Source organism: Stenella coeruleoalba (assembly GCF_951394435.1).
Source record: "Stenella coeruleoalba genome assembly, chromosome: X".
Taxonomy (NCBI): domain Eukaryota; kingdom Metazoa; phylum Chordata; class Mammalia; order Artiodactyla; family Delphinidae; genus Stenella; species Stenella coeruleoalba.
The window spans coordinates 12069014-12213192 of NC_137152.1; the positions used below are offsets into that span (position 1 = coordinate 12069014).

Genomic DNA, 144179 nt, shown 5'->3' on the forward strand with positions numbered 1-144179 from the left:
TAAAAAAGAAAAGATGCTCTCATACTTCCTTATAAGATTTTTATTTTCTTGGTAACCTCCTCTCCATTGATGTACTGGAGATCTCGAGTTTCCGAGTATGTGGCATTTGGCAACTTGAGATTTGGAAATAAGGACTTAAGGATTCACAAAATACTGAGTTTAACAGAAATAGGAAAAGAAATTTCTTCAGGATTGGGATTTCTGAGTGGTATCTGTGGAAAATGAAAGTTCTTTAATCTGTAGTCTAAAGGAAAGGAATTATGTGGTCCAGAATACATTTTACTTTAAAAATTGATATGTGGAAAAAATAAATTGATATGTGGGAATTCTCTGGTGGTCCAGTGGTTAGGACTCAGCGCTTTCACTGCCGTGGGCCGGGGTTCAATCCCTGGTCGGGGAATTAAGATCCCACAGGCCATGTGGTGCGGCCAAAAGAAAGAAAAAGAAAATTTGATTTGTTCCAGAATTTAAATGCCTCTACCCTAAAAATGATTGAAAAATTTCTGTAAGTATCTAATGGATTTACAAATGCTGAATAATTCTCACTAAATTCAAAATTTTTCAATCCTTTTCTAAATACAGCCAAGACATACACAATTAAATGTGGGCATTCAAAGCTGAATATTCATCTTAATAGCTCATGGAGGAAAAAACGAGATGAACACCAGCTTGTCCTCAAGGTAGAGATGTTGGTGACTTTTCCCTCAAGTGTTAATAGGTAGTATGAGAGGGATGGAAGGAAGTAGTTTTTAAACCACTGACTGGGTCATTATCCTGATAAATGTCCATCTTGAACTTAGACTTATTAATGCCTTTTTTAAACCTACAATTTGATTACTATTTATGATTCAAAAATTCCAACTCTACATTGCCAGCAGAAGGCCATATGCCTGTTTTCAGTGAAGAGATAGCTGCATGTTGGAGCCTCTTTAAATCTACACATATCCTTTTCTTTTAATTGCACACATATCTATTTTTAGCAGACTAGCAAATTCGTTTGATGGTAGTTGTTTCCTTGATCTTAAATATCCTCATTTCATTGTTTTCCTATTTTTTCTAGAAATCAACGAGTATACTTAAAAAAAATCCACAATTTTGTATGTAACATTTCCTATCTGTAGTTAATAGGCAGTCCCTTAACTATCATGATAACCAAAATTTTGATTTGCTACTCATACTAGGCAGTACTTGGCACATACCCGTCCATTTCAGCAAGTGTGCTAGCACCTCCGGTTAGTGTGTGTGTGTGTGTGTGTGTGTGTGGACTCCAGTTGATTTGGAATACCTCTGATTACCTGGAGTGATCTGAGTTGCTCATTCAGAAAGAGAAAGTCAACTGCATCAAGGTTTTAAAAGCAGTATTTATTGATTGAAAATAAATGTGTAGATAAGCTCTCAGTAGCATGGACTCCACATTATTTTTTAATGAGCTTGAAGTACATGAAGACTCCTTAAGTCTTCCGCCATTTATCTTGTGTGTGCTTTTAACCACCACCACATTCAAATGTGGGTGAATTTTCAACATTTTACTCAAAAAATTTTTTCTTTAAATTCTTCCTTCAGCAGCTCTTCATAATTTGACAAACTTTTGGAAAGAGACAGATAAAAACACACGACAGTGGTGTACATTGAACATTTATTACAACTAATTGGCGATGTGATAAGACGTGCTCACGTGGCCTGAATACTGGTCACAATCACAACAAAGCTTAATCCAGCCCAGCAGATACAAATGAAAGTGTAAACTGTGAAGACATGTTTACATACATAGAAGTATGTATAAAAGTGACATTGAAACAACTGTATATCCTTAAAAAATATAGAGCCCACTAGTGCCATTTTACCTCATTCAACTCACACTTTCATATGAGAGGTGGTATCTGTTTTTATATTTATGACTTCCAATAACTAGGCAGTGCCATAGAAGGGAAGGAAGCTGCCCTAAAGTTTGCTGCACTTCTAAGTGGAGGGAAGCAATAGGGGAGTAAAATAAATTTGGCTGTAACAAGCACCCTGGAAGGAATATTCCTGCGTTAAACAATGACTTATGCAACACTTTGTGAAGGGAGTAAAACATTTTCCGTAACATACTGTTATTAAGAATCCCTGGTAAGTCAACATTTCCATTTTATTTGGGGGGCATCAAAAAGAATACAACTAAGTGACTAAATGATTATGACAACAAGAAACTTATCTCAGGAGTCAAATGTTCCTTGGCCTTAAAAATAACGTGCTTACTATTATGAAACAGCTGATCTCTGTTCCTCGTCCCAGGTCTGGAATGCCTAAGAAATAATTTTTAGTGTAAAACAGCATCATTCCATTAGTCTTTTGTGTATTCCCTTTGTTTTAAGGTGTTTAGTTTCTAATAAGGGTCTTTGGTATACATTTGTTTTTTTTCTAAAGTTTCAACATAGAGTGAAATTTTTATTCATTTGATATGTGACATGTCAATTCCCTTTATTCGCATATATAATAAAATGAACTAGTCTTTGGTTTCATAAAACCAGGTTTCATATAATTTAACTTTTTTGCCAAAGACAGTAATTAATAAATGTATATTGCCTGACTGTGTCATATTCATAGATACACATAATCAAGGTAATGATAATAATCTATTCAAGAGAAACAGACCTATAAACTTTAAAATAGCCAGAAAAAGTACCTTTCTTTTCCTGCATTCATTCTAATTCATATTTAAGTCCCTTGTTATCACTTGATTAACCAAAGTTCCCTTTAAAAAAAGATTGTGTAGGCCTGAATGAAGCAGCTTAGCAGAACAGTAATACTGACAAGACGTCATCTTACACCATTAGCTAACACGGACATGAAGGCAGTGACCATCTACAGTGTGTGAAATGCCACAAGAAGTCATCAACAGGGGAGGAGAGTTATGTCAGTCCAATTTCTTCAAGAACGCTACGTGGGGTTTCAGCTTCCTGTGGAGGGAAAATGTGAGACTCTGGTAAGCAGATCCGGGGAGGCTTGAGAATGTGAAATTGACACGGAAGGGCGTGCAAGTTTCAGAGAACGCTGAACGCAAGCAGTTCAGCAGTATGGGCACTTCTATGGAGAGCCAGTGCTTATTTAGCGACTTTTGCCCCAAACATCAGAGACCACAGGAGGATATTTTCAGCATGCATTAAATACCTACTGACTACCTACCAATTGTGCTGGGCTCCATTGCTGTAACACAAAAAGCAGTCAAGCCCACTGCAAACGCAGTGCAAACCCACAGCTACCCGACATTTCTACAGGAAAGGTAAGTTACCTTAGTGTTAAAATTCAAAACCTCCCCTAAATAAAGACCAGGGAACCCCCGCTGAGTTCTCCCCATTCTTCACATATTTTGTTTTCCCTGCTCTTTTTTCAAGTCATATGTATTTATTCTTCTCTGAGTTTTTACTCAGTTTTGGACTTAAATGTCCCCAGCAGCAAGGCTGCAGAAACTCACCTTCCCAGACCTCCCCAGAGCACAGAAACTCACCTTCCCAGACCTCCCCAGAGCAACCAATGGTTTCAGTGGAAGTAACATACAGAAAGAGTGCTCTGGGATCTGGGACAAAAGTGCCTTTTGTTCTATGGAACAACCAATACTCATTTTTAAATGTCAAAAGAACACTAAACAAAGTAGGCATACTAGAAAAAAATTAAAAGTTTTTCCCAAGTGTCTAATTTTGCACGGCACAAAATAAAAAAGGATCAAGTAGGTCAAATTTCAGGTATTACTAACAACAAGTTTGTAATTAAAAGGCATACTAGATTTTAACAGAGGAAAACAATTTTTGTACCCAAATAACTTACTTTTGCATCCTAATTGTGGTACAGCACAAAACAAGGAAAAGAAAAATTAATTAAACCATAAATCCATACATTAGATTTAATTGTATGTAAAGCACTACATGAAATAATCTTAAGTTAATTATTTAAACTCTTTGGTCTGTTTCCTTATTCCTTATACTATGAAAACAAGGATCATAGTACTTACCTTCATATGTAGAGATTAAGGGAGATAAGGCTTAGTGCCTGATTCACAGAAAGTGCTCAAAAAATGTTAGCTGATACATTACTCAACTGAAATCTAAATGAAGGTATTTAGCCTTACTATAAACCAGCTCTCTATATAAAGTTCATATGATGACCTTTTAGTATGTTTGTGTATTAATGAAAAATGGGTAAAAGTCAGCTTTGGTGAAAAAAGGCTATTTTTTATGAAGTATTCTTGCCCCCCTCCCCACCTCCAAATTGAACCTCAACCTAACCAGGCTACAGACCTAAATATACATGGAGGATAAGAAAACAAGTTAAACATCACCATTATAATCTGCCAGATACAGAATGGAGGAAATTCTACAGCATAGGGGACTCAGTTTAACAAAAATAGGCAAAGGCGGGTAAAAGCAGAGGAGTTGTTAAAGATTAAGAGAGACTTAAAGAGACCAGATAAAGTGTGAGCCTTGTTTGGAATCTGGCTCTTACAAACCGATTATAAAAATGCATTTTTCAGACAGTTAGGAAAAAAAACCCAACCAGGAATAAGACAGGAATTACTATTAATTTTGGGGGGTGTGGTACTCATCTCTTAGGGATACATACTTAAGTAGTAAAGATGAAATGGTAGGATGTCTAGGGCTTGCTGTAAAATAGGCAAAAAAGGTGGGGTGGAAAAAAAAGGCAGGGTGGGGTGGTGATTTATGAAACTAGCATTGAGTTGATGGTTGTTGGAGCTGAGTGATGCGTACATGACAGTTCCTTATACTATTCTATTTGTATGTCTCAGAGTTTTCATGATATAGCTTTAAAAGAAAGTTTAATGGAAGTGATGCAACACTCCCAAGAATGATGTAAGCCAATCTCTTTCATTTATAATAAATGTTTAGCCTTAAACATTAAATACACTGCAAGACTGACATCTGAATCACATACGTATTAAATAAAGGGGACAATTTAAAAAGAATCATTTCCATTTAATGTTAAATAATTTTTAAAACATCATATAACCTTTAATGTATTTATTAAAGGGTGCCTACATTGAATTCTATAGTTAACATTCTTAGCTTATCCATGTAAAAATGTCCCCCTATCCTATTCCCTGGAGCTGGTCAGACTTCCCCTATGTGTTCACTGCTTGCAATCTTATACAGCATTTCTTGAAGAGAACCACGTTACTTCTCAAATATGCATTATTTAAAGTATCTGTCCTTTCTGAAAGGCCTAACTTCAAAGAATCATTTACACATTTTCTTCCTTTGAGACTTATACAAAGAGTACGTTAGAGTTTTTTAATCAGTTGTATTTATAATATAAAATTAATTTTCACATGTTCACACTGAAATTGTAGCTCAAAATTACCTAGAAAAACTATTATCTGAATTAGTAATATCCATAGAAACAGAAAGTAGAAAGGTGGTTGGTTACCAAGGGCTGAGGGGAGGGGAAGTGGGGAATAGTTGTCTATAATGGGTAGAGTTTCAGTTTTGCAAGATAAAAAATTTCTGGAGATCTGTTGCACAACAATGTGAACATACTGAACACTGCTGAACTGTACACTTAAAAATGGTTAAACTAGTAAATTTTGTTATTTTTAAAAGACAATTAAAAAAAATTACCTGGAAAAATTAAAATATGAAATATATTATTTATCAAAAGGATGGAGAAGAAAAAAGTCATTCACATGAGACAAAGTACATGCAATACTTTTATTTTAGACATGCAAGGAAAGGTATTTCAGAATCTACTAGTTTAAAGCAAGCAGCTGTATACAAATAACAAAAGAAGCAACATCTTGTTACAGCTGGGCACACAGCATCCAAAGCAAACAGGCATGAGACAATGCATATTTATGCAGCATTAAAACCACATGAATGACATGTTGCAGGGCTGGGGGAGGGATAGAGGAAAAAAATGGAAACGAAAAGACCAATGTTTCCCAATGCTATCAATGTATATAATGCTAAATTTCTCATTTGACCGCCCACCCAGGTTGCTTCAAATGTCATGTGGTACAGTGAGAATGGTAAGAATGGAAACAACTGATCTGCATACCTGCCTTATACACATTTTCACAGGTCTTCTTTCAATGGTAAATCAGTTTGAGCATCTTTTGAATGTATTGTTTAATGATAGGTTACTTAACTTGGGCTTTAAACTCTCTAGACATAAACAATGAATTATTTGGTAATTTCCCCTTTATAATAATATATGTTGCATGTTTTATTAAAAATATACACAAAAATTATCAATATTAAAGGTTTTCATATTCAGAAATATAAAACCATATTTAACAAATCATTAAGTAAATGCAGACAATTATAAAACCATAACTAGTAAAATATTAGTATTTAAGCAATATTAGAATCTTAACTATATAAAATAAAGCAGGTATTAATACTTTGAAAGGATTACTTACTATTGAACAACAGATATTGCAGAAGAGACTTTTCTGATATAGCTTTCTAATAGTTCTTAAAGGGACTGTTTGATACCGTATAGCACAAATGTGATTCAATAAATGTGGCATTATAAATTTCTTAGAAACTGAATGTTTTACCTTAAATATTATATAAGAGTAGATTTTACTTTCTTGTATTATTTCCAAATACACTTTTATGTGATACATTAGAAAACGTTTGCTCATATAGACTATAATATAATCACCCTAAATATAGCTCCCCCCGCCCCCCACCAACATTTGAAGATGAAACCACACTATATTATGCATTGCTTATTCTGCCCTAGCATTTCAGCTATATTTTCTTTGGTAAACATTTTAACAATTGCTAGGTATTCCTCTTACACGATTAATCACGGATGGTTCATAAATGATGACACGTATGTGTTTAAGATGAAGCATTACTCAAAATGGTCATAGGTCATATTTTTTCAAGAATTAAACCAGCTGCAAGCAGGAAAAGCTATATCAAGATCACATATCGAATGAAAATAAAACAGAAAACAGGATGAAAACAGGAAAATTATTACAATTATAAAGGTAATGGTTCTGAAATGTTCTATTATTATTATACAAGATAATCAGTCACCAAGCTGAGGGTATTTTCTTTCATGAGCATATCAGCTCTCTATTTCCTCTGTGAAATTCTGCATACACGATGATGAGTAGTCATTTAGTACACAGGGACATTAAAATATTCATGACGTGGCTACAAAAGAAATGCATATATTCTTACACACAGTATACAAACTGACATAGACACAATCAGATTTCTAGAATGTTTAGTGCACAGTAAAGAAATTTTAATTGAAACTTAGAATTTGTTTGTTTTTAGAATTTTGGTTCATGGATGAATATTTAACTTCTAAACAAAGCCCAGGAGTTCAGATTCATCTTTTATAATTTTACTGTATATAATGATAATCTATATGATGACCTATATGTCCTACAAAATCCGAAAGCACTGTATTTACTAAAAATACTCTGAAAAGATTTTTCAGTATAAGTCATCTGGTAAATACTGAGTTAACTCAAAATCCAGTTAGAATACTCCCTCCCACCAGTGTTCAAGTTCATCAGGATTTTACCACACGAAGCAAAGGAATTTAATCCCTTAATGAAAATCATTACATCTTAGAATGACCATGAACTTTTACAGATCCTAAAGGAAAATCTTTCCCAAGAAAAAAGGAGAAAAGTAGTCACCCATTTGGTAGCAATAGAGGTTTTCAATGGTTTGCTTAGCTTAAAAAAAAAAAATTCCCAAGACTATACCCTTGTGACTAAGGATATTACTTTTAAAATAATCCTCGAGAAAGATTTTAAAGGACTCTCCAAATAGATGTGTTAAATGTCTATGCCTTCTCTCTATAAATGTACCTAAAAGGATGTTTCTCACATCAACAAGGTAACCTGAGGTGAGGTTTTAAACTGACCCTAGAGTGCACAGAAGAGATGAATGTCTAGGGACTCCAAAACCTCCCTGAAACTAGAGACAAAATTAGGTACAGATTTTCCTGAGAAGAGGGCCCATGGCCCATCAGACTCTCAAAGCGATTATACCCCTCCAAAAGGCTTGTGACTCAAAAAAGTTTAAAACTGCTTATTTGAGTGCTTTTAAGATATCCTCAATTTAATATTTATTCAACTTGGCACTTTGAAATATTAGGCTACAAACTCATGTAAACTGTTTCAATAAAATATGTAACAGATACCTTATACTTAAATAATAACCATTAAATACAAAAGTGTTTGAGGAAAAAAGCCAGTTAAATTTTAATCCTCAGATAATTCCTAAACAGTTTAAAGATATAATTGCTTTTTTTCTCCCACTCAGAATATTGTGGAATGAAGCAGCAAGCTAAAATAATACTAATAATAAATTGAACCCCTAAATGCTTCATTTTCATGAGGGAATTCGATTTCGGTATCAATGGTATTAATAATAGTATTTTGGTCAATGAACTCTGAACCTATTTCAATATTCTCTGTGTAAAAAATATAAATTATAAGCCCCAATGATAGATCATTATCAGAGCAAAATTTCCTATGAAAATATCAGTTAAATGAAATAATTGGGACTATCCCTTGGGATTTAATGTAATTAAACTTTTCAGGTAATGCTAAACTATAAACAACGAACTTGACAAAATTATAATTACAAACGGAATTTATATATCCTACTACATTTTGATACATGTAAGTACTCCAGCACATATTCTACTATGCTTTCTTACACCCAATGAAACTCTTGCTGTGATACATGTTCCGTTTTCTGGACAGAGAACAAGAAAAATTTGTCTATCAAATAACTTTTCACCTAAATAATACCAGTACTTTGAGACTTTATATTACAGCTTTTCATCTTTTTGTTTTCTCTCTTAATTTTATTTATTTATTTTTTTGCAGTACGCGGGCCTCTCACTGCTGTGGCCTCTCCCGTTTTGGAGCACAGGCTCCGGACGCGCAGGCTCAGCGGCCATGGCTCACGGGCCCAGCCGCTCTGTGGCATGTGGGACTGGGACACGAACCCGTGTCCCCTGCATCGGCAGGCAGACTCTCGATCACTGCGCCACCAGGGAAGCCCTCTCTCTTAATTTTATATCACACCATGTAAAAACCAACAATTAAAAGAAAAGAAAAAGGTAGTTTCTCAAATAGGGCTGAGTACACAGCGGTTCCTCCCCAGAGGAGACTTAACTATGAAAGAGAACAATTCTATAGAAGCAATTCTCAACCCTGACTGCCCCCCCCCCCCGACTGCCCCCCCTCCCCGTATGCGGGCCTCCCACTGTTGTGGCCTCTCCCATCGCAGAGCACAGGCTCCAAACGTGCAGGCTCAGCGGCCATGGCTCACGGGCCCAGCCGCTCCGCGGCATGTGGGATCTTCCCGGACCAGGGCACGAACCCGTGTCTCCTGCTTCAGCAAGCGGACTCTCAACCACTGCGCCACCAGGGAAGCCCCCCAGGCATTTCTGACAGACCTTTACTACCCTTTAGGAAAGAAAAGGGTTGATAAAGCCAAACTATTCTTTATAACAGTGATCCATATTACTGTACTTAAGAAATTATCATCCAGTCAATTGAGAAGAATACTCTTCAAAGGGCAAAAACCTCCTCACCGGAAAAACATTCTTCAAGAAGAAAACAAACTCTAAAACCCACAAAAATAAGTGTATTGGGCTTCCCTGGTAGCGCAGTGGTTAAGAATCCGCCTGCCAATGCAGGGGACACAGGTTCAAGCCCTGGTCCGGGAAGATTCCACATGCCGCAGAGCAACTAAGCCCGTGCGCCACAACTACTGAGCCCGCGAGCCACAACTACTGAAGCCCACGCACCTAGAGCCCGTGCTCCGCAACGAGAGAAGCCACCGCAATGAGAAGCCCGCACACCGCAACAAAGAGAGCCCCCGCTCGTCGCATCTAGAGAAAGCCCGTGTGCAGCAAAGACCCAACACACCCAAAAGTAAAAAATAAATTTTTTTTTAAATTAAAAAAAATAAATGTATTCTTTTAACCACTTTTAAGTTGCTATAACACGTTTTAAGTACTTGCCCAGTTTAAACTGCTAGGGGCTGAGAAAGTTGTGCTATAAATAAATGCCTTAATGAGCATTTAAGGCTGATTTTTAGCTAAATGACAGATATGCCCATAATTAACCAAGTTATTTTTTCTCTTATATACGAGGAAAACATTATAGTGGATTAAATATAACTCCAGTATTCTGGGCCTTCTTACCACCAGTACATTTTATGAGTCATGTAATAATTATATTAATTAAGAATTGGGGAGAGTGAGAATGAAGTCTGTTACAATACACAGACTTTATAGTCCTGTGCAGAATTAGACCTACTGTCTTCTATTACCTAGCAAACTGAGTTTAATACACTGAAATGTCAGTGATTTAGATTGTGTGGGAATAAAGACCAGAATGAAAATAGTGAGAAAAAAAATTTAAACAAGTTGTATTACACAAACATAAACCACAAGTGCCCTTAGTACAGATTCTTTGGTGACCTATTTTTTTAAATAAAGATTAGATATTTACTATTTTCAGTCTGAAATGGGCCTTTAATCCTGGGCAAACCTATTCCAAACCCTCAACATTTTCCTCAAGTTATCTACCTCTTCTTTCTCCTCAGTCCCTGCAGCTCTCCTCTAGATGTAGTTTCTCAACTCATCCAACTCATGAGGAAAAAAAAAAAAATTTACATCTTTAACCCGTTCATCTCCTCAAAACAGAGGAGGGAGAAGACTCACCTTACTCAAGACCAATGCTTTTGATTCCATTCCTATTCACCCTCCGCATATACTTTTCCCATTATTCCATTCCTGTTTTTCATCGCTCTCTCCATTAGCTCCTCTTCTCAGTATACATGCATGTTCAACTTTCCTCCATACTAAGAATAATCTTTTTCTTAATCCCCTACAAAAAGGACCAGATGTAGTGGGAAGTGTAGGACAACAAACACAGCAGAAAGGAATTAAGTTACACCTGTTCTCAAAACCACCTACGTTCCTAAGACAAACCTCATTACCTTAAAAATTCCCAGATATTCACTATACTAGGCCAATGACTCAAAAGTAAAATGATCTGATAAACTATAATGAAAACTGGTAAGCAAGTAATTATCTGAAGGCTTAAGTCTTGTTGAAATGAGAAGTGCTTAAATAAACTAGTGGTATTGGATCCAAAACTGAAAACCTAGTGTCCTGATTTTTCTTTCTGGTACACTATGTAGTCAAAGAGAAATAATGTACATTTAATTAAAAATATATATAAGAAAGTGTAATTTGTAGTTACTGCTCTACTTCAGTTTTTCTTGAAGGGGCTTCACTTATTCCTTGAACTGTATCCTTTGTCCTTCATGTTCTAGAATACAATGGTCCTTTTTATTGCCCCTCACTGGATACTGTGGCAAAGTCCTTATTCTCAACTCTGGAACTCTAATCCTTGAGCTAAAGACCAAAGGGCTGTGTAGAGTATCCAAATGCACTAAGATCTCTTTTTAGCAATGAATAAAAAGAGAAGAAATGAGAGCACTTTATAAGGTACCTTTTAGATGAAAGGGCTCACGGTGTCTTATTACAAAAGCACTTGTGAGGCACTAGGAAAATCGAGCGATTTTTTTACATTAAGTTAGCAATGTGGCAAGAGCAATATGGTTGTTCCAGATGGTTAGTGTTAAAATGGCCAAAAGAACATAAGTGCTTCACTTTACCTGCTGAAACTTCCTTTTTAGCAAATTCTAGTCTAGTTTCAACTAAAGGAACAACACAATGTAGTCTTCCATTCACAGAGCAGCATTTTGTCTTTTTAAAAAATTTATAAATTAAAAAAAATTATACTTAAAGTACATGTATTACACTTCTAGAAAACAGGAGGGAGGGACCTCAAATATCTTCAGAGGTAATACTGTTAATGTCCTACTCCTAGATCTTTTCTTACTTGATGTGTATCTTTCCATATCATTACATAGAAATTGATCTCATTTCTTTCAAAGCCAGGTTAACAGTTTCATGTATGGTTGTACTGTAATTTTCTTAACCTATTTCCCATTGATGGACATTTGGTTAGGTTCCAATGGCTCAATATTATACTGAGCATGTGTCTTGCTGCATTTGTATATTTCTGTTGGATAAAATTCCTTCCAGTATAACTAATGGGGCAAAGGTGTACACATTTAACTGTTAATAGATATCACTAAACTAATCCTTCAAAGTGGAATACAAATTTATGCGTTCATAAGAAGCAAACAATTATTCTTTGCCAATCCAAGAAACCAAAAAAAAAAAGCTAACTGATATTTTAATTTACATTCCCTTAGTCAAAGGACCATGTGTTTTTTCTTTCATCTGTGGATTACTTATTCATATCTCCTGCTGTCTTATTCTGTTGTGCTGTTGGTCTACTTCTATTACATTTGTCTTAAAAATAATAATGAGGAAAACTTAACTACATTTCCTAAAACCCTGCTCTAAAACCCGTTAGTGATAAAATAGTAAAGAGAAATTACTTTCTCCGGCAGTTAATTGTACTTTTTTAATAAAGAAGCAGAATAATTAACCTAGCTAATATAACTTTAAACTATAAAGAAATAGTTTTAAGCACATTTTAGGGTAGTTGCATTGTATTTGCCCTGTTCTTCCATTAGGATCATAACTTGAAATGCCCTAAACTTAATCAGGATTTTCAAAATAGAAAAGATTTCTTGGAATCACTGAATTTCAAATATTCAAACTCTAAATATCTTTACTAAGTAAATTCTTTAACGCTAATAGGGTATAAAAGAAAAACAACAAAAATGTCTACAGGTACAACATAAGTCTATATATGTAAATTCTGGTCATTTAAACTATTCCTCTCTTAAGGAATTATCAAATCCCTAAGGTGGATAGGGAAATCAGCAGAAAATTCAAGTGTTCTAACTGCCTGCAGGGTATGCTCAATTCTGTTTTCAGGCAAAAACTCAATTACCTTAATAGATGTTAACAGATTTGGTTGTTGCTGAGGAAATTAAATTATATAGTGACATCCCATAAGTTTTGCTACGGGCTATCTCTGGTTATCAAGTAAAAGTAATTTTGGTGGATCACAGAGGTGATTTTTATAGCCATTTACTTGAGCACATTTCTCCTTCTTTCACAATTTTTAGGGTTTTTTTTCCCCTTCTACTTTTGATTCAGCCAGTCATTTATAATCTGGACTATACATTATATTGAAAAGATGTAGCAGTCCATAAATGTAAATGGAATCTATAAATGAAAATTTTATATATTACATGATGTTAAATTAAACCAGGGTTTCTGGACCTTGGCACTGTTGACACTTGAGGCCGGATAATTTCTTATTCTGAGAGGGCCGTTATGGGCACTGCTGGTTCTTTAACAGTGCGTCCTTGATCTTTACCTACTAGATGCCAGTAGCACCTCACGGCTAGCAGTGACAATCAAAAATGTGTTCAGACATTGCCCAATGTCCCCTGAGGAGGCACAACTTCCCCACCCCCAACCCTAGTTGAGAACCACAATAAATTGTCTCTGGCTGGTGGGTAAAATTATGTTTTCGTGTGCTTGCCTGTATTTGTTAATTTTCCTATAATGGGAATTTTTATTAAAAAAAAAAAAGACAGCAGAGGAAACAATAAAAGAAAAAAGAATGTCTCAATAGGGGAAAAAAGAACTCAAACCCTGCAATTTTTCAGAAAGTACTTTTTAAAGAAAAAAATCACGTCAACTTACTTCAATAAATAAATAAATAAACACATAAAACCACCACCAGCAGCTAGGAATATGATCTTTGCAGGTTCCTGTGCAGGTCCCAATCCTAGGGCTCATGCAATCAACTTAGTGGATCAGGACCAGCATTGAAAAAAAGAATAGAATAGAAAACATGAGACTATAAAATAAGAAATATAAGTAAGTATATATTATTTAACCAAAAATTTTTTTGGTTTATGTAACTATTGTGATATAAAATTGCATTTATTACTGTGGCTTCTTGTCAAATACTTTTGAAAATCACATTTACAGTTACTGAATATTTTAAGTTATTCCAACTTTTCATTATTACAAACAGACCAGAGTAGCAACAGTGGACTCAAAATGAATTAAAATGAAACAGCAAGGGGGAAATCCTCAAAATTCTGAAAAGCAAACAAAGAAGAAGAGTTCAAAAAACAAACATACAGCAAAATGATTACAACCTAAAAACCAGTGACCAAGGGCATTGGCCAAACTGTTTCTTATTAAATGCAAAGTGAAAGGTAAGATTTGTTCCACCTTCTGTTTTCTCTGTATCTACCCTTCTGTATTTTCTATTTCAAGCATTAATGTAACTAAACCTCACTTATCCAGAATTTGTTCTAGCAGACCCCAATCAAGTTTACTCATAAAAAGATAAAATAGGGCTTCCCTGGTGGCGCAGTGGTTGAGAGTCTGCCTGCCGATGCAGGGGACACGGGTTCGTGCCCCGGTCCGGGAAGATCCCACAAGCCGCGGAGCGGCTGGGCCCGTGAGCCATGGCCACTGAGCCTGTGAGTCTGGAGCCTGTGCTCCGCAACGGGAGAGGCTACAGCAGTGAGAGGCCCGCGTACCGCAAAAAAAAAAAAAAAAAAATTTAAAATATGCTGGCGTAAAAGATTATATATATAGCCTTGTTAACTTTTACCCAATTGAAAAGAAGAAGGTTTAGGCTTAAAGGTTTTAATACAAACAGTGGTAATTACAAAGGAATTACAGGAGCTTGTCTTATTAAAGCCAATCCTAAGAGGATTTTTATCAAAATGCTTTTTGCTGTTATATTACTGTATATATTTTAAAGCATCTGTTTTAAAACAATGTTAAGATATTCTTTATTCTTGAGTTTGACTACCTTGCCCAAAGCCCAAATATTCTTAATTAGCAAGATTTTAATTAAAAAAAAACCCCAAACTTATTAAAAGGCATGTTATTAAATACTTCAATAAGTACTTACTTACTTAAAATACTTTTAAGTTACAAAAGATTCATTTTTAAAGAAATCACTTTTTCTCTTAAGATTCTTACCTTTCCATTTTTATGCAGTCCAAGAGATTTATTAATTACTACTTCCACAAAGATGTATAGTACTAAGATGTATCATGCAGGCCCAGCACTAAAACAAATCAATTTTAGCAGCACTAATTCTCCATAGAGTACCACTTTCTAGATGAGGCAAATTAACAACTGTAAATCCAATAAATCTATTCATAAAGTGGACCACCTTGAAGTAGAAGCAAATTCATGAGTGTAATGCTTGCTTTTGGTACCTCACTTATTTTTCATTTCTCAGATTACTTTACTGAGAAACAATACCAACAGCAAACAAAGCTCAAAAGGAAAACCCCCATGAATTTGAAAATGATGCTGTTAGTATAAAAAAAAAGGTTGACACATCTCAAAGCACTGATCAACACCATCATGCATCTACCGCTGAGGGTTAAAGCCCAACACCCAGTATTTAACTATTTGATCTTCACAGATCAAGCAAGGACTTGAAATCATCTCACGTGCAACAGTTTTGGCATAACACCCCATTTTATCCATGCCACGAAAATGGTAAATTTAGTAGTTACCAATAAATAAGGTGGGGGTCAAAGGGACTAAAGCCTTAGACTGCTCTTTATCATAAGATATCCTCAGACAAACCTCCCCATTCTTCATTCTGGCTCTATAAAATTAAGGAGCAGAGAAAAACTGGTAAGTGCCTGACTTCACAAAGAAAATGCACTCTATATTTCCTTTGTCATTATATGTAATGTTTATAAAATAAATCCAACTGTACTGCTACCCCATGCCCTCCCTCCAAAAAAATCTAGCTTAAAATAGGTATTTAATTGGTGCTGGGGAAAATGTTCCAAGTATTGCAAATAAAAAATGTCAATTTAGTAATCTCAGCATGTTGCACTTTAATAATTTAAGAATCAAGTTAAGTACGAGTGGCATGTTAAGAAAATATGTTTTAAATTCCAACGGTCAAATGTTAAAAATTGGATAACAGACCAATTATTCTGGGCTTTACCCCCAAATCTAATTATGTATTCATACAACAGAATACCAAAAGGAATTAACATAGAGTTTGGTCTAGAAATATCAAAATTGTAACCCTTCCTTACCAAGTAATTAAGTAAAACAAGACATCTTTATTATTTAATCATAATATCTGATATTTTAGTAATTATTATTCAGATACACATTTATGTTATGTTCTCATTACTGACTATAAAATGCTAATAGAAAATCTACTTTATGCACTGACTTTCTAACCCTGTTTGCCTATAAAATGAAGGACTATCTAAACAAACTATATGACATTTACACAAATTGAGTAAAAAGGACATTTTAAAGAAATTTTTCTAAAGAAAATAAACATTCTTAAGGATAGAAATGTGTATTTCACAGATTAAAAAAGGATTAAAACCAAAATTATTTTGTGCTTTGCATATATCTTTAAGCCAACAGATATTTTCAATATAAATTCAAAGTCATCTTTGGTGTTTAGAAAAAATCAATTCAAGTAAAAGACCTGACACTAAATAGAAAAAGAAAAAAAAAATCACAATATATGAAAAACTAGATTAAGATCAATTAATTAGGACTTCTACAAATTTAAGACTGCATTTAGATAAGTGTCTTTACAGCTATATTTACAATTTTGGAAGCAAAATCATTTCATGACATAGACTAAGTGAATATTATACCCTAAATTATAAGACCAAAAAAGCTACTATAGATCTAGGCATTTTGATAAATCCAACAAGAAATGATTTGAAAAATACTATTTATATCTATATAGCCAATTAATAAATTCCAACTATTGATAACTTGGACAATGAAAATTTCCAGTCTAAAAAGTAAAGGATAGCATCAGTCTTAGGAAACCTACTTTGTTCAACATAGAGAAACCTCCAGGAGAATTATGGATTTCTTTACTATATTACTGAGACATACAGAAGTTGGTGTCTAAAACAGAATGTTTAAAACATACCAAGAAAATACACAAATGGGGGTTGGGGCGGACAGAGCACAGTGGTTAAGATTTCATACAGCTCTGGAGTCTAGCAGATCTGGGTTTACAATCCTGGTTTTGCCAACTGCTACCTAGGACCAGTCATTGGAACTTCACCGAGCCTCTAGAGCCTCTGTTTCTTCTTTGGTTAAAAAGGCTCTCGTGGGGGCTTCCCTGGTGGCGCAGTGGTTGAGAGTCTGCCTGCCGATGCAGGGGACACGGGTTCGTGTTCCAGTCCCACATGCCGCGGAGCGGCTGGGCCCGTGAGCCATGGCCGCTGAGCCTGCGCGTCCGGAGCCTGTGCTCCGCAACGGGAGAGGCCACAACAGTGAGAGGCCCGCATACCACAAAAAAACAAAAATCAGGAAATCCTGATGATTAGCATAGGATGCCTCACATCTAACTGCTCAATAAGCATTAGCTATCATCATAGTTCTTTTTTGCTATCATTGTGCCCAGACAAATCTTTTTCAGCAGTTTGTAGAATGCTTTTTCTCATCTTATTCTATCACCTATTTTATGAACATAATATTCAAATACTCTCCCAGAGATGTAAACTTGTATCATGTATCAACATATAAATGACTCTATTGTAGGAAACAAACATCTTATCATCCTGGATTTCTTATGACAGTATTGGTGAATAACCTGAATAAACAAGTTAACCTGAACAGAATAACCTGAATGAAGCTTAACTGCCCCATACAGACTCTAGCTTGGTTTCATAAAGGCCTTAACCTCACTCTAAATTCAGAATGGACCAGCCACGTTCTGCCTCCTCAAGACCTGAATGGCTAAATTAAGAAAGATGGTTCACCTGGACCATTGAATAGAAAATGTCTTAATATAGTATCAATTTGGTTTATGTACAAAACAATGTAGTCACAGATGAGAAATAGGGCCAAAGCTCTCTTCTAAAGACAAGGAACTGTAATTAACAGTAGTCAGGTTTTTTTTTTTAAACTAGGGTGAGATGGGGTAAGGAGAATTTTACATGGAACTAAGGACATCCTATGCTTCTCTCTCCATTCCTACTTTTCCCAATTAGAGATATAAAAATACTACTTCAAAAAAAGAGACAGTACTTCTTATTAAAATACTTTTATAGGGGAGATACACACACATGTACACATTTACAAACAAACGTGTACCTGTAATAACTTCTGGATCCTCTAGTATATTACTCAATACATGCTATAAAGTAAACTTAGCATATTTGTCATATTGTAAAGTGTATAGCGATTTCCCAGTAGGGTTTAAAAAACAATCCAGACACAAGAGACGTCAATGCCCTAAACATTACTCTCTAGAAAAAAATATTAAAATTAAAAGCTGAACTTCAACAACTTTAGAAATGTTTCAAGGCATACGTAATTAATCAGGAAATGACAAAGAACTTGGACCAGGATCTGATAGAACCGAATATAGTTCCATAATAATGAAATATAAAAGTGATCAAGGGAAGGAACAAATATGAAAAACTCCCAGACTGCACTGGCAATCCAGGGGTTAAGACCCTGTGCTTTCAATGCAGGGGACATGGGTTTGATCCCTGGTAAGGGAACTAAGATCCCACATGCTGCAAGGCACGGCCAAAAAAAAAAAAGAAAGAAAAATTCCCAATTTCTGACCCTGGTCTTGACCTAATTTTTAGAAAAGTCTGGTTAGTGAACAGCAAAATAAGGAGGTGCTAACTTTAAAGCGATTTTACAACAGTAGAATATGAACTTGTAGTCGGCACATCTGACATTTAAAAAGAAAATCTTCGAATGACATGTATACAATCAATTAATAAACAACTGTGGCAAACCATACACACATGGAAAAAGGGCTGTGCTCATTTCACTACTGAACAGCAGATGCCATTAGGGCTGTCAACAAAATACTTCACTTGTGCAGGCACCTTAACCTCTGTTTTGGTAACTCAAGATAATTAAATGTACAAAGCATTGTCTCATATTTAACTTATGAATGTTCCAGATGATGTCATCCCAACTTCAAACAATCCCCACAACCGACCTAGTCAGTGACTGATGCAGAGGGATTACCGAGAGCTCCCCACTCTCCTGACTGAGGCCAACAGTTAAGAAGTTATAATGGGGGCTTCCCTGGTGGCGCAGTGGTTGAGAGTCCGCCTGCCGATGCAGGGGACACGGGTTCGTGCCCCGGTCTGGGAAGATCCCACATGCCGCGGAGCGGCTGGGCCCGTGAGCCATGGCCTCTGAGCCTGCGCGTCCGGAGCCTGTGCTCCGCAACGGGTGAGGCCACAACAGTGAGAGGCCCGCGTACCGCAAAAAAAAAAAAAAAAAAAAAAAAAAAAAAAGAAGTTATAATGAAGAAAAAGATTTACTCTGATTTAAAGCTTCCTTTAATAATAAAAAAGACAATTACCATAATGAAAAAACTAATTTTTTTATATTGACTAGCTCCTTCTCCTCATGCTATAAACTTTCTATTTGAATAAAACCACAATTATGACTAAAGCATAATTCAACTAGGTACCTGAATTAATGTATCATTAAGTTTTTAGGAAAAGGTAGCCTTATCTACGAAATTTTTAACTTCAGAAATTGAAGGTACAGAAGTATCAAATATACAATTAACCCAAGACAACTGTGGAAGTTAGAAAGGGAAAGGGGTTTTATCAATGGTTCTTGTGATATCAAGGCAAGACAAGAATGTAGCTGTTTAACAGAACATGGTTTGTTATTTAAGAAAATCATAGAGAAGTAGAAATACTTTTTAGTTAGTTTTGCTAACACAAAACTAGAGGATTCTACAAAAAGTATAATTATAACACTATCATTTGCTTGGCTACATTTGCACTTAATGGACATGAGGTGAAAATATGAACCAACTTGGAATGAAAATGCCATAATCTCACAGTCAACTCCTCATTGTACACACTAGTGAGAAAAGGGGTTATCTTAAGTAATTCAGAACAATGGACAGAGAGTTCTCAAATTACTGTTACTTTTCCCATCTTAAAGTAGTCCATCCTCTAAATGTTTGGACTCTGGTGTTTTGGGGTCCCAAAATGGGCCATCTCCAGATCATCTCCAAAGTAAACAATCCATCCACAGATAACTGAGTCGATGTGGCTGACACATATTCCAATCAATAAACTGCACATGGACACTACATGCCAAGCATGCTTCAGAGTAATTTCTGAAACTGTAAGAATGAGGGAAGATGACTAAGACTTCCCTAGCAAGAGCAAAACATGCTAGTGTCCAGTCAAGAGAACTCTGAGTAGCTTACCTCCTGTAGTAGATCAGCCTGCTCAATTGCTTTAAGGACATTTTTCTTGGATGTTTCCTGAACTTCTCCTCCCAAAAGAAACTCATCCAAAATAAAATAAGCCTTCTCAAAATTAAAGATGATATCAAGTTCACACACCTGAAAAGCAAAAATAAATAAATAAATAAATAAATAAATAAATAAAACCGAAGAAAGTAAAAGATACTTACCTACTTACCTACTATCAGGTAGTCAGTAAAATCTGACCAGAGGGAATCAATCTTAATGCCTACAAGCTAAGGAAGACCAGACTCTGCAAGCTCCTAACATGGGCAACTTAATAATTTTCTACTCATAAAGACCGATCTTTTGAAATACATATTTCTGGGTAATATGATTGTAACTGCTAACCAAATCTAAATTCTATACTAAGCACTTCCAGTATATTAATCTTTGCAGTTGGACCCCTTTCTATTTCACTATTTTAAACCTTGTTCTCAGCAGCATAATTAAATGAGTAGGTCTGTGGGGTCAAGCAATTCTGGCAGTTAACTCACTAGGCACACTGACAAGAAATAGCCATTCCTTCCCTCTCCCACAGTTACTATCAAATAGTCAGAATCCCCAAGATAATTAAATAATAAACTTGTTACAGAAAAGGTTAAAAAAAAAGCACTATGGCATTCAATTTCCTAAAACAAAATACTACTCACACTGCCAAAATACTTGTCAAGTAATTCCACATAACGATGAATTATTTCCAGGGTAATTAGTTCATTGTCCTGATCCTCAATAGCACAGCAAAAATACAGACTGGCATATCTGTAACAAAAAACAGATGTAGAAAAAAATTTACCCTATAATCATGTTTTCTAAAATACATTTTCATATCCTATTGTAAAATATGTCATGCTTATACAGTTTATTTCCTCTTTACAACAGTAGATTATTTTTCTCCTAGACTATAAAAGTAATAAATGTACAAAAAGAAATTTTGAAAAGTACAGGCAAGCAAAAAAAAAAAAAAGAAAGAGTTACTTATTTTGCTCTTCTTCCATTCAGGCTCCTTTCTAGAATATTCTAAAACACAATTGACCCAGGTTGTTCTCAAGTTTACTTAAAACAAAGTGCACTGTTGACTATTTCAAACCACAAGTAAACAGGGAAGAAAATAAACTCTCCAACTGAAGGACTTATTGAAGATGCCGTCAACGTTAAGTTAATGTTCTGGAACATTTTACTGAAGTGTAATATACACACAGAGCAGAACACAAGTCATAAATGTACAGCCTGATGAGTTTCGAAGTGAACATACTTGTGTACCAGCACCTGCACCAAGAAACAGAATTATTACTGAACCCCTGAAGCCCCTCTAATCTCTCCTGGTCACAGCCTCCCACCCCCAAAGGTAACTACTATCTTGACTTCTAACAGCACAGAATTATTTTTAAAGGAGTTTTATAGGATTATGGAATAAACCTCAAGAAAAAAACAACAGTTCCAAGTAATCATAGAAGTCAGAAAAAGAGAACAGGGGAAACTGAGACATGTCCTCAAAATTTCCAAGTTCTACCCTGTTAAATTAAAGCTCGGGTTATTTACCCTTGAAGAAAGTATAATAAGGTTGGAAAAGTCATATTCTCCAAACTAGGATTCTAGCACATGGGACTAGGTTATACTTGATCCAAGGAAGCCAAAAGTTATTAACACAACCTTGAGGCATACATAAGGAAGGATGACCTAACCAAGTCCTTTGAGGAGGGTTAAAAGAGTATTTTCAAATGGTTTAAATGTATTTAAGGCTTTTGAAAAGAAACAAAATGAAAACCTAAGACATTCTAAACAAGTCTCAGTTGCCATTGTAATTTTCACAGAGGAGCATTTAAGTGATTTTTAGAAAACACAATGGGAAATTACTGCTCATAGCATTAATGTAAAATAACATACAAACACATACACACACAATCTCAGTTTTGAAATTCAAGGAATTCCTGCTCTTCAGTATGAGAATAACTTCAGTATGAGTATTTTCATAACACTATTAATTTCAATATTATTAAAAACATTTCCTCTTATTTGATTTTTCCAGCAGTAAGCAGCAGCATCCTTGATTACGGAAGGAAAAAAAAGAGGCCCAAGAGTACAAGGGCCTGCCAAGTGGTTGTACTGTGACAAGAAATCTGATCTTCATACCTTAACTCCAGGCCTTTTCCACTCTACCACACTGACTCCCTTGTCATACACATGCACTTTTTGCCACGTCCATTCTACCTGATTTCTACATTCACTAAGTTATTTTATTTATTTTTAAAAATAAATTTATTTCTTTATTAATTTATTTTGGCTGTGTTGGGTCTTTGTTGCTGTGCGTGGGCTTTCTTTAGTTGGGGTGAAAGGGGAGGGGGCTACTCTTCGTTGCGGTGCGCGGGCTTCTCATTGCAGTGGCTTCTCTTATTGCGGAGCACGGGCTCTAGGCGCACGGGCTTCAGTAGTTGCAGCACACGGGCTCAGTAGTTGTGGCTCACGGGCTCTAGAGTGCAGGCTCTGTAGTTGTGGCACACGGGCTTAGTTGCTCCGTGGCATATGGGATCTTCCCAGACCAGGGCTCGAACCCGTGTCTCCTCCATTGGCAGGCGGATTCTTAACCACTGCGCCACCAGGTAAGTCCTTCACTAAGTTATTTTAAATGGTGGTTCGGGGCTTCCCTGGTGGCGCAGTGGTTGAGAGTCCGCCTGCCGATGCAGGGGACACGCTGCTGAGCGTGCGCGTCCGGAGCCTGTGCTCTGCAACGGGAGAGGCCACAACAGTGAGAGGCCCGTGTACCGGAAAAAAAAAAAAGGGTCCCCTGCAGTCTTAGAGAAGGCATTCACACACGTTCATTTATTATCATGAAGGACATAACAGGCACCACCTCCAACCTTACTAACAAAGCGCTTCCTATCTTTCCCAGCACTATCCTATGTTTTGTTTATTGCTTTAAAAGGCAATGGGATATTCCAACCTTCCATCCTCCCTAACCCATGCTCCTCAAATAGTCTTAAATTTGGGAAAACTGATACAATTGACACATAAGATTCTCTGAATTAAGAAAACTAAAGATTAAAGGGGCTGACATGAAAAATGGTAGATAAAAACCAGACATAACTAGCTGCTATGAACAGAATGCTAAATAATTCCATTAGAAAGAATTTACTAATAGGCAACGTCAGGTAAATTTAATTTGTTTTTTAAATTTCAAGATTTCTTCAATGCTACTGTTAAGCAATCTAATGCTTACACCATCCTTGCTCCTTATCCACAGTACCGCTTTTTACTTATAAGTAAACAGCATTTAAACACTAGTCAAAGGTCCTAGATTATACGAGTCATTCGGAAATATTACTTTAATATCAAATTAAATGAATTCTTCACTGTAGGTGAGCATCCAGTTATCAGGATTATAAGAAGGCACCTCTTTCCAGAAGGCTTAAGGAAGAAAGAAACAGAAGCATAATAACAGGTAACATTTACTGAGTCCTCCCTCTGAGTAAGGCACTAAATGTTACGTAAGGCCTTGGCATAATTTACCATTTTAATCCTCAAAAAAACGCTTCCAGAGAGATACCGTTATTATTTGCATTTACAGGAGACTCAGGCTTAATTGAGTAATCTTCCCAGAACAGTGATTTGACTCCAGAGCCTGAGTTGTATATTAAAAACTATGGCCCAGAACTGTGCTAAATAAAGTAATCCTGCAACTGGCAAAAATTAAAACATATTCAAAGCAATATTTTACATGCTTTGAAGAGAGAAATAAAAATTGTTATCTTGATTTAGTAAAAGATTACCAGGAGAACCTGAGGTATACTCCCTATTTTCAGAAGCAAGTGGTTTTAAAAAATTCAATAATGAGCTCATTTTGTTCTCTTAGTATATATTTGTAAGTCTAAATCTGAAGTAAAATTAATAATAGACTAGTAAGAAGAAAGGTATGTTTGGTTATTTTTAGCAGAGTAGATTACGGCTTACTCTAATTACTGGCACTCAGAGAACATCTGAAGGTGCCTATTCTTATATTCACAACACATGACTTCTCCCCAGTCAGCTAAATATCAGCTGACTGTGGGTGACTGTAACCAAACCGTTCTCAATATTCTACTGCTATGTCATTAAAAATTCTTTTGTTAGTAAAGAAAATCAATACAGTACTCTTCAACAAATTCTGAAGCTCGTAATTGGTAGGTGTGTATTTTTAAATTAATATTAAGACTTTAATCCATAACATGCTGCACAAAATAGGAATAAAAAACGCATACAGTGTCTTCTGTGTTCACGGGATCTTCAAGAGCGTTTATTTTAGAGATGAGGAAACAAAGGCAAAATGACTTGTTCAAAGTCACAAAACTAGCTAATGGCCAAAGGAAAAGAACTCAAGTCCCCAGACTTTCAGTCTAATTTTTCAGCTATATTAACCTTACTCCCCTCTCACCTCTCCCTCCCCAAGAGGGGCAACTGTAAAGAAAGGCTCAGGGATGAAGAATGTGGATGAGGCAACTTGAGGAAGGCAGACATAAAGATCACTTGGTGGTATGAACAGCGAAAGTGCTAGTTCAGAATTTCTCAGCAGCTAAGTGGTAATTCCTTTGCTTAAAAGGTCTCCTCTTCCAGCTGGTCTAGGGAAAAAAAAAATCACCTGGGGCTTCCCTGGTGGCGCAGTGGTTGGGAGTCTGCCTGCTAATGCAGGGGACGGGGGTTCGAGCCCTGGTCTGGGAGGATCCCACATGCCGCGGAGCAGCTGGGCCCGTGGGCCACAACTACTGAGCCTGCGCATCTGGAGCCTGTGCTCCGCAACGAGAGGCCGCAATAGTGAGAGGCCCGCGCACCGCGATGAAGAGTGGCCCCCGCTCGCCACAACTAGAGAAAGCCCTCGCACAGAAACGAGGACCCAACACAGCCAAAATAAATAAAAGTAAAAATTAATAAACTCCTACCCCCAACATCTTCTTAAAAAAAAATCACCTGTTCATAGCTACCAAAAAATATGTCCTTAAGTACTCTAGATGAGTTTTCAGTATGAAATGGGGAAATGCAGAGGAAAACTGATTATAAATTCTAACTTTTATATGTGAATTTCATCTCAGTAAAGCTGGGGTTTTTTTTAGTGCACCTTTATTTATAGGCGCTTGATGTAAATATCAGAGTCAGGTGAGATTACCCTTTACAGCCTTTAACGGAAAAAGCGGTGGCCCAACATGGATGGGCTGAATGCTGTGCACAGAGCACCAAGTAGTGCCTTCTTTTCTTTTGACAGGCCATCTCCTTCAGCTACAGGAATCTTGATTCCTGGGACTGATTCCCTTGCTTGTATTTTCCTCCTCCACACGGGGGACTCCTTCCCCTATCTAGAAATAAGCTTAAGTCTCTTATGCCATTTTTTAACCCTGTCCCCCAATCCTGTCTACAGGTGGTTATCACCTCTTCTGTCCTTCATAGCAAAGCTCCCCCAAATACTCTACACCTGCTGTTTTATTGTCTCCACCTCTTCACACTTTGCCCCATTTCTTCGAGAGTTCTGTCTCTACTATTCCACTGAAAATGTTCTGATGAAGGGCATTTTGTGAAATGCTCACTGTAAAATCTAATATTCTTCACTTTAGTTGACCTTTATGCGACCTTTGGCACTGGTGGCCTTATTTTTGAAACTCTCTCCCCTTCCCCAATGTGACTGACCTTATACTTATCCTTTGCCTGCTGTTTGAATGCTGGTGATCTAACGCTTTATGCCTAATTTTCCCCCAGACTTCCATGCCTATGCCCACCCTGAGAAAACTAGGCATCTCCAAATGGAAGTCACACAGGCCCCTCAAAGCCAACCTTCTACTTCACCATTTACCTCATCAACTGAATCAGAAATATGGAATAACACCACTCCTCCTCTTCTTTCACTGCCCTCCCTGCTTCTAGCGGTGACCAAGTCTTACCAAACTTACCTCGGAACAGCTCTTCCACCTGCTGAGCCCACAGCAGAGGTCTTCCTTCAGGACTGCCGGATGAGGCAGTCTCCTAACAGATCCCTCAGGTGCCAGTCTCAGCCCTCCCCCCACCCATTCTCCAACTACAGGATCTTTAAAGAAATGCAAATTTTCTATTCATCCCAGTTTAAAACCTTTGCCTCCAGGCTTAAGATTTGAGTTCTGGCCACTATGGCAGTCACTAGCAACTGACCTTGGACAAGTCACTTCTCCCAAATTCTCATTTTTTATAAAGCTGAAGTTTGATCAACAGTAGTGGTTTTCAAACTCAGGAACCATCTACAGAGAGGGTGGAAGCCAAATGAGTTGAGACACAGTCCTGATTTCACACGAGCACCTCCACTTCCACTTGTTTCATTTAAAGTTCTATCCTTGGGGCAAAAAGCTTTTTAAAAAAAAAAAAATCACTTGACTAGATTACTCTAAAACATCTCCCAGCTCTAAAATGCTATGATTTTTCTCAACAAATACTAAACCAAACACTGGATACAAAATCACCCAAAGATGACTAATATTCATTCTATTCTAAAGAGAAGTCTATGGTATTTTTAAAGTTCTAGATGTCCTATAACCTTCATGACTTTCTCTACCATCTCCCCTACAAACCCCACTCATATTGTAGTGGAATAAAGGAAAACTGAGAGAAAACCCAGGCTTCTCTTTGACCCTCCTCGAAGCCCATACAGTCAGTTCCCTGCACATCCCCCTCAGGAAAGAATTTTTATATGCATGAATGTTCTTATCTTAAATTCACTAAATTATTTGTAAGGGAACAGAAATGGGGAAGAAACAAAGTAATTATATTTCTTTTAACCTTATGAGAACAATCTTGAGAAGTTTATTTTAAGGTATAAAAAGTTTCAGATATTAATAAAGATGTATAGCATTTTTTAAAAAGCTTAGTGTTCAAGGCCAACCTATGAGTCATTTTGCAACATCAAAATTTTAAAAGTCTGTTCTTGGCAAAATTATCTATCTACCAGATATAATCACACCTCCACCACAGCAACAAGTGTACTTCAAATTAATAAGCCCTAAAGAACAAATCCTGTATATATCCAGTTTTTACATCTGTGACTAAAATGGTCTATGTATCCAAGGTGTTTATAAGTGAGTAAGAGATCCTAAAAGTCAGATTAAAAGGCATGTCAAATGTCAGTCATTACTTTACAGATTTGTGGGGAGAAGGTGGTGGTGGAGGGTAAATGCTTATCTAAATTCAGAGAATTACTCACACAATTTAAAATACTGATCTTATTTTCCCCTGCAAAGAAATGAATTCTTTCAAATTTCCTAAAAAGATGATTAAGCATGAAGTATCATTTATGCCTTCAGTCACATAATTTCGTGTAAAAAGATTTCCATAATTTTAACATTTTAGCCTGGGTAATAAATCAAAACAGCAGTTATCTTAAAAATACAAAGCTTTACCTTAAGACTATTTCATCTATACCTTTATTAATCATTATTTATAAATGTCATCCCTCAAAAGTCTGCAGTTTCCACATTATAAATGATCTGACATTTGATTCTATTTCACCTTCCTGATAAATCAAAATATACCTTTTGTAAACAATCTTCAGATCTCGCCACTCAAGAAAGCTGCACATTTTAGGTTTCCGTGCTAAAACGGTTTGAACAAGTTCTCTTGTGATCTTTTTCTTCTCTTTGTCTGATAATGGGACGTACCATTTCTGCAGTCGAAGCTTTCCCTGACGACTAAAAAGCAACATAAACTGCATCTGTTAAGATAAACAGAACCAAGATTACAGACAATACTTTGATTCAATAAAGTTAAGGTTAAGATGACATGCTGCACAGAGAAGCTTTGGGGGACAGGGCATTTAGCTAACAAATGATGAGTAGCCATCAATATTTCTATGCCAGTTAAAATAGCAGGAAATTCTTATAGAAAGATCTTCCCACCAGATGCAAATCCTCCCACCCCACCCGGTTCCACGTAAGTTTGGGGGGGCGGGACAGGAGGACAAAAACAGGCGAAGTGAAAATTCTGATGAAAAAGATAATTCTTGCAATTTAAGAAACTATTGTGTACCTGTGCTATAGGAATGCATGTATATGCATCAAAAGAGAATTGTTGACATCAACTGGTTTAGATGCATTTGAAAGAAACAGATCTACTATTTTTCACCCTAAACAGAACAAGCCGTCCTGGTTCCAGACCGAATTACTTGTAGACAGACTGCTATAACTTAGAATGCTCTCTTCAGTTTATGCTTACATATTTTAAGCAAAACAAAAAATCTAAAATATAAACCAAAAAAATCCCATAAATGCATTTTTCTTAATAAAAGCCTGATTTAAGTATCTTATCTCATTTTAAAAATCCCACCATAAATATACACACAATAAAGTGAGTTAATATAATTTTACCTAAGACAATAAAACCTTTAAAAAGCCAAACTAAGAGCTACACACATTACATGAAATACTTCATTTAAAACGATAAAAAACACAGCATCTACAGATGGAGTGGATGCTGAATTCTAGTGTATTTTACACAAACTGTTTTGTATATATTTATTTGGAATCTGCAAATGATGATTAGTCTACATGTTTAGTTTTTAAGGAAACCTTCTTGTATAATTCAACTGGTCTTCTCAACTGCAAACAGATAAGCACTGTTTCTACAAAGGTAATTTAAAGGTAGAATTCAGATATATATATATTTTTTCTTTTAACTATTGTATGTTCCAGTACTAGTTACTGCAAGTAAGATTCAGCCTGACTCTTAATATTCACCACACCATGAACATGGGGTGGGGGAATTTATACAATCAATTTGAATAAAATGGGCCCTAAATTTCGCTAAGAAATCATTGCCGCTTTTTGTAATAATCCAAACGGGCATCAAGATATTTAGAAATTTACGATGCAACAATTTAACTTTATTAAAGTTAAAATTGGCTGAAAACACCTCACTTAAAAAGGATGCCTGGCACGAAGTAAACGAACAATATTTGTTTATTGATGTCAAAGTGCCTCACATAGAAGTCCTGTTAAGATAGCGGCATTAGAAGGGGACAGCAAGTAAAGCATCAACTGGACAACGTTTCATGCAAACCCGTTAGCAGAACTTGGAAAAGAACAAACCCGTATTCCAGGATCTCGATGACCAGGAGGGCTGGGGGTTTGCTTTCGGAACTCAAGGACTCAAGGGAGGCTATAGCAGGCTCCCCCATCTCCCCCACCACCACTTTTTATGACGAATAGATAATTCACTCTCTTGAAAATAAATTATATGTTAACATGGGACGGTGCCCGGTCGCAAGGCACAAGTATTCCTTTCCTCTAGTTAAAAACCAACGCTCTGATTTTGCCACAAATCACAGAGCACCTCAATTCCTGGAGATTGGTATTAAAAACAATGGGCTCGGCCGCGGAACGGGCTCGGGGCCAGCGTTCCTCGGTCCGGCCGTCTCCGATGCCTGCCCGCCGCCCCACGGGGGGCCGCACTCCATCACTGACCGATCGAGCCCGGGCGAGGTGACAGGCAAGGAGCGGGGCAGACAATGGCAACCGCCGCCGCGCAGGGGGCGCCAAGGGTCCTTGGTCGCCGCCGCCCCCGGCCGCCGACCCCGCCCGCAAATGCCCCGCAAAACTTGAGGCGATTTCCGAACCACAGGTGCCGCGGGGCCGCCGCAGCGTCCGAGACTGGCCCCCGCATCCTGGGGCGCGGCGCCGAGTGGAGAGGGGCGCGGACGCGAAGAGAAGTGAGTTTCGAGGCGCGGTGCCCCAGTGGCGGGCCGGGCGGGCGGACGCAGGGTGGGGTCGTCGGGGCGCTCGTGGGGCAGCGGGGGGCTCGCCCGACCCTCCCTCCCCGCTCCCCGTCCCCAGCGCCCCCGATCGCCTCCCGGGACTTACGGCGGCCGCGGGCCGCAGGCGCGGCGGAGCTCGGCCGGCAGCGGCGGCGGCTGAGGGGAAGCCCCTGTCGCTGAGCTGAGGAAGAGAAGCCGTGTTGCTGTGGGGAGAGGACCCGGTTCGCGGAGTGAAGGCTTAAGCGGCTAGGGGAGGGCGAGCCGACAGACCCCGCCCCGGGGGCCGGACGAGGGAGGAGCCAGGGCTGCGGCGAGCAGAGGGGCGGGCTGGGCGGTGCGCGGGACGCAGCTCGGCTGTTGCCAACGGCACCGGAGACAGCTCAGGTGACCGCCCAGTCCGAGGAAGCCGATTGGCCGCGTCTTTACCAAGGGGGGGGGGGTCCGAACCGGAAGCCAGGCCACGTGACCCGGAAGCGGCCGCTGCCGGCGCCGGCGCGCCTGCGCACTCTTGAGTGTGCCACCGGGACGCGCGCGCAGCTGTCTCGGCTGTTTTGTGGTGAGAAGGTAGTGTTTCGCGGTGCCCTTTGTTGACCCTGCTATGCGGGGCAGGGAGGATCTGGACTGCCAAGAACCACATTCGAGCTCGGATAACTTTCCGTGCCCCAAGAGGGTGGGACGGGGCGGTGTAATGCCTGGTGATGTTGGTGAGGGGAGAGAGGGGGTGCTGCAACTCTGAGGAAAATAAGTCAGCTCTTTCTTGGAGCTCGTGCACGCGTTTAGAGTGCTCTTTACAATTACTTTGCCTCAAAACCGTCCGGAATCCGACCCCTGCTTCCCATCGCACTGCTACAGCCCTAGACACCTTTTCGCCCCAAGCTGTGCAAGTGTCTCTTCCCGGGGCTTGCCTCGTACGTCCTCAGTGCTGCGGACCTGAGGAGTAACTGTCCGTTCTCAGCTGAAAAGCCTAGACAGCACCTCATTTCAAGATCCCGCTTCTTTCACACGGAGTCTCCCCTCTCCTCCCCCACATCCGCCTGGGTTCCAGTTAGTCTTGTCGACGACTTGCTCTGCCTGGCTTGCCCTTGCTCTCAAATGTCACAGCTCCTATGAAGCCTCACCCTCAAACCCTGTAAGAAGGAATCCCTCTTTCATCCATATGCCCATTAGCACATCTTGAATTTTCTTCATTTTGTATCCCAACCTAGTTCACTGCCTAGTATATAACACCACTAGTAAATGTGAGCTGACTGATAAGGATTATAAAATTGTAGATTTGTTTAGAACCATAGTGCTGAGCATTGTGTCTGGCACATAATGGATGTACATATTTTTTTGAATGAAAGAATGGATGAATCATCCAGTCCGACTCATCTTTTACAGATGAGGAAAGGGGAGCCCCACGGGATTAAGTGACCTTGCTTGAACAGCCACGGGTTTCTCATGTCGACTGCTATTCATTACCCCAGTCACCTCGGTTCTTACAAAGAAAGCTAGAAAATTGCTTTTGTTAAGCTATGCCCTTTTTGCAGAGGTTCCCAAACATAGTCGCCCGAATTTTTTAACGGCCCAAAGGGAAAAAGAGATGCTAAGTTTTACAGGAAGCTAAATTTAATCAATCTAAAGGAATCCTTTATTAGAGATTGGGTTCTTTTTGTGTGTGTTAAAATGTCTATAAAACTAAGATAGTATATAATAGGAATTTGGGGGCATTTTTTTAATGCCCTTCTTTGGCAAAATAAAAATATACAATACCTTCCTTTTTTTTTTTTTTCTGGAATACCTTCCCTTTTAAACGCTGCTATGCTGCTTGGAAAATTTCCTACCAACGTGTATGCTAAACGTATATACTGTAGTATTAAAGAAGTGGTCGACACAAAGCACAGAGCTGGCTTTCTGTAGGTCTTTAGGCCCCCTGCCCAAATTTCAGCAAGGGGACCAATCCTGCCCCAGAGGCACATGTTAATGCCCCATTTCTCCCTTACTACACAAAACAGATGCCATTAGCCAGTCAAAGATATATCTAATACGATGTAATGAAAACTCGCCCTCTGAATCCAAATGCTGCTTTTCTCTTTTTCTGTACAAAACTCATGTCCTCAAGGTTCCTGAGATAACTACCTCCAAGTTTAAGCTCATTGGTTATGCTCCTGATGTTGGTCTGTGGTTCTGAAAACGAGGACGGGAGACTTGCTGATGACATATTGGCAGTCTCTGGTATTCCTAGCCAAGAAAAGGTGGAGGTTGGGGGGAGGGAGGGTAGGGAATTATGGGAAAAATAATTAGCAGCTGAAAGCAGCTATTACATAATCTTGGCTGCTTATTAATTTAGCAGAAGGAATGGCTTATTAAATTCTAATAGCAACAGCACAACTGCAAACAACCTAGCAATTAACAGTGCAGGGCCCATTATTTTGTTAATATGTTCTCTTCTTTTGGCAAGTGTATAAGAACAAAATTTATAGAAGCAGATGGTCTTTTTCAGTAGATTATAGATGGTTTATTTCCCAGTCTTAGTATTAAGAGCTTATTGTGCGTTCACTGTGAAAGACAAAAGAAGCACTGTTATTGTCTTTGTTGGTAATTAACTGTTTGACTTTGATTCCCACAATTTCCAAATTGTGGGCTTTGTTATATAGCTGATTCTTCTCACCTGGTATCTTCTTCATCTGTCATGTTAATAGGGTCTCTTTTTTTAGTCCTTTGCTTTTGTTATCTGGGTGGTCCTGATTTCTTGGTTGTTATTGATTGATGGTACAAAAATTATTTTTTATGAAAAACTAAAAATCAGATTTTATACTTTTTTTTTTTGATACAGGAAACATTTATTACAGTACCGTTTCTCATGGAACAAGAACACGTAGTTTCATGGTGCACGGCTGCCAGATGTTTCCCAGGTTTCAATGTCCCAGGTAGATAAAGGAAAATTCGGCAAGGTCAGAAGAGAGAAGAACAGATTTATCATGAAATAGGAATGGTAACTGTGTCCCAAGTGTACAGAAGGGGAAGAATTGAAGTCGTTCTGGTAACCTGCCTTTGCTTTTATTTATGTTTTTATAGAGATATAATTGACATATAACACTAGTTTCAGGTGTACAACATAATGGTTCGATATTTATATATATATTACAAAATGATCAGAGTAAGTCTATTTAACATCACTTGTTTCTTAAACAACAACAAAAAAAGTGCCTAGCTTTTATTTGTGCTAAATGCAAGAGGTGAGGGTAAAGTAGAGATTCTACCTTTTAACAGTAAAATTTTGAGACTTTATATGTAGTCTTTTATAAGTTTTCAAAAATAATTTTAGTTTCCTGTTAAATGTGTGATGGCTATATGCTTTTATCTCCTCTCCCTCTCAAAATGCCATTAAATGAAAAAAAAGAAGAGGAATGTTTAAAGTATAGACCCACATGGACAATAAGGGAGGGGACAGTAGCGTGAGGATGTCAACGAGGATGTCAGGGTACACTATTGGCTCATGGTTAAACACTGACGATTTAAGAAAAAATTGTAGTATATTTATCTTGAGAATATGGAGGACAGACGTGAGGGGATGTTGAAATAATGCTAAATCCTCATGCGGTAACAGGAAGAAAATAGATACGATCCAATGTGAATCAAGAAATAGAATTATTAGCATATTCTTTCAATACCAAGAAGTAAATTCCAGATGCAATGAAGACTTTCTTTCCAGAGACAGAATCTTGAGGTAGGATGTAATAAAGGTTATTATTACATTTTATTTTACTGTAGGTTTTACTTAGATAATTTTTAAAAATATTGTAATGAAGTAGATAAAAATTCTTCTGTTAGTGCTAACACTGTATTAAGGATTTGTACAGTGTTCCTTTAGCCAGTCTATATATTATATAAAATTTATTAAATAAAAATGTTTTGTAATGAAATTCAGTGCTGAATCATTGTAGAAGATCACAGTAAGTGTAAAAAGATGCTCAGAGTTTGTGAATTTGCATCTTCTAAGATAAAGTTGTTCCAAGGAGAAAACTGGCCTAAAATAATGAGGATTTGTGAACCAAATCATTTCAAATAGATAGAGCTGTCACTGCTGAAGTCCTCAACAATGAGCTAAAGGGAAATGTGGAACATACGTTCTTTCTTGACGCCTGTTTCCATAGCTTTGAATAAAATGCAGGAGAATGACTCTTCTCCTTTTAATATTGGGTTAAAGCATTGATTCTCAAGCTGGGCAATTTTATCCCCCACCAGGGAACACTTGGCAGTGTCTGGAGACATTTGGGTTGTCACAGTGGGGCAGGGGGGCGGGGGTGGGGGAAGAGTTGGTGATGGGGCTGCAATGTACAGAATAGCTTCCATGACAGAGAATTATCCAGCCCAAAATGTCAATAGTGCCGAGGTTGAGAAACCCTGAGTTAGTCACTGAAAAGGTTAACATGCAGCAATGGAGATATTTTATAGACATTTCAAGAAATGGAACAAGCACTTATCTTCATATGTTTGTTTTTCTCTCGGAGGGGTTGGAGTTGGAGGCATTCTTAATGTTTGATAGGTAAAATCCTTAACTGCTGAAAAGACTGGCCACATACATGAGGCAGTCAGTATTCATCAAAGTAACTAGAATAAACTATCCAAACGGGATTTTTTTTCAAAGTGATTCTGGAATATTAGTGGAAGTTATTTAAAACCGGGATCCATGAGATGACTATTCCATCCATTCATTCATTCACTTTTTTTTTGGCTGTTTTGGGTCTTCGTTGCTGCGCGTGGGCTTTCTCTAGTTGGGGCGAGCGGGGGCGAGTGGGGGCTCCTCTTTGTTGTGGTGTGTGGGCTTCTCATTGCGGTGGCTTCTCTCATTGTGGAGCACGGGCTCTGGGCACATGGGCTTCAGTAGTTGTGGCCTCAGGGTCTAGAGCGCAGGCTCAGTAGTTGTGGCGCACGGGCTTAGTTGCTCTGCGGCATGTGGGATCTTCCTGGACCAGGACTCAAATCCGTGTCCCCTGCATTGGCAGGCGGATTCTTAACCACTGCGCCACCAGGGAAGTCCCAATTCATTCATTTATTAACATAAATGTTTATTATGTGTTTGCTCTCTGCCGGGCACTGTGGTAGATAATGGTGATACAAAGATGAGTAAGATGTTGACTCTGTCCTAAAGCTCCAAAACTATTTCTCCTGACACAAAATTCCATGTCTTTTGGCAACAAACTCTGGATGGTCAGGGGAGCAGTCACCAAACATATGAATACATTTTCTTTTAGGAAACCCCTAGAGATGCTTCATAGAACCTTAGATGTCTGTGACTGACCCCTTTGGAAACTATTCGCCCTAATGACCTCCCAGGGCTCTTAGCAGTCTTTTCATTCTGTCAGTTTTCCACAATACTCTTAATTCACAGCAGTATTACAGAGAGATTTGCTATGTTTTCAACAAAACAGTTTCAAATAATTATCTTTTGACCTGGTCCTTAAAATGAGATGTTTCAGCAGTAATCTAACTCAACTAGACTAGTGGTTCTAGGATATTCTTTAGGGGATTTGTGAAAACACAAGATGGCTGGGCCCCACCACCAGAGTTTCTGATTTAGCACGTCTGACATGAGGCCTGATAATTGCATTTCTTTTTTCTTCTTTTTTTTAATTGAGATATAGTTGTTTTACAAGTTGTGTTAGTTTCTGGTATACAACAAAGTGATTCAGAATATATACATATATATACATTCTTTTTCAGATTCTTTTTCATTGTAGGTATTGTTTATCTGTTTTATACATAGTAGTGCCTATCTGTTAATCCCGAGTTCCTAATTTATCCCTTCCCCCACTTTTCCCCTTTGGTAACCATAGTTTGTTTTCTATACCTGTGAGCCTGTTTCTGTTTTGTAAATAAGTTCATTTGTATCATTTTTCTAGATTCCACATATATATGATATATGATATTTGTGTTTCTCTGTCCGACTTACTTCACTTAGCATGATAATCTCTAGGTCCATCCATGTTGCTGCAAATGGCATTATTTCATTCTTTCTTATGGCTGAGTAATATTCTAGTGTGTGTGTGTGTGTGTGTGTGTGTGTGTGTGTATGTGTATGTGTATTTATATACATATACACCACATCTTCTTTATCCATTTGTCTATCAACGGACACAGGTTATTTCCGTGTCTTGGCTATTGTTAATAGTGCTGCTATGAACATAAGGGTGCATGTATCTTTTCAAATTAGAGTTTTTGTCTTTTCTGGATATATGCCCAGGAGTGGGATTGCTGATCATATGGTAGCTCTATTTTTAGTTTTTTAAGGAACCTCCATACTGTTCTCCATAGTGGCTGCACCAACTTACATTCCCACTAACAGTGTAAGAGGGTTCCCTTTTCTGCACACCTTCTCCAGCATTTGTCATTTGTAGACTTTTTAATGATGGCCATTCTGACCAGTGTGAGGTGGTAGCTCATTGTAGTTTTGATTTGCATTTCTCTAATAATTAGCGATGTTGAGCATCTTTTCATGTGCCTGTTGTCCATCTGTATGGCTTCTTTGGAGAAATGTTTATTTACGTCTTCTGCCCATTTTTTTATTGGGTTGTTTGTTTTTTTTGATATTGAGCTATATGAGCTGTTTGTATATTTTGGAAATTAATCTCTTGTTTGTCACATCTTTTGCAAATATTTTCTCCATTTCCATAGGTTTTCTTTTCATTTTGTTGATGGTTTCCTTTACTGTGCAAAAGCTTCTAAGTTTAATTAGGCCCCATTTGTTTATTTTTGCTCTTATTTCTTTTCCATCGGGAGACTGACCTAAAAAAACATTGCTATGGTTTATGTCAGAGAATGTTTTGCCTATGTTTTCTTCTAGGAGTTTTGTGGTGAGAGTTGTATTTCTAAGAAGTTCCCAGGTGGTGCTGATGTTGCTGGTCTTGAGACCACACTTTGAGAACCACTGCTCTATACCAAAAAAAAGCTATGACATATAACAGGAAAGTTCTCAAAGCCAGTAATTGTGATATATAACTTTCCCAGACAAATGATCTAGAGGAAACTTGAGATCTGAATTTTTTTATTGCTGACCTCATTAAGTCTGATACCATTGGGAGAGTAATAGTCTCAGTTATATGAACCTGAAGTTCAGTCTATATGCACAACCCATAGTGGCTTCTGATCATGGTGTGCCCTGTACAAACTAATGTACTGTAGTAGTCTAAGTTAGAGATTAGAGTACTTAGAGAAACTTGAAGTTTGCACCATAAAAGTCAGATGCTTACGTGATGAATATCACTACTCTAAAATTTTTTCCAACTACTTATGCCAAGTAGGAATCACCTCTGAATACTTTGTTAGCGATTATAGACATGAGGTGGAAAGGAGAGAGTTGAGAGGGACCAGGTAGACAGAATCCATATCCCTGGATAAAGCAGAAACGACTACGTAGTAATCAAAATCTGCCCTTTCTCTTCCATGACATGCGGCTAGACCCTGTTCCTCAGCCACCCGTGCAGTTAGGTGTGCCCATGGAGCTGAGATCAGGCTATGAAGTGTGGATGGAAGTGCTGTCAGTCTGGGCCCAGAAAACCCTCCACAGGAAAGCCTCTTCCCTCCCTCCCTCCTCAACACTGCTTTTGCTCTCTGGATGTTGACACTTCGAGGTGTCCTTGGAAGTAGGGTTTTGAGGATGGCTGAGTCTGTCAGCCTGGGTTCCTGAATGACTGCGTGGAGCAGACGCACATACCACTACCACCATCATCATTCCTACCACCAATTTTACTTTAAGTGAATGAAAAATAACTTTGTATTAAGCCAGTCATTTTTCCGGGTTCATCTGTTAAAACTGCTAGTATTACTGGCCATCCTTGCAAGCTGTTACACACTTCCTTACGAAGAGAAGGAGCCATAGTGATGGGTAGAGCAGTGCATTTTCAAGTGGCTAGCTCTTTGTCTCGATTCTAAACCTGCTTTTTGTGCTCCTCCATGTGTCTCCTTTCTGTTGAAATTTAAAGAGAATCCTCATACGGTCTGAGTCCAGAATTTAAAACTACTCATCTATCAAAGGGGCAGGAAAGACTGATTTGAGATTTTTCATTAGCTTTACATTCCTGTGGCAAAACATAGCATTTGTACCAGGCAGTAGATAATGCAAAATTTTAAAAATCATGTGGATGAAAGAGCCAAGGAAATGGGGGTAACGGGGGGAGCATATTCTGGCTAACTATCCCTAATTGTCAAAAGTGCATGATGTTGTCAGTTTCTTAGAACCAAGAAACCAAAGATGACAGTTGATTTATGATCAGATTATATCCTTGTCTTCTAAATAATATAGGACAAAGTTAAAACATTTATCCTAAAGCACTATTTAGAATACACAGACATTTTAATTGAATGATTTGAAAAACTTTTAGAAATAATGCACACCTTTTAAATATAACAAATACGTAAAATAATAGATGTTTAAAAGTGATTTCACTCAAAAACTTCATTTTACAAATAAGGAAATTAAGCCCCAGAGAAGTAAACAAATTGCTCAATATCATACTACTTCATTAGTGGTAGATGAGGAACTAAGAGCCCTGTGTTCTGTCTCCAGCCAGTGTTTTCCCACCATAGTCCACTGTCTGTTGCCCATAAACTACTAGCCCATTATCTTTAGACAAAAACAAACAAATAAACTGAAAAACCACACACCCACAGCCCCTCAAAACATAAATTCTTCATTTCTTTCTCTTATCTCTCAGCCTGGTACTAAAGTATTTGTGTCTCCACTAGTGGACTGAAACCCTTGTGATCTCCAGGATTGGGATAGTATTTTACTAATCTTTCTATCACAGAATCTAATCCAATACTTGGCATAGAGTAGACGCTCAGAAAATGTTACTTTGAGATGTTAATTACTTTGACGCCAAAAGAAAAATTAATAAGCCCCTGTCTCATTGCTTCTTGAGTGTTAGCAGATTTTCTGCTCCCCTCCCCCTACCATAGCATACGAAGTAATCTCCTCCTTTCCATCCCCACTAATGTTGCCCTAGGTCAGACCAACAAACTGGACTTTCCGTCTCAGCCCCTCCCCTCCATCTGATCCCATTACTACAATTCCTTCTGCATGTGGCCACCTGAGTGTTTTTTCTGAAACATAAATCCAATAGAGATTAGACCCTCTGCTTAGAATGTTTCAGTTTCTTTATTACTTCAATTTGTATGCCTATGTCTGGGCCAGGTACTCATTGGGTACTGGGGATAACATAGAGAACAACTTAGACATGGAACCTTCTGCCAGGTGCATATGGTATTAGGGCAGGAGGGCACAGTTTACAACTGGCAGTCCCAATACAGTAACGTAAGTGTTTCAAAAGGGGGAAGGCCAGGGTGCTAAGGGACCATATAGGAGAGGGCCTAATCCAGAGTTTCGGTGATCGTGATAGGTGGTAGAATCTGAGAGGGGTTCCTGGAGGACACAGACTTTAGGCCAAAATTGAAAAACAAAACAAAACAAGTGAGTTGGGCAAGAGTGTTCCGCACAGGGAGAGTAGCATGTACAAAGATAAAGAGATGGGTGTGTGACTCTCTTAAGGACCTGAATAGAAGGTCATTGTGGTCAGAGAGTACCTGGGTAAAGATAAGTCTGCAGAGAATAAGAGGACCAGGTTATACAGGACCTTTTAACAAGATTAAAACATTTGGGCTTTATATAAAGATATTGGGAGACACTGAAGGATTTTAAGCAAAGGCAGCGCCATTATTGGATTTGAGTTTTAGAGTTTCAGAAAAATCACTCAGGGTGAAATGTGGTTAACTGCAGGATATACTGTAGTCCGAGTTTAGTTGAAGATAAAATAAACCGTTCTAACTAATATGAACAAAAGCAGTCTAAATATGATTGGAAGAGCAAAATCTAGGCTGAGTTTCCAGGAAAACCTTCCAGAATAACACTGCAGAACTTGACTGCCAGGGAGCCACTGTGTCTGCCATGATCAGTGAGCTGGAATGCTAAGAAGCTGTCTTCATAACTGCTGGCTTCAAGCCTATACATCCTCTGCTGTGATCAAGAAATCAGGAATCTGCTGCCAGCAAAGTGGATGCCATGGGTGCTCCTTCTTTTCACTCATGTGGCTAGAGACTGGACATTGGACTCCCTCTACAACTGCCACTGAAAGCCAGATGCTTCCATAACCATGCTCATCAGCAGAAATAGGAGAGGTGAGGCCCCCTCTTCATGATCTATCACTTCTCCCTTCCAAATCTCGCATAGGTACACCTGATTGTTGGAATCTACATCACAACCAGAAGCCTGGCTATGGAATGTAGTTTTTTGTTTTCTGGGAGGAACACTGCAGCAGGTTGGAATGTATTTATATATTTTTACTAAGTTTACTTATTTATTTATTTATTTATTTTTGGCTGCATTGGGTCTTTGTTGCTGCATGTGGGCTTTCTCTCGTTGCAGCGAGCGGGGGCTACTCTTTGTCACGGTGCGCGGGCTTCTCATTGCGGTGGCTTCTCTTGCTGCGGAGCATGGGCTCTAGGCGCGCGGGCTTCAGTATTTGTGGCTTGCGAGCTCAGTAGTTGTGGCTCACGGGCTCTAGAGCGCAGGCTCAGTAGTTGTGGCGCACGGGCTTAGTTGCTCCGCCGCCCGTGGGATCTTCCCAGACCAGGGCTCGAACCCGTGTCCCCTGCATTGGCAGGTGGATTCTTAACCACTCTGCCACCAGGGGAGTCCCGAGGTTTGTATTTAAAGAGGCGGAAAGAGAGAGAGCTGGAGAGGGGGGTGTGGCATCAAGTTGGAGGTGCTGCTGTTGCTTAAGGAGGGAGAGACAAGCTAGGAGCCAATAGAGAGGAAGAGGTTGAAGATATGGGGGAAAGGAGTTAAATACTCAGTCCTACAAGGACACTGAGTAGTGAGGAGGTGATGTAAGCCAGACACACTAGAGGCTAAATAAGAAAAGGGGCATTTCTTCCATTTTGCTCAGACCAGTGAATGGTGGGGGAGGAAGAAAGGATGTAGGCAAGCACATAGTTTGGTGCTAGGGAAGCAGCTTCTTCCTCTCTGACATAGAGGCAGAGGGAAGATTATCTGCTGGGCATGAAGAGGGAGGTGGAGATGGGTTGAGAAACATGAAGCAGGTTTCTCCTAGAAACCTTGGAGAACTGGAGAGAGGCTTCTGGCGCAATATGAACGGATCACTGAGGGCACTGAGTGTACAGTGGAGACTAGAAATGTGGCTGGGTCGTTCTGGAATTAGGTGCATTGGTGGAGGGTTGAGATTTGCCAGATGGCTGAGATAGAAGGATGAGACACCAAAGTAGTGGAATTCAAGCCAGACAAGGAGAGCTGTGGTGGTGAAAGCGGGGAGTTTCAGGGCAGGAGGGAGGTGGTGGATGCTGGTATGATGGAGCAGAAGGAGGCAAAGTGATGAGGTCGAGGAAGAGGAGAACCCTACGCCCACCAGGGCCAGATTAGAATTAGAGCCAGCTGGAAGTGTTGGGAGTCGTGTTCTGAGAGGGACCTGTGACATTGTTTCAGAGGTGGGGAAGTGGGAGCTTGGGTGGGGAATGCAACAAATAAGGGCGGAGTGATGGCCTAGTAGAAAGGAGGGGAAGGTCACTGGAGCAGAGAAGACCCAAGAAGGGACTTGCTTGGGTGTTGAGTAGTAGGTCATCTATGTGGATGTCAGAGTCATTTGGGATGGTAGCAGGACCTGATGGAAAAGGTGACAGTGACTCAGTTGCTAAAGACTCCAAAGAAAGAGGGAGTGGTATATAATGGCAGCAGGAGGAGTAGGGTGTGATTTAAAAAAAAAAAAAGGTTTATTGAGATGTAATTCACATGCCACACAGTTCACCCATTTATAGTTCAATGGCTTTTAGTGTATTCACAGAGTTTGCAACCATCACCACAGTCAATTTCAGAACATTTTCCTCACTCCTAAAAGAAACCCCACACACCTTAGTCATCACTTCCAATCTCCCGAACACTCCCCCCATCCCCCAGCCCCTGGCAGCCACTGATACGCTTTCTTTTTTGTTTGGTTTTTTGTTTTTTGGGGGGTTTTCTTTGGCCGCAGGGTAAAGCTTGAGGGATCTTAGTTCCCAGACCAGGGACTGAACCTGGGCCACGGCAGGGAAAGCGCCGAGTCCTAACCACTGGACCACCAGGGAATTCCCCTACTGATCTGCTTTCTGTCTATAGATTTACCTATTCTGGCCATTCTGTATAAATGGAAGCATATCATAGGTGGTCCTTTGTATATGGCTTCCTTCACTTAGCATAGTGCTTTCAAGGTTCATCATCCATGTTGTAGCAGGCATCGGAATTTCATTTCAGAGCACTATTTTAATGGCTGGAAAGAACCTCAGAAGAGTTTAGGGGAGGATGCAAGGCAAACACTTCCCTTGTACACCAAGTCAGCTCTGGTCATTGACATTCAGTGCCAAAATTGTTGTAAAGTACGTCTTGTCCTTTTCTTGGGAGTATCTAAAATAAGTCAATATTAAATGCTCATGCTTGCTTCTTCCCTCCCCACCCCCAGCAGTAAACATAACTGAAAGCCTTGCTTAATGACAAAAACTGAGTCAGTCATTGTTGCTTCATGTTAACTACTTGCCTAAGAAACATATTCATCTTATAGAGGAGATAATGAGCAAAACTGGCAATGCCCTAATAAGCTCTAAATTAAGCCTACATAATGTTGAACAAAATATAAGAATCAGCAAAAAAATTTTTTTCTACTTATTGATCATTAGTGTTAATGAGAACAGCAGCAAGTGGCTTTGTTCCTGTTCACTTAGAAAGTATGAAAACAAGGTAAGCCAGCAATTAGGAAGGTTAATGTGAGGATTCAGTTTTCATCCTGATAATGGAATAATTTATTTTCTAGCCTATTAACCTCAGAAGCCCTCGACGGCTTTATCTTCTCTGGTCTTTGGCTAATTTTTTTTCAACCATGTTAGTAACAGAAACTGCGAAAATGGGATCAGGGCCTACTAAAAGCAATAAAACCGAATAAATGCATCAACTTCCAGGAAATGTCAATTACAAATAAGCAGAAGGGACTGTTGTCTGTATGAAGGGACTAGAGCCTCTTATTAATAATAGTGGAGGAAGTAATCCAAGAGACTAAATGTGCTGGTGAGAGAGGCTAAGTCTCTTTAAGGAGCTCAGAATGTAAAGGACACATAAAAACCTGGGAAGAGGGAGGTAGCAATCAAAGACTCAAACCACAAGAACAGCACAGAGCTGTAACACTAATGCAAGAAAGACCAGCTAGAGAGAACCAAGGCTTGCTGAAGTATATTTGAATTTGAAGGTTCACTGCTGCAGTGGAATCTCTTTTGTTTGCCCAGCATCCCTCACTCCTTCTAAAAACAGTACCCCCATTCTTCAGGGAAACTGTTCTCTCCCCCTACCACCATCACTCCCATTCCAAGGATGTAAGCTAAAAGAATGCAAGTCTTCAGGTTGGGACAAATCATATCTGAGAATATGAAAACAATTTTTTAAAGAGATCCTTAAAATATCATTTGTAATCTATTTTTCCCATAGATTAGAAATAGAAGTGCTTCCTGAAGACAGGAGATGGGCAAATGTCTTGGTTTTCAAAAATGGGGAGAAGGTAGATGATGCAAATGTTAACGGGGATTTCAATATTGATTCTCTATTAAGAATATCAAATGGGTGGTGTGTGAACTCCCAGAGAGAGGGGAGGTGATCCTTAAAGAAGCCAGCACGAATTCACTGAGAAGAGACAGCCTGACAGACAGGCTTTGGTTTCTTTTGTTATATGTTTATTAGGCTAGTAGGTCAAAGGAATCCTGCAGACATAGCGTTTCTGTGCTTCTGCAAGGCATTTTTCAAACACTTTCATGACATCCTTGCTGAGAAGATGGAGAAACTGGATGGGTGATAGGATAATTTAGCAGCATAATCATTCTATCCTAAGAATGCTGATTAATGGATCTCTGTCAAATCTGGCAAATTTTGTTGAAGATCTGTTTCAACCAGGGTTCCTTTCCTAGCATGGTCCTTTTTAAGTAACCTGGATATGGGCTAAGTGGACCTGGGTATCAGTGTATAGAGAACAAGAGTCTGGGAGGGAGTGTGAATAAATCAGATGACAAAGCAGATTCCAAACTGGCATTGGCCCAGGGATGATGTATCAGCTAGTATCTTTTGCAAAAAGGCAGGATAAATATGTAAATAAATGCAGAAGTGGTCATCTCTGTTAAAATGAAATTTAAATAGGACAAGTTTTAGTGTTCTATCCTTGGAACCAAAGTTAAGGATATAAGGAGAACTTGCTAAATAGCAGCATGTAGAAAAGAAGACTTGGGGATGTTAGTAGCCTGAAGGCAATAAGAGCCAAGAGCATGATAAGGCTATAAAACAAAAGAAGAAAAAAGAACCCAAAGGAATCTTGGGCTGTTTAATTAGAAATATATCCATAGTATTCTGACTGTTCTTTGCTTTTGATAATCAATCTTACTATACTTTGATTTATTATGTTCAATTCTGGGAAATATATTTCATGAGGGACATAGACCAACTTCAACTCCTTCATAGGAGTCATATCATAGAGTGCTATAAATCATGGCATATGAGCAACAGCTGAAATGAGTGAGGATAGTTAGCTTGGGAGTAAAATATTTAGGGGCAAAAGGATGGCTCTCTTACAGCATCGAAAGAGATGGGACATAAGACAGAATTCTGTTTCGTTCCAAGAGGAAAATGAGCATCAACGGATGAAAGTTACTGGGGTGGTAGATTTCAGATAAAATATAAACAAGTAACTACTAATAATTAGGAGTCGAATCAAAGTAGGTGAGCGCCCAGTTGTTGGAGATGTTCAAACAAATGACATGGCAGTGGGGACTCCTTTGCTATGTGAAGGGCTGGACACTCAGAACCTTAAGGCTTTTTTCAATTTGGGGATCCAGAAAACCCCACTTCAAGGGCAGCTGTTGTTCTGGGATTTGTGGGTATGCGTATTGGTGTTGTTTCTCTCCATCTTAAACAGAAAGGAAATGTTTCCTGATTTATATGTCAGAAGTCTAGAATAGTCAGGCACAAATGGGCTAGAAGGCCAGTGTCTGGAATTTGCTTTGGATCTACCCCATAATGCCCAACACACAGGGACTCAACGAAGAGGGTCTTTTCTTGAAGCTTCTCTGTGTTTCTCATGAAGATGCTTTCTTATTTTATATCTCATTTATATTCATGATTTAGCCTTGAATTGAGGCGATTTCTCTCCTTCAAGTGCTTTCTTTTTGCTTTTGGATATCTCCTAAGTTAAGAGTGAAGAATCATGTGTTTTTACTGCTAAGGAAACTGCACCTCCCTACTATGATTTCCATCATTGCAAATTCACATTAAGTAAAAATACTTTCCTAATTCTTATCCTAGTCTCTCTCCAATAGGACTTTGATTTGGAAGGTACTTGATGTTTGCCACAAAAGCTGGAAGAGCTTTTCAGGGCAACATACAAACCATAAAACTTGCCCTTCCAAGCCAGACAGACTCAGGCTTTAAATCCTGGCTTTTCTGGGTACCATAGTCAGCTTGCTTAATCTTTCAGAACGGTAGTTTCCTCATCTCTTAAATGAGGTTATTAATATATGTATACTTCAGGTAGTTATTTTGAAGATGAAATAAAGTATGCTAATAACCTATCATAATGCTTAGTTCATAGTAGGTATACCATGGAATGTGAATATTATTATTAATTCATCACACAGTAATTTTCCGATAATCCTCAGCTTCCCTTAAAGTAATGATCAAATTTAATTTCTTAACACTATAATGTTTCTATTTTAAAAAATTTAGTGCCAGTTGTCTGTTTCTTTCCCTAACATAATCATTTAACTACAGCTAAAATGTCCTAACTTCCTAATTATTTATAGTTTGTGAAAAAAAAATTTGTGTGATGGTAACCAAGTCCAAGGCATGTCTTTATTATTAGCCTCAACTTTTTCCACAACCCATTCTGTAGGAAGAAGCTATAGTTTTCCCAAAATGCCTTGCCCAGAGCAAAGCAGTTGCAGGGTTCCTGCCTCTGTAGCCTGTCCTAACCAAGCCCAGGGCACTGATTGTTTCCTTCCTGTACTTTGCAGAAAAATTGGCCTCCTCTGTTTGATTTGAAGTCATGAGTCTGGATCACAGTGAGCAGTACACTCTGCTTAATGAATCATTAGTAGAACAGAGAAAAGAACAGACTCAATTACCTGCTGGGTTGGTTACCCAGCCTTTCCCTGAACACTGCCCTGCTCCAGCCTACACTGAAACACGGAGGCTTTTGTATAGCAATGACTCCCTCACCAGTAGTGCTGTCTGTTGAACCTAAGACCCGTATTCTACATTCTTGATTGAGTTTAATCTGACTTGGCAGCTTTCTTAAGTACTACAGCCGTCTGCAAGCAGGAATAATGAGGGCTTTGTACAAACAGCATAGCTGCTGGGCTCCAGGCCTCCTTTCCCCTTTCTGTCTTCTTGACCACATGCTCCATCACCTGCAGGTGTCAAACTGTGTGCAGTGGCCTTTCAGGGTCAGGCCCTTGGGGCTTGCTCAGGAGGTGATAAGCCCAAGAACTAAGGGGAAGAGAGTGGGGGCAGATGAAGAATAAACAAATAATCAGGTGATGATAAGTGCTACCCTTGTCTCCCCTGCCTCTGGGGCTCCAGCCTCAGAATATTCAAGTTCTTTGAATGAGCTGTGTTCTCTCCCACCTCAATGATGACTTCGAACACCTGTAGAAACCTTCCTTGGCCTTCAGAAAACCTCAGCCTTTTTCACCTCTTCAGTGAGGACTCCTTGACATTCCCTAGATCGTGGCCTCTCCTATGACCTACTCTGACTAGTCCGGAGGCCACTTACAAGCAGGAACCATGTCTTTTCATTTTACGTAGCTCAGAGACTTAACACGGTGCCTGGCTTATAAAGATTGCTCAATAACTCCTGGTTGATGGACTGAACAGGTCAGGGGAGAGTTGAAGGCCAATCTTGATTTATTAAATAAATAATACTGAGCCCCCATGATATCGCAGGAGAGGCAGACAACCCAAATATAAACACATAAATCTGTCAGGTGGCGAGGTGGGGGAAGAGAGTGACAGTGGGAGACACACAATAAGCAGATAAACAAATAGGTCAGAAGGTGGTAAACAGTGAGAGAGAAAAATGAGAGAGGGGTCTTGGGGGTCGCTATTTCAGATAGACTGGTCAGGGGAGGCCTCTCTGACAAAGTGATATTTGAGCACAGAGTTGAAGAAAGTGAGGGAATGAACCAGTGGAACCTGGGGCATAAGCTTTCCAGGCAGAGAGGGCAGAGAGTGCCAAATCTTAGAGCTTGGCATGAGGACGCGTGCCATATCTGATGTAAGGAATTGGAAGGAGACTAGTGTGACTGGAGTAAAGTGAGTGAAGAGGAGAGTAGTGAGAGGTGAGATAAAAACAAGAAGAAGACCACCACCACCACCACCACACAAGGTACAGCGTGGATTGGCTGTAAGTGCTAGAATTTGGGCCCAGGTGAATGTGATAAACCATCAGCGAAAACTTACAAATGAGACCCTGAATGCCTGTGGTTGGGAAGGAGGAGAAAAACCAGAGGAATGGAGGGGCGTGGGGGGGGGGGTGTCCTAATTCTGAAAAAGGAGACAGTGCCAAAAATAACAGCCTAGTGTACTTGATGTTACTCCCGGGTGATTACAGTACTCAAAGAATGATTTGTAAGCACCCACACAGGAACTTAGTGAGCTGTAGGAGCTAGGATAGTGGGGGTCACAAAGAATATCACATAAGTTATCAGATTTCCTTTTACTCGTACCTTCACGAATGATATTAGGCCGGTTGATCAAAGTAATGTGGTACAAATAGTGTACAGAGATTTCTGCAAAGTATTTGGCAAGGTCTTGTACCCTCCTAGACAAGATGGATGGACATGCTCTGAATGGTCACCCTGTTAGATGGCTTTGTTCTTTTTTATTATTATTATTTTTTATTGTGGTGGTAAAATACACTTTGTTCTTTTTTATTATTATTTTTTTGTGGTAAAATACACATCATATAAAATTTACTATTTTAATCATTTTGAAGTATACAGTTCAGGGGTATTAAGTACATTGACAATCTTGTGCAACTATCACCACTATCTAGTTCCAGAACTTTTTCATCACCCCAAAAGGAAACCCCCATTCTCATTCTCCATTTTACCCTACCCCCATTCCTGGGCAATCACTAATCTGCTTTCTGTGTCTGTGGATTTGCTTATTCTGGTTGTTTTGTATAAATGGAATCATATAATATGCAGCCTTTTTTGTCTGCCTTCTTTTACCTAGCATAATGTTTTCAAAGTTCATCCATGTTGTGGCCTGTATCAGTACTTCATTCCTTTTTTTTTTTTTTCTTTTTTTCCTACTTTTTGGCTGCACCATGCGGCATGCAGGATCTTAGTTCCCCAACCAGGGCTCGAACCTGTGCCCCCTGCAGTGGAAGTGTGGAGTGTTAACCACTGGACCACCAGTAACGTTCTTCATTCCTTTTTATAGCTGCCTAATGTTTCATTTTATGGATATACCAGATTTTGTTCACCCATTCATCAGTTGATGGAAATTAGGGTTGTTTCCACCATTGGGCTATTGTGAATAGTACTACTCTGAACATTTGTGAACAATTTTTGTTTGAAGACCTGTTCTTAATTCTTTTGGGTATATACCTAGGAGAGGAATTGCTGGGCCATATGGTAATTCTGTCCTTACCCTTTTGAGGAACTACTGAACTGTTTTCCACAGCAGCTGCTCTTTCCATGGGAAGTGTTGGGGGCAGGGTACAGTTGGAAGCACCAAGGGTTGGCTCCAGGAGGACTCTGCTCCACTGTGCCTCTAGAGAAGTTGAGAAGGGCAAGAGGCACTGGATCGGGAGCACATCATCAGGAATTAGGAGAACTTGGATTAATGGTCAGTGGAATGGCCTTGCTGAAGCGAGGCTCATCCTTATCTAGGACGTGAGGCACCTGGAATTTGCACACCATAAATCTTTCTCAGCTGAATACCTTGAGGTTCTTCCTGTGAGACAGCCTGTCGCTAGGCTCCCTGAGGGAAGGCCCAGGCCCGTCCAGCAGACCATCCGTCTCTCTTGAGATGGCAAACTGATCAAATTTTCAGATGACACCCAAGTGGAAGGGATACCAAAGTTAGAATCAGGGTTTTAAAAGATTGAAGCAAACCAGAAAGATGAGTTAAAACCTAACCAGATAATATTTGTGATTTTTTTTGTGTGTGTGTGAGTAACATCAGTGAGTCAGATGGGTCACCTGTGGAAAAAAACCAGAGATTTTCTAGGCCGGTTAACACATTAATATATATATATTTTTTTAACCCGGGATTAATTTTAAGGATTTAGTTTTTCCTTCAAAGAGTAACAAAAGCTAGAAAGAATAAATGCCTGCTTAAGGAAAATCAACATGAAAATAGCTACTAGTGCTCTTAACAAGAAACCAGAGGCTACCCAGGTAGCCTACTAAGGAATGCACTAAAATTGCCTGGATGTATTTCCAACATCCCATAACAGATCAATGTTAAAATTTCAATAATACATCTCCTTCTATTTAAATCGGCAAACTCAAAAACCACTGGTTACCAAATATTTTGCTTGATGTACTGATCTCTCTCCTCCTCTGTTAGGAGCAGCTTTCACTGAGCACCTTCCCCTCCAGGTGCCACACATAATGCAGTTAAGGAACGGAGTGAGGCAGATAGCTAGTGGGAAGCAGCCGCATAGCACAGGGAGATCAGCTTTGTGACCGCCTGGAGGGGTGGGAGGGAGGGAGAGGCAAGAGGGAAGAGATATGGGAACATATGTATATGTATAACTGATTCACTTTGTTATAAAGCAGAAACTAACACACCACTGTAAAGCAATTATACCCCAAAAATTAAAAAAATAAAAAAAAAAGGAACGGAGTGAGTACATGGGCGTGGGAGTGGGGGTAGAAAAAGTACAATTTAGACACCAAATCAGAAACCGTATTATTCCAGAGTCAACTTCCACACCATTAATTTTTTAAAACCTCAAAATCCATCAAAATGCTTATATAATATTTTTCATCTTCAATATCATGAGAGAACCAAAGAACAAGCCAATTACTTTCTAAAAAATTTATGAAAAAGTAAATCATAGAATTCCATTCAATTTTCAACTGCGTATAATATTTATGAGTCCACAAATTGCAGATGAAAAATAAGAAAAAGGTAATAAAAGTGATTTGTTTCCAGCTGGGAAACATGCATTAGAAAATTCGAATCTACTCTTGCAAAGTCTTGTTCACCAGATTTTCTCCTGGGGGCCTGGGCATAATACTTACAGATTTTCAGATAAAGAATGCCTCCTAAGGCTTGACTTTTCACAACTGACTTAATTTTGACAGTTTTAGCTGATATTGAAGGACCTAACTCTTAGCCAGACGCAGAAAAAACTACATGAAGTGACATAGGAATATCCGTGCCCCGGTCCAGTTCCAGTCACCACCATTTATAGCATTCACCAGATTTAAACTTAAATCTTTTGTCTTGCACTGTTCCTTCAACATGCAAACAGCAATAGGAGAAAGGGAGCTGATAAATAAAACATCCGAGAATATTATAGTTTCCAAGTGTTGAAAGAAAACTCATCTGAACGTTACAGCAGACATGATTTTAAAGTAATATTTGCTGTTTGAAAACACAAACAAGTATTCTGTGTTATGTGGTAGTGTTTAAACTTAAGTTAACTGATTACTCAAAACTTTTCAGACTCACAAATTCATGTATCAAAAATATGTCTACCCTAGCAAAGAGAAAAGCAGGAATTGTTCCAAAACCCAGAGTAAAATGTAAATGCCTCATCTGGATAAGATGACATCCTCATGAGCAACAATCATAAAATGCAAGTTAGTGTGGGGCCGTTGGATGATTCTAAAACAACTAAACTGAGTCTCAGACAGTCCTCAGATAGGAAACACCAAAATTGCAGTCTCTATTAATTTCAGTACAATCCATTTCAAACACTTTTTTTTTTCTCTTGAAGTCACTTGCAGACTAGCATGTTAGTGTTTGGTAAGTTATAAAAATAAGTGCATATGAGGGCAGTCATTCCCAATAGATAGCATTTTTGGAATGCTGCTAATAAATAATCACCTCTGAGATAAAAATCTGCCTCAAAGAAGATGTGAATGCATTTCGAGTTTTTCCAGAAAACTGATTTCCATTTACAATCCAAAAGCCAATGGTAAAGAGGAAAAGTCCCCCCCAAAAATGTTGAAAAGATCATTACAGGCACTTCCCTGGTAGTCCAGTGGTTAAGACTCCGCACTTCCAAGACAGGGGGCGCGGGTTCAATCCCTGGTCGGGGGACTAAGATCCCACATGCTTCACAGCACAGCCAAAAAAAAAAAACAAAAACAAAAGAGCGTTACATCTTCCCACTTCCCCAAGATAAATGTCATATTAATTTAGCACAGGAAAACAGATGAATATATGTACTTTTTACATTTTACTATTTTGCAGTCTATCCTAAGCATGCAGTAATAATTAGCGTCATGATCAGGAACACTACTACTGTCTTAATTAATATGTGAACATGTCCCTACTATTATTATCAAAAATAAAAATGTTAGACTACAGACTGAGCCCAACCCACTGGTCTCCCCATTTTGACACGGAATGTTCCAGTAGGGATTGGTGGCTAAAACAGGAATTGTTATGTATTGGGGGAACTATGACTATACTGAGAAGGTCAAATATGCAGTCACTAGCAAATCCAGCTTCTCTTTGGTCCAATGGATTAAGAAAAAAAAACTCTGTAAGTTCAAGGCTTCAGTTGTGGATGTTAGAGCTTAGACATTTTAAGCAATCTTCTAGATTTTCTTGAAAAGTAAATATAAACCTAAAGTAAAGGTAAGTATAAAACTAAAAGAACCTTACCTACATGGTTTATGTGGTACCTCTCATATAAACTTAAAACCTCTAATCTTGTTTTTAAGGAAATGCTTTAAAATTCCTTAAAATACTAATAATAGAAATCCAACCAGCAGTAAAAAGGTCCAAATTGTAGAGAAAAAGATTGCAGTTCTACTGAAAAGGAGACCTACTTTCTGTGAAGAAAAGTACAAGGTAGCCAGCCCTGACTCAGCACAGATGGGACAATAATAGCTTAAATTGAATTCTTCTACTGCAGGATTATCCATTTCATTAAGGATTTAGACTCAGAGAGAGAGCTGTGCATTTTTGCTCGTTCTTATTCTCAAAATAATAATATCCTTTCCTTGAGCCAGTCAATTTTATTTAAAGTTTTCTATAGCTAAGACTGCTGTAAGCTCTAATACCCAGCAGAATCTATTGTATGTTGCAAAGAAATGGCAAAGGTGTATTACATTTTGTGGTGCAATCCCAATGATCTCCCCCTTTCTGTCTCATTTTTATTTCACTTACAGGAAGACAGAAAAAATGTTGAACTTCTCCATTATCCCTAGTCTGTGACCCATGTTAAATTGTATTTATCTCAGTGAAAAATGTTTCCACAACACACATTTTTAACATATAATTTTACATGATGGAGCATGAATGACTATTCACAATAGAAGTTAAAAAAACACACTAACATTGTTGCACTAATTGCTTGAGCATCCGCTGTATAAAACAATAGAATTATTTCTAATATTTGCTTGAATTGGCCATTTTTCTTATGAAGAACCCACTAGCAGACTCAGAATCAGCAGAGTACATGCATACAGGGAAAAATTAATCTATGCCTGTCTTTAGTATGATAATGGCGTACTTTTCTCTTAAGAAATGAAAGAGAATTGTATCTATCTCCAACCCCCCTTGTGATGGTGTTAGGAAATATTCTCCTTTAGTGATCAAAATGAGAGTGTTTGTGAAAGCTCTTTGTAAGCTATAAAGTAATATTCAAATATAAGTTAGTATCATTGTCGGCCTAATGCTTATTTATATCTGAGGCTAAAATGAAGCGCCTAGAGGTTATTCTAGTCTGATTCTCCCAAAGCAGATCCTGAGACTAGGATTCAGGTACAGGGAGTAAACTAGGGGGGTGATCCCAGGATCACCAGGAAGCATAAAGTGAGGGAGTGGGGCACCTTTAGGCAGGCGAGGGAGAAGTCAGCAAAAAGGGTGAGTTGTGAGTAATTATAACTGTGTGCACATGAAGCTCAAGGGAACTGAGCATCCTCTGAATCGTCCCACTGAGGATGGGAAGCAGAGGTGTTTAGCCACAGGCTTCTGTCCCTCATTGGTTAAGGGCTGCTCCCTGGGGATGATAAATCCGTGACACTTCCTAGACGCCCTGCACAGCTGAGCCAGCTCTGAAGGTGCTAGTGAAGCCTTGGGTCAGAGGTGGAGAGAGATGGGTGGCTGCTGGAGGTACGGAGCTGTCAGCAGGTACAAGGCTGTCTTTCCCAGCAGCTGCAGGTGAACCCAGGCCCAGCCAAGGGCACATGGGGCAGGGCATTTGCAGTGTGTACTGAGAACACAACCATCATACAGAGTCTCAGAAGCAAAGTCAAGAGCAGGCTTCCGGGATCTGATTTGTGCTGTCTATCTTGGTCCCAGGCCTATCATAAGCACTTTGCATGGGTGAAGCATCCTAGGTGAGATTACCCTGAGTTTCCTTTAATACTGTGTATTGGTGCCACTATTAGCTATTTTTAGTTGTTGAGATTGAAGTGCTGTCCAGCCTCTGCTAGGTTTCATGAAATTTATTGATATGGTTTGTGAGGCAGTACGTTCTAGTATAATTTGTTCTGAGCTTGGGTTTTCATTAGAATCATCCAAGAAACTTTGAAGGAAAATACTGAGCCCCCCCCCATTTAAAATAAGAATCTCTAGGAGTGGGTCCAAGGTCTTGGGGTGCACGTGTGTGTGTGTGTGTGAGCGCGCGCGTGTGTGTGTTAACTCTCCAGATGATTTTTCTTGCAGCCAAAATTGAAGTCACTGGGTAATGAAGAGAACGTAGCTTTGGAAAAACTTTGGAATCAGATAGCCTTGAGTAGAGATTTCGGCCACTCCACTAAGCAGCTGTATAACATTCTATGAGTAACATATCTTCTCTGGGCCTCGGTTTCCTCATTTGTAAAACAGGGATACTATATCTGTCTCACAGACTTCTTTGAGAATTAAATGGGTGTAAAAAAGCCTACTCTTGTTTCTGGCACATAGTTGGTGCTTAATAAATGTCAGTTCTCACCTTCCCAGTATTGTCAGACTTGCTCTGAAAAGTACTTCTGTGTCTCCATACATTGGAAAATGAAAATTAAGTTTTCACATGTAGGTGGAGAGGGTGGAGAGCTGTTAGAACAAATGGAGGAGGGCAGGATAGGATTGTTACACTGTCAGAAGTTAAAGAAAGAGATTATAAGAAGAGAACAAACAACTGGCTGAAAATGGAAACAAGAAAACCACTAACCAGTTAAAATACAATTATGCAAAGGCTTCTTCTGGAACAGATTTAGGATAGCATGAGAGCTAGTCCCTGCCAGGATAAGTGGATACTGTGGGGTCAGGCCTTACCCTCATGGAATGTCTGCATGGAGTTAAAGTCCCAAGTGGAAATACCTTCAAAGTGCAGGTAAAATATTTACTAGGGAGCCTTTACAGCACTCTAGGTTAGGCTAAGTACCCTCTTCTGGGTTTCCTGGGTTACCTTTAAATTAGCATTCAATATTATATTCAGAGTAACTGTTTGTGTGTTGACTAGAAGACTGAGTTTCTTTGGGGCAGGGCTCCAAAGAAGCCCTGTTCATTCATTGACAATACTTGGTACATTTGAAGTTCAACCATTATCTAAGTCAAAACAGAGCGCAGATCAACATGGCAGACTTTGAGATTGTTTCTCACAAGTGGCAGCCTTAATCCCTTCCCCTTTTTGCTGAGTTTGTCCAAGTAGAGAAGAGTTTAATGTCAGGAGAGACAAAGTGTGCACCCATTTTGCTTCCATAAAGAATGCCAGTCTTAAAATGGTGACAGTATTGTGTAGGAAGGCAGAGGAAAGAGTCACAAATAAATGGAGCTGGGACTCTTACTAGTGGACTTTATCAGTTCTGTGAACTAATTCTATTTGAGTTGGGGTGTCTATACCTTGCAAGCCAGTTTCCAAGTGACATGGTTGTTGTTGGGAAAGACAGGGTCAAGAGGCAATCTTTTGACCCTCTGCTCAGCCAGATAAGAAACGGCCTTGGGCCTGGAACACTTCCTTACCAAGAGGTAAAGAGCGCACACAGCCTGTGTTGGGCTTTCTGCATTGTGTGGAATATCTTTCCCCGTTTCATGCTCACTGAGTGTTCCTTCATTCTGCTTACGTGTGCATGTCAACGGCCCACAGGCATGCACCCAGCTTTCAATATTTCAGGCTCCACAGGGAAGGGTCAGGGTCCTTCTCTTGCAGCATAAGAGGGGTGTGCATAGGCCAGTTGCACCGTGTTGGCCGCCCTGGGGACCTGCTGGCCACGAGGGACCAACACCCACATCGAAGCTGATCTTGCTCTGTCCCCTCTCTACGTAGGTAAAGCACCATTCCATCTGGGGCTTGACTGTGTTGTGTTTCACTTGGCGACCCCAACCCCAACACGCAACAGGCAGAAGTGTTTGGAGTCCTCCTCTGGGGTTGGTAGCTGGTACCTGGTGTTCAGCTTGACAGTTACATACAGTCACGTTTTACACAAAAGTATAATGAATGCCTTATCTTTAGATAAGCAGGGTGATGACTAAATTTCTTAGCATCAGTAGTTGTATAGTTGGAACTTTTCAAAACAGGTGGTAAAGCAAACAAAAAGGACTTTAGATTAAAAGGGATTTATTGGAAGGATCTTGGGATAATTCATTGCACAGTGAGTCTCAGTGAGACAGTGATGTGATTGGTGGAAAGATGCCCATAGACACAGTTAAGGGAATATGTTTCCTCTGATGTCAAAAGATACAGAAACTGAGCTGCACCCAACAGCCTCACAAAGCAGGAGACGACGCAGCTCGCATCCTGATTCCTCCAAGATCCCTTTAAGGACAGTGAGCACAGAGTGAGAACTTTGCTCTTCTCTTCTCTTGGGGTCTTTTTACTCTCTTAGTCCCTTTCAATCATACTGGAGAGAGCCTGGGTACCTGCTTGCCTGCTCACCAGATATAAGAAGTAGACACAGAGATATAAGAGGATAGAAGATATAAGAAGTAGGTACATCCCTCATTTGCCATGAGACTGGTGACATTAAAGGTGAATTTACCACGAGTTTCTAGGTCTGAGCCTTCAGGCCTGACTGGGGTCCATTCCATACTTCTAGAATAGAGGCTGAACGAACAAACCAAGTCTTAGGGAAGCAAGAAGAACCACGGTGGCCCTGGGAACCTCTGGGACAAGATTGGATCCCCCTCTCCTCAAGATTCTGACTCCCTCCCCATCTCAGCCAGGATGTTGAAACTGGTTGTTGGCAGCCCAAGGGCTCATACCCTCCCAGCACAGTTCCCTTCCCTTAGGATTGATTTGAAAATGTCCAGGGAAGGCCTCTGACAGAGCAAGCTTGGGTCATGTACCCTCTCCTATGAATTGAGTTGTCTTAGCTCAAGCAGCTATAACAATATTATATACTGGGTGGCTCAAGCAACATTTATTTCTCACAGTTCTAAAGGCTGGGAGGTCTGAGATTGGGGTGCCGTTATGGTCGGGTTCTGGTGAGAGCCTTCTTTCTGCTTTACAGATGGCCACCTTCTTGCTGTGTCCTTACGTAGTGCAGAGCAGAGAGAGGAAGCAAGCTCTCTCGTCTACTATGAGAGCACTAATCCCATTCATGAGGGCTCCACCTCATGGCTTAATCACCTCTGAAAGCCCCTGCCTCCTAATGCCCTCACATTGGGGGTTAGTGTTTCAACATATGAATTTTGGGCAGACACAAACATTCAATTCAGTCCATAACATGGGTTAAGGAGGCAGGGTGATGGGAGCTGGGAGGAGGGTATTATGACTAGCAGTGGCATTAAAACCACACAGTTGGAGCAGTGAAGATGAATCCTCCAAGAGAAAGAATGAGTCGTTCTCACAAGGTGGGGTGGTGGCCACGTAAGATAAGTAGATCCCACCACAGCAGTAAACCTTCAAAATCCAAATAACCGTTCAGGAAGAAGGGCCTGAACGCAAGGGCCTCATCTCTCTCTCTTTTTAAAAAAAATATTTATTTATTTATTTGGCTGTGCCGGGTCTTAGTTGTGGCATGTGGGATCTTAGTTGTGGCATGCGTGCGGGATCTAGTTCCCTGACCAGGGATCGAACCCGGGCCCCCTGCATTGAAAGCACGGAGTCTTAACCACTGGACCACCAGGGAAGTCCCCAGGGCCTCATCTCTTAAAGAATGGTGCCCGACGGAGTTGTTTTTCTAATCATGTTTAGTCGTGACAAATATTGCTGTGTTGCTGACAAGAAAACACTTAAGTACAGAGGTTGACTGTATGGTTCTGTTTCTGTGGCATGGCTAGAATGGGCACATTCATAGAGACATTAGGTAGATTAGTGGTTGCCATGGGCTGGGGGGAGTTGGAGATGAGAGTTAAAGAATATAGAGTTTCTTTTGGAGGTGATGCAGATATTCTAAAATTATGATGATGGTTGCATAACTTTGTGGATATACTAAAAACCGTTGGATTGTACACTTTAAGTGGATGAATTATATGGTATGTGAATTATATCTCAATGAAGCTGTTAAAAAAAAAATAGAGTACTGAATGGTTTCCTTGGAAAGAAGCTTAGAAACTGGCAAAATAAGAAAAGCAGACGGACACCCCTGCAGCAAACCAGACCCCCAGCTGAAGACAGTGGGTGGGGACAAGGTCATGATTTAACTCAGAGCTGTTCCAAGTGTGGGCCCCTCACCAGCAGCTGCATCTCCTGGGAACTCATTAGAAATGTGAATTCTTGGGTCCTACCCCAAATTACCAAATCAGAATCCTTGGGCATCACTAAAGTTGAGGAAGTATTAATTTAACTCATTGTTGCTTTTAATAAATAAGAACTCCTCCCCTAACAGTGTGCAAGGTGCTTTCCAAACTGCAAGCCAAACAAGATATAAAAGCAGCATTAACGAATTTTTAAAAAATGTTACTTGGACAAAGGAACCTTAATTCTGTATTTTGCAGGTAACGTTACCAACATAGCAGGGCTTATTAGCAGCCAGTGGTTATTTGCAGAGAAGGTAGTTATTTGCTGAAAGTTACTGAAGCAGTTAACCAGACTGATGTGCCTTGAAGCTGCAAGTATTTTCTCCATGACCTGACGGAGAGATACCTCCATCATTTTTCTCCAGTGAAGATGCTGAAATTGGTGTGAATTCAATGAAAGCTGAGATGCAGGTGGAGATTCAGAGATAGTTTTGTCATCTTGAAAGCCAATTATTTGCTCCAATGCCACATTTCCACGTCCAAGGTTTGAGGACAAATTTATCTCCTGTGAGCATGTGAAGCATTGTAAGTGCTGTACACATATTAGGAATAAAAAACCAGAGCAAGAAAAACAATCTTAAGGCTGCTCCTGAAAATATTCAGAACTTATCTTATTTAAACTGTGCACAAAGCTCGGTTGGTGACCCTGCTTCAGTGAAATTGCACTATCACCATCGACCTAACGTTGGACTTAAAGAGGTAAATTTTTACCTTGGTCAGTTACTATTAGGAAAGAAACTTAATTAAATCGGTGACAGCATCACCAGGGGCAGAACTCCATTCTGGCAGTGCTGGCCAAAAACACGGTGTGCCCGTTCTGACTTCACTTGAAAGTGAATATCCATTTGGTACAAAATTACAGACGGTGGTGCAGTGGTTGAAAGAGCAGGCCAGCAGCTGTCTGAGCCCAGATATTTCTGTAGCTACAGTAAACCCTCACACTTTAAAAAATGACTATGATAGCTTTTAATAATAAAATTGTAATTTATTTATTTATTTTTTTTTTTGCGGTACGCGAGCCTCTCACTGTTGTGGCCTCTCCCGTTGCGGAGCACAGGCTCCGGACGCGCAGGCTCAGCGGCCATGGCTCACGGGCCCAGCCGCTCCACGGCATGTGGGATCTTCCCGGACCGGGACACGAACCCGTGTCCCCTGCATCGGCAGGCGGACTCTCAACCACTGCGCCACCAGGGAAGCCCTGTAATATTTTAAAATAAAATTTTATGTATGGAAGTTCATTCTAGGATAGAATATTTGTTTCTGGCCTTGCTCGGGCCATTAGGCATGTGGCTGAAATGTGTATTTTGTGCATCCCTGCTTTACAGTGGACACAACTTAAAATTAACATTTGATATCCTATTAAAACAATTCCTTGGCCCCCTCTGCAGCTCTGTATCAGCTTGTGTCCTTGTTAAGCTCTCCTCTTCTTCCCCTTCTCTGCTTTGTTCCTCTCAGGAGACAAATATTGGAAGTTCCTTTCATTTTCTTAGGGGAACAGTTTGGCCCTCTCCCACCTCTGCCTTCAAATTCAGCTAGGGCCTTTCCTCTCATAGCTAAGGTCTTATAGTAAGTACTGAAACATAGAGCAACACCTTGCCCAGACCCTTATAGAGACAAAAATACATATAAGCAAATATATAATATAATATATGTATAATATACATGATATGCAAGCAATACAAGATACTAGATATTAAACTAAATAAAAATTTCCAATGAATGGAAATCAGGGGTGCATGGGAACTCTCTATGCTATCTTTATAATTTTTCTGCAAATCTAAATTTATTCCAAAAATTTTTTAATTATTTTAATAATGGATGGAAGAATAATATGTTGGAGAAACAAAACAATCCTGCCAGCAAGATCACCTCCGTACCAGTATAGAAGAGAGAAAACACATGACACAGGTGGTCCAGGCGAGAGACGACAAGTTAGGACAAAATCTCGTGTAATTTAAAGAGCACATCAGAAGAAAGAACAATGACTTCTCTTATCTCCGAGAGAGACAAAGGACTGTGCCTTCTGAAAGTCTCCTACCCACCCCTCAAGAGAGCCCTTAGCTAATTCCGGAGGTACACCTATTTACACATCTAGAGACTGTTTGGTCCTGGCCTTGGAGATAACTCTGTTGTAAAAACTGGAGACTTGGGGCTTCCCTGGTGGCGCAGTGGTTGAGAGTCCACCTGCCGATGCAGGGGACACGAGTTCGTGCCCTGGTCCGGGAGGATCCCACATGCCGCAGAGCGGCTGGGCCCGTGAGCCATGGCCGCTGAGCCTGTGCGTCCAGAGCCTGTGCTCCGCAACGGGAGAGGCCACAACAGTGAGAGGCCCACGTACCGCAAAAACAAACAAACAAACAAAAAAAAACCTGGAGACTCGGATTAATCCCTAGAGAGATTTATCTCTGTTCGAAAGGTTAGAGTAAGCGCTCAGATTCACTCTGTCCCTAAGTTTTCCGAAGTACTCTAAGAAAAGGGGTGGGTGGGAGAATGGTCTCTTTGCCCACTGTAAGCAGAGAAAATAATTTTTTTGCTCTCACAATACCCAGTGTGGAAGACATGCAGCAAGGAGAACTGATAGGCTGCTGGTGAGGATATGACTTGGTAAACCCCTTTGGAAAACAGTTTGGCATCATCTAGAAAAGACAAGATACACCTACCCCATGGCCTTATTGCTATACTCTAAAGAAACCCTGGTCTGTGTGCACCAAGAAACATGAAAAAAATGGCCACCACAGCATTATTCAAAACAGCAGCAAACTGAAAACAACCCAATAGTCCACTGACAGAATAATGAATAAGTAAATGGTAATATATTCACAGAATAGAATATGGTAGAGCAGTGATCATGGTTGAACTACAATTTCACCCATCAACATGGCTGTCTCACAAATATACTAGTGAGTAAAAGAAGTCACAGAATATAGAATATAAAGTATGAAAACACAGATATAACATTCAGAAGCAAGCAACTCTAAACAAATATTCTTTAGGGATAGATATATATGTTGTAATATTATTAAGAAAAGCAAGGGAGTAGTAAAAAGGGGATACGTAATTAACAAAATTCAAGGTAGTGGTTACTGCTGGGAGTGAAAGGGATGCAGATGGGGCCTTGAAAACATTGGTAACATTATTTCTTAGATTGAGCAGTGGATACATAGATATTTGTTTTATTATTCTGTGTACATTATATAGATAATATAATGTTTTAAAATATGAAGTAGCTTGTGATAGATTGTTTGCTTTAATGAATGGTAGAGACAGTAAAAGCTAAGGGAGAGAGGTTAGTGCTGGCAGGATTTTCAGAGCAGAACCCTTCAGGAGGAGCCGAGACTTCAGCTGGGCCTTTGGAGGGAGGAATCACATAATTTTTCAAACTTGCCCCACCCCTTCCTTTTGCAGATGAAGAAATAGAGATATAGGGAAGTATCTTTAAAAAAAAAAAAGCTCAATATATTTTCTACATTGTCAGACCAATTGCAAGGGGGAAAATTTGAGTGAAACGCTCTTTTGAGAAGAGCATTTTAGGAGTTGAACACCATAGCCCATAGCCCTACAAATGTCAGGCTGTGGTTCTCTTTTTCTCGGTTTTGCACACCTGTCTGCTCAGTGTTGCTCCCAGCCCTATTCACGGGACCCCGCTCCAGTGGGTCGTTGAGCTATTATGGGTCAGGTGTGATGGGTGGCTATGCGGGGCAACCTCGGCTTCCTCTTTTGCCCTGGGCAGGTGCTGCCTGGAGCCTGTGTGGTTACATCTGGGGTAGGTGCAGCGCCAGAAGAACATCCGGTCCACAGCCTCCTAGAGTCCTAGGTCATCAGCCCCACACATCTAGGGAGTGCCCAGTGCCAGCAACATTATGTATATTCACTTCATCTTTAAAAAGCTACCTCACTTCATCATACACTCACACAACTACTCAGTAACAGAATTATAATCCCCTCACCCACCCCGGACTTTTTTTTTCGTAAAAGAGGAAGTGAAGACTCAGAAGTTAACTTGTCGAAGGTCACACCTTCAAAAATGACATTGTCAAGTTCCAACTCAAAGCTGCCTGGTTCCAAAGTATGTGCTGTTTTCACTGTCACTCGCTGACTGTGAGGTATGTTATCCTTTTTTTTTAAAGGACAACAACAACAAAAACAACGACTAAACGACTTATTTGCAACACAACCTAGTTCCCATCACTTTAATACAGCATTGGAGTAGAAAAGAGTCACAGTAACTATTTAATACTGTTTTTCCCCTGTCAGGAACTAGCAATTTATTTATATTAGTACTTCACTGGGAATAAGGTTGCCAGATTAAACACTATGCAATATTTGGGACATATGTATACTAAAAACTTATTCGTTGTTATCCAAATTCAAATTTAACTGGGCATCTTCTATTTTTAATTGCTAAATCCGGCAACCCTAACCCAAAACCTTTGAGGAAAAACCTTATTATTTCTAGCGAGGCTCTCCTCTTCATTAGGTAAGGAGAAACACATGGGGTAGGTTGGCTACTGAGTAAAAACCTTAAGGAAATCTTCTGAAGTCCTAACTGTGGGTGATCTTGCCCCCTCCCAACATTTAGCAGTAAGTGGAGATATATTCTGTTGTCCTAACTGGAGGAGGGCTTACCACTGGCATTTCATGGGTAGAGGCCAGGGATGCTGTTAAATACCCTACAGTGCACAGGACAGCCCCACCACAAACAAGTATCTGGTCCAAAATGCCAGTAGTACCAAGCTTGAGAAAACTTGCCTTAAAGAATCACTCATCTAAGGTAGTGTAAATCCAGGAAAATTATATATATATATGTATTTTAAATCCTTTTAAGGCTACCAATGTATTTCCAAATAGGGCTTGGCCTTCTTCTATTTCTCAGAAAAACAATATCACAGCCGTTTATTTATCTGAACCAGCTAACTGATAATTATGGATGCTGGTGGCAGCAGGAATAGACTCAAATTTTTACATACTTTACCGTGTATTGCAATCGACTTTTGATATCAGATTTGCACTCTTAATTATGTTTTTCTGAATAATGATTTTTTATATATTTTTATTGTTATTTTTACAAATAAAACAATTCCTGTGAACAATAAGCAAGTCCAAATGTAAACTATAGAAATGTAGAAGTATGTGTTGGTAGACGAATTTTCACTAGAAAACTCAATTTTTTAATAATTTTAAGGAGCAATGATACATGTTACTTGTTAACAAAAAACCTTAATTAACCTGTAAGATTAAACCCTTGTGCTAGAAACTAAGGGGAGATACAAGAGGCATAAAAGAACTATGCCTCTTGGAACTTTCTATCTGATCTGTAAGAGAAGACATTTATTTTTCAAACCAGCAAGTAGCATGTGAGCCAATTTATGTTTAAGTACATTAAGTCTTTCAGAACTGCTTCCAGAGTGAGATCAACATAAGCTAGAGTTTTCAGGGACAAGGCAGGATTTTTGAGCAGCTACCTAACAATTTTGACCGACTCACTTCTCTTAAAGCTTGTAAATATTGTGGACTCACTTCTCTTGCCCAATCCCGACTCCAAAATGCACACGCAATTATGTATACGATATCTAAGTTTTCACTGACACCCTGAAGCCTATGCACAAACTCCAAAGGTGTCCACAGCCTTGGTGAAAAAGCTCTGTTGTGTTAGAGAATTAGATATGATTAGACCAGTGAGGAAAAGAATTGGTTTCTAAGGGCAAGGAAGCAGCCAAAAATGGCCAAGCACCTCCTATACGACTTGGTACATATTGAATAATGTTCTTGATTTGTACTATGGGTAGGGTTAGAAATGAAGTGGTCTTTGGAAGCAGTCTCCATATTAGGTTGAAATATATGTTGGTCAAAACTGGTTGACTATTGGCAGTTTCACGCGGTTCGACCTGATATGTGCTGTGCAGTAAGACTGTACATAATGAAATGCACTCTAATCCAATCTATGCTTCGAATCAGTGAGAGCTTTGGTTGGTCCCCAGAGTTGCTGTGCCTATTGGTCCTGGGGTAGAACTTTCACTGAGCCGTTGGAGGGACTGTTTTAATTTTTTGTTTTAATAACTAATGGAAGTTGGGGAAGTCGTCTTTCAGCTGTTTGCTGTGCCAGGCCTTTTCTCCTTTATCTGTTTCCTTTCATTTCACTGACATTGGTCGTGTAGAACTTGGACCCCCAGCTGCACAAAATGTGCCCAAGTCTTGAATAGCAAGTAAATCAACCAGTAAAGAGAATTCTAACTTCAATTTGTAGCCTTTAAAATTTTATCCAGATTTATCTCCAGGCAGTGAAGTGAAGAAGGAACAGTATATTCTAAGTTTATTTCTTGTCAAGAGCCCCTAGAGATGGGGACATAAGAGACCCTTGTTCAAGATCCTTGAAAATGAATATGAGCTATATTTTGGTGTGATCAATTTAGAAAAAGAAACTTCTTTGTTTAAAAAAAAGACTAAAGACAACACATACTAAAATGATTTGAATTTTACAGATGATACCCTACTAATATTTTTAGTTCAGCACCATCTGTTTATCTGAAATTAAATTTCTGACAAATGGTCATGCCAGGAGATGCTGTTTTTATTTTTATGTGCAGCTGAAACACAGAATAATAAAAATCTGCTTGAGTTGAAGAAATATGTTCATAAAATATTTCTTTTTTAATCTGAGTTGGCTGAGAAAATGACTTTTTAATCTAGTGGCAGCTGCTTTCATTTGGCTGGTGTTCAGTCTAAATAGTTTATGTTGGAGACAGATCATTTGTTTTATATTTGGATGCAGTATAACAAACAGTGCCTTTTGAGCTATGAGGAGGACCCAGATATCACAAACATCTTATTTTCCCTATTAGTCTACCTTTCTAATTATTTCTTGTTTCTTTGACGACACAAGTGGCATGCAATAGGTTTGTAAATAAAAAGCACAAGTGGCACATTGCAGACCACCTGGTTGCTGTGTTACTTTTATTCGACTCTAAGAAAGTCGCATCCTACACATTAATTGGCATTTGTTTACAGGAGGGGAAAACGATGGCTTTTGAAAATATGACTCAGTGGAAACACTTCTCGTCACACTGGCTTGCAAATAGGATCACTGCACTCCCTTTGGGTACTATGGGTGATTCCACCGGGAGCCTGATTCTTCCCAACAGAGTGTTAATTAAAGAGAGCCACCTCTTGGCACCTCTCTTGCTCCAGCTACACTTCAGAGTCCTCCAGCCACCTCTTTAATCAACAACATGTGTTGGATGTCTACTTTTAGTGTGAGGCACTGCAGCTACCACCCTGATTTCAAAGGTGGTGGCAAGGACAGGGTTTTATTACATTACTTCAAAGTCAGGGCACCTAAACCTATGTCAGCGATGCCATTAATATCTGCCGTTGGCTTGGAATGATTGAATTTCCCAAGTAAAGTGTGAATTTCCTAGACGAGAGAGATCTTGCCTTTTTGTCTTTGCACCCCAGCACTTAGCGTATAGATCTCCTTATGTTTATCTAATAAATCCTTGTTTTCTTACTGGGCAGTAGCAATTTAATTTTGTGTGCCAACTTCTCTTAAAACTAAAAAAAAAAAAAAAATGCATTAATTTGAAATGTAGAGGCTGGTCTTCAATGATAAACTTACTAAAAAAAGTGAAATACATTTTTAGGAAAATGGATGTATTAGGTCAGACTGCCATAACAAAACATCACAGACTGGGTGGCTTAAACAATAATAATTAATTTCTCACAGTTCTGGAGGGTGGGAAGTCCAAGATCAAGGTGCCGGGTGATTCGGAGCCTTGTGAGCCCTCTCTTCCTGGCTTGTTGATGGTAGCCTTTTGTAGTTTTCTTGCTGTATTCTAACAGGGGAAAGGGAAAGAGATCTTCCCCTTCTTATAAGGCCACAGTCCTATACAGAGCTCTACCCTTATGACCTCATTTAACCGTAATTATCTTCTAAAAGCCCTATCTATAAATACAGTCAGTTTGGTTGTTAGGACTTCAACATATGAATTTGGGGGGATACAGTCCAGTCCATAGCAATTGGATTGGACTAAAGGAGACACTTTAATTTTCGGACTCTCAGATTACCATGAAAACAACCAACTTAAACAAATTTGGTATTAATATTATTACCTTTTAATTTCATGTTTCAAAAATAAGTCAGTTTTTAGAATTTTATTTAAAGTTCGAAAATACACCAAACTAGAGTATTAAAAGTCAGGATAGCCGTTCCTGGGGAGGGGGAGGATATAGTGACCGAAAGAGGGCACAAAGGGGACTTCTGGGTTGCTCCAGTGCTCCAGTTCCTGTTTGGGTGCTGATTCAAAGGATGTGATCAGTTTGTGAATACTTGCTGAGCTGTTCATACATAATGATTTGTGCACTTATCTGTATGTGTGTTATAGGTCAACCAAAAACTAAAACACAAAAGAAAAATAAATCTGAGTCATGCATTTAGTACCAGAGGTAAACTATACAATTATCCCATTTTGTCCCAACCTAAACAGCAAGGAGGCTACTCCTCCTTTGTCTTTTCTAGTTCAGAAAGTCACTAGAGGTTAAAATCTAATGAGTGGGAGCATACAAAGAAGATTATCCCTGTATAAGGTTGACATAGTATTATCTTCCCACCAGTACCACCAGAACTGCAGACACAGTGAAAATTTCTGCCTGACATTGCTTGATGTTGTTTTTCTCCGCCTGGTAGCTCAGCAGCTGCAGGCTAAAAATCCAGGTTTCCGGGGAGAGGAGGAAAGCTTTCTGCGGAAGGGGCAATATGGGCTCCAGATCAGGGGCATAGCCGGGGTCCTCTTGTAAGTGGTGGCCGTTTTAGACAGGTTGTAAACCAACATTTTCATGTTGATCTAGAAAGTTCCAGCTGCCCTAGGAAGAGGCTTTGGATCTGCGCAAGTGCCAAAGCTGGCTTTTCAAGATAATGTATGGGGACTTCCCTGGTGGCGCAGTGGTTAAGAATCTGTCTGCCAATGCAGGGGACATGGGTTTGAGCCCCGTTCCGGGAAGATCCCACATGCCAAGGAGCAACTAAGCGCATGCGCTACAACTACTGAGCCTGTGCTCTCGAGCCCGTGAGCCACAACTATTGAGCCCACGCGCCACAACTACTGAAGCCCGTGCGCCTAGAACCCGTGCTGCACAACAAGAGAAGCCTGCGCACCGCAACGAAGAGTAGCTCCTGCTCGCTGCAACTAGAGAAAGCCCCCGTGCAGCAGCGAGACACAACGCAGTCAAAAATCAATCAATTAATTATTTAATTTAAAAAAAGATAATGTATGGAGCTTCAGAGTCAAATGATATGTTTGTATGGATGTCAGTGTCCTTAGAAGCATCACTCTCACACACCCAAGGTGGAGCTTGTCTTCTCGAAAGACGATCGCAGTTAAGGAATTTGCACCGTGTGACCTTTTAGATCAGCCTGTGGCCGCTTTGCAGAAACCTTCGAGGTTTACAAATGGGTTACTGCTCAAATTCCAGAACACCAGGACTGTGCTCCATTGTCCCCAGCTCTCACATTCAGTATTTTATTGTTTCACATTGTGCTTTAACTTCCTCCAGGAGGTTAACAGCAGAAGCCAGCTGAACATGTTGAAAACCTTTTACTTACGTTTGTGGAGCTGACTGTGCCACACAGGTGAATGGAAATTTCTTTGTTCCAGGAGGGCTGGCTCTTTCAACAGTTATCTTGGTGCTCTTGTATTGTCTGTCATGTGTAAAACAAACACATTTACCTCTATTTACCTTTTATGAATGTTGAGATGTAATTTTGAAAATAACTGCATAAAATGCTTTTACAATAAACTTTGGAGCTCTTAGTTGTCATTTCTCTGCGGAAATGTTCCCTCGTGGAAAGTAATGATTTTTAAGTTGTTGAAGGTGTTGAAAAGTTCTGACTTGTTGTTTGTGGGTTGTGTGTGTGTATGGGTAACAGGCCTATCTCTTGGTGCTTACCTAAGTTAAGAGACTCTAGACTTTCATGATCACATTAGTCTCTAGGTGTTGGTATATTTCCAAGCCTTTGGGGATGTAGGTCTTTTCTTCACCATTACCCACCCCTTGACATTCAGAATGTCCTTAGACCACCAGCATCGGCTTACCCAGGAGCTTGTTAGAAATGCAAAGTCTGGGGCCCCACCTTAGATCCAGTATCTAATAACAGAATCTGCATTTTAACGAGCTCTCCAGTGATTCTTACATACATACAGATGAATCAGCAAGTAGGCCATGGCAGGAATTGAGAGATCCTTCTTCTCAAAACGTCTGCCGCCGGGCCAGTACTGCTATTATTTAGGATGAATCTCTCGAGTTTAAGCCGCTTATTATGAAAAACTCCCTGGCCTGCGTAACTAAGTAAGTCATTTTCAGTTCAAAGCCTTCACGTGAATCCATCCACTCACACCTTTCCAACTCGACAGATGGCAGAGAGTAGGTTGACTGAGGAGTGAGGGCGGGAGGAGGGAAGTGGAGTAGAAAATGCAGGGAATTTTCCTTGGTGGAAGAAAGTAGGCAGAGTCCATAACGACGGCACACTGGAGTAGTGCTGCGGGGTGGCAGGAAGGAACAAAATAGCAGTGACACAGCAGTGGGCACAACAATGGTAAATAACTGTTGGTGAGGGCATTCCTAAGCTTGTTTGACAATAATAATCACCTGGGGGCTGAGGGGGACTTCTTAAAACATAAAGTTTCCTCTAGAGGCAGGGAATTATGGAATATTCACCCTGGTTTATCCTTTGTTCACTCTGGGCTTGTGACATCTGAAACTCTAGGGGAGAAATATCTGTATTTTAAATAAGTGCCTCAGGTATTCACATCCACAGGCATGGCTGAGTGAATGGAGAGCTTGGATCCTGTGCCTGATGCTCTATAAATATTCTTTCCAGCGCTCACAATAAGCCTAGAAAATCTTACGGCATTTTACCAACTGCCTTTTGTGACAGAGAAGTTCAGTAGATTGCCCATTGTCACACAGGCAGTGTGGATGGATTCCATCCCAGATCTGTCTGACTCCAAAGCCTTTGTTCTCTCTACTCTGTCCTACCATAACCTTATACAAAGCCACTGTGGCCCAAAGGTTATTCTACCCAGAACACACTCTGGTTGCCCCAACCCCACTTTTGGGGGGTGGCAGTTTCTACAGAGTTTCTATAACTTGATCTGAAGTTATGACATAAGCGTTCAGATTTGGGTGGAGTTGTTCAAGGAAACCACGCTCGCTGATGAACTCGTAAGGATGCCTCCTCCTGCTGCAGTTAATAACCAGCAACCCAGAGCTGGGATGCTGGTCCCAAAGGGATGAAAAGCAGGGCTCTCCCAGGTAAATGAGAATTTCTGGTTGCTTGGTATCAAAGCAGTTTCCAAAAGTGATGGAAGCAGGCACATATTGCTCCTATCCTCTGAAACCTTATTTTGTTTCAAGAAATCCCTAGAAAGAAAACACACTAATTTAATACAGCAATGTTAAATAGTGATAGTAGCGAGAGTGGGGCACCATCTGGTGCATTTGATTAATTGTCAAGGTTGGCTTTTCTTTAAATGCTGCTTATTGCTCAGTCCACTCATCTTCAATTACTAGACCTAGAAGTCGTCTGGTGGTGATGTCTTAGTATTACAAGAGTGTCCTTGCATATTAAATTCCTCAACTTGGGCTCAATTTGGGAACTCAGATGCAACATTTGACCTTCATCTATATTTAATCTCCTGTTATTGGTTACAGCCACCATCATAGATTTGCTTCAGAAACTTTTGATTCTGATTCTGTTGTCTAAGACAGTGGTCTCCCATGCGGGGTGTGTAAACCCCAAAATGATCCACTGGGATGTGGAAAACAAATATTACCGGTTTCATTAAAATTTTTATTTTATATGTAAATATTTAATAAGGTAGACCATGTATAAAATTTATAACTAAACACATGTAAATATACTGGGGGGAGCGTACGTGATTAAAAAGTTCTGGCCCTTTGCGATACTGGCTCACTAAAGTTTATAAGATTTTCATGCAGTATATCAAGTCTTCCTACCAGTGTCACGTTTTCTGCTTACTTGATAAGAGTGCCCTCATCCTTGTCAATTCAATTTGTGTTTATCCTATGTAGAATCATGTGCTAAATGTTCCAGTGTATATATAAGCATAAGGCATATTTTACTGCTCTTAGGAAGTTTACTATCTGGAATGGGGACGATGATAATGGTAGTGATTTTGGAGGAGGTTACAAGAATAATGGGGGTGTCGATGGTGACGGTGATGATGACGATGGCCAAGAAAGAGAAAAGGAGAAGAAAGCCTTATTTATGGTTGACATGAAAGCAAAATTGGAGTTGACTGCTTCCTCTCCCTGCTCTCTGGTAATGTGACATCTTTCCTTAGCAGTGATGCTCTTCCCAGCTTGTTCATCTTGCTTCCAGTGCAGCTTAAAAATACTTTTTAGTCATCTTCAGCATGTACTATAATTCTCAGCTTCCTAGGGTTTAAGCCTTGGGAACAGGAGGTTTTCCTAGGCCCCTACCACTCTTCTGTATTTTGGTCCTCGGTGCTCCGCAAGCTGGGAAAGCTGTGAGTCATGACTCCCATATGGTGGGATTCCCTCCCTTCCCCTCGATCTACATGCCTGCCCAGCCATCTGCTGCCACTCTCAAGGTTATGGAGCAAGAGATGACACAGGGAAGGGAAAGGAAAACACCAGGAAAATGAACACTGTTTTATAAATAAAACTGAAAAAAGCTGTATTTTCTTATTATAAAAGCAATTTGTATTCATTACAGGAATATCAGAAAATGAAGCATAAAAACAAATCAAACAAAACGAAACACAATCTCCCTCAGAGCATCGTTAATTATTATAACCATCTCCTTGTGTGTTTTTCCAAACCTGCATCCCGTATCTATCTATGTAGCTAGCTATCAAACAAAATGGGATCATTACCACATTATTTTGTAACCTGTTTTTTAATATTGAATTATGAACATCTTTCCATGTCCATAAATATATCCCTACACTAGCATTTTTAATGTTTAAGGAATATTTTCTATGCAAGGCATTATTCCAATTGCTGCACTTTATATACAAAAATAGGCAAGATTGTCTCTGCCCTCATGTGGGTAACATAATTATTTTCTCTATGTAATATTTAGGTCATTTCCATATTTTTGCTTTTACAAACGCTGTGATGAATTTCCTTGTAGCTAAATCTTTGCATATACTCATAATTTTTGAATGATTGCGTTGGCTACTCTGTTTGCCCCTCTGGGTTTACTCCCCATGCTTCTTTGCCTTGCTATGTGGCCCTCATCACTGGGCTCATTTACCCTCTGGCAATGGGAAGCACAAGCAGGACATTGGAGGAGGGTAGTAGAGAGAGATGGGTGATATATTCTGACTCACGCCTTCCCTCCTTATGGATTGTCATTAGCCACCTTCTTGCATTGATGATGGCTTTTGTGCCTGGGCGCCCTTCTCCCAGAGCTCAGTTTTCAGGGAGTTGCTCACACCATGACACTGCACCATTTCTTTTTGGTTTACCTTAACCTTGCCGTAGAGGGTTCTTCATTAAACCCTCTCACTTACCCCATGGCTGTAGGGATAGAAAAATTTTCCTTTCTTCCCTTCTAGGTTCTTTGGCTGGTCTAAGAATCAAATTGACATATGACAGACTAACAGGAGAAAAACAAATTTAATTTTGTACGTAAAGGGAGCACCATATAAAAAATGAGACCCAAGGGTAAGTCAGGCAATTGAGGCTTATAGCCCATCCCAAGCTAAGGAACGGGATAGGAGCCTGAGGCTTCAAAGGGGAGGGGGGCCGGGAATTCCCTGGCAGTCCAGTGATTAGGACTCTGTGCTTTCATTGTGGAGGACCCGTGTTCCATCCCTGATCCGGGAACTAAGATCCCGCAAGCCAAGAGGTATGGCAAAAAAAAAAAAAAAAAAACGTTGATAAAAGGGGAGGGGTGTAATTCACAGGATGATAAGAAGGGCAGATGTTTGCTCTGCCATACAGATAGGTCGTTCAGATAAAAAGTTATCTCTGGTAGTAGCTCTCTTTCTGGGCCAGGCCCCCTATTTAAATTCTTTTAGGTAGTTAAGGGAGAGGTAAAAGTTTTTCTTGAATCTACTGGGTCTTGATTGCCTCCAGCTCAAAACAGTTCACACGCCAAAGTGGCACATTGTGGGGTAACCTGTTCTGCTCCCCCGCCGTTTGTTTCATAGCAGGACCCTGGATGGTAAAAGCATAGTCCTTTCCCTAGCATATTCTGCATCCCTAACTGCTTACCTGCGTTGGGTCATGTAGAAAAGTCAAGAACTCCCTTTTCTCTTTTGACTTAAGACCTAGACACCAGTGACCACTGAGCTGCCGTCTCCCATTTCTTTCTGCTGGACCTTTTCGTAAGTGCCATGGGGATCTCTCAAACTATGACTGAGGCACTCTGGCGGGGAGCACAAGAGAGAACCAGGAGAGCCCTTCAGCCCTCCAATTTGGAACTTTGACTGCAAGGACTGTGCTACCTTCACTTTGTTCTCGATGCCCGAAATCCTCGCTGGAGTCACAGTGAATTGGAAGAGGTTGTGTGACCATTTCTTAACCTTTTAAACATCTGAGCTCATAGCAAAATTTGTTTCTTTAATTCTTTCTTCACTTCAGACTTGTGGTATTACAGTATTCTTATTACATATACAGAACTGTATTTTTAGAGCTTCTAGCTTGAATTTGAGTCCCCTGATACTATCTCTTCTGTGATTCTGTCTTTTCTGTGAATCAGTAGAAATGTGTTTCTTTAAAGTCTACATCCAGTTTTACCTTCCTCGCCTTTTGGATTTTTAGATAATGCTATCTCTTTCTTCAAAGGTTCTTCACACTTCTGTTTAACCAGTTCTCAGCTGTTAAGAATTGTCTGTCCCATTTTTTTGTCTACCTTGTGTTCAATGAAATTGCTAGCAAAACTAGTCCAAGAATGATCAAATATTCTTCTTTTTAGTGAGACGAAATTTTTGATGTGCACATATTTGGGGTTCCCATCTTATTGCTGTGCTCCAGGCCTCTGCCCCCTGGCGCTTTACCTTGTTCTGAAATTCCAATTCCCACAGGTGGGCACTTAGAAGGAGTTTGGCTTCAGAGTCAGAAAGATCTGGAGTTAAATCCCATCACTTACTGGCTTTGTCACTTTAAGGCTTCTATCTTTACTGAGTTTCAAGTTTCCTGACTTACCTCACAAGGTTGTCAGGAGAAGTAAATGAGATGACCCATGTGGAAATAATCTAGCATAGCATGTGGAAATGTGGTTTCTCAGACTAAGTCACTTTCTCCTCTCTCCCTCCCCTCCCTCTCTCCTCCCCACGTCCCCTCCCCTGTCACATGCTCTCCTCTTCCTTCCCTTCCTCCCTCTCCACTTCTCCTTCCTCCTCCCCGCGCCCCCACCCCCGCCACTCCTCTCCCCTTTAACCTGTCCAGTAAGACAGACATGAGGATAAGAGGGGTTAAAAGCCAAGTCATTTTATTTCTCCTTAGAAACAGACCAAAAAGTGCAGGGAATTATGCGCAGAAGGAAAACCACCTTATAAATCCAGGCCCCAAAAGGCTTTTCCAGCACTTCTGAGTTCTCTCATGAACTCTTTCCTTGTAGCATCAAGGACACAAAGAATGATGGGAAGTTGCTGATAACAGTCATTATTTTCCCAGTCTTTGAAAAAATGACTGCCCAGTGTGTCAGACTGAAGAGTTGTTGTGGTGAATAAGATAAACTCTAAAAGTGTTTACATAATATGTCAAATGGTCTTATCTGGTGGAAGGGAGCTGGCTGGCTAACATGAGCCAGTTCAGTAATTCTAAGATGTTTGGAGTTGGGTTGGAAGGATGATCCTTTGTTTCAGGAAACTGCTGTATCAGCTGATAAGGGCTTCTCCAAAGGCTAGCTGGAGGAATGCATTGTGAGTCCTTTGCACCAGGATTCAGACTTCACTTGATCCCTATTTCTCAATTTTTACAAATTTTTAACTTTTCAAGGAAACTAGATTGGTCTTAAGATCTTTTAAGAATTAATTTCAGGGCTTCCCTGGTGGCGCAGTGGTTCAGAATCAGCAGGGGACACGGGTTCGAGCCCTGGTCCGGGAAGATCCCACATGCCGCAGAGCAACTAAGCCTGTGCGCCACAACTACTGAGCCTGCACTCTAGAGCCTGCGAGCCACAACTACTGAGCCCGTGTGCCACAACTACTGAAGCCTGCGTGCCTAGAGCCTGTGCTCTGCAACAACAGACGCCACCGCAATGAGAAGCCCGCACACCACAAAGAAGAGTAGCCCCCGCTCCCTGCAACCAGAGAAAAGCCCGTGCGCAGCAACGAAGACCCAACACAGCCAAAAATAAAATAAATTTTTTTAAAAATTAAAAAAAAATTGGTTTCACAATATTATGACAGAAAATATATTTTTAACTTAAATTTGTATCACATAATATTTTATGTATGCAAAAATAATAAATGTAGTATATAATATATATGTAAGTTGTGAGAAATATTAAAATATAGACACACAGGGCCTAGAACATTAATATCTGGGCTCTCCTCCATTGATTTCTACTTCTGCAAAAATAACTGCTCTTCTAAATTTTGCATTCCCATTCATTAAAAACAAAACACTTTTACCATATATAGATGCATTCCTAAACAGTTTGTTTAGTTTTGCTTGTTTTTGAGCTGTATCAAAATGGCATCATAACATATGTAGTGTTTTTTCTCTCAAGTTTTTAACATTCATCATTTCATCCATGTTGTTGTCTGTAGCTGAAGTTCATTCATTTTTACTACTGTTCCTATATTCCATTTGGTGAGCATACCACAGTTCATTTATCCATAGTACTATCTATGAACATTTTGGTTGTTTATTGTTTCCAGGTGTTTTCTTTTTTAATAATAGTCTTGTTAACATAGATGAGAAATATAATAATAAGAATTTTTAGTGTTCTTTTGTCAAATTGTCATAAACACTAGATTGATTTGTATAGTGTTCCTTCGAGCTTTTTCTATTTTATTATTCCCATTTATCACCTAAAGACACTTAGATGCAGGAAAAAATATAAATGATTTGCCCATGCTCTGTTGTTACTGATGCTTATTTCCACTGCTGTTAACTTCAAGAACCAGTTAAGTCCCCTCTTGGTTCTTGTCTGAACAGAGAAGAGTCCCTTCCATTCTGACACCAGAACTAGAAAGATATTTATTTCAATTTCACAAAACTTACAATCCGAGACATTTCGTCACAGTGAAAATAAAATAAGCTCAAGAGGCAGACAGATTTGGGTTTTAAAATACTAGCATCAGCACTTGTAGCAGGGGTAGTCTTGTGCTAATTACTTTGTTCTCCCAATCCCCAGGTGGAGATCGCAATGCTTTCCTCACAGGATGGCTCACTGATTATGTCAGGTAAGACGTGTGAAAGGCCCAATCATCACATTATAAAACAAAGAACAGAGGAGGCTCACAGCCTGACCAATGGGACTTGTGATCTTAGCCTAAAAAAATGACACAGATGGAATAGAAAGAGGTCAGTTTGGGTTTGTGCCATTTCTAATCCTTTTGTGGATGGTTCTGGCTCAGAACAGAGGAATAGCGAGGTCCTTTATTGACTTGATGGTAATATAATGTTTTGGCTTTGCTTAGGATATCAGCTTTTTCTTCCCAAACCTATCTCGTGGGTTATTTTAACAGTCCGTTCATTAGTAGCATAAGATTCCTTTGTGCTTTGTTTGACTGGCAAAGAAGCAAAAACCCATCACGGTGGTTTCTAATAATTAAGGAGATTATGCATTTTCCGCTGAAGAAAAATGTAAGTTATTTAATGTGAATTAATGTTAATTAGTTAATTAATGTTAAAGCCATTGCATAAAGCATTTAAATCCAGGTATGGGACTGGAGCTCCAAAGGGAGTGTGACCTGGTCTGTCTTGTTCTCCACTCTGTCCCCAGTGCCTAGCACAGTGACTGTACATAATAGTTGCTAATCAATATTTGATGAATGAATCAATAAATGAAAGTGAAACCGCACACCTGGTCTCAGATTGGGACTCGAACCCAATCGCACCTCAGATGGGACCCGAACCCAGCCAAAACTTGGATTGGAACTTAAACCCACGGGCTGGGATTCCAACCCAGCCAAAATTCAGATTGGGACTTGAACCCACTGTCTTTAAATTAAAATCACTCACCCGGTGTCAGGACTTACTGAAGCTCTGGTTCTTTATGTCTCAGCACAGAAGGAATTCAGCAAGAGGCAAAGTGATAGGCAAGAAGTAGATTTATTAATATAGAACGCTTGTGAGGGATACAAGTGGGCAGATAAGGGGGCTCTGCCCCAAGAACTAAATGGGAAAGCCAGTTTATTTAGGGAGATACACACTCCATAGACAGAGTGAGGGCCATCTCAGAAGGTGAGAAGCCCTGGGAGATACACATTCCATAGACAGAATGCAATCAGTCTCAGAAGGTGAGAGCACCAGAGGTGTGTGGTGGTTAGTTTTTTGGGTTTTTTTTAAACATCTTTATTGGAGTATAATTGCTTTACAGTGGTGTGTTAGTTCCTGCTTTATAACCAAGTGAATCAGCTATACATATACATATATTCCCCTATCTCTTCCCTCTTGTGTCTCCCTCCCACCTTCCCTATCCCACCCCTCTAGGTGGTCACAAAGCTGATCTCCCTGTGCTATGTGGCTGCTTCCCACTAGCTATCGGTTTTACAGGTGGTTAGTTTTTATGGGCTGGGTAATTTCATAGGCTAACGAGTGGGAAGATTATTCCAGCTATTTCGGAGAAGGGGTGGGGATTTCCAGGGATTGGGCCACCACCCACTTTTTTGCCCTTTATAGTCAGCCTTGGAACTGTCATGGCACCTGCGGGTGTGTCATTTAGCATATGCTAATGTATTACAATGAGCATATAATGAGGCTCAAAGTGTACAGGAAGTCGAATCTTCCTCCAGCTTGGGCCTAATTGGTTCTAACCAGTTTTTGTCATATCCTCAACGGCTATGTCATTCTTTTCAAAGGTTGTGCCCTGTCCCCCTCCCTCCTGTCTCAAAAGGACTACCTACCTCTCTTTGTCTTTTCTTATTGCAAAAATCATTTTTTTTCATGTTCCAAATCTTGAATAATGGAGGCTTAGGATACCGTATGAGTTAGTCAACAAGTAAGCATTGCCCTCTTGGAGCGTTTATCTTTGAAATACAAATATTCTAGGGAGTAACATATTATAATGTTAAAGAACTAAAGGATACAGCGAATTTAGCTAACGTTTAGGCTCATCCTCAGCCTGGGCTCTCAGAGAGGGGACTTGGAGAAGGGAATAAGAAAGCACAAAGACCTTCATGAATTAGTTTAACTGGAATGACTTGAATTGGAAGCTTGACTGCTGACTACTTGCTAATATTCATAGATGGAAGGAAGGAGACTGACAGAATGGGGGCAGGAGAAGAACAAGGCCTAATCTTGGAGTCTAGACCTCTGTGAGAGAAAGGAGTCCTGAGTGGAGGGTATCTGAACAACTGAAGAGAAACTAGAGGATGATACACCTTGCATGAACAAGCGGAGGGCCAGGTAGACAAACCTTGTCTACATGCCCATATAGATCACAGCGGTCTCAAGATAAAGAGTAATAGCCTTCATTCATTCATTTGTTTATTCAACAGACATGCAGTGAATGCCTTCATTGTTCCAGGTAGTCTTCTAGGTGCTTGGGATATATGAGTGATGAAAACAGAGATCTTGCCCCAATGGAGTTTATATGCTAGTGGGGAGAGACAGACAATAAACAAAAGAGAGAATAAGTAGACAAACCAAACAGCATGTTAGGAAGTGACACTAGCAACAGAAAAAAATGTGGAGCAGGAAAAGGGACAGTGGATGTGGGAGGAAAAGGGGAGTCACTGGAGAATTTTGAGCAGAGAAAGCAACATGATCTGACATGTGTAGGGGTGGAAAAATTCTCCCTTCTTCCCTTCTAGGTTCTTTGGCTGGCGTAACAATTTAATTGACATAAGACAAATTAACAGGAAAACATTTTAATTTAATATGTGTGGGACCCCCAAAGATATGAGACCCAACAGCAAGTTGGGCAGTTGAGGCTTATATCCCATCAATTGCAACAAAATAATTCACATGCCAAAGAGGCATATTTGGTGGTCATGTATTCTGCTCCCCCTCACGTGTTACAGAAGTTCCCATCCCTCTGACTGCTAGAGTGTGTGTGTGGCAGGGAAAAGTTTAGGCAGGGAAACCTGTTGGAGGGTATTATAGTTAGCCAGGCAAAAGGCCAGGTGCTTGGACCAGGGTGGTACCAGTGAGGTGTTAAGAGGAGATCAGATTGTGGATATATTTTTAAGGTAAAGCCATCAGGATTTCTTGAGGAATTGGATATGGAATGACAGAGGATGAGGGGACTTGAGAATGTGTCAAGATTTTTTGCCTGAGCAGTTGAAACATGTACTGCCATTACCTGAGATGGGAAGGCTGCTGGTAGAGAAGGTTTGGGGGGAAAAGATTTGGAAATGTTGAGTTTGAGATGTACACAGTCAGATGTAGATGCTTGGAGTTTGGATAGAAGTATGGGCTGGAGATATATTTGGAGGCGTTAAAGGCATTTTGTAGAATTTAAAGCCTTGAGACAGGCTGAGATCATACAGGGAGTGGCAGATAAAGAAAAAAAGGAGCCAGGATTGGGCCCTGGAGCATTACAGGGAAAGAAGAAAAACCCAGCAAAGAGACTGAGAAGATCCAACCAGTGAGATGAGAAAACGAAAAGAGGGTGGGACCTGGCGACCAAGTGAAGAAGTGTGTATCAGGAAGGGATTATACACTGTGCAAAACGTTGCTTCTAGGTCAGAGTAAGAGAAGACTTAGCCATAAATTCAACAATGTGAAGATCACTAGTGAACTTGGAACTATGGAGAGCAGCTTCAGTGGAGTGATGGGGTCAAAGGCATAACTGATGTGAATTTAAGGGAGAATGGGAGGAGAGGGATTGAAGATGGCAAGAACAGAGGACTATTCCGAGAAAAGACCTACCTTCCTGGAAAGTTATTTGGCAACAAATTTTTCAAAATAAATAATTAAATTATTTTAATTATGAAAATTTAAAAATTAAATGATTTGTAATCAGTATATGTATTTTAAAGGATGCTCTCTGACTCAGTAATTCTAAGAAGTTTTTGTTGTTGTCTTCTGTTTTCTAAGAAAAAATAATCAGAGATTTACACTAAGGCCTAGATCTTTAAACACAAGGATGCATATGGCCTCTCCATGTGACATGGGCTTCTTCACAGTGTGGTGGCTGGTTTAACAGGGCAGGAGAGCCAGGTGAGAGCTGCATGCTAATATCACCTTGGGGGCTTTTCAAAAATGTCTGCCTTCAACTCCCAGAAATTCTAATTTCATTGGTCTGGAATGGATCCAGGTATTGATATTTGTATAAGCTCCCCAGGTGATTTTGTATGGCCACGGTTAAGAACCACTGCTCTCATAAAGAGCACACGAAACAAAAAGATTTGGCTTCCCAGGCATCTGCTGCCAGCAGTGTTTGATATGGCATCTATTGGGCTCCAGAGGTTCCAGTCATGTCATGTGACATTCAAAGGCTTGCCAAAGAAATGAAGAAAATGCTCGAAGCAGTAAGATAACTAATTGCAATCATTACAGAACTCCACAGCTCTCCTCTGGCTGCTTCAGAATGATGGTGGATGGGCCCAGAGCCCATGTGTTTTACAAGGATATCCTGGCAACGTGTAAGGGCTGAGTTGAAGAACTAGACTGGCACTCCTGGTTGCTTTGTTCTTAAGGTGGCAGTTAGATCAGTCAAATGCCAAGTGGAGTTTTCCCCATCATTCCTGAAGATGTAATCTCTGCACCTGAAAAACCAATGCCCCTGTTTTATTATTTGGTCAGCAGCTAAAATGAGCAGATACACATGAGTGTTAGTCGGGACTCTTCTGAAGTACTCCCAGTAGACACCACAAGGAATTAAGATCCTGTTAGTTTTTAACCTGACACAAGATGTCACCATTGCTCCTGTGCTTTTAGCAATAACAGTATAAAGTTAAACAGCAGTGAGTTTGACTCCTCGATTACACAAGTTTCCCCCCCCTCACAGGGAGATGAGTGAGGGCGTTCTGTTGATGAGCTTCATTAATCTATAGTCCATCTCACCCATCCAAGTTAAAAGTATTTATATATAAACACTGATTTTTCCCCCTTACATCAGCTGTGGATCAAAATCAATATCTCTTTGTGAACCCTTCACAGAGAAACTTTTGTGGAGGTGACTGTAAAACAAGATAAGCTGACATTTTAGCTGGAAAAGCGGAGATCGTGTTTTAGTTTGCCTTCACTGCCGCTGACAATGTTGAAATGATCTCTTGCTACCATGCTTAGTTTGGTGCCAAAGCGGAAAAAAAGGCATGGACATTATCCCAGGGTACCAATGGCTAAGAAGTGGGGTGGGTAAAAGATCATTGGAGCACTAAAACATCGTCGGAAATGTTGCCAAGATGGAATACTGACAGAACTTCTCTTACACACAGCACTGTGCATGATCGGAAGGAACACTTTGCAAAGTTGCTTGGAGGTGAAGATGGTGAACTCAGAGTAGAGCTGAGTGAAGTGTAGAATTTGGGGACTGGACTTGCATTACTGGGAATATTAAGAGAGGCTGGAACTAGCAAGCATCCTAATGCTCTGCCATTCCCCTACACTGCCTCTCTATATAAACACTGAGCATCACTAAAGAATATCCATTTGAAGGAGTGCCTAATTATTACTTTGCTCTAGGTTTCCACACCAAAATATCAATATCGATTGACTCAGGCTTGTGGAATTATGGTGATTAATTTTTTTATTTTCTAATTTTTCTATGAGTATGTAACTAGAACAAAAGACCTCGAAACAACACGAACTATACACTATATGATTCCAATTATGTGACATTCTTGAAAAGGCAAAACTATGGAGACAGTAAAAAGATCAGTGGCTGCCAGGTGTTGGTGGCAGGGTAAGGGAGGGATGAATAGGCAGAGCACAGGATTTTTAGGGCAGTGAGAATACTCAGTATGATACCATAATGATGAGTACATGTCATACATTTGTCCAAACCCAAAGAATATACAACACCAAGAGTGAACCGTAATGTAAACTATGGACTTTGGGTGATTATGATATGTCAACATAGGTTCATCACTTGTCACAAATGTACAAGTGATGAACTCGGGTGGGGGTGTTGAAAATGGGAGAGGCTGTGCATGTGTGGAAGGCAGGGGAATATGGGAAATCTCTGTTCCTTCTCAAATTTGCTGTGAACCTGTAACTACCCTAAAAAAACCCCATGATTCCAGAGATTTATAATGAAGGAAGGTGTGTATGTGTTATTTACATTGTTATTGTTATAATAAATTATTATTGTTATTAAAAGTTAAGAAAATATTATCATCTATTTTCTAGTCAATCTAGATGCAGATGTAGCTAAAGCTCTGTGTTAGTCAGGGTCCTGGGAGGAAGTACATGACACGTTCAAATGATGTAATTTAAAGAGAATTCTAATGAAGAGACTATTTCTAAAGATGTGGGTAGAATGGAGGGAAATCGTAAGGGAGAGTGCAGTACCTGAGGATAGATCATTAGAATTATTATTGCCATTAGGTCTGGAGGGCAAGAGGAGAGAGAGCTTTATGGACCACCCAACTGGAGTTGTGAAAATAAGTCTTTCTCTCTCACTCCAACCTCTGCTGTATAGCCAATTCAACTAAGACTGTTAGTGTGGTCCACATGAGTCAAATTCCCAGGATACTCAATGAAAGGAGCAGGACAAAGAGTAGATCTGAGGGGGAAATAAAAGATGTACAGCAGTAATTTTTTTTAAAAATTCATTTTTATTATATGATTCTACAAATTCATATGGTTCTACAAGGTTTTCAAAGAAAATGAACAATCTCTTTTCCCACCTTTTTGCATCCCTGTTACCCACTTTTAAGAGTCAACCACTTTTGATTGCATTAACTATTTTTTTCTGGAATTTATCTCCTTATTTTAAATCAACACTGATATTTCTAATTTTTTCTAATTCAATGTTATTAATTGATTTCTTACTACAGAGGCTGAGGATTTAACTCTCTTACCTCCCCTTCCTATGTCACACTGAGTTCCAGAACACACATGCTTACCCTATCCCATCCTACAGTACGGTTATACCAAATTTTAAAAAATTAGATCAGAATTCAGTATTCATGTTGTGATTTTGTAACTATTATGCATAAATAGTATACATTGTAAAGGTAGTATACAATTATTACGTTTCTTTTCTTGGAAAACTTGTTTTCTCTGGAGCTAATAATTGTATCATTTTTTTTCCATAAATTTATTTTATTTACTTATTTTGGGCTGTGTTGGGTCTTCACTGCTGCACACGGGCTTTCTCTAGTTGCAGCGAGTGGGGGCTACTCTTCCTTGTAGTACGTGTGCTTCCTATTACGGTGCTTCTCTTGTTGCAGAGCACAAGCTTTAAGCGCATGGGCTTCAGTAGTTGTGGCACAAGGGCTCAGTAGTTGTGGCGCATGGGCTTAGTTGCTCCGCTGCATGTGGGATCTTCCCGGACCAGGGACTGAACCTGTGTCCTCTGCACTGGCAGGTAGATTCTTAACCACTGCGCCACCAGGGAAGTCCCAATAATTGTATCATTTTGGGCCTATATTTTTTCTATATACCTTTCTCTAATTCATCCCCAAACACTCTTCCAGAAGCATCATTCCCCTTTGAGTACATCAAACATTGGTGGTAATCTACTGCTTCATTTTGTGTTTGGAGTTATCCTTATTGGAGCCCTCCATCCACTTTCTCCAATGTGAATCAGTGGTTCTCTGGGTTCACTTCTTAGCTGTGTGGTTCCCTTCACCCTCATCCTGGTGAAAGAGAATTATCATCTCTCCTCTCTTTGATTCCTTTACTTGATCCTTTATCTTCTGTCTTAGTTTACTACCTCATTCTGGTGGAGCACATCTAATGATTCGCGTACCAATTCCAATGGTAGTGGTAGTGGGTGGGGTTGGGGGTTGTGGTTCCACAGCACCAAGCAGTTCTCCAGTACCAGCTGGGTGTCCTACAATTCAACTCAATTTTGACACTATCTACCCAGAGATACCATCAGATCCCACAGGTTAAGGGTTCAGTCCTACAAGACTGGTGTCCCCCCCACCCCGCCCTGCAGAGGCCAATCACAAGTCCAGGTATCACCTGGGCTTCTGACCTACTGACTCTAGTAGATTGTTGATTCCAACGACCCCCTACTTGTATTCGATTAACTTGCTAGAGTGGCTCACAGAACTTAGAGAAACAGTTTACTTACTAGATTACAGGTTTATTATAAAAGGATCTAATTTAGGAACAACCAGATGAAAGAGATGTAGAGGGCAAGGCATGGGGAAAGGGGGTGTGTGGAAGTTCCATGCTCTCTGAACTTCCATGCTCTTTGAGCTCGCTCTCTCTCCCCATTCTCCACGTGCTCACCAACTCAGAAGCTCTCTGAACCCTGTCCTTTTAGGTTGTTATGGAGGCTCCATTAGGCATGACTGATTAAATCATTGGCCACTGGTGATTGAGTTCAATCTCCAGCCCTTCACCCCTCCCAGAGGTGGGGGTGGGTTGGGGTGGGGTGGGGCTGAAAGTTGCAACCCTCTAATCACAAGGTTGGCTCCACTGGCAAAAGTCTCCTCATTAACATAACAAAAGACACCTTTATCCCTCTCAACACAGGAAATTCCAAGGGTTTTAGGAGCTGTGTGACAGGACCTGGAGGAAGAGCAAATATGTATTTCTTATTATAAATCACAAGATCACAGCACTCCAGTAGCTTCCTGAGGTTTTTTAGACCTTGCATGTTTTTGAGACATTACATGTCTGAAAAAATATATATATATTTTTTGTTTGTTTGTTTTTTGCGGTACGCGGGCCTCTCACTGCCGTGGCTTCTCCCGTTGCGGAGCACAGGCTCCCGACATGCAGGCTCAGCGGCCATGGCTCACGGGCCCAGCCACTCCGCGGCATGTGGGATCTTCCCGGATCGGGGCGTGAACCCGTGTCCCCTGCATCGGCAGGCGTACTCTCAACCACTGCGCCACCAGGGAAGCCCCTGAAAATATTTTTAAACTACTCTCAAAACATATTGATAATATGATTGTGTTTAGAGTTCTATATAGAAACTATTTTTTAAAAGAATTTTAATAGCATTGCTCCATTTTCTTCTAGCTAGTCTACTTCTTTAGCTTTTATCTGTGAGCTATTTTTGCTCTCTGGAAGATTTTAGAATCTTCCTCATATACCCAGTGATCTGAAATTTTACAATAATACCTTAGCAAGGGCGTGGTGCTAGCTTGGCCCCTTATTCTGTTCTGGGAAATTTAAATTATTTTTTTGATTTTTTTTTTCTCCTCTCCATTTTCTTGTCTTTCTTTCTAGAACTCTTATAATTCAATCTTGGACCTCCTTGATTGATCCTCTGATTTTCTTATCCTTTTTCTGGTATGTTCCATTTCTTTCTTTTTCTGTCCATTCAACTTTCTATAAAATTTCTTCAACTTTATCTTTTTATTTATTTATTTATTGGCTGCGTTGGCTCTTCATTGCTGTGCGCGGGCTTTCTCTATTTGCAGCGAGCGCGGGCTGCTCTTTGTTGTATTGTGTGAGCTTCTCATCGCAGTGGCTTCTCTTTGTTGCAGAGCACAGGCTCTAGGCACACAGGCTGCAGTAGTTGTGCCACACGGGCTCAGTAGTTGTGGCTTGCAGGCTCTAGAACGTAGGCTCAGTAGTTGTGGCACATGGGCTTAGTTGCTCTGCGGCATGTGGGATCTTCCTGGACCAGGGCTCAAACCCGTGTGCCCTGCATTGGCAGGCAGATTCTTAACCACTGCGCCACCAGGGAAGTCCCTCTTCAACTTTCTCTTGTCACTCCTCTATTGATTTATTTTCTGTTATATTTTAATTTTCAAGAGCTCTTTATTTCTTCTTGGATTGCTTCTTTACTGTATAGTATTTTGTCCTTGTTTCTTGGATGATGCAGTCTTTTATCATTTGAAGATACTACTTATAGTGAGGTTTAGTTTTCTTCTGCTCTCTGCATTGTTTCTGTTTTCTCTGGTTTCCTTTTTTCCATATATTCATTGTCTGTCATGTTAGAAAATTTCTTTAAATAGGAATTCTTGGTAGTCTGTCTAAGAGTAAAACACTAAAAAGCTTAGTTTAGTGGAAACTGTACATTGGTGGGGCTTGACAAAGAGGAGGCCTGAATGTTTCATAGGAGACCCCCAAATGTTAGCATCTGTAACTAACCAAATGCTAAACATGTTAGTATTTCTCAGGGGTCATTCTCTTTATCTGGGAAGTAAGTGAGCAGCTGATGGTGTTCTCAGAGCCAAGTAGGAGGCAGGTTGGGAGGATATCACTAATTCCTCTGTTTTTAGTTCAGTACTAGTGCCCTCGGCTATGGTTATGTTTTAGCCTTTTGCCACTCAACCTTCAGAAGTACTTGGTGCTGCCAATTTCTAAGCATTCCTGGGATTCTGCAGCTCAAATTGGTTTTTCTGTTGATACTGCTATCTGACCCTGAATCCTTATAGATACTCGAATTTTACGTTTATGCTAAGTCGTTTACCACTTAGCCATCTGCTTTCCAGCTTTTAAAATTTTATGGCCATCTCTCATTTGCTGTCATCCACTCTTTCATTCTTTCTGGCCTTATGGCCTTTCTAAAAGATCATTTTTCCTGTCATGTTTAATTAGAAATCTTCCAGTCGTCTTTTTGTTTTGTATTTAAAACTGAATGAGTGGTCAGGAGAAACTCTTAAGTAGCTTGAGGTTGTTCAGGTTCTCAGGGTCATTCTTCCCCCAAGGAGTCGCCTGCTGGAGACTCAGAAGCCCCATTTGCTCTCATAAACTTTCTTTCTTCTTTGCTCTGTTGACCTTCCTCAGACATATGGCCCATTACACCCATTAAACTACATATTCCCCCATTACATCAAGTCTAGTTCCTTTATTCCTGAGAAGATTGGAGCCTTGCACATGATCAAGGTTGAAATGAATCAATTTCTACTCTATTTATAGAAATGTGGTGACATATCTCCCAAGGTATATATAGAACAATGGGTGTTGACAGCATTTTCTGTAACCATGGATACTCTGCAATTATTCCTGAACCTTACTCATTATTTATCTGCATCTGAATTTTAACAAACAGGATTCTTGCTGCTAACTCAGAATTTCCAATGAAAACATAGTGCCCATTATTATCCTCTTCTCATGAGTCAGGCTCCATCTTTCAAGTTCAAATTTAGTCATATACATTGAGAGGACTGAGTCAATCTCTCTTCTTGGATAAAGGTTGAAAATTCATCATGAGAATAATAATGGCAAAAATAATGATGATGACAATGTAATAAAAGCCAAATAGTCTAACAATCTCATTTGTTTCTTAAAATAACTCTAATGTAAGCAAGTATTATTATTAATCCCCACTTTTTTAGATGAGGAGACTTGAGCCTCAGAGATTTCCATTTACTGCCCAAGATCCCACCACTGATAAGGGACTGATTCATAATTTTGCTGTCATCAAACATTTGCTAGAAGCTTATCATGTCTCTGGCAGTGAGGATGCTGACTGAGATGAACTACTGATCTCAGGTTGCTCACAGATTGGCAAACAAATGCATAAATGAACAAGGAAACAAACAAACAAATATGCACTGGGGCTGGGGGTGGGGATGGGGATAAAAAAAAAATCACCAAATTGCATGCTGATTTCCATATGCCATATGGAAGGACCAGAGAGGGAAATGTTTGAGATTGTATCTGTCAGGTTATGATAATAAAAGGGTAGTTAGGAAAGCACCTGACACTGGGTCCACCAACTATCTACGGTCATTTACTCGGATATACCATTTGGGAGAATATCTGCAGAAAGCATTCATCAACATATCAATAGCTTTACACTCTTCAGGGTTGTTTTCAAAGTGTATGTATCCCATGATGGGTCTGTCTAGAATAAGTAACATGATATAACCAGTTTAGTGAATATGCCATTTGATGTACTTAAACTGGTTGACCACTCAGCAATTCACTTAATTTCACACTCTATTTCCTCATTTGTAATATAGTACACCATAGGCATTTTAAGTATAACAAAAAAAATTGTTTTTTAAGCTTCTGAATTGTAATAAAATGCATATTTCTCTTGAATATTTTCTTTCCTCTGGGGTTCTAGCATCCCCTATGTTAACCATACTTCATTTATAATAATCCATTTGAGTATAGCTAAAGCCCATCCTATCACTAAATTTCAAAAAACCAAAATTCATCTCTGGAAAATATTTCAGAATGTCTTTTCTGATGCCAGGAGGCAGATTTAAATTATTCATGTTGTTAAAATACACGTTAAAGGCACTGTTTTGTTTGTTTGTTTGTTTCTGTTTTTGTGACTGGCTTTTTTCACTTAGCTTAATGTTTTCTTTTTTATAAATTTATTTATTTATTTACTTCTGGCTGAGTTGCGTCTTCATTGCTGCGCACGAGCTTTCTCTAGTTGCAGCAAGCGGGGGCTACTTTTCGTTGTGGTGTGTGGGCTTCTCATTGTGGTGGCTTCTCTTGTTGCGGAGCTTGGGCTCTAGGTGCGCAGGCTGCAATAGTTGTGGCACGTGGGCTCAGTAGTTGTGGCTTGCGGGCTGTAGAGCACAGGCTCAGTAGTTGTGGCACATGGGCTTAGTTGCTCTGCGGCATGTGGGATCTTCCCAGACCAGGGCTCGAACCCATGTCCCCTGCATTGGCAGGTGGATTCTTAACCACTGTGCCACCAGGGAAGTCCAAGCCACTGGTTTTTAATTCTAGCTCTCTCTCCTCTTTTTACTATTCCCACCTTTCTATAGAATATATGCATAACATTTAATATGTTAATTTAATGTTGTATTTAAAAAATAAAGTCTCCAAAATGCTTAGGTTCACTTAAAAAGTTAGTATAAAACTACAGGCTTGGGAAGGTATTCCCCAAACTCTTCCAGATGCAGAATTATATTGGGTTTGATTTCCATATGGTTTTATAATTTCTCTGGAGTGAGTCAGGGTGCCATGGGAGCTGTGACAACAGTGCAAGGAGTGATGGGATCGTTCTGTCATTTGAGGGAGCAGTGTTCACCAGGGAAGCCTTCCATTGGGGATAGGGTGTGTTTGACCAGTACTTCCAAGTACTGATAAGAAAAGGAGGTGTGAAAATTAAATCTGGTGCCAGAAACTCTTGAAAACCAACTTCTAGGCTGGGATGGACCTATGTGCAACTCTGAACAAGGGCATGCCTCTGGTTCTGTCCCACTTGGGGGTTTGTATGTAGTTCCAACTCTCATTTGCCACAAAGAAGCATTGCTCAGGTGAATGCTCCTGCAGTTACTTGTTAGAGACATAACATTGGCCTTCACTGATAATTGTATTCATAAAGCATCTGCCTTTTGCATCAAAGAATAAAAGATGATGCTCCTGATCTTGATTATCCTGTGTTCTCCTTTTTTTTTTTTTTTTTTTTTTTTGGGGCAGTACTCGGGCCTCTCACTGTTGTGGCCTCTCCCGTTGCGGAGCACGGGCTCCGGACGCGCAGGGTCAGCGGCCATGGCTCACGGGCCCAGCCGCTCCGCGGCATATGGGATCTTCCCAGACCGCGGCACGAACCCGTGTCCCCTGCATCAGCAGGCGGACTCTCAACCACTGCGCCACCAGGGAAGCCCCACATGCTTATTTATTTTTTATTTTTTGCGGTACACGGGCCTCTCACTGCTGTGGCCTCTTCCGTTACGGAGCACAGGCTCCGGACGCGCAGGCTCAGCGGCCATGGCTCACGGGCCCAGCCGCTCCACGGCATGTGGGATCTTCCCAGACCGGGGCACGAACCCGTGTCCCCTGCATTGGCAGGCGGACTCTCAACCACTGCGCCACCAGGGAAGCCCTACATTTTTTAAAATTCACTCTGGAAGATGCCTGCCTTCAAATCACTGGCTAATGTGAAATTCATAAGAATTTTGTTATGATAGAAAAATGTTATATTGGACAAAATCATTCAGAATAGCTTCTTTTTTCTCACTGGTATTTTCATGGTAGAGGATATACTTTTTTCCTCCTCCAAGGAAAACATGTAGTAATTTTATCCCAGAAGCCTACATTCTAATTGTATTAGACTATCTCTCTAGCATTGTCATTCCATTAGAGAATTTGATGATACATGCAAATACACCAATCTAATGGTCTATTATAAAAGAAATGACTGACTGTTACCATTTGTTTCCAGCAATTTATATGATTTCTCACCTCCTGCTGATAAAAAGTTCCAGAAGGTAGGAAACTCAATTTTTTTTTTTTAACAGCAAGGTGGGCCAGAGTGAAAAGGGAAGACTAAGAAAAAGTATTGCTGTTTCCTTGTATTTGCATTAAAATTTTTATAAACTTTCATAACCTGGCATAATTCTGAGCTTTTTCATTTGAAAACCACCTAAAAGTAGTTACCTGTAGATTTTTTCTTTTGTTTTCTTTATCCATTCATCTGTTGATAGACATTTAGGTTGTTTCCATATCTTGGCTATTGTAAATAGTGCTGCTATGAACATTGGGGTGCATATATCTTTTCAAATTAGAGTTTTCATCTTTTATGGATATATGCCCAAGAGTGGGATTACCCATATAATAACTCTATTTTTAGTTTTTTGAGCAATCTCCATACTGTTCTCCATAGTGGCTGCACAAATTTACATTCCCACCAACAGTGTAGGAGGGTTCCCTTTGCTCCACACCCTCTCCAGCATTTATTATTTGTAGACTTTTTGATGATGGCCATTCTGACTGGTGTGAGGTGGTACCTCATTGTATCGATAGTTTCAGTTTGCATTTCTCTAATAATTAGTGATGTTGAGCATCTTTTCATGTGCCTGTTGGCCATCTGTATGTCTTCTTTGGAGAAATGTCTATTTAGAACTTCTGCCCATTTTTTGATTGGGTTTATTTTTTATTATTATTACTATTATTTTTGATATTGAGCTGCATGAGCTGTTTGTATATTTTGGAAATTAATCTCTTGTTGGTCACATCATTTGCAAATATTTTCTCCCATTCTGTAGGTTGTCTTTTTGTTTGATTATGGTGTCCTTTGCTGTGCAAAAGCTTTTAAGTTTATTTAGATCCCATTTGTTTATTTTTGTTTTTATTGTCATTACTCTAGGAGGTGGATCAAAAAAGATCTTGCTGTGATTTAAGTCAAAGAGCATTCTGCCTATGTTTTCCTCTGAGAGTTTTATAGTGTCCAGCCCTACATTTAGGTCTTTAATCCATTTTTTTTCTTTAATCCATTTTGAGTTTATTTTTGCATATGGTGTTAGAGAATGTTCTAATTTCATTCTTTTATGTGTGGCTGTCCAGTTTTCCCAGCACCACTTATTGAAGAGACTGTCTTTTCTCCATTGTATATTCTTGCCTCCTTTGTCATAGATTAGTTGACCATAGGTGTGTGGCTTTATCTCTGGAATTTCTATCCCGTTCCATTGATCTATATTTCTGTTTCTGTGCCAGTAGAATACTGTTTTGATGACTGTAGCTTTGTAATATAGCCTGAAGTCAGGGAGCCTCATTCCTTTAGCTCTGTTTTTCTTTCTCAAGATTGCTTTGGCTATTCGGGGTCTTTTGTGTTCCCATACAAATTGTAAAGTTTTTTGTTCTAATTCTGTGAAAAATACCATTGGTACTTTGAAAGGGATTGCATTGCATCTGTAGATTGCTTTGGGTGGTATGGTCGTTTTAACAATATTGATTCTTCCAACCCAAGAACACGGTTTCTTTCCATCTGTGTAGAGTTCAATTTCTTTCATCAGTGTCTTATAGTTTTCAGAGTACAGGTCTTTTGCCTCTTTAGGTAGGTTTATTCCTAGGTATTTTATTCTTTTTGATCTGATGGTAAATGTGATTGTTTCCTTAATTTCTCTTTCTGATATTTCATTGTTAGGGTATAGAAATGCAACAGATTTCTGTATGTTAATTTTGTATCTTGCAACTTTACCAAATTAACTGATGAACTCTAGTAGTTTTCTGGTAGCATCTTTAGGATTTTCTATTTATAGTATCATGTCATCTGCTAACAATGACAGTTTTACTTCTTTCTTTCCAATTTGGATTCCTTTTATTTCTTTTTCTTCTCTGATTGCTATGGCTAGGACTTCCAAAACTATGTTGAGTAAAAGTGGTGAGAGTGGGTACTTTTGTCTTGTTCCTGGTCTTAAGTGGAATGCTTTCAGCTTTTCACCATTGAGTATGATGTTAGCAGTGGGTTTGTCATATATGGCCTTCATTATGTTGAGGTACGTTTCCATTATGTCCACTTTCTGGAGAGTTTTTATCATAAATGGATGTTGAATTTTGTCAAAAGCTTTTTCTGCATCTATCAAGATGATCATGTTTTTTATTCTTCAATTTGTTAATGTGGTATATCACATTGATTAATTTGCAGATATTAAAAACCCCTTGCATCCCTGGGATAAATCCTACTTCATCATGGTGTATGATCCTTTTAATGTATTGTTGGATTTGGGTTACCAATATTTTATTGAGGATTTTTGTGTCCATGTTCATCAGTGATATTGGCCTGTGATTTTCTTTTTTGTGTGCTATCTTTGTCTGGTTTTGGTATCAGGGTGATGCTGGTCTCATAGAATGAGTTGGGAAGTGTTCCTTCCTTTGCAGTTTTTTGGAATAGTTCGAGAATGATGGGTCTTAACTCTTCTCTAAATGTTTGGTAGAATTCACCTGTGAAGCCATCTGGTCCTGGACTTTTGTTTTCTGGGAGTTTTTAAATTACTGATTCAGTCTCATTACTGGTAATTGGTCTGTTCATATTTTTATTCCTTCCTGGTTCAGTCTTGGGATAGTGTACCTTTCTAAGAGTTTGTCCATTTCTTCTAGGTTTTCCATTTTATTGGCATATAGTTGTTCATAGTAGTCTCTTATGATCCTTTGCATTTCTATGGTGTTGATTGTAATTTCTCCTTTTTCATTTTGATTTTATTGATATGGACCCTCTCCCATTTTTTCTTGATGAGTCTGGCTAAAGGTTTGTCAATTTTGTTTGTCTTTTCAGAGAACCATCTTTTAGTTTCATTGATCTTTTCTATTATTTTTTAGTCTCTATTTCATTTATTTCTGTTCTGATGTTTATGATTTCTTTCCTTCTACTAACTTTGGGTTTTGTTTGTTCTTCTTTCTCTAGTTGCTTTAAGTGTAAGATTAGCTTGTTTATTTGAGATTTTACTTGTTTCCTGAGGTAAGGTTGTATTGCTATAAACTTCTCTCTTAGAACTGCTTTTGCTGTGTCCCTTTGGTTTTGGGTCATTGTGTTTTCATTGTCATTTGTCTCTAGGTATTTATTTCCTCTTTGATTTCTTGTTAGCCATTGGTTGTTTAGTAGCATATTGTTTAGCCTCCATGTGTTTGTGTTTTTTGCAGGTTTTTTTTTTTGTAGTTGATTTCTAGTCTCATAGCATTTTGGTCAGAAAAGATGCTTGACATGATTTCAATTTTCTTAAATTTACTAAGGCTTGTTTTGTGACCTAGCATGTGACCTAGGTCCTAGACATCCAGGATGTGAACATCCTGGAGCATATTCTGTGTGCACTTGAAAAGAGTGTATTCTGCTGCTTTTGGATGGAATGCTCTATTTATCAATTAAGTTTGTCTGGTCTAACATGTCATTTAAGGCCAGTTTCCTTATTGATTTTATGTCTGGCTGATCTGTCCATTGATGTGAGTGGGGTGTTAAAGTCCCCTACTGTCATTGTGTTACTGTCGACTTCTTTTATGTCTGTGAATATTTGCTTCATATATTTAGGTGTTTCTATGTTGGGTGCATATATATTTACAATTGTTAGATCTTCTTGGATTGATTCCTTGATCATTACGTAGTGTCCTTTTTCATAACAGCCTTTATTTTAAAGTCTATTTTGTCTGATATACTTATTGCTACACTGACTTTCTTTTGATTTCCACTTGCATGGAATACCTTTTTACATTCTCTAACTTTTAGTCTGTGTGTGTCTCTAGATCTGAGTGAGTCTCTTGTTGGCAGCATACATACGAGTCATGTTTTTGTATCCATTCAGCCACTCTGTGTCTTTTGGTTGTTTAATTTAGTCCATTTATATTTAAGGTAATTATTGATATATATGTTCTTACTGCCATTTTGTTAATTGTTTTGGATTTGTTTTTATAGGTCTTTTTTTCCCCTTTCTTCTTCTTTTGCTCTCTTCTCTTGTGATTTGATGACTATCTTTAGCGCTATGTTTGGATTCCCTTTTCTGTTTTTGTGTGTATATCTATTACAGATTTTTGGTTTGCAGTTACCATGAGGTTTTTGTATAGCAGTCTATATGTGTGTGTGTGTGTGTGTGTGTGTGTGTGTGCGTGTGTGCGTGTGTGTATGATTGTTTTAAGTTGCTTATCTCTTAATTTCAAATAAATTTTTAAAACCCTGCATTTGTATTCTCCTCCCCTCATGATTACTTTTTTTTTTTGGCCACAAGGCTTGTGGAATCTTATTCTCCTCCTCCTCTTTGATTTCTTCAGTTAGCCATTGGTTGCTTAGAAGCATATTATTTACCCTCCACATGTTTGGGTTTTTTGCAGTTTTTTTCTTATAGTTGATTTCTAGTATCATAGCATTTTGATCAAAAAAGTGCTTTGGCATTCTTTTTGATCCCCTTCTCAGTGGAGCTATCGATACACCAAGTGCAAACAAACAGAGGGGTGTAGGTAAAAATCAGCTCAGAGAGGGGAAAAAGAAAAACTTTTGAAAGGATTTCGTTTTTCCAAGAAATCAGTGGAGTCATCATCCCTTTCTGCCTCTAAGCTATTGGACATCTTCCAATTGAGAGATCTTAACTCCTTTTCCTAGATATGACTTGACATGCAAATACAGTACCAGAACTTGGTTGAGAGTCACTTATAATAGCAACTTATAAATTGCTGGGCAGGGTCCATGTCTTATTTATCTGTTTGTTCTCCAGACCTAGCATAGTGTAGAACTCCAAATGAACTCAGTTTCTCAAATTGAATCCAACAAGCCCAACCCTTATCACTATCTTTATCACTAGTAGCTGTGATAACATACGCAGGCAGGATGAGTCTACTGATAGAAAGTAACAGATAGCTACTCAAAGAAATATACAGTAAGTATAGGAATAGGAATCAGGGAACACATTAAAAAATCAACAAATCTCATGCTGGTTCCAGTGTACCACATTGGAAGGACCATAGAAGAAAAGGCTGGGGTTATATCTGTTAGATCCTAATAATAGAGGTAGTTTGGAATGCACCTGACACTAGCTACCAGCTATTTATGGTCCTTCCAGTTCATCTACTTGGATGTAATATTTGGGAAAATATCTGTGGAAGGGATTGATCCACATAACTACAGCAAAGTAAGAGCTGTGCCATCTCTGCTTTACTCTCCTCTGTCAGCAAACTGGCTCTCTTGACTGTTCCATAAACATGGCAGAAGATGTCTGTCCCTATCATTTATAAATTTACATCTCCTTGGGATTTCCCTGGTGGTGCAGTGGTTAAGAATCCGCCTGCCAATGCAGGGGACATGGATTCGAGCCCTGGTCCGGGAAGATCCCACGTGCCGTGGAGCAACTAAGCCAGTGCACCACAACTACTGAGCCTGCACTCTAGAGCCCATGAGCCACAACTACTGAAGCCCATGCACCTAGAGCCCGTGCTCCGCAACAAGAGAAGCCACTGCAACGAGAAGCCCGCGCACCGCAACGAAGAGTAGACCCTGCTCGCCGCAACTAGAGAAAGCCTGCGCACAGCAACGAAGACCCAACACAGCCAAAAATAAATAAATAAATGAATAAATTTATAAATAAATTAATTAATAAAATAAATTTACATCTCCTTTATTCAGATGTCCAGTGGCGACAGGTGTGATCTTGATTCCAGATCCCAGTTCTCGGAAGAGAGAAATGGGTCTGTTCAGCTTGGTTTAGTTTCTATCCCTGACCCAATATTCAAGGGTCAGGGATGCATTAGGTAGTTAGAAATACGATTCAGGAAGCACTCTTGTCTGGGAGAGCAGTTCTCAGAGAGGGAAGCTGATGGGGTGGGCAGATAGCTTAGAAGGCCTCTAATATAATGGAAAAAAAAGAAAATTTACTTCTCCTCAGAGAGGAAAGAAAGTACAGAATGAACAGGTTATATGGACAAGGCAACCAATAAACAATATGTGCAAATTTATGGAAGGCAATTGAACTGGATCAGTGGCTGTCATTAATGTAATAGATTCATCTAGTAGCAGAGGAAAAACCTCACCAGGTTTTTCATTAAAACTTTCTGGGCTTCCCTGGTGGTGCAGTGGTTGAGAGTCCGCCTGCCGATGCAGGGGACGCGGGTTTGTGCCCCGGTCCGGGGGGATCCCACATGCTGCGGAGCGGCTGGGCCCGTGAGCTATGGCCGCTGAGCCTGCGCGTCGGGAGCCCGTGCTCCGCAACGGGAGAGGCCACAACAGTGAGAGGCCCGCGTACCGAAAAAAAAAAAAACAAAACAAACAAACAAAAAAACTTTCTTTTCAGAACCAAACCCGAGAAATGGCTGGGAAAAAGAATACCTGCCCAGTATTCATACCCCTTCTTCTATGAAAAGAGTTGGGGAATTTTTCTGCACAGCTTAAAGAATTCATTCCTCAGCCTCCTGTGTAGCAAAGTGTTGCCCATGAGTTGTATCTTGAAATTGTCTGCATACAGTGGTACTTCCCAGGAATAGTTACTTTTGTTTGTTTTTTAAAGGGGCACGTAGCTAGCGTGTATGTCCCTTTCTGTTTTCACTTCTTCCCCTCCATCCTAACTGGAATACAAACATGATGATTGGATTCCCAGAATCCATTCTGGAACATGAAGTGACCTGAGGATGGTAATCATACTCTAAGAATGAAGGAATAGAAATATAGTAGGTGACTGGGTCCAGGATGATACTTTAGAGCTATTATATTGGGTTGGCCAAAAAGTTATTTCAGGTTTTTCCATAAGATGTACAGAAAAACCCAAACGAACTTTGTGGCCAACCCAATACTATCACTGCACTGCTTAACTACAGACTTATTTTATATAAGAGGGAAATAAACCTCTGTCTTGGTTAAACCATTTTTTTAATCTCCAGTCCCCGTAACTAGCAGCTGAATATAAATCCTAACTTGGTTAATGAGCCTCTATTCAATGGGGGAGCATTATGTGATTGACTGATGGTGACTGATAAAAACAAAATTTATGACAAGGCCCATCATGGAGACTAGTTTTTTCTGGTCCTGATCCTTTATGTTTTCCTAGTGGCTAAAATCTATTAAAACAAAAAGATATACAGATAAGATGGATAAGCTCATGTTACCTTTAAAAGAACACTCTGTAGAAGCGATGAGAATGTGCTTTGAAGAACTGTGGGGAGTATAACTGACTGATGGCCCCAGCTGCTGGGTTCTGAAATCCATCCCCAAGTTTGAGCCAAGGCCTTGCCTCCCAAGGGGTGCTCCCAGCCAATGATGTGTGGCAGAAGTACCAAGGCAGGTTTTTTCTGGAGGGACATGGGATTCCTCCGATGGCCAGCTTTGGCTTGAGGACTCCCTGATGGCCTTGCCAAACCTTCCTTAGACTACATGGCAGCACACTTCTGCCCAACCTTCTCCCCCTCGCTTCTTCACTCTGGGTCAGCCTCGCGTCGTGGTCTCATGACCCTCTAGCTTTCCTGGCTCACTCTCCATTTTCTTACATGGGCATTTCTCTTAGTAAAATCCTTGTATGTTTAATCTTATCTTGGCATATGCTTCTATGAGAACGTGGACTAATACACTCATTTGAAGAAGCTAAACGTTTTCTCCATTCTTGCAGCCAATGTATTTTATGGGCCCAATTTATGCAAGGATAGATGGTTCTTGGGCAAAAAAGTCACGGAATGTCAGGATCTCCCCTCTTCTTTACTCTTCTGTCTTTAAAATGAAGAAAAAATGGGGGAAAAGGAATAATCACCTATAGCAAATTTTTAATGGAGGCTTCTGGTAGTGTGCTGTGCTCAGAAGCCTAAGATACTGAGAAGAATGACAGATACTATAATGTAGTCTCTCTTCAGCTAGCTCATAATTTGGTTGAGAGTATGAGACAGTGGAGAGAGGCTCTGCCCTACACAGTGTTCACAAAACAAGGCATACCTAGCTCTGCCATCTTTCATATGTGGGAGGTAAGAGGGTGGAGGATTACAAGGGAGGATTTTATAAGCCAGGTCCAAAAGTGGGGTGTATAACTTCCTGCCTACATTCCATTGGCCAGGAATCTGTCACGTGGGAGGCTGGGAAATGCAGTCTACCTGGGAGCCAAGGAGGATACGGAAATGGGTTTGGGGAACAGTTAGCCAGTTCCTGCCCCAGCCACTTAGAAGAGGAACAACGGGGCCTTGGTTTCCTCAACAGGGGAGTTTCTTTTCACAAGGACCTTTCCACATAGTGCTTTCTCTTTATCGATACTCTGGCTGCATCACTTCATTAGAAAGTATAAATTTTTAAGGGGAGATAGAATATAATAAAATATTGTATAGTAGTTAAACTGTGTTAACACCACTTGATTTACTTGGAGGTTTGTTATGCAATCAAGTATTCCCAGACTCTTTTGAACAGATTGCAAAGCTGCCTGATCAAAATTCTCATTTCTTATTTATAGGCAAATTATAGTTCAGATCCAGATGTTGAATGGGGGAGCAGGTAGGAAATGTTATCTTGTGCTTCATAGGCATGTCAAGTGAAAAGATGAATTATATTTTCTTTTAAGATGCAGAAATCGATGGATATGAATTGGACCCTGAATGAAAATATATTTAGGATCTAATCAAATTTCTATGAATTTGGATACAGCAAGGTTATTTTGTAAATTCAAGATAAAACTATTTCAATATGATAATAGTGCTCTGTACTAAACATCACTCAAAGATGGAAATTTTATTTTTAGCAGTGCATCAAACCGAATCCACCCTTTACTTTGTTTTTTTTTGTTTTTTTTTTTGCGGTACGTGGGCCTCTCACTGTTGTGGCCTCTCCCGTTGCGGAACACAGGCTCCGGATGCGCAGGCTCAGTGGCCATGGCTCATGGGCCCAGCCGCTCCGCGGCATGTGGGATCTTCCCGGACCGGGGCACGAACCCGCGTCCCCTGCATCGGCAGGCGGACTCTCAACCACTGCGCCACCAGGGAGGCCCCACCCTTTACTTTGAATATTGCAAATATGGGGGGATAGGGTAGGGAAAGGAACATGTGTAAAATGTTCTCAATAACATTTAATTTAACATCTGCCTAGACTGTCAATATATATTTTTCTAACTTGTATTAGCTATTTGGCAATTCCAGCTGCTCAGTAACAGTTGTAGGATATCAATTTCTCCAGATTGCTAACTACTGCATGAGACCCACACAAAGTCAGAATTAGATTAAAAATGACAAGTGTAAAAGGACAGCAGAGTAACCCAAAACACCATTTTTTAGTTTGTTTCCACCATACTTACAGTTAAAGAAATTCTCTTGCCAGTAACACTTTATGAATTCAGCACTTTAAATTCAGAAAGGGTCTTAAAGGTCAACTAGTCCAACCTTTTCATTTCACAGTTGAGAGAACTGAATCTCAAAAAAGCTGAAGGTTATGTAGCTAATTAGTTACATGGCCGTGTTTAGAAGCCAAGTCCATCCATCCATCCATCCATCCATCCAACTATCCAATCAACAAATACGTATTAAGTGCCCACTGTCCAGACACTGGCTTGATGCTGAGGATACAATGATAAACCAAACCAGACATGGTTTCTTTCTTGTAGAAAAGACAAACACTAATCAAATGGTTATATGTATATGTTGCCACGAAGGAGAACTACACTATGTATTGAGAGCATATAACAGGGGCTGACCTTGTCATGAAGTTTATGCTGGGAGATGAAATTTGAGTGTGTGTGAACTAGGTGAAGAGGAGGAAGAATGCACCATGGAAGCCCACGTGCTGTGATAGAAGTAAGAATAGCATATTTGATGAGCTTGAAATAGACCAATGGAGCTGGGGTGCAGAGAGCAAGTGAGAACATGATTCAGGATGGGGCTGAAAGATAGGCAGAGGCTATAGAAGGAGACCATCTCTTGTCCTGAAGAGTTGGTGTGAGGATGTGAGGTTTGGACTTGAGCTGCCATTTTGCTGCAGTGAGGGGCAAGCCAAGGGATCAGCATGAAAGCCCTGAGGATGGTGCCAACAGCATGGAAGGGTGAGAAGAAACTACATAGTGAGAAACCAGGTCCTTGGTGGCACTGCCTGAGCTACACGGTCAAATCTCACATGAATAAAGAATTAGTGCGGTGCCACTTAGTTGTGGTTTTTATGCTTTAAGTATTTAAATAGGTTTTTTGGTCACTTGTTTCCCTCAAATAGGGAGTCAGCCAAATAAAAATGGCAACCACTGTGTACTTGTTGAGACGTTTGCCATTTTTTTTTTTAGCAATTAATGAATACTAGCTGCATTGAATGCTTACTTCCATTATTGTGTGGGTGTGTGGAATGCTTTCTATGTCAATTTAAATCCTACTCACCTTCAAAGCCCAGGTTAACCTCCCTATCTTTCAGGAGGCTGAACAGTTACCTTCATCCTCTTTTCAACAGCTTCTGTCCTTCCTGTTGGTCCATTAATAGTGTGACTCAATCTATGTGATCTTGTATTTTATTTTGTTTTATTTTATTTCATTTTATTTTATCTTGTTTTTTTAAAGACTAACTCCTTCTGACCCATTTTTTTAAATTGAAGTATACTTGATTTACAATGCTGCATTAGTTTCAGGTGTACAGCAAAATGATTCAGTTATATATACACATATATGTGTGTATATATATATACACACATATATGTGTATATATAATATATACACACATACACACACACACACACACATATGTATATTCTTTTTCAGATTCTTTCCCGTTGTAGGGTATTACAAGGTATCGAATACAGTTCCCTGTGCTATACAGTAAGTCCTTATTGTTTATCTATTTTATATACAGTAGTGTGTATCTGTTAATCACTGACTCCTAACTTATCCCTCCCCCCACCTTTCCCCTTTGGTAACCTTAAGTTTGTTTTCTATGTCTGTGAGTCTATTTTTGTTTTGTAAATAAGTTCATTTGTATCATTTTTTAGATTCCACATATAAGTGATATCATATGATATTTACCTTTCTTTATCTGACTTACTTCACTTAGTATGATAATCTCTAGGTCCATCCATGTTGCTGCAAGTGGCATTATTTCATTCATTTTTATGGCTGAGTAGTATTCCATTGTGTATATATATATATATATATATATATACCACATCTTTATCCATTCATCTGTCACTGGCCATTTAGGTTGTTTCCATGTCTTGGCTATTGTAAATAGTGCTGCTATGAACACTGGGGGGGCGTGTATCTTTTCGAATTAGAGTCTTCATCTTTTCCAGATATATGCCCAAGAGTGGGGTGGTTGGATCATATGCTAACCCTATTTTTAGTTTTCTAGGGAACCTCCATACTGTTCTCTATAGTGACTGCACCAATTTACATTGCCACCAACAGTGTGGGAGGGTTCCCTTTTCTCCACACCCTCTCCAGCATTTGTTATTTGTAGACTTGTTTTTTTTTTGGCTGTGCCGCATAGCTTATGGGATCTTAGTTCCCTGACCAGGCGTTGAACCTGAGCCACGGTAGTGAAAGCACCAAGTCCTAACCATTGGACTGCCAGGAAACTCCCCATTTGTAGACTTTTTTATCATGGCCATTCTGACTGGTATAAGGTGATTTTGACTGGTAGTGATTTTGAGTATTTTTTTCATGTACCTGTTGGCCATCTGTACGTCTTCTCTGGAGAAATGCCTCTGACCCATTTTTTCCAAAGAACATTCTTTTTTTTTTTTTTTTGGCGGTACGCGGGCCTCTCCCTGTTGGGGCCCCTCCCGTTGCAGAGCACAGGCTCCGGACGCGCAGGCTCAGCGGCCATGGCTCACGGGCCCAGCCACTCTGCGGCATGTGGGATCTTCCCGGACCGGAGCACGAACCCGCGTCCCCTGCATCGGCAGGCGGACTCTCAACCACTGCGCCACCAGGGAAGCCCCCCAAAGGACATTCTTGTATTTTAATGTCAGTGCTTCACCTCCCTTTTTCTCCTTTGCATATTTTCAAGTATTACTTTTCAAATTTTTGGACACATAAGACTCACCTTTAGGCTTGTTAAAAGGGCAGATTCTCTCCTATCATAGGTGCACATATGGAAAAACACGGTACATTAGGTATTGTATAGTGTAGGTGCTTAGTGCCTAAATCATGAGTTGAATTGAATGAAAAGTCCACAGGGATGTGATTTGGGGATTAGCAGAAAGGTTTCTCCTGTAAGGCTCTAGAAATGGGCACCTCCTTCAACTTGTCCCCAGTGATCTCATAACTAGGCTGAGTATCAAGGTCAAGGTACTGTGTACTTAAAAGGCAGCGAAAATTTTTGATGACCTTAGCTAAAACTAGTGAGAGAAACCAAACCTCATCCCTCACATTCTGCATTAATAAGAACCACAGTGTCAGGAGTTCTTGACGAATAATGTATATTTCACCTGTTCTTCATTCATTTTTCGTTTCTGCCCAAGCACCTTTACTTCCTTTACTTTTGAGCTCTGATCCGTTCCCACTGATTTTTGGTTTCTGTTCTAACGGGAAGCACCTTGGTCTAATGGGGAGCGGCCAGGCTTCTACCTAGAACACAGCTTTGTCTCGGCAAGTTGTTCGTTTCTTCCTCTCTCCCTCTGGCCCAAGCGAGCTCTGCCTCATCCACCCCTGCCTCTTATCCACACACACAGCCTCTTTACTGTGTTTGCTACAGAGAAAGACAGTTTTCCAGCTTCTTCCAACCTAATCTTGTTTCTTTGACACATACGTACGTACACACACACTTGGCTTTTCTCAATTTCATATGTGAAAATTGACAAGTTTAACAAAACAATGGAGAAGTTAAAAAACTAAGAAGTCTTAAAAGCCCTGGTAATAAGGGTCTGTTTTCATTGCCTTCTCTTTACCCCACTGGTGATGAATGGCTTCCCACCATGGAGTTATAGAGATGGCTGAACACACAGCATCCACCACTGGAGAGATGAGATGGACAATGGTTTATTAGTCACACATACTCACAGTCTGGGGCAGGAGGATCCCACGTGCCATGTAGGGCTACATGGGAGTTATACTCAGAAGCAGAGCGAACAACCAGGGCCTGTGAGAGGCAGGCTTCATGGTATCAAGAGGGTGAGGTGTACCCTGGCTTCTGTAGGAGGATGTGATTGGCTTGTTTGAATAGTTCTGAGGGCTGCAGGGAACTGTTCTTGGGCCCTGTGATAAGGAGAGTTGTTTGGCTAGAGGATCTTTGTGGCAGAGTAGGGAGAGGCACTTGCAATTAGGCTATTGGAGACCCTGCTGATTTCACCAGATCTCAAGGCAGCGCATAATATTAATTTTAGGCCTTCACCACAGGGTCTCTAGTTTTTAAAAGAAATCTAAGCAGGGCCAGTCTATCTCTTTCTGGCTCCTGGTTTGTCTCCTCAGTCTTAGTTTGGGAATAGACTCACCCAAGTAATTTTCTGTCTTTTCAGATTTTGTATCACCACTTTCCTCTGTAAGCCTTTGGGGGTGGATTATGTCAAAGGTCCTTTGCTTTTGTGCTTGCTCTAAATTTGAATGATTAAGCAATAACGATGAAACTGGATTGACTGTTTATACACTTAACTTTGAAGCTCTCTACCTCCTCTCTTAGGTTGGGTTCCCTAGAAGCAGAGCCTGAAGCAGGAAGTTGGGCGCATTGCGGGGCGTGCTCTTCAGGAAGAACCTGGGAGGGAGGGAGGGAAGCAGGAAAGGAGAGGGGTGGGGGAAGGTGAGCGAGGACACGCGCGGTCTTGCTTCCTTAAAGAGAGGCTCTGAAATACAAACCACACCTTGGAGTTATCCCTGCCTTGAGAGGAGGGGTCTCTTTTGTACCCGCATATCAGTCAGTCTTTGTGGGCCATGGGGTGGGGTAACTTACTGGAGGGCATGGCTACCATCAGTCCGGGGCAGTTCTGCAGAGACGGAGGCAGCTGGGGTATCCACATTCTCCCCTGCTAGGGGATGGGTGCTCTGGCCTTGTAAAGGGAATCTGGTCAAGGTACCAAGTGCATCTACTGCATATACTTCACCTACTCAACAACGCTAAGAGGCAGAAAGTATATCCACTGTATTTTTCAGGTGAGATAACTGAGGCATAGAAAAAGCCTGGCTAAAGTGAAGTCAGTATTCCAGCCCAGACAGCCCAGTGCCCATTTTCAGAGCATTGCTGGGGAAACATGCCTAAGAATTCTAGAGTCTCTTCTAGCTCTTCACTTTATGCTTTTAATTTTATTCAATTCATGAAATATGCATTGATCACCAGTATTGTACAGAGTTGTCTCACGGGAGAGTTTAGCTGAAGGCCCCAGTTACACTGCATCCTTCTCCACTAGAGGCTTTGATGTTGAAAGACCCTTGGACCCATTTTGTCCAACACTTCAAATTATATAATTAACTTTGCATACTTTGTTAGATTCAACCTCAAACTGTCTGATGAATCTGTCCTTCTTAAATCATTCGTGTGAGTTATCTGCTCATAAAATATGTCTTTTAATGAGGAAATCTGACAATAGCTCTTCATTTAAGTCAGTAATTAAGGATATCATAGATAGGAACATTGTTTCAGCTGCCAGTGTTGTACCTTTTTATCCTTAAGCAAATAGCTTGGAAAGAGAGGCAGATGACTAAAGATATCTCTGAATAAGACTAGACAGTTAGCCTTCCTGGGTTTTTGGTACAAAAGGGAAATGGCTGTGAACCAGGTGTTCTCTGTGAAAGAGGGTGATCCTTCTTTTTAGGACTTTACATCTTCGTTCGAAAAAAATGGGACAGGCTTCCATCAGCAGTGATCTCTGGGGAGGTGGGGAAGATTGCTAGGTAGGTTGTTTGAGGCATAAATTTTCAAAATTTTTATTTTTGTTTTAAAAATAGATAATACATCACATGGTTTAAAATTCAAAAGGGTATTATAGTAAAAAATTTCCTTCCCTTATTCTACTGCTACCCACTTCCCTTTCCCAAAGGCAACTAGTGTTGTCAGTTTCTTGGTTATCTTTTCAGAGATGTTTTATGAATATTCAAGTAGGTACATGTAAATATTTGCTAAGATCTTTGAAAATTCAATGGTGAGTGTAGAAATAGGAAAACCCATGTATTAGTTTCCTAAGACTGCCGAAACAAACTACCAGAGACTTAAGACAAAAGAAATGTATTCTCTTACATTTCTGGGGGCAAGAAATCCAAAATCAAGGTATCAGCAGGGCCATTCTTTCTCTCAAGGCTCTTGGGAACAATCTTTCTCTGCCACTGCCTAGCTTCTGGTGGTTTCTGGCAATCCTGGGCATTCTTTGGCTTGTGGACACATTACTCCAATATCTGCCTCTTGTCACGTGGCATTCTCCCTGTGTGTCTCTGTGTCCAAATTTCCCTCTTCTTACAAGGATACCAGCCACTGGATTAGGACCCACCCTAACCTAGTATGACCTCATTTTAATTTGATTACATTTGCCAAGACCCTATTTCCAAATAAGGTCACATTCACAGGTACTGGGAGTTAGGACTTGAGCATATCTTTTTAGGGGACATAATTCTACCTACTTCAATCCATAATGTTATAATTTCAAAGTTTAAAGCAGGCTTTGTAGAGAAGTAGAGTTCAGTTCACCTTTGGGATATGGAATGGAGCTGACAGTTCTCTTGTTTGGGGGAAAGCAAATACCCAGATGGATCTTTCTCTTTTGTAGACATGAAGCAAAGACACACAACAATAAATGAAGATTTCTAAACCTCCAGTGACATCAAGAAACCAATCTGTTCCAGATGAAAATGAGAGAAGTTATCTGTGTAGTGAAAAGTGTTTACATTGGTGAGTTTTTTTCCCAATTTTTTTTGACTCCTACCTATAATAAGAAATACATCATGACCCAGACATACAAATGTTTGAATATACATATACGAATAAATATAACTGAAACAAAGTCTTGCTCCATGAAACAGCATGTACATTTGTTATTTGAAATGAATTTTAATCTTTTCTAGTCTGCCTTTTTTCATTAATTTTTTCTCAAGACCACTAATGTGTTGCTACCTGCGGTATGAATAACACTTTTTGGTGATATGTTCTTCCCTAGGAAGGGGTTTATAGATTTCAGTGCCTGCATGTTATTGCTTGTTCTTATGGAGCTGTTTGTGCATGGCAGGAATAAAGTGGAGGGTTAATCTTTACCTCCCCAAGGAGGACTGAATGGCTGTGAAAGGGAAATGATGAGCTAATCACTTTGGCTCAACGTAGATTGGACTGTTGGTGCCGTACACACATGTTACTCAAACTAGGACAAATGTACTAATGTTGGGCCTTTGTGTTCCAGTGTCTTCTTGGAGTCCTAAGACCAAGATTAGGGAGTGAGGGCTGTCAATCATTTTGGAAAATCCTGAAACTGAAACAGGACTGGGTGATGTGTTTAAGGGAGAAAGAAATGTCTCTGGGACCTCTCCTCCAGGGAGAAGAGACAGCTCAAGGACGTTTCTGTTGGTGGAGTGAAAAGGAGGTGGAAAAATGAAGAGTAAAGTTAACTCTTTCGAACAGTGGTGAGGCCAGGCCAGGGCAGAGGTGCTCTTCCGGGACTAGTTGTGAGCTATGTTATAGGTTGTTGTCATGGATGCACTTGGTGCCCACGCACATCCCTTTTAAGGACCCCTGATGGCATCCCTCAGCAACTATGGGTTTGCCTATTCATCCCTACCTCTTTATCTGGAGAATTCTTCTCAGCAGAATGGGAGTCTCCTCATCTGGGAGGTTATGCTACCCCATTCCCCAAGTGGCTATGGCCAACGACGGACTGACACAGGGTACAGAAGGCTGGCCCCTTTGCCTTCGAGGTGGTACTATCCTCTGGTGTGGTTTGTACGCCAGAATTCCCTGTGGAATCAGGTTGAAGCTGAATTCCCAGTAAGATCCCATGATAACTTCACTCCTTCCCCTGGCTCATCCTGCTTCCCTCATTCCTCTGCTCTCTCCCAGAAGAAATCGCATGCCTAAGAATTCTCATCTCAGGTTCCAGTTCTAAGGAATCCAACCTAAGATGGTTACTTCTGTGTTGTAACTTCCTCAACTAGTAGTTTTATCATTACTTATTATTTTTTCTTATTACAACAAGCTTCACCCTTGCATTTGCATTTCACTTCGGAAATTAGGGAAGCTGATCAGGATCATGCTTTGGGTGAAGCAATACAAAGGAGTGATGCAGGAATGCAAGGGAAGTGAATCCTGGGGGTGGACGGTGACCAGCAGCAGGGTCATCAGTGGCCCCATGGGTGGAGGGAAGGAGTGGTTTCAAAGCAGGAGGGGACTGAGTCAGCTGGAAACAACCAAGGCAACTTCCTGGAAGGAGTAAACTTTCCCTTTTATTTGTGGAGAGGAGTCAAAGAAAGGCTGGACTTCTACTAACAAGTGAGCTAGGACTTAAGTGGTTGTAATTTAGGGGCCAGGAGTGAACTGATCTCATCTTGTCTGTATGGGCTCTTGGCATATTCGTTTCCAAGTGCTGCTGAAGCAAATGACCCCAAACTCAGTGACTTAAAACACCACAGATTTATTATCTTATAGTTCTGGAGGTCAGAAGTCTGCAATGGGTTTCCAGGACTGCATTCCTTCTGAATGTTCTAGCACAGAATCTGTTTCCTTGCCTTTTCTGGCTTCTAGAGGCCACCTGCATTCCTTGGCTCATGGCTTCTTCCTCTGTCTTCAAAGCCAGCAGTGTAGCATTTTTGAATCTCTCTCTCTCTGTTCCTCTGCTTGTGCTATCACATCTCCTTCTCTGACTCCTCTTGTGTCCCTTTTATAAACACCCTTGTGAATACATTGGGCACACCCAGGTAATCCAGGATAATCTCCCCATCTCAAGATCCTTAACTTAATGACATCTACAAAATCTCTTTTGCTACATGAGGTAACAACATTCACAGGTTCTCGATATTAGGTCATGGACATCTTTGGGGAAGGGCATTGTTCAGCCTACCACAGTTAGGGAAACCTGGACACAAAAATTATATTTTCCTTTCAACATTTGCTTCATGTTCAATGCCTGGAATCAATTTTGCTGAGCTAATGTCTGCACTTACTCCTCCCTCTTTTAGCACAAGAGTTAGTCTGTGTCAGGGCTTGGAGCTGGACCAGGGTGGGCCCCTGCCTCCATTACTGGGGCCATGGGTCTGTGTCACACAGGGTTGGAGAGTACAGGGGCTGCGTGGTATGGCTGTGCCTATCCATGGACAAGGCTTTTTCCTGGGATGATTGGACAAGGGCCGAACCATGAGTGGCATCTCCACTAGGTCCATCCAACACAGACGCTTTGACTAGATCTTTGGGAACTCATTAAAGCCAAAAAGGAAAGGATGGGATGATTCTTCTCTGGCCACTAAGAGTGTCTGTGTATATCTGGCTCATATTTTATATCCACTAAGGAAGTGAGGGGATTTAGAGAAAGAATCGCCACCAGTCCCACTCCAGCCTCACTCTCCGTCTTTTTCTCTCCCCTAGTTTGTCATGTATTATACTTCTTCACAATTTTTCCAACATCAAAATCAGGAGCAGAGCTCTAGACATAGTCTGTAGTCCATGCACATGAATCCCAGAACTACTATTTAGTAAGATGCTAAGATAAAGTGGCATATGCTTCTTTCTCCATTAAATAAAAATTCCTTTATAGACAGCAACTTGTGATTAATGTCAGTCAAGGGAGGAATAGTGTCAGTGGGTGCTGTCATTTGATGTCAGTAATTTTTCCTTTGTAATCCTCAAATTGCCATGAAATGTCATTGAGACTGAAGTTGGCTACAGTAAATGCATTTTGCCCAGTAAAATGCATTTGACTGAAAATTTTCCTGTTTTCTGTCTTCGCATTGCTGTCCTGATATGAAAGAAATAATTTGACCCCTCAGCAAGGGATGCATGATGTCTTCTGGCCCTCAGACCTTGAGTTCATGCTTTTGAGTCTTCCCTTTCATTAATCTCCCAGGTCTTCTCTCCCTCTCCCTCTATCCTGTTCAGATTTTTCATCCACCATATTATGTAAATATGTTCTTCATTCTAGTGCTTCTTACCTGAACAGGAGCCTGGTCAGCATGTGGATGGTTTGGTAAGATCTAAAGCTGGAAAGCTAGGCTACTCTCCTTTTAAGATACTTGCAGTATCTGATTTTGAGTTGCTTGCCATCTAATTTCTAAAACCCACCAGCCATTTTCCCAGAATATTGGTTTGAGCCACATGATATTTATGACAATTCATTATTCCTAATATAATGCAGAAAAAGAGATCTTGATTAAAGGTCAAAATCACGCACACTTCCTAGTTACTTTTCACAATCCAAGATGTGGAACCATGAACTTGATGAATTCTGGGTATCATTGACATGATTCAGAAAACCAAGTGGCTGCTTCATGGATATTTCTTCAGTCTTTAATATTTCTTGCTAGCTGACTGTGACAGTTTTGTATAAGGCAAGGATATCCTTTCTTAATATGTTTCCTTCAAGCCCCAAGAATATAAATGGTTGTTGGTTAGTGCTGTGAAGCATACAGGATTCCATATCACTCTAACATGTTTCTGAGATTTGAGCTATTTATTTTGCCAGCTCAATGTTTTCCCAATGCCGAGAAGAAATGTAACAAGACTGGAAACCCTGTGATATTCTTCACGTGGGTATCGCCGTGAAAAGGACAGAATAGAACCCAACCTGTGGGGCTTACCTGGTGGTGCAGTGGTTAAGAATCCGCCTACCAGTGCAGGAGACACAGGTTCGAGCCCTGGTCTGGGAAGATCCCACGTGCCGTGGAACAACTAAGCCCGTGCGCCACAGCTAGTGAGCCTGCATGCCACAACTACTGAAGCCCCACACGCCTAGAGCCCGTGCTCCATGATGAGAGAAGCCACCGCAATGAGAAGCCCACGCACCGCAACGAAGAGTAGCCCCCGCTCACCGCAACTAGAGAAAGCCCACGCGCAGCAACAAAGACCCAATGCAGACAAAAATAAATTAAGAAACAAAAAGAAAAAATTCCTTTAAAAAAAAAACCCAACCTGCAACCAACTTGTCTTAAGTAATAATAATAATAACAACGATAGTAAAGAAATAAAAGACTTTTGTTTAGTTCAACAAAAAGCAATAATGTGCTTTTAGGGGAAATAAACGAAATCATCTCAGAACTTGCCTAAAGTATACGGCAGGCATTTAAAAAATATTAGGCAGAGGGTTTTACAGGTACATGTGAATTGATTGAACTTTTATCTAGGGCAGTAATAAGTATGAGACAAATAGAAAATACTTTCACCATTGAGAGCCATTGACCTAAGGGAAACATTTTTATTGACAACCCACAAATAAAAATGCAATGTTATAAGTTTCTTTAAAAAAACAAAAAAACAGATAAGTGTATTATTCAAAAGCCTTTTAAAAATTTTAAACATTTTATTATGAAAATTTCAATCACACACATACTTAGTGAGAACAGTATAATAAATTCCCATATTCCATCACCCAGTGTCAATAATTATCATTTTAACATTCTTTCAACTTTTTTCAAAAATAAGAACTACTTGAGTCGTATCCTACAGATATCCTATTCAGTTTCTTGCCTAGTCATTTCTATTCCTTATGGACTTTAAGACATCTCATGTTAATTTCAACAGATTTTCTTATCTCTTACTTCCCTGAGAAGATAGGCTATTCAGTTTGAGATCTGCCATTTTCCCTTCTCTGCACTTCAAAATGTCTCAGAATTCTGTTCTATTTCCCCCATCCTCTCCCCCTATTTCCTCAGAGAAATAGCATTTCTCCATGTGAAGTTAAACCTCCATCTGAGTATTTCGTCACATCTGTCTCCTCCAGAATCTTGTCCTATTAATTTTCTCTCCCCCATTTTCTATCTTTAGTCTTCCTCTTGGCTCCATTATCTCTGCCAGTAAACATGCTCATATCTTCTCCAAACTCAAAAGGCAGAACTACTGGGAACATCTTTTGAGCTGTCTTTCTCCCCAAACTGACTCTGACTCAAGCCTTCCCTTTTGTGGTTATTCTTTTTCCACCTAGACTTGAAATCTGGGAAAATCCTTGATTTCTTCCTCTTGTTCTTCCTCCAGCCAGACTTCAAGAATCTGTATTTTTTCATTGACTTTGCATCTGCCCCAGAGTAAGAGGCTGTATTTTCTGAAGATGGTCACAAAAATGTCTCCCATCCCACATGCTCTTCTTCAGTGTGACCTTGACACTCTTGATATTGGGTGGTAGGGTCTATGTCCCTTCCCCTTGATCTGGGTGAAACTTTGTGACTGCCTTGACCATTAAAATATGGCAAAAGTGACACTATGTGACTTCTGGGATAGGTCATAAACATGCCATGCACATCCCTCTTGCTCTGTTAGAGCCCAGCCATCATGCTGTTAGGAAGCTCTAACTAGCTCACATGGAGAGACCACATGGAGAAGCCATATATAAGTGTTTCAGCCAATAGCTGGCCTCAACCACCAGACAGGTGAATGAGGAAGCCTTCAAGGTGACTGTGGCCACCAGCCATTGTCAAAACTTCCCAGCCGAGGTCCCAGACATTGTAGAGCAGAGACAAGCGATTCCTATAATGCAGTGTTCAAATTCCTGACCTATAGAATCTGTGAACATAATAAATTTATGCAAGTGTTTGGTTGATTTGTCATGCAGACATAGCCCTGGAATACCCAGCCTCCCCTTCCTCACTGTGCTCGCTCTAATTCACAGACACAACCTCTTGGCCTGATTTCTGAACTAGGCTTTTCTGTCACATTTTTAATTTGCTTCCAAACACTGGGGAATAGGCAGGGCATATTACAACAACCATTTTGCAGGTAAGGAACTGAGATTTAAGTAAAGGGAGGTTAAAATGACTCTCAAAGTAGCTTGTAGAATGGGAACTAGAACTATGAAAGGGGACTTACTCTAGATTGTAGAGTTTCTCAAGCACGTTTTCCCACAGGATCCTTTCTGAAAACATCTGTCAGCATTTGAAGGACACTGGTTTCCCAAGGAACATAGTTTGGGAAATACCCTTCTAGTCCAATTTCTTCTTTTTGTAGATGAAGCTTGGGAGATTTCATTTCCAAGAGATAAAGAAAAGATACAAAAGGGACAGGAACTGGAGTGCAAAGTTGTTCTGCCAAGTCTTTATAGCTTGCTGTGTGTGGTGAGGTTTTTTTTGGTGTGCTTGTGCCTTTATAGTATTTCTATCAGCCTGGCTCTAGGTGTCCCAGGTGAGAGAGGAAAAGATATATTTGAATGTGTCAATGCCTTTTAGTCAAAGACCACTGTAAGCACACTTGATTAAATAAATTGGGTTTATTACTCATTGCAGGGAATCATGGGGTCCCTCAGTAAGAGGGTGTTAGAACATATTATAAGATTTGGGTTCCAGTGGGGTGAGTGAGGGGAGAATCTAAGGAAGCAGAAGTTTGGTCTAGATGGGTTGCTGTCGGAAAGTGAGGATAGTGCTATGATTGGGTATTCTGTGGGTGTCACAGTGACCTTGTTTTTGTTTGTGCTTAAAATTATGAAGTGGTCTTGTTTCATTTCATTTTATCATGATCTCAGAGTAACCTTGTTTGAGGCTGATATTCTGTGATTTTATGTTCTACAGGAGAACAAAAATGTCCTGGCTGTGAATCTTAAACGAGCTTGTAAAAATATTGAGGTCTAGTTGTGAACATCAGATTAGTTTTCGATATTAGAGGTTGCTTTTTTCTTTTTCTCAGGTCATTATTCTTAATCATTTTAGGTATTAAAGAGCAAAGCAGATCTCTTTGTCTGGGGCCAAGACTCATCCAAGGGGACCTGACCTTGTTTGGGATGGGGTCTTTACTGCTAGGTCATAGGAGACAATTAAAGCAAAGAAACCTCACAAGCAGATGGCCAAGAGACTCGGTGAGTGGTATCAGATTCTTATTGCATACAATCTTCAATAGCATAAAAGAGATTGTTTAAAAAAAAACCCAACAACGCTTATAACCAATGTCTGTTAGAATTTTGAACCTTTCAATCACTGCTTTATTAGAAGGAACATCCTCCTGATTTGAGCCAAGAACACTCAAGTGGCACACTCACTGAGTTGCATGAGAATGGAGAGAGAACATTTGTGAACTCAAAACCTGGCTCGTAAAGCAACACTTGCCCATTTCACTGGTTAGCGTTAGATTTGGGCCGAGAACCCAGGCCCCTGACCCCCAATTCAGTGCTATTAAATTCCCAGTGCCTCGCCCATGTACGTAGGAGTTGACACTATTCACAACGACTTCTAGAGCCAATTGTTTTTGTCCCTTTATGGCCCTTAATAGGTATGTTTTCCATGGAAACGGTTAATAACATTTTAAATAGTTACTTCAGAACTCATAAGATCTGATCATCATTTCTGTATTTGATGATACACCCCAGTGTTTTTGAGGGATAATGACTGCGCAAGAAAAGTGAGCATTTTCTCTTTACGGCAGTGTAGCTCGTAATTAATTGATCATCATCTCCTATTAGTGAGATATCTTTGATCCTGCTAATTGAAAACAAGACTATTTTCCTAAGCACAGAATAAAAGCAATATTAAACTGTTTAGTCTCTGTCTGTTTAAGGGCCAAACTTTAGTTAAGTGAGTTTATAGGAACAATTAATCAAAATGTTTAAACAACTGATTTTTTTTTTTTTAATGATTTGCTGGCCACACTGGCTGAGGAACTCTCTTACTTAACAGAATGGCTTTCCCAATATCAGACAAGTAATTTTAGTGAGGTTGAGGGAGCAGACAGGGAAGGGGACCAGAAGACAGAATGAACATATCATCATCACGATCATCATCATCATCACGATCATCATCATCATCATCATCATCATCATAACGTAAGCATGATGCTTGCACATAGTTATTACTACTTAGAAGTCCTGTGAAGTGTAATTTTTATTCACACTTTATAGATAAGGACATCAGGGCTGCAAGATGTTACAAAATTCACCAAGATGTAAATGCACATTTTTAGACTCTAAATCCTATTCTGGGTCCAGCACTCTTTTTGCTATATCATTTGGCCTCATATTCTGATTAATGTCAAAAGAAAATATGGGCAGTGCTAGAATATAAACAGGTGAGGAGGCAAATGCCCAGAATCAGTATAACTTGCCCTCACAGCTCTGGATAGGATTGTTACACTTTTGTTGGAAAGACAATGTAGCTTGTAGAGTTGAGAGATTGGTAAAATGTTCTTTGAGTTGAGTGACTGGATATTGTGAACCAGTACTTAATGAATAGTTATTATTTTGAACTCTACAAATTTCCTGTAGGAGCGCGTACAACTATGGGGTACTTAAGTAGTTTTAGAAACAAAGAATCCATGTGTTTCTCAAATTATTTCTTTTCCTCCTGCAATTCTACATTTCTTTATCCTGCTTAGCAGCAGCAAAAGGTATTATACAAGAGCACAATTTGTTATGATGTCATAGAGACGTGATCTACTGTGTAAAGGATGCTTCTGGGCTTTGTCTTTTTATAAATTTATAGTCTAGACATCAACTTAGAGCCAACAGAATGAACATGCCTAAATTAAGGGTCAGCAAACTTCTTCTGTAAAGAGCCAGATAGTAAATATTTTAGGCTTTGTGAGTCACATGGTCTTTTTAGCAGCTTCTCAGCTCAGCTGTTGTGAAGCTCAAGTAGACATAAGCAATGCAGAAACAAACAGGCATGGCTGTGTTCCACTAAAACTTTATTAATTAAATGCAAATTCCATTTAGTTTTCACACTTCATGAAGTATTATTCTTCTTTTGATTTTTTTTCAACCATTAAAAAATTGTAAAAACCTACTCTTCGCTCAAAGTTCGTACAAAAACATATAGCTGGCTGGACTTGGCTCGTGGGCCACAGTTTATAGACTCCTGGCCTCATTAGCACAGTAGGGACTTTAAGGGATTTGTACTGGATGAAAAAGATGTGGGCTTGATTGGGAGGAGGACGTTAAGACAAGAACATACCTGACTTCAGGTTTAGAGGGGACAGGGGAGACAGCTGTTCTTCAGAGTGGGCGAGCACCTCTTCCCCGCCTCCGTCATGAGCAATGCCTGTTGCCTTGCAGAATTGTTGTTCTGAACAGATTCACCCAGAATGACTCACCGGCCTCGACAAAGCTGGGGAAGATTTTCTGCCTTTTATTCAAAAAGAGTTTGGCCCACCTGCACCTCTTTTTTTAATTTTATTTTTACTTTTTTTTTACGGTACGCGGGCCTCTCCCTTTGCGGAGCACAGGCTCCGGACGTGCAGGCTCAGCGGCCATGGCTCACGAGCCCAGCCGCTCTGCGGCATGTGGGAATTTCCCGGACCGGGGGCACGAATCCACGTCCCCTGCATCGGCAGGCGGACTTTCAACCACTGCGCCACAAGGGAAGCCCCACCTGTGCCTCTTAAATTAAGATTTTCAGAGCTCAGGTCTTTAAGCCTCTTAACATGGTTTACTTCTTACACCTTTTATCAGCATAGAAGAAGAGCTGCTTTTCTCATCTTTTCTTGTAAAACCCTATTCCAAATGTACAAGGTACTTTATTCACATGATGCTTCATGGCTATTTCCGGGCCTCTGATCACAGAAGCACAGAAAGTTATAGAAAATTTAAATGGCACCCTGTTAAGTGTGGTGGGCAGCATTTGACAAGACATAGATAATCTGGAGTTTCAGAGATCTGATTTGAATTTCCTGTCTGCATCCCTCCCTGCTTTTTTTTTAAATTGAGGAATAAATTATATATAGGAAAATTCATTCTTTTTGGTATACAGGTCTATGAAATTTGAGCAATTCATGTACCCACTGTGACATATCTGTTTTGTAACTATCATGACAAACAAGATATAGAATATTTCCATTACCCCCCAAAATTTCCTGGTGCGCCTTTGTAATTATCCTCTCCCCTAACTCCAGCCTCTGATAAACACTGATCTAGTCTCTGTACCTTTCCCAGGATGTCACATAAATGGAATCATATAGGATGTAGCCTTTGGTCTGTCTTCTTTCATCTGGCAGAGTGCATTTGAGATTCATCTGTGTTGTTGCCTGTATCAGTAGTTTGTTCCATTTTATTGCTAAGTAGATTTCATTATATATGTGTACCAGTTTGTTTCCTTTTTTTTTTTACATTTTATTGGAGTATAATTGCTTTACAATGGTATGTTAGTTTCAGCTTCACAACAAAATGAATCAGTTATATATATACATATGTTCCCATATCTCTTCCCGCTTGCGTCTCCCTCCCTCCCACCCTCCCTATCCCACCCTTCCAGGCGGTCACAAAGCACCAAGCTGATCTCCCTGTGCTATGCGGCTGCTTCCCACTAGCTATCTACCTTATGTTTGGTAGTGTATATATGTCCATGCCTCTCTCTCGCTTTGTCACAGTTTACCCTTCCCCCTCCCCATAGCCTCAAGTCCATTCTCTAGTAAGTCTGTGTCTTTATTCCTGTTTCACCCCTAGGTTTTTCATGACATTTTTTTTTTCTTAAAGTCCATATATATGTGTTAGCATGCGGTATTTGTCTCTCTCTTTCTGACTTACTTCACTCTGTATGACAGACTCTAGGTCTATCCACCTCATTACAAATAGCTCAATTTCGTTTCTTTTTATGGCTGAGTAATATTCCATTGTATATATGTGCCACATCTTCTTTATCCATTCATCCGATGATGGACACTTAGGTTGTTTCCATCTCTGGGCTATTGTAAATAGAGCCGCAATGAACATTTTGGTACATGACTCTTTTTGAATTATGGTTTTCTCAGGGTATATGCCCAGTAGTGGGATTGCTGGGTCATATGGTAGTTCTATTTGTAGTTTTTTAAGGAACCTCCATACTGTTCTCCACAGTGGCTGTATCAATTTACATTCCCACCAGCAGTGTAAGAGGGTTCCCTTTTCTCCACACCCTCTCCAGCATTTATTGTTTCTAGATTTTTTGATGATGGCCATTCTGACTGGTGTGAGATGATATCTCATTGTAGTTTTGATTTGCATTTCTCTAATGATTAGTGATGTTGAGCATTCTTTCATGTGTTTGTTGGCAGTCTGTATATCTTCTTTGGAGAAATGTCTATTTAGGTCTTCTGCCCATTTTTGGATTGGGTTGTTTGTTTTTTTGTTATTAAGCTGCATGAGCTGCTTATAAATTTTGGAGATTAATCCTTTGTCAGTTGCTTCATTTGCAAATATTTTCTCCCATTCTGAGGGTTGTCTTTTGGTCTTGTTTATGGTTTCCTTTGCTGTGCAAAAGCTTTTAAGTTTCATTAGGTCCCATTTGTTTATTTTTGTTTTTATTTCCATTTCTCTAGGAGGTGGGTCAAAAAGGACCTTGCTGTGATTTATGTCATAGAGTGTCCTGCCTGTATTTTCCTCTAAGAGTTTGATAGTGTCTGGCCTTACATTTAGGTCTTTAATCCATTTTGAGTTTATTTTTGTGTATGGTGTTAGGGAGTGATCTAATCTCATACTTTTACATGTAGCTGTCCAGTTTTCCCAGCACCACTTATTGAAGAGGCTGTCCTTTCTCCACTGTACATTCCTGCCTCCTTTATCAAAGATAAGGTGACCATATGTGCGTGGGTTTATCTCTGGGCTTTCTATCCTGTTCCATTGATCTATATTTCTGTTTTTGTGCCAGTACCATACTGTCTTGATTACTGTAGCTTTGTAGTATAGTCTGAAGTCAGGGAGCCTGATTCCTCCAGCTCCGTTTTTCGTTCTCAAGATTGCTTTGGCTATTCGGGGTCTTTTGTGTTTCCATACAAATTGCGAAATTTTTTGTTCTAGTTCTGTGAAAAATGCCAGTGGTAGTTTGATAGGGATTGCATTGAATCTGTAGATTGCTTTGGGTAGTATAGTCATTTTCACAATGTTGATTCTTCCAATCCAAGAACACGGTATATCTCTCCATCTATTTGTATCATCTTTAATTTCTTTCATCTTTAATTTCTTTCATATTCTCCAATGGAAGATATTTGAGTTGTTTTTGTTTTTCAATTTTGACGATTCTGATAGGTGTATAGTAGTGTCTCATTATGGTTTAATTCACATATTCAAATGACTAACAACGTTGAGCATCTCTTCATATGTTTATTTGCCACCCACGTGTCTTCTTTGGCGAAGTGTCTGTTCAAATTCTTGGCACGTTTTTAATTGAGTTGTTTGTTTTCTTGCTATTGAGTTTTGAGAGTTTTTTTTTTTTTTAATACTCTGGGACAAGTCCTTTATCAGATAGTTATGTGTTCTAGAAATATTTTCTTCCAATCTGTGGCTTTTCGTTTTCTTAACAGTATCTTTTGCAAAGCAAAATAATTTAATTTTGATGACATTCAGTGACACCCCAGTAGCAAGAAGCACACATAGTGCCCAAATCTATTCTCCAATAACAGGAACCAGAATTCCTTAGAGATATGTCTGACTCCAGGACTAGGGCAGGGAAGATAGAGGAAGAGCCGAAACATCTTGTGGTGTCAGAAAATAAAAGTGCTGAAAAATCATGGGGATGTGTTGAAAGGACAGGAGAGTCAACTTGAAGGAACTCTCCATGGCCAAATCTGGGAAAATATGAGCAATAAAACAATAATGATAGTAATGGATTATAACCTATAGAATAAGATAAATATCCATGAATTCATACTGATATAAATAAATAATTGGGTAAAAAAATAAATGAAAGAGGCAGAAAAGTTCTGTTTTCGATAGAAGTTCAATAATAAATATAGGGACTTCCCTGGTGGTGCAGTGGTTAAGAATCCGCCTGCTAATGCAGGGGACACGGGTTTGAGCCCTGGTCCAAGAAGATCCCACATGCCGCAGAGCAACTAAGCCTGTGCGCCACAACTACTGAGCCTGTGTGCCACAACTACTGAGCCTGTGTGCCACAACTACTGAAGCCCGCACGCCTAGAGCCCATGCACCACAACGAAGAGTAGCCCCTGCTCCCCACAACTAGAGAAAGCCAGCACACAGCAATGAAGACCCAACGCAGCCAAAAATAAATAAATAAATTAATTAAAATAAATAAATAAATATAAAAAGAATGATGTAAACAGAAAATCACCATCTGGCAAAAGCTACGCAAATAATTGTTTTAGGCAAGAATTATTAATGGATGTTAACATTAGTGGATGAAAGTTTGAGCAGAAATAAGATATTTGCATAGTTTCAATGTATCTCCCCCAAATATTTAGTAATTACAAAGGGAAAAATAGTAGCTTTACAGTGGAGAAACATGGCAGATACTACCTTAACCAAGTTAACCTCATTGGTAATGGGGTTAATTGACATCATGTGCCTCCTGATATGATGCACTGAGAAGGGTATAGCATCATGTCTATGATTTTCTTGCCAAAAATGCATAACCTGAATTTAACCATGAAGATCCATCATTCAAACTCAAATTAAGGAACATTACATAATATAACTGGCCAGTCCTTTCCAAAGGTGTCAAAATCATGAAAGACAAAGAAAGATTGGCAAACCATCTCAGGCTGGAGAAGACTAAGGAGTCATAACAACCAAATGTAAGGGAGGATCCTGGCCCAGAAAAAGGCCATTAGTGGGACAACAATACAATGAAATCTGAAGAAAGTCTATGGTTTAGTTAATAGTATTGTACCAATGTTAATTTCTTAGTTTTGACAAATGTACCACAGTTAAGTAACATGTAGTATTAGGGGAGCTGGATGAAAGGTATATGAGGACTGTCTGTTATCTTGGCAACTTTCTGTAAATCTAGAATTATTTAAAAATTAAAAACAAAATACCAGTGGAAAAGGAAGCCAAAATCTTTAAAGTAGTCACATGTAGGAGTAAGGAAGAAACCAAGTAGAAGAGATAGGGATAGGAATTGGGCTTTCTGATTTAATACGTTTTGCAGATTTGACTTTGCAATCATGTAAACACTTTACATAACTCTAAACAAAATTAAATTTAAAAGCATTTCCTAAAAATCAAAATCAAAATGAAACCGACAAATCTAAAGGTACAGTAAGTTAGCGGCAAAAGTACAGAGGGAAGAAATATTTCACATGACTTTAAACCACAGTAATTTGACTATATATTCCTAGTGAGATATACCCTATGGACACAAAAAGCTGAAAAACTCAGTTGTGGCTCACGGGCCAGAGCTGGGTCATACAGCAACCCAAAGCTGCAAGGGAATATGGGAAGGCATTTGACTTTCCACTCTCTGTAGTGTAAGGCAGCAAGGGAGAATGGGGCTGGGGACGGCTTCGGGAGAGCCAGTCAGCAGTACCAGCCATTGATCGCTATCTGCTGGGGCCATCGCCTCTCTGTTTCCACTTACCTTGGATTGGGGTAATAAGATCTTTTCCTGATAGCAGATAAAATGGTAGCGGGCAGCAATCCTTCTGCCTCAAGTATTCTGCCAGCTTACTGAGGTCGGGGTTGCTGCCTTGACAGAATTGAGTAGCAAATCTGGAACCATCTCTTCTCTGGCCAATGCAAGAGAAATTCCAAGTTTGTTATCAGTGGTAACTACTGTCTCATCTCCAGGCTAACAGTGGAGCACTGCTTCCATCACTTATTTTTATGCTGAAGAAAATGGTAACCATGCTCAGACACTCTTACATTCCATAACAAGACTTGTGATTTTAAAAGAAAGAGTAATAGAAGCCTAAAGTCTGGAAAGATGCACGATGTGTAAATTCAGCCATCATTATGCAAATGGATATACACATAATAAATCCAGAGATGGCTGACTATATTTTAGAAATATTATAGGCCAATTATTTTGACAGCCTGCAGGAGGTAGGTAAATTGTGAAATACATGTTACAGTATACAGAGTAGCTTGTTAACAAGATGTCTTTTGCTGGAAAATATTTTAGCAGAGAAACCATCCATCTGCACATTCCCAGCTTTGTTCTCCTCCTTTGACTTCACAGATATATTTAGTATCATGAAGAGAAAAAAAAAAAGGAGGAAGCCTTGTGTGTTTGGGTAGAGGCTTGTGGTAGTTTCATAAACCTTGTCTCAATTTGAAACTTACAATAAGTCAGTGAAATATTTGAACCATAGCTCATTTTCCCATTTTATAGATAAACAAGCTGAGGTTCTTGGAGTTTTCGTGATTTGCTTAAGGTCAGGTAGGAGGCAAATTTGGAATGGAACTCTATATCTGATTAGTGTCTTTTGCACTGTAACACTTCCCCCTTCTTTCACTCTCTTCACTGCAGATTGAGCTAGTGTGGGATACTCTGGTGCCTTCAGATGAGTGACCAAGGGCACACGGGGGCTCCAAGATTATTGGTTGCATTTCCACAGGCCAAGTGTAATGCTAAAAATAAAAGGTGCATTTTTAGCTAATGTCTGGGTTAAAAACACATTAAGTGAGCAACAACCAAATCTCCCAAGGCCTCTGCTATCACTACCAGTGTTTCACCAGGTGGCTGAGGGGACAGCATTTCTTATTCAAAAATGCATGTTAATGGCAAAGTGTCAGAGTGTCAGTATATGAGAGTCAGATTACTGATTTGTTGGGTAACCAATCACTTCTTCTGTCTGGGCCTCAGAGTAGATTATTTCTCGGGTTCCTACATAGTTCTACTATTCTGTAATTTTTTGCATGGACTTGCAGTGCAGAAGAGAAAGTTCTAAACCAGGGGGATGTTAAGAGGTCAGCTGTTATGCCATAGAGTTCTTTCTGGACATTTGGACCTACAGAGTTGAAGGACTGACAAGAGAATTCCCGACTCTTAGAAACTGCAAAGTGCAGAAAAGTTGAATTAATGAAGATAACAGCCTCGTTAGGAATTTTAAATGATGCACTTAGTGCTTTCTCTGTTAGCCTCTCAGAAGTGTCATAAGTGTTTTTATGAGAGCAAAGAATGACATGGCGATATCTGCTACCTGAGGACAAAGCTGGATGTGGGTAGAATGATACTCTGGCAGACATGGTAGCCTGATGGCAGTGGTTCTCAGTTCTGGCCACATCTCAGAATCGCTTGGGGGACTTTTTAATATTTGTAATTGAAGTTTAAAACAAACAATTAAATGGACACACAGAGCAAAAATCTTAAGTGTACAACATAATGAATTTTATATATGCATCCACTTGTGTTATCATTACTCAGGTCAAGATATATAGATCATTCCCAACACCTCCGAAGAACACCTCTCGTTCAGCGCCCCACTCCGAGGGTTACCACTCTTCTGTCCTCCATCACATAGATGAGTCCTGCCTGTTTTTGAATTTAATGTAAATAGAATCATATAGTAGATACTCTTGTATCTGGCTTCTTTCACTTATTTCATTATGAGTGAGATTCATCCATGCTGTTGTGTGTATCAGATGTTTGCTCTTTTCCATTGCTGTGTAGTATTCCATGGCATGAATCTACTACATTTTATTTGCCCATTCTGCTATAAAGTTGGCCCTCCATATCTGCAGGTTCTGCATCCACAGATTCAACTGATCACGGACCGAAAATTTTTTTTTTTTTTTTTTTTTTTGCGGTACGCGGGCCTCTCACTGTTGCGGCCTCTCCCGTTGCGGAGCACAGGTTCCGGATGCGCAGGCTCAGCGGCCATGGCTCACGGGCCCAGCCGCTCCGTGGCATGTGGGATCTTCCCGGACCGGGGCACGAACCCCCTGTGTCCCCTGCATCAGCAGGCGGACTCTCAACCACTGCGCCACCAGGGAAGCCCCTGTGTTCCTCTTTTGCTAGTTGTTTGGCATAGGGTGTCCAGCACTGTCGCTTGCTGGTCTTTGAGTGGAGCTGGGTCTTAGTGTTGAGATGGAGAACTCTGGTAGAGCTTTCGCCATTTGATATTTCCTGGAGCCGGGAGGAAATAGGTATCATTCAGAATCTTGCTTGGTGGTTCTGATGCCCAGTGAGAATGAGGGTCTCTGCGGCCCAGCCTTAATGCCCAGGCATGTATCTTTGTAATCATCTCAGCCCAAAAGAGTCCATTTATTGTCCAAAATAGGGAAATCATTCCTTGTCTGTAGATCTGAGAAGGAGTGGAGATTTGCTCTCTGGGGTTTGCCTCCTAGTTCTTTTCTTTTGCTATACTCATCTGAGATCACATTAACTGCCTACTCCTCCCCAAATGCCTGAACAGAGGAATGGAAGGCTTTGTCCCATGCACCAGGAAATATGAAGTGTGAGGATGGGCCATAGAGCTCTTTCAGGGCTCCTGACAGTATCCTACCACATAAGTAACCACAATCTTACTTCTCACGCTGCAGAAATTCACCTCCTTTTAGCGTTTCTCTACCTAGTTTTGCCAAGAGACTGTCATTCTCTTTTTTATGTCAGTGTTTAGAATTGACTTTGCTTAAAAGAAATTTTACAAGCAACATGGCCCATTTACTTATGGTTCATCTGAATTAATAAGAGCAGCTAATATTTATTTACCAGTTACTATGGGCAAGGCACCCTGCTATGTGCTTCTCTCAAAATAAGCCAACGAGCTCAGGAGCTATTATCAAGCCCATTTTACAGATGAAGAAAGTAAGGTTTTGAGAGCTTAAGTAACTTCCCCAAGTTCATGTGCTGATACATTATGGAGCTGGGATTCAAACCCTTGTATTTTGACTTCAGAGATGGAACTCTTACTAATTATGCTGCCTCTTCTTAACCAATCTGAGATTTTGAGAGCTGTTTATGGCCTGGACTGTAGACCTCTTTGAGTTACAGGTCTCCTGGAAAGAAGATGCCAAATAATGGTGATGTGTTGAATAATGGAACAACATGGAATAGATGAAAGGCCAAACTTGGCCTTTACATCTCCTTAAAAGAGTGGCCAGTCAGCCAGAAAATTTTTCAGGAGAGGAGAAGAAAGCAAAAGGGAGCAGAAAAAGCAGTTGGAAAGTTACACAACTTTCCTTCTCATTCTCCACTCTGTGTTAATGATCTTATCCACAACTGGAACTAAAACTTTAAATGGGAACAACTGTAGAATTTTATCCAGAATAATTCTAAGCCACTCCAACTGCTTATTTGATCCGTCCACTTGAATGTCTCACAGGCACCTCAAATGTAACACTGTCCAAAATGGAATTTTTGACTCTCTCTCTTCTCCCCTCACAATCTGTTCCTCGTATAGTATTCTTTACTCAGTAAATGTCACCTCCGTCCACCATTACTTAGGTCCCAAACTGGAGTAACTTTGTTATTCCCCTTTTCCTTCTCCCACCGAATGTCATCACTAAGTCCTGTTGATTCTGGCTCTAAAATATATACCAACTGCCTGTGCTTGAGTTCTGGTTCTCCCACTGGGGACAGGTTTCTTAAACTCTCTGTTCCTTAGTTTCCTCATCTGTAAAATGGTGCTAATAGTACCTACCAGATAGGTTGTTGCAAGGAAAGTTAGCAACTATGACTCTTCTTCTCTCTCTAAACCACACTCTAGTCCATGTCACAATTCTCTCTTCCCTGGATTTCTGTAACCACCTCCTAACTGGTCTCCCCACAACCATTGGTGTCCTTTGGACCCATCATTTAAAGCAGTGGTTCTCAACTGGGGCTTTCTTCCCACCATTTGCAGCTTCCCTAGGAATTTTCGTGAGTAAAATTTCCTTCATCTCATCCCTTGTATTGAAAGGCAAACAGTATGGAAGGCGACACCACCTTTTAGCTCAGCTATCAAGTCTTTCTGAAGATCACTGACTTGTACTGAACTACAGATTTCATCATTTCCAAAGCATACATCCCCCCGCCCCGCCACACACACATTTAAACAACTGTGAAACTGAGATGTGTATTATGCCTGATAGTAGGTCATGATTTAATTGTTCTGTTTTTCTTTCTTAGTGGTATAGAAAATAGTTGTGTGTCTTAGAGTTAAGGACATCTTAGATTTGCTGAACTATAGCAATGTGAGCATTGTGCTTGGAAAATGTTTTCTTTTTTTTTTTTTGCGGTACGCGGGCCTCTCACTGTTGTGGCCTCTCCAGTTGCGGAGCACAGGCTCCGGACGCGCAGGCTCAGCGGCCATGGCTCACGGGCCTAGATGCTCCGTGGCATGTGGGATCTTCCCGGACCCGGGCACGAACCCGTGTCCCCTGCATCAGCAGGCGGACTCTCAACCACTGCGCCACCAGGGAAGCCCAGAAAATGTTTTCTTTAGTCAGAAACCACAGGGTTGATGCCTGAAGGCATTTAGGGATGAACTATAGGAAAGGGATGAGGGTCCAGGGAGAAGCAATAGTATTTGCAAGGTACCTGGGGTGGGAAGAGAATGGCCTATCCAAGAAACCAAGTGTAGTCTAGGGAGGCAGGAATGTAGAAAGCAAAGAGGATAATGAACCACTCTAAATGGATGTAAGGATCGCACAGAAATATTTATGGAAAGTGCTATGGACTTACAGGCACTATAAATGATACTTTGCTTTCATTTGTTTCCTGGACAAATGAATGAGAAAATTTATATTTCATTGGTTCTCCGACATTCATTTTTTTCCCAGTTGTTAACACCTCTGAAACTGGGGTGCATCTTATAGGCTAGGATGTTTCATTATTTAATTGGCAGCATTCCCCCCAACCCATAAATGCCATTTTAGAGTTGATGAAACATGGTATATAAAATCAATCACTACAACGGACACACTGTCCCTTTGTTCCTGAGTTCTTAACCTGAATTCCTGATCTCTCATATCTGATCTATCCACTTGGAAGTTTTTTGCTGCTTTTCCTAATCCAGACTTAGATTATGGGTCATATGGCCTGATCCCTTTGTGTCTAGACCCTTGATGTCCATGAGGTCCTGTGGGGCTGACCCGAATGTCAGTTTGGGCTTCTCGAAACCTGTGTGAAAAGGAACAGATGAGTATTTGAAGTAATGAAAACTCATACAAGTATTTTTTAAAATAACTTCTTCAGATTCCAGGCTTTAAAATTTGTCCATCCAGCCAGTACTTATTTGAGCACCTATTATCTGCTAGGCCAGGGGTTGGTAATCTGTGTTCTGCAAGCCAAATCAAGACCAATGCCTGGTTTTGTAAATAAAGTTTTATTGGAACACAATCATGCCCACTTATTTACATGTGGCCTATCGCTACTTTGGGGCTATAAACAGTAGAGTTGAGTAGTTGCAACAGAGACTGTATGACTTGCAAAGCCAAAATATTTACTATTTGGCTTTACTAATATTTATAGGACCAGTTTATCCTCCTGGGGGATCAAGAGGAGCCCTATCTTAAATGAACAATCAAAGAAAATATACAATCTCATAATAAAAATGTTTCATTTTATGTTGAAAAGCATACATATACCCCAGGAGAACAGGGGCCTTGTATGTCTACGTATGTATGTATGTATGTATGTATGTATGTATGTATGACTAGTACGGTGCTTGGCACAGAGTAGGTGCTTGCAGTAGATTCAAAATGGCTTCTTTCTTTGTGACTCCTCCCGGTGAGAGGTGGAATCCATTTCTTCTCCCCTTGATTTAGAACTAGACTTAGTGACTTTCTTAATCAATAAATTGTGGTAGAAGTGATGTTCTGAAGCTCTGAGGCTAGGAAATAATACACCTTGTAGCTTTCTAAGTCTCTTGGAATGCTTACCTTGAGGGAAACCAGTCAACTCATAAGAATCCTGACTATCCTGAAGCCACCATGTTGGAGGGGCCACGTTCAGGAACTCTAGTCAACAGTCTCAGGTGAGCCTAGTGTTGTAGCTATCACTGCCAGACATGTGAAAGAAGCCACCTTGGACCCTCCAGACCAGTCCACCCACCAGCTGAATACCACTGAGTAATCTCAGTTGATAACATGAGGAGCAGAGAAATCATTCAGCTGAGCCCTGCCCAAATTCCTGACTCATAAAATCATGAGATATAAAAAATGGTTGTTCTTTTAAGCCACTAAATTTTGGGGTGGTTTGTTATTAAGAAGTGGATAGCCAGAACAATGCTCCATAAATATTTGTGACTTTGTTTTACACAGCTAGGAAAGTGTAGAATCAGGACTAGAATACAAGTCTTTTGATTCACGGTGTCTGTGATAGTATTTTCATTTTTATTGCTGTTTGTCCAAGGTTAGCAGGGTAATCTGGTTCTTCTTAGAGAGACCTCTTCCAATCTCTCCCAAAGTCTGAATCAGTTAGAGGCCAAATAGTCATATGAGTAGCTTTGTGAAAGGTGATATCTAAAGACTGTGTTTCTTGGCCAGATGCTGGGGAGCATGGTGGCACTGGAGTGAACTTCACAACACACTAGGGCTTCGGGTGCACCTTGAGGTTTTGAGAGGCGCCTCAGGAGGTTTCAGTAGGTCTGCAGAATCCCAGATATGGTACATTTATATAGGAGGCCAAGCACAATAATGAAGTTCAATTTCTCTAGAAAGATTGCTTAGGTTTGAATCTTAGATCTTCCACTTACTAGTTAGGAGGCCTTGGATGAGTTATTAAACAGTTGAATCTCACTTCCCTCATCTGCAAAATGGTGATGACATCGACACATAGGTTGTTGTGAAGATTAAATGAATTAATTCATGCAAAGCAACTTGAAGATTTTTAGCACTTAGTAAACATTCTTATGAAGAGAGTCATTCTTAGTAATAGTATTAAAGATCCAACTTTCATCACTTCTCAAACTTTCACCTAAGAATTTTTTTAAACACATGACATATCCAGTTGTTCTGCAAGGACTAATGTATTGGTATATGTTTTTATTTATGGATTAGTTGGAATGATTCATGTATAGTCACTCACCTTTGGTGTGTTGTTCCATTGTACATATATAATTTCTTTGTGTTCTTGGCACACTGAACATCTGTACTTTATCACCTCACTAAAGACATTGGAATCCTTCCGGTGAATTTTTTTTTAAACTACATCATTGGCTTTCCAGTTTACTCAGCTCTTATGCATACTTTGTAAGCTCTGAAGAGCAGACACATCTGAAATAACTTTGTCTATCAAGTTTTCCGGATCTGCCTATTTTGTACCCTCAGTAGCTCAGTGGACAAGGGCAATATTCTGTCTTCATTGAACTGCACTGTGGAATGGAGCTCGACTTAATGACTTAAAGAGAACTTAGAGGGAAGACCTCACGTGCTACAGCCTCTGAGGAGCCCTTAGGGTGGTGGGCCCGCAGCTGCATAAGGGAAGGGCATAAAGGGAGGAGTATAAAAGGAAGGGGTGGCTCCCTGGTGGCAGTGAGCTGCTTGCCTAACATTGCATGTGTTCCTCTACATTTCCCTGCCACCTGTGCAGTTAGGTTGAGATTGAGTTATGACCAATAGAATGTGGGCAGCAGTGAAGTGTACCACTTCCAGGCCTGGCCATAAGGTCTCTGTATCACCTCTCAACTCTTTCTTCTCCTGTTGCAGTGGCCCTAGAAATCTTGTGTTGAGATCATTGTGTGACAAGATGGTAGCACCTCCATCAGCTTGGATTCCTGAGTTACTATATGGAGCAGAGCCCCATGAACCAGTGCTGGATTTGAAGTTTGAGAAAAAATATATCTTTGTTGGGTCAGGCCACTGAGATTGGGAGTTAATTTGTTACTTAGCTTAGCCTGACTACTAGAGCTGCAATGCCCCAGATACTCGGCTGGAGTAGAACACTAGTTTGGCACGAATGGGAAATTAACCCACCTGAGAATAACATCTAATCTCCTCAGTTCCAGTCAGTACAAGAAGAGTCTTAATTACTTGGACAAACTGGTTTGAACATGTCACTTCCCTTCCTAAAAAATTCTTGATAGATTTCATATTCATATTGTCTCCAGAATCAAGTTCAAACTCTTTAGCCTGGCAATTCAAGGCCTGCTGAAATCTGCATTTAATTTACTGATTCAGTTTTTCCTTTTAATGTCTAAGCCCCTTCTGGAAAGCACTCACCCCAACCAAACTTGTCCTACCTGGTATACCTCATGTTTAAGCCCACACTTGGGATTTTGCTATAATAGCTCTATTGATTGAGCTGTATGTTGAAATTTTACATCCTTTTAAAAAATTTTAGTAGTTTTAGGACAATCCTTCAAGAGAAGTATTATTACTCCTACTTCACACGTAAGGAAATTGAGTCATCAGAGCATTGAAGTAACTCACTCAACTCACACATCTAGGCAGTGGCTTCAAACCCAGATTTGCCTGACCCTCAAACCCATGTTCTTTCCAGCATACCTCACTGTTTCCTGACTCCAGATGTTCCCCTTCCTTGGAATCCCATCTCTCAGAAGTTTCTCTGTGTAGTTATGTTCTATCTTTCCTGCAAGTTCATGTCCACTGTGAGGCCCTGTCCACTTTGCCCGCATCTGAGGATGACTTTTCCTCTATAGTCGCTTTACATGGGTGCTTTGTGCCTCCCGTTGAACGCTTGGCTTCTTATAATTTGTGCCTTCAGCACAATACCTTATATAAAGTATACTCTCAAGCATCTGCGGCTGGAGTTGTTTTAAAGGGAAGCTTACGAGCGTAGCTTTGGCTACACTTGAAAAGCTAAGTTAGATCAAGAAGGAACAGTGAGAGATGGCTCTATACTTTGTTTCTTATTCTCAGGCTTCTCATGGGAAATGGCAAAGAATCAAAACTTGTTGGAAGACTAAGGTACTGGAGAGGGTTTAAAACCAGAAATCCCTGGTGCTAAGGTCTGCAAGTGTTTTAAGGAATGTAAGTGATCATAGAAGTATATTCCAGGAACCCATGAGTTGTTAGCTCAGCGGGTGGGGCAGTGGTAAAAGAAGGTCAAGGTGTTAAATGTCATTTTGTGGAGGACTAATGAGCTTTTCTGATCCTCGAATTCTGAATTTCTGTGAAGCCTGGCCAGGCTTGGTTATTTAAGTCACACTAGTTCTTTTGTCCCACTCACTAAGATCCTGGACACAACAGGGAGTGGATGAGTGACGGGTGAATTAGACTCATCCATCACCCCTAGTTGATTAACAAAGCAGGGCTTAAAACATGTAGCTACTAGGGCACAAGGATTATTTTGACCAGTTCCTGGGAGCGGAGCTAAAGTAGACCATATATTTGACCTGGAAAATGGCTGAATTGCTTTTCTCAAAGGATGACTTTTTTTTTTAACAAATTTATTTATTTATTTTTAGCTGCGTTGGGTCTTTGTTGCTGTGTGCAGGCTTTCTCTAGTTGCGGAGAGAGGGGACTACTCTTCGTTGCAGCCCGCGGGCTTCTCATTGCGATGGCTTCTCTTTGTTGCAGAGCGTGGGCTCTAGGCACACGGGCTTCAGTAGTTGTGGCACGTGCGCTCAGTAGTTGTGGCGCACGGGCTTAGTTGCTCCACATGTGGGATCCTCCTGGACCAGGGTTTGAACCCGTGTCCCCTGCATTGGCAGGAGGATTCTTAACCACTGTGCCACTAGGGAAGTCTTCAAAGGATGACTCTTCTTGAGGGCTTTTGAAGCATGTCATAATGGGGAGGGGGGCAGGCTGTGAGTATAGGGCAACGTATGGGCATGATAGAAACTTTTCTCTTCACCCTAAGTGTAAAATTCAACTGTGTGTTATTCTGCAGGTAGCAAAAGTCTTCCAAGCACTAGTCTTTATAACTCATTCCAATGAAATTTGAATTGTTGAGTGGATCACATGCTTTGAGACTCCAGGTAGTAGGAGTGGAAGTGGGGAAGAGGAAGGGACAGGAAGTGTCATTTCTTTTGCAGTGTGCTAATTTGACAATGTTTCTCAGGTCTAGCTTATCAGCAACCACTCTAAATTGACCATGATTTTATCCTTGCCGCTCCATGTAAAGGTTTCTTTCTCAGAATTTTCAGCCAACAGCTTCCAAACTGTCATTTACAATTTACGGAAGGACAGAAGGTAGAATGGTTGTCAGCAAGCAGCATAATTATGTGCCAGGAAATGACATAGCAAATAGTCTAGCCTGGCAAGTACTAGACGGCTCTTTCCCTATATTCTAGCTTCAGGCAGGAGCAGAACTATAATATCTGCTGATCTTTTTGTGACTTATTTTACACTTGGAGTTAAGATTACTAAGGAATATTTGGGCTGGAGATCAGGCAGAAATTTATTTTTTAAAAAGCAAAGCAATGGTGCTTTGTGACCACCTAGTAGGGTAGGATAGGGAGGGTGGGAGGGAGATGCAAGAGGGAGGAGATATGGGGACATATGTATATGTATAGCTGATTCACTTTGTTATAAAGCAGAAACTAACACACCATTGTAAAGCAATTATACTCCAATAAAGATGTTTAAAAAAAAAACCCAAAAACAAAGCAACGGGGAAATAGGAACTTGGAAAGTTGGATGTTACGTTATATATATTATGTTATATTATGCAGTCCTGTGCTATGGTGTGCTGTGGTATGCTATGCTATACTATGTTGTGTGTTATGTTATGTTATGAAATGCTATTGTGTAATCCAGTGGTTCTCAAAGTGTGGCCCCTGATGCAGCCAGAGCTGCATTACCTGGGTACTTGTTCGAAATGCAGTTTCCTGTTAGCCATCCAAGACCTACTGTATCAGAAACTCTGGGGCTAGAGCCTAGCAATCTGAATTTTAATAAGTCTTCCAGGTGACTCTGATCTGTGCTGTAGTTTGAGAACCACTGGTGTATAATAGATGGCAAGTAATCCTGCCTTGTTTTACTTGTTTATCAGTTACAAATACAATTACCTGCAAAAACTAAAACCAAAACCCCCCAGAAAACCTAGCAAATAGTGACTGTGTAAGTAAGAAAGAATTTTATTATCCTCACAAAATAAGAAGTACCGAGGAAGACTTTCCAGATTATTATCCAGGGCTCAAGGATGGTGTCTAGTGATCCAGGCTCTTTCTAGCTTTCTCTTTTCCTACTCTTAGCAAGTGGCTTTGTCACCAGAGTTGCAAGATGGCTGCTGTGCTGCCAGGCATTACTCCTCTGTTCCAGGCAGGGAAAAGAGGGAAGAACAAAGGGCTTCTCCTAGTTTTATTCAGGTAAAGTAACTCTGCCCAGGGATTTCTTTAGCCTTTCTCTTGTGGCTAGAACCATGTGACGTGGCAAACTCTAACACTGGAAGTTAAATAAACGTTAGCTTTTTAGTCTTTATGATAGAGAAAGTCAAAGGAAAAGGGATGGAGGTAAGAATAGTTTGGGGGAGGCCAATCCATACCATCTCTTTCAAGTTGCAACTTATAGCTAATTTTGTTGCTGCTTTCTTTCATTCTTTCTGTTTTTGTTTTTGTTTTTGTTTTTGTTTTGCGGTACGCGGGCCTCTCACCGTTGTGGCCTCTCTCGTTGCGGAGCACAGGCTCCGGACACGCAGGCTCAGCGGCCGTGGCTTCCGGGCCCAGCCGCTCTGCGGCATGTGGGATCTTCCCGGACCGGGGCATGAACCCGTGTCCCCTGCATCGGCAGGCGGACTCTCAACCACTGCGCCACCAGGGAGGCCCCCTTTTTTTTTTTTTTGGTTGAAATTCTTGGGGTAGGTCATGACGGAAAAAGTCCTCATATTATTATTAATAGGAAAATAGGATCAACAAATTGTCTTTCCATTTACACTTTAATTCTGAAATCTAATTCATTAAAGAAAACTAACGTTTTATGTCTGAGCAGTTATTTTACATTAGGTTAAAGGTTTGGCTGAGTTTGCCTTCTTGAGATTTATTTAATGGAAGATTTGTAAAATAAGACAAAATAAGAAATAATGTGAAATACTGGACAACTACACATATTTTGGCTAATTATAGTGGAGAGTCTGAAAATTTGAATATTTCAAGATATGCATCTATTATTTCTTTAAAATGTAAATAATAATTAGAATTAGGCTCCAGGGTTGTCACATATAATCGCTTTTTATTGTAATGCATGATAATTGACTTATTTATAGTAAGAGTTGTTTCCAAATTAGTATACCAGTGTAAAGCTATTTATATCTCTCTGCAATCCTATTTATTTCTCAACAAAGCCATTCCTCTTGTATTTTAAATAATAAATTTGCCCAGACTCTGTTCAAAATATTACCAATTTTGATTTAATGCAGCACGAGTATATGAGCTATTGTTGGACTCATTGGGGTTGCCATGGTAATTAATCATCTAGCTGGCAAGAAGAAGCTGAGGACCAGAGAGGAATCAATGTGACTAGGGTACAAGAACCTAGACATGTCAAAACAGAGATGTTTGGACACTAAGTCTTGTTATTCTTTTCACATTCTCTGTCTCTAGCTTCCAAAGCTCTAGTTTTCATTCTTCAGCAAATGTCTGTAATTAAAACAACCTCTTAGCACTCCCTTTTCTTAATCTCTGTCCTCCAGGTCAGGGGGTTGGCAAACTACAGCCAGTGGGCCACATCTGGCCCATCACCTTTTTTGGTAGGGCTCACAAGCTAAGAATGTTTATTGTATTTTTAAATGTTTGAAAAAAAATGTCATGACATGTGAAAATGATATGAAATTCAAATTTCAGTGCCCATAAGTAAAGCTTTGTTGGAATACAGCCATGCCCATTTGTTTAATGTGTTGTCTGTGGCTGCTTTCATGTTGCAACAGCAGAATGGAGTAGTTGCAACAGAGACTGTGTGGCCTGCAAAGCCTAAAATATTTACCATCTGGCCCTTTATAGAAAAAACTTGCTGACCCTGCTCTAGATCAATCCTGATCAAGGGGACTTTGGACATAGAAAGAGAAGCTCTCTTGTCTGAAATGCTAACCTAGGCACCTCTGATCAGATTTTCCTGCTTTTCTGCCATTTTTTGTAGTAAATTCTCTTTCTGCAATTTTGAGTCTTGCTTGGACATAAAAGGTGGTAGTTTATACCTATGCTATCAAAGATAGTAGATGCTAGCATGTGTGGCTTTTGAGCACTTGAAATGTGGCTAGGGCAAACTGAGATGTGCTATAAATGTATACACCAGATTTTGAAGAATTAGTACAAAAAAAGGATATAAAATCTCTCATTAATATTTTTGTATTGATTACTTGTTGAAATTATAATATTTAGGATATATTGGATTAAATAAAATATTCACCTGCTTCTTGTTACTTTTTAATGTGCCTGCTGGAGAAATTAAAATTACACGTATGGCTCATGTTATATTCCTTTGGACGGTGCTGGTTTGAATCCTTTCACTTCTTCTCTTTTTTCCCAGGAAATAGAATTTTTTCCTTCTTTTTTGGGGGTCAAATTTGTGTTTTATTTTTTCCAGCTTTATTATGATATAATTGACAAATAACACTGTAAGTTTACATTGTACTACATGATGATTTGATATATGTATATGTTATGAAATGAGGTTAGTTAACATCACCTCACATAGTTACCATTTTGTGTGTGTGTGTGAGAGAGAGAGAGAGAATATTTAAGATCTACTCTCTTAGTAAATTTCAAGTATATAATACAGTATTGTTAACTACAGCCACCAAGGTGTATATTAGATCTCCAGAACTTATTCATCTTATAACTGAGCCAGTTTTCTATTAGCAAATCTCTACTGAGTCACTAGAAACACCGTGACAGGTACTTTATCAGAGTTCACCACCTTCTTGTTTCTCTGTGAGCAATTTCTGCCACTTTGGACAGAAAGTTGTCCTTTTTTTTTGCAGTACGCGGGCCTCTCACCGCTGTGGCCTCTCCCGTTGTGGAGCACAGGCTCCGGACGCGCAGGCTCAGCGGCCATGGCTCACGGGCCCAGCCGTCCGCGGCATGTGGGATCTTCCCGGACCAGGGCACGAACCCGTGTCCCCTGCATCGGCAGGTGGACTCTCAACCACTGCGCCACTAGGGAAGCCCAGAAAGTTGTCGTCTTAACCAGGCAGGTAGACAGAGCAATTTAGTGGTGGACAAGTACCTCCAAATTTGTTGGGTCACCAGTAAAATTAAGTATTTACTGCTGTACCAGTTGTTGAAAAGTGTTATTTTTCTAAATATCTTACAGCAGTTAAAAATGTTAAGACATTTTATTAACACAAGTTTTCCCACTGGTACTTCTATATTTTGCAAACGTTAAAATTACAGCATGGGATATAGAAACAAATGTAGGTTAGGGGTTTCTTTTTACGAACTTCAACATGGCAAATTAGTGGTAAAAGATTCATAGCAAAAATTTAGAATTGACTGCAAGTACCAAGAGGATGTCATTTTACCTTAATATTATACTTTCAAATTGCAAGTGGGGTAACATGCTAATTATTTGATTTTTTTAAAAAAATAGACTTTATTTTTTACAGCAGTCTTAGGTTCACAGCAAAATTGAGAGGAGGATATGGAGATTTCCCATATAGCCCCTGCTCCTCCCCTGCAACATGCACAGCCTCCCCCATTATCAACACCTCCAGCAGAGTGGCACATTTGTTACAATTGATGAACCTACACTGACACATCACAATCACCCAAAGTCCATAGTTTACATTAGGGTTCACTCTTGGTGTGGTATATTCTATGGATTTGGACAAATGTATACTGACATGTATCTACCATTATACTATCATACAGAATAGTTTCACCACCCTAAAAATACCCTGTGCTCCACCTATTCATTCCTCTTACTTGATTTTTAAATATGCACAACTCTTCTCAACAGTTTCATTTCCATTCAGCCACTTTAAAAAAATTTTAGTTTTCCTTATCAGTTATTCCTGTGTGTAATTTAAAGAGTCAAATACTTCCCAAGACTTATTATGACTAAATATCAGTTCCCAGCCTCTACTTCACCCCTTTTCCTTCTTTAGAGGCAACATTTTCAACTTCTTAATTTTTTTTTTTTTGGTGTTTATCTCTATAGCTTTAAATAACATGCTTATATTACTACTTTTAATTTTTTTTAACTTGTAGGAATCATCTAATTATTTTTCACTATCCTAAATCAAGAATTACCTCTTTCAGATCTCTTCACCCCACCACACTCATGAACATTTCCTATACACTCATTTTCTCAGTATAATTTCATTATAATTTTAGTTAGCTCAATAATTTCACTATATAAATGCTATTCATAGCTGAACCAAGTTGAGCCATTGATAAGACATAACTAAAGGAATAGTTAGGGAATTGAAATATAGATTTAAATATTTCCCCAGAGTTCAGCTCACAGAGATAAAAAGAAGAGAAATTGTGAAATACAGGTTAAAGGAAAGTGAAGGATAGAATAAGAGTGCTCAACATGTGCTAATGTGAGATTTGGAAGGAGAAAATTTAAAGGATGAGGGGGAATTAAGAGTCAGATAATGTAGACAAAGGAGGAACAATCAAATGACTAGCAGGAACATTTAAAAAATCATACTACTATCTATTGAGACTAAAGGTGAAATAAAGATTTTTCCCAATAAAGTCTGAGAGAGTTGACCATTCACAAACCCTTAATATTAAAAGATGTACTTCTGTGGGAAGGAAATCAAACCTAGAAAGAAGAATCAGTATCTAGGAAGTCATGTTGAACTAAGAAATTGGCAAACAGGTTGGTAATTTTAAATACCCAATGACTGTCTAAAAATAACCTCATAATAATAAGAGCAATTATGACAATGGAGGGGGGTATAAAGTGGTATAAAGTATAAATAAAGTGGAATTAAATATATGACCTATCATGGAACATCGGGTTGTATCTATGGTGTTAAAGTATTCTGAGTACTTTGGATTGTCAGGAGGAGTCTAAACATGTGATTACACTCAAAGTATTGAAGTCAAGTAGGTATATTAAATCTTTCTACTAAAATAATTGAAATAAGATGTTTACCTTTTAAATAAATGGAAAATAGAAAAAGGAAAAAAGAAACAAAGAAAAATTTAAGTAGCTAGATCACTCAAAATAATGAAAAGAAATCCACATATAACTGTAGTAACAATAAGTATAAATGGTTCAACATTCCTCAGAGGACAGAGAAGGACAGAGCTTCTTAGATTAGATAAAACCCCAAATCCAAACTATGTGCTGTTTATAAGAGACACATATAAAGCATAAAGACACAGAAGGGTGGAATGTAAAAGGATAGAAAAGAAAAGCCAAGTGACTATTTGTTAAATAAATAATGAAAGTTCCTGGAGGGCAGAAACTGTTTTTCTCCTCTTATTAACAGACTTCATTTTTAGAGCACTTGTAGGTTCAGTTGTAGGTTCACAGGAAAACTGAGCATCAAGTACAGAGAAGTTCCCATTTACACCCTCCCTGTATTCCCACAGCCTCTCCCACCGTCAGCATCCCCCACCAGAGTGGTACATTTGTTACAGTAGTTGAACCAACGTTAACACATCATTATCACCTGAAGTCCATAGTTTGCATTAGGTGTCACTCTTGATGTTGTACGTTCTTTGGGTTTTAACAAATGTATAGTGACAAGTATCCACCATTAGAGTATCACATGGAATAATTTCACTTCCTTAAAAATCCCCTCTGCTTCACCTATTCATTGAGACTATGTTTTATATTTATCTTTCTTATTTGCTACAGAGCCATGATTATCTTAGGGGTTTGAAAGTCTATGCTTGGATTTAACTGTTTTACTGAGGCTCTTCTGATTGAATTCATGATAATCAGAGAAAATGAAAAAAGTTGGACATTTCCAAACACTAGATCTTTAGTGACAATGCTGCTGCCACCACCACCAAGTACTTTAAGTCTTTTCCAGACAATTTTCAGAAAATGGTATTCCTTGCACAAACAGAAAATAAACCTTTTCAGTGTTATCTTCTAGAATTAGGAATGCTTAGCCTAACTGTCTGGAAATGTCCCTCTAACATGTTATTTGTAGTATAAAATAATATGAATGTTCTGTGAAGGATTATAAAATAACCTTAATTTTTTTTGAGTTTGTGATTATTATTATTAATAATTACATTGATTCAATTTATTTATTTATTTTTGGCTGCGTTGGGTCTTTGTTGCTGTGCGCGGGCTTTCTCTAGTTGCGGTGAGCAGGGGCTACTCTTCGTTGCGGTGCGCAGGCTTATTGCTGTGGCTTCTCTTGTTGCGGAGTGTGGGCCCTAGGCGCACGGGCTTCAGTAGTTGCGGCATGTGGGCTCAGTAGTTGTGGCATGCAGGCTCTAGAGCACAGGCTCCATAGTTATGGCACACAGGCTTAGTTGCTCCGCGGAATGTGGGATCTTCCCGGACCAGGGCTCGAACCTGTGTCCCCTGCATTGGCAGGTAGATTCTTAACCACTACGCCACCAGGGAAGTCCCTGAGTTTGTGATTATTATTAACAGGACTGTCACAAGTCCCAGACCTATGTGACAACCATCAAAGACCCTTGGACAGAAAGAACATCGTCCATCAAGTTAACAATTTATCAATTGATTTTAACAAAAGATTTCTATGATATTTATAGACCTAAATTATATTGAAATTCTCTGTATTAGTTTTCTATTATGCATAATAAATTACTCTAAAACCTAGTGGCTTAAAACAACAAACATTTATTATCTCATGGTTACTGTGGGTTGAGAATTTGAGAGCATCTTAACTGTGTAGTTCTGGCTCAGGGCCTCTCATAAGGTTTCAGTCAAGATGTCAGCTGGGACTGCAGTGGCTGGAGGATTCACTTCCAAGATGGCCCACCCATCTGGCTATTGGCAGGAGGCCTCAGTTCCTTGTCACTTGGGCCTCTCCAGTTGCTGCTTGAGTGTCATGATGGCATAGAAGCTGGCTTACCCCCAGAGTTAGTGATCCAAGAGAGAGCAAGACAGACTCCACAATGTCTTTATGACCCAGACTTTCAATGTCATACTCCATCATTTCTGTAATATCTTATTGATTATACAGTCAGCCCTATTCAGTGTGGGAGGGGACTATACAAGGGCATGAACCAGGAGATGGGGAGTACTAAGGGATCATATTGGAGACTGGTGATCACATTCTCAGATATAGATATCAAACTAGGGTTTAGAAAGGATAGAAGCAACATTTTTAAGAAATAAAAGAATTTAGAATTTTATTACTATTTGCATTTTCTCTATCTTCCATAGTGACATTTCTTATTTAAATCAGCATTTTGACTTTTCCTTAATTCCTACCTTTTCAAGATTTATTAAGCCTGAAGCTCTTGAAAGTTATGAAAACTGGTGAAATTTAGAGGTTTGTCCACTCAGTGTATAGAAATATTGAGGATTTAATGGTCACTCTGGAATGAATATCTCTGTATATAACTTGATAAGTATATGTATGTCTCATTTAAAGTGAAAACTATCTTCCATCCTTACAATAATTATCTTCATTTTATATGGAGCTTTTCCTAAAGAAAAGGTTGTCTCTTTTGTCAAACTTTTAGCTGTTTCAATGCGACTGAGGCCACATTAAGCACAAGAAAACTGCTTCATTTAAAAAAAATCTTCTCATCATCTTCTAATCTGAAATTTTCCTGTAGTTCAATGAAATTAATGCCTTTAACATTTTCCAACCATACTAGAACCAGAGTAGAAAGTGCTTTTATAATATTTTTAAGGGAATGATATATGAAAACCTGCCTATAATTGGCTAAATGGAGACATTAAAGAATCAAATACCTCATCTCTTTCCGAGGGGCTGCTTCCATGGGGTGATATAAGCTTTGAAAAGTGGATGCAATTTTATGAAATTGGTGGCCTATGATGCATTAAAATCTAGAAAGTCTGCATTTCATTTCAAATTGAGGTCTTGGAAGTAATGCTTTTTACTTATAGCTGCATTATTTTAATAAAACTTCAGGGATAATTATTTTAAAATCACCATCGTCCTGTGTTTAAATGAAAATCACAAAATCGAGATTCAGAACTGAAAGTACGAATGTTGCTGGAGTCTTTTTAATATAATCTTTAAAGTGGTTTGAAGTAAATCAACAGCTGCCACCATCACCAAACCTCACTCCAGATAATCTTGTATGGGTCCCTTTCTCTTAACCTGGGAGAACTGCAAGTTCCTAGAGGCCTGCACGTGGCCATTTTTATTTTGTCTGAAATCTTCATGGCTACCTACCCCTCTGGGTTAGAGAACAAAGGAGAGGGTATTGTTTTCAGAAGGTTACGGTTTTTTGCACATTTTGTGTCTCAGTTGTCCCCCAGGTCTCACCAGTGTGTGAAAGGAGTTCATCCTTAGACTCCTGAATTGGAACCTGCCAATTGCCGAAGCAGCAGAATCTTCTCGTACCTTCCTAAAAGCAGGCTGGTGGGATAAAGTGTGTCCCACAGGAAATCAGAGCTGATGTCTTTGAATTTGCTATCCTTTTAGCAACAGTGTTCTTCTCCCTCTGACCCAAAGCTCAGCTGCTTTGCTGGGACCCAGTGAGGAAATCCAGAGGGATGGGCTATTGTCCAGGGTGTGGAGATCACAGACAGCCTTTGCCTGCTGATCTCCATTACCTTCCTTGGGACTTTGGCTGGGCTGTTGGAAATGTGAATCTCTTTCTGTTGGTAGGGCTAAGCAGGAAGGATTTGATCTAGACCTGTTGGCAGTCATCTTTGTCACCACTTGGAGAGAACTGTCAGAAAATAAAACCAACACAGAAGAAGAAAGGGCCAGGAAATGGAACGAGGCTCTTTTCTGGACTCCTGCCAGATGACTCAGATTTGTCAATAAAATAAGCCCCCGAATTCCCCCTTCTTGCAGTTAAGTAAATTTGAACTGAGTTTCGGTCACTTAAAACCCCCCAAATCTTTATTACAGCAGCAATTTTGAGGTGAAAGTATTGTTTGTAAAAGCAAATGTTATCTCTTGAATTTTCAACCGATAGTGAGGGAAGAATTTGATTGTGGTTTTTTTTCTGCTGAGCAGTGGCTGAGAAAAACCCATAGATTTCCAAAGTAAATCCTTGGTGTGGCTTTTTGAGGTGCTACAGAAAGAATACAAATGAGATTATACATAAAAATTGGGGAAAACACAGACAGTGGAGTAAGCAAAGACTAATAGAGATATAAAGAGGTTTGGATTGTCTCAGTAGCTGAATTAAGATCTAGGGGAGAGCTAATGAATTTAGTCCACAAATGCTTTGAGGCAAGAATGAATAGGAGAGACTTTTTCTGTTAAAGGAATAAAGAGAGCCATCTGGAGAAATAAGAGCAGTGGATAAAATCAGGACCTGTTGCCTGGGTCAATGTGAGGATGTGAATTGTAGGGTGGGGACAGGTAGGGATGAAGGGCATTGGTTCTATGACTTTGTTCTACGTCCTATTGTCCTATGACTTGAGACACCAAGTCTCAAGACTCTGTGAGCTACCAGGCCAGATAGAGATTTAAGAACCAGATTAAAATAAAAGGAAGTTTTAAGTTCTGTGCCTGATTTTTGCTTTTGTGTCATGTAACAACATCTCCTTATTTATGGTCTCTGCTCACACGCTAGAGCCAGTGATGTGGTGAAGCCCTTGGGACAAACATAAGAAAAGCGTCCGTATCTGTGTGTGTGTGTGTGTGTGTGTGTGTGTGTGTTATATTTTATCAGGGCACAAGAGCTGTCTATAGTGTACTTTAATTATTATTCTCTTTGTCTTGTGGAGGGCATTTTGATGAATTGAGAGAGAGAGAAGCTGATTTCTGGGCTCATGCTGTACACACTGGGCAGGGTTTCGCAGAAGCAGCAGGGAGAGAAGGAAGAGGTGCCTTCACCATCTATGTGATGAAAATACTCTAAATTCAAATTTAGAGAATCCACAAATGTTACTCACCCCACCTCTGAAGCCAATGATGCCGACAAGCATCTCTCCCCAGTTCCATCTCTAGCTATAAAATAGCTCTTTTTGTGACTTTTTCTTCTTTCAAGGCTACCCTAATACTTGGCAAAGAGAGAGAAAATTAAAGGGAAGACAAAGAAGGTAAAATCAAGATACTCCTTCTCCAGGCCCTTGAAGGAAAAGGAGATGTTTTAGCCAGGCTTTCAAATAATGGGAGCTCTGATGGCTAATTTGGACAAAACAGGGAGTAGGATAATCCCCAAGAACAAAAAGGGGAAACAGTCTTGGAGCCTAAGTACATTTCAAGCATTCTGCTTGAGAGTGAGTGTCAAGCAAGGCTGTTAAATTATCTGGTTGGCAAATTCTCAGCCTCTGTCTCGCCCTTCAACCATGCTTCCTAACATCTAAGTTACTCAGAGTCTACATTTAGTGCTGGAATGTGAATTAGAACAGTATATAACTGGGATTATTTCTGAATCCCAGCCTAAAACCTGTGTCTTGGTGTCTGAGAGAAGCAATGGATTCATAGACCAGAATATATTTACATACAAAAGCATTCATCAGTGATTGTGCTCCGCCTCAAGATGTAACTTGAATTACACTGGAAAATCATGTATTTAAGAATATGTATCTAATAAATCCAGTGTCATCTAGGGAAATAAGACCTGTTATTAGGCTGATGCACTGGCTGGCCATTCATTTTCCTGGTCAAGACCTCGAGGCATGGCAATTTAAGGTTTAGCTCTGAAACAAGCAGCCCTCTCACCTTGGAAACCTTTCCCTGCTTCTGTTGCTAGGTCCTCCAGCCCTGTTCAAGCCCTGTGCATAATAGCTTCTTGTGAGGAAATGACATTTAGAGCTCTCTCGATCTGTCAGCTTAATACCAACGGTTTAAAAATCACACATTATGTGATTAGTGAGGCCTTCTCTTTCCTTACGTCTCAATTTTTCTGCTTCCAAGGTTGAAAATATGTTTAAGAAACAATTTAAAATTGACACCAGTATTTCTGCAATTATTTCCTATCTAACAGTATTGATTTTCCATATTGAAAATGACTTCTTTAATGGGCAAACTATAACATTAAAAAATAGCTGTGGGGGCTTCCCTGGTGGCACAGTGGTTAAGAATCTGCCTGCCAATGCAGGGGACACGGGTTCGAGCCCTAGTCCAGGAAGATCCCACATGCCACAGCGCAACTAAGCCCCTGCGCCACAACTACTGAGCCTGCGCTCTAGAGCCCACGAACCACAACTGCTGAGCCCACGTGCCACAACTACTGAAGCCCACGCGCCTAGAGCCTGTGCTCCGCAACAAGAGAAGCCACCGCAATGAGAAGCCCACACACCACAACGAAGAGTAGCCCCCACTGGCCGCAACTAGAAAAAAGCCTGCGTGCAGCAATGAAGACCCAATGCAGCCAAATAAATAAATAAACAAATTTATTTATTTATTATTATTATTATTTTTGCGGTACGCAGGCCTCTCACTGTTGTGGCCCCTCCCGTTGCGGAGCACAGGCTCCGGACACGCAGGCCCAGCGGCCATGGCTCATAGGCCCAGCCGCTCCGCAGCACGTGGGATCCTCCCAGACCGGGGCACGAACCCGTGTCCCCTGCATCGGCAGGCGGACTCTCAACCACTGCACCACCAGGGAAGCCCTAATTTTTAAAAAATAGCTGTGAATGACAGGCTTGCTTGTCATGCCTCATTTCCTCAAAGCATTCCTTTCCAAGTGGGTTGCTGTGGGCAAAAGTAGATAATTATTTATTGAGTAGACTGTTCGGCATTTTCACTTTCTTTCAAGTGCCTGTCACATAGCAGATGCTCAGTAAATAACTATTAATTGTTTGAATGAATTAATGAGTGCCTGATGAATCACCCCACTACTGATTATTTTACACTGAGCTCCAGATCAATGTACAAGTATTGTACTTTTGTGGAAAAAACATTTTAATTATCTTGAAAGGGTATCAACATTGCTATATAGTTTTACCTTAAAAAATTGTTTTATTGTGGAAAATTTCAAACATACCACAAAATCAAAAGAATTTTATGGTGAATATTTATATACTGTCACCTAGATCCCACCATTTATATTTGCCTATACTCGTTTTATCACCTATATCAACTCATCTTATTTTTTGATGCCTTTCAAAGTAAATTGAAGACATCTATACATTCACTCTGTATACTTCAGCATTCATACGACCAATTAGAGTTCAGTATTTGTCTAAAGTTTTTCTTTTGATGTAAAATTTACATTCAATGAAATACACAAATCTTAAGCGTACGTCCACTGAGTTTTGATGAATACAAACCCCCATCAAGATATAGAACATTGCCATCACTCCAGATAGTTCCTCCATGCCCTTTCCCAGGCAAACATTGATCCCCCCCTTCACACTCTCTTTCCCACCAGGAAACCACTATCCTAATTATTTTCCACTATAGATCAGATTTGCCTGTTCTAGAACTTTACATGAATGGAATCATACAATTTGTATCCTTTTGTGGATGGCTTCTTTCACTTAGCATAATGTTTTTGAGATTAATAAATATTTTAGTGTGTATTGGTAGCTCAGTCCCTCTGTTGCTGAGTTGTATTTCATTATCTGACTATATCATAGTTTGCTTATCCATTCTTTTATTGATAGACACCTGGGCTGTTTCTAGTTTTGACTATTAAAAAGAAAGCTGCCATGAACATTTGTGTACAAGTCGTTTTGTGGACATATATTTTCATTTCTCTTAGGTAATACCTAGGAGGAATTACTTGATCATAGGATAGGTGTTATGTTTAGTTTTGCCAGAAACTGCCAGACCTTTTGCCAAATGGGCTGAACACTTTTACAGTCATAAAAACAATGTATGAGGGTTCTGATTGTCCCAAATCCTTGCCAACATTTGGTGCTGTCAGTCTTTTTAATTTTAGCCATACTGGTGTATGTGTAGTATTTCATTGTGTTTTTAATTTGCATTTCCATAATAACTAATGATGTCAAGTAATTTTTCATGTGCATTTCAGCCATTAGCACATGTTCTTTTATGAAGTGCCTATTTAAATATTTTGCCCATTTAAAGATATTTTTGTTTTTTATTATTAATTTTTAGGCATTCTTTATATATTCTGGATACCAGTCCTTTGTCAGATATATGGTTTCTGAAGCTTTAGGGCTTTAGCTTTCATGTTTAGGTCTAGGATATATCTCAAATTAATTTTTGTATATGGTACAAGGTGGAAGCCGATGTTATTTTTTTCCCTTTAATATAAATATCTAATTATTGCAGCAGCATTTGTTGAAAAGACTATTCTTTTCTTTCTGGATTCCTTTGGTGCCATTATAAGAATCAGAGGACCATGTAATTGGGGGTCAATTTCTGGGCTATATTCAGTTCCATTGATCTTTTTGTCAATCATTATGCCACTACTACACTGTCTTGATAATTTTAGCATAATTATCTCTGTCATGATA

At 40.0% G+C, this 144179-nt stretch overlaps 1 protein-coding gene and 1 long non-coding RNA gene across 4 annotated transcripts; one reads left to right on the plus strand and one right to left on the minus strand.

The window, feature by feature from the left end:
- Nucleotides 1-1364: 1364 nt before the first annotated feature.
- On the minus strand, nt 1365-30231 carry AP1S2 (adaptor related protein complex 1 subunit sigma 2). 2 transcript variants are annotated; one of them, XM_079910891.1, is made up of 5 exons: nt 30115-30231; nt 27793-27971; nt 20932-21040; nt 20240-20377; nt 1365-2939 (listed from the first exon to the last, which is right to left on the minus strand). In XM_079910891.1, exons 2-5 carry the CDS (start codon nt 27969-27971, stop codon nt 2892-2894), a joined length of 474 nt encoding a protein of 157 aa, XP_079767017.1. In that variant the 5' UTR covers nt 30115-30231; the 3' UTR covers nt 1365-2891. The 2 variants fall into 2 exon arrangements, with proteins under 2 accessions (XP_079767017.1, XP_079767018.1); XM_079910892.1 differs by lacking the exon at nt 1365-2939 and adding an exon at nt 6476-7160.
- A 2626-nt stretch (nt 30232-32857) lies between these two features.
- On the plus strand, nt 32858-112072 carry LOC307180122. Of its 2 annotated transcripts, XR_013825684.1 has the most exons (5): nt 32858-33030; nt 75275-75323; nt 89246-89291; nt 104889-105010; nt 111943-112072. It is a non-coding gene; the product is annotated as an uncharacterized lncRNA (long non-coding RNA). The 2 variants fall into 2 exon arrangements; XR_013825685.1 differs by lacking the exon at nt 89246-89291.
- The last annotated feature ends 32107 nt before the right edge of the window (nt 112073-144179 follow it).

Bases quoted from the DNA above. Each gene is read 5' to 3' on its own strand.
- AP1S2 (XM_079910891.1), bottom strand. From the start codon at position 27,971: ATGCAGTTTATGTTGCTTTTTAGTCGTCAGGGAAAGCTTCGACTGCAG. The intron at 21,041-27,792 runs GTATATTTTGAT...TTTTTGTTACAG, and splicing joins CTGAAGATTGTTTACAAAAG to ATATGCCAGTCTGTATTTTT. The intron at 20,378-20,931 runs GTGAGTAGTATT...TTTGCTTTTCAG, and splicing joins TTGACAAGTATTTTGGCAGT to GTGTGTGAACTTGATATCAT.